Source organism: Anastrepha ludens, chromosome 2 (genome assembly GCF_028408465.1).
Source record: "Anastrepha ludens isolate Willacy chromosome 2, idAnaLude1.1, whole genome shotgun sequence".
NCBI lineage: Eukaryota > Metazoa > Arthropoda > Insecta > Diptera > Tephritidae > Anastrepha > Anastrepha ludens.
Genome location: NC_071498.1, coordinates 123,030,167 through 123,148,961, shown reverse-complemented (window position 1 = coordinate 123,148,961; position 118,795 = coordinate 123,030,167). Strand labels below are relative to the sequence as shown.

The 118,795-nt window shown below is 37.5% G+C and overlaps 8 protein-coding genes across 9 annotated transcripts; 1 reads left to right on the top strand and 7 right to left on the bottom strand.

The window, feature by feature from the left end:
- Positions 1-2,409: 2,409 nt before the first annotated feature.
- On the bottom strand, positions 2,410-4,036 carry LOC128859336 (lipase 3-like). Its single transcript, XM_054096293.1, has 3 exons — positions 3,883-4,036; positions 3,095-3,814; positions 2,410-2,989 (listed from the first exon to the last, which is right to left on the bottom strand). Exons 1-3 carry the CDS (start codon positions 3,958-3,960, stop codon positions 2,540-2,542), a joined length of 1,248 nt encoding a protein of 415 aa, XP_053952268.1. The 5' UTR covers positions 3,961-4,036; the 3' UTR covers positions 2,410-2,539.
- Positions 4,037-12,034: 7,998 nt separating this feature from the next.
- On the bottom strand, positions 12,035-13,592 carry LOC128859330 (lipase 3-like). The gene is made up of 3 exons (XM_054096281.1): positions 13,440-13,592; positions 12,636-13,358; positions 12,035-12,574 (listed from the first exon to the last, which is right to left on the bottom strand). The coding sequence occupies exons 1-3, from the start codon at positions 13,548-13,550 to the stop codon at positions 12,149-12,151; spliced, it is 1,260 nt and encodes a 419-aa protein (XP_053952256.1). The 5' UTR covers positions 13,551-13,592; the 3' UTR covers positions 12,035-12,148.
- A 4,613-nt stretch (positions 13,593-18,205) lies between these two features.
- LOC128854772 (uncharacterized) lies at positions 18,206-19,844 on the bottom strand. The gene is made up of 2 exons (XM_054089151.1): positions 18,793-19,844; positions 18,206-18,407 (listed from the first exon to the last, which is right to left on the bottom strand). Exons 1-2 carry the CDS (start codon positions 19,842-19,844, stop codon positions 18,206-18,208), a joined length of 1,254 nt encoding a protein of 417 aa, XP_053945126.1.
- Positions 19,845-24,449: 4,605 nt separating this feature from the next.
- LOC128859323 (lipase 3-like) lies at positions 24,450-25,902 on the bottom strand. The gene is made up of 3 exons (XM_054096274.1): positions 25,747-25,902; positions 24,948-25,670; positions 24,450-24,881 (listed from the first exon to the last, which is right to left on the bottom strand). The coding sequence occupies exons 1-3, from the start codon at positions 25,858-25,860 to the stop codon at positions 24,492-24,494; spliced, it is 1,227 nt and encodes a 408-aa protein (XP_053952249.1). The 5' UTR covers positions 25,861-25,902; the 3' UTR covers positions 24,450-24,491.
- Positions 25,903-26,035: 133 nt separating this feature from the next.
- On the bottom strand, positions 26,036-31,412 carry LOC128855251 (CCR4-NOT transcription complex subunit 10). Of its 2 annotated transcripts, none has more exons than XM_054089983.1 (8): positions 31,218-31,412; positions 30,999-31,158; positions 29,744-30,127; positions 29,551-29,660; positions 29,164-29,485; positions 28,786-28,886; positions 28,389-28,724; positions 26,036-26,514 (listed from the first exon to the last, which is right to left on the bottom strand). In XM_054089983.1, exons 1-8 carry the CDS (start codon positions 31,322-31,324, stop codon positions 26,205-26,207), a joined length of 1,830 nt encoding a protein of 609 aa, XP_053945958.1. In that variant the 5' UTR covers positions 31,325-31,412; the 3' UTR covers positions 26,036-26,204. The 2 variants fall into 2 exon arrangements, with proteins under 2 accessions (XP_053945958.1, XP_053945959.1); XM_054089984.1 differs by having other exon boundaries at positions 29,164-29,482.
- Positions 30,268-30,973, top strand: LOC128855252 (uncharacterized). Its single transcript, XM_054089985.1, has 2 exons — positions 30,268-30,606; positions 30,702-30,973. The coding sequence occupies exons 1-2, from the start codon at positions 30,441-30,443 to the stop codon at positions 30,908-30,910; spliced, it is 375 nt and encodes a 124-aa protein (XP_053945960.1). The 5' UTR covers positions 30,268-30,440; the 3' UTR covers positions 30,911-30,973.
- Positions 31,413-32,370: 958 nt separating the features above from the next.
- On the bottom strand, positions 32,371-34,452 carry LOC128859319 (sorting nexin-12). The gene is made up of 3 exons (XM_054096262.1): positions 33,757-34,452; positions 33,311-33,406; positions 32,371-33,232 (listed from the first exon to the last, which is right to left on the bottom strand). Exons 1-3 carry the CDS (start codon positions 33,931-33,933, stop codon positions 33,002-33,004), a joined length of 504 nt encoding a protein of 167 aa, XP_053952237.1. The 5' UTR covers positions 33,934-34,452; the 3' UTR covers positions 32,371-33,001.
- Positions 34,453-50,751: 16,299 nt separating this feature from the next.
- LOC128855250 (elongation of very long chain fatty acids protein AAEL008004) lies at positions 50,752-112,116 on the bottom strand. The gene is made up of 7 exons (XM_054089981.1): positions 111,614-112,116; positions 54,287-54,620; positions 54,140-54,220; positions 52,584-52,690; positions 52,435-52,490; positions 52,036-52,172; positions 50,752-51,973 (listed from the first exon to the last, which is right to left on the bottom strand). Exons 2-7 carry the CDS (start codon positions 54,548-54,550, stop codon positions 51,779-51,781), a joined length of 840 nt encoding a protein of 279 aa, XP_053945956.1. The 5' UTR covers positions 54,551-54,620; positions 111,614-112,116; the 3' UTR covers positions 50,752-51,778.
- Positions 112,117-118,795: the final 6,679 nt, after the last annotated feature.

The following is a 118,795-nucleotide window of genomic DNA, read 5'->3' as shown; positions in this document are numbered from 1 at the left end:
TTCTTCTTTAAATCGAAATCATTTTGAAAATTTAGTTGACACCGGGCCAACAAATTATGTAGTTTCAGATAGCTTGAATTTTCTCTTAAAACAATAAATAAATTAAATTGAATTTTAAAATACAACTCTTTGAAAACTTTGTTTACTTTTCGTCCTTTACGCAATTGAGTGCGTAGTGAAATTTTTTGGTGATGAGCATTGAGCAGGAGAGTGTCAACATTTTTTTGACCGAATGTGTGATTTTGCTAGTGAAGCCGAAATTTTCGCTTGAAACACGATGCTTCCTGGTGAAAAGTATAATAACACTGCTGCAATTTCGGTAGAACAAAGAAATTGTAAAAATAACAACATACATATACATTTTTGTTTTTGTACCAATACTATTATATAACAATGTATGGGTTCGCCTTGCCTTCGATGAATAGCCAGTGCCATCTAAAAATATGAAGAAGTTTAGAGAAAAAAGAGAAAAAGGGCGAACCAAACAAGAAAAATAAATCATCAAAACCATCAGAGAACGTTAATGTATCCTTAATTTAGACAGCTGAAACCGTGAAATTTTGTTGGCTTGATCAAAAAGTAACCGGAGGAATGGATTTGAATTTGCAAAAACGAGTTCGTATCAAAATTTGCGTTAAAAAGGAAATCAAAAGTGCGAAAACCTTAGAAATGTTGGGAAACTGTTTCGGTAATGGCATTCTAAGAAATACACTCATTTACGATACATCAGGAGAGTGACATCAGACGTGTGAGTGGAGAGCTCCGAATGAACCAAGATCAAAACAGCCACGTCGTTTTCAGTGAAGAAATAAAAGTGATGCTCACGGTTGTTATGGATCAAAAAGGTATTGTACAGCAGGAGTTTTTGGTCGAAGGTCAGACAGTTAATAAGGACTATTATTTGAGCGTTATGAGACGTTTACGTGAAGCAATTCGCCAAAAATGAAAGGATTTGTGGTAAAACAGCTCGAGGATTTTGCACCACGATAACGCGCCGTAGCACAGTGCCTTCATTATCCGAAATTTTTTGACCAAAAACGAAACGAATACCAATTCAACATCCATCGAATTCACCTGATATGACTGCCTGCGATTTTTTTCCGTTTGATCGAGTTAAAAAATCACTACGGAGAATGCGTTTTAACAGAACTGAAAAGAGAGTTCCAGAAATGCTTCGAGAACTAGATAAAACGCTGGTGTTAAGGTAAGTGCATTGCAGTTGATGGAGAGTACTTTGGAGGCGAATCTTGAATTTTCTGAATATATTCTGGGAACTTTATGTTCGAGGTGGCATACTAAACATTCCAGCAAAGTCCCGATCGATAGCATGCGTGATATTTCTCCCACACCACTGATTGATCAGATATCAGCAAAACGGGGACTATATCTTGTAGAATACTTATAATGGCCATATTTTCGCAGCGAAGCCAGTCTGACTTTCAAACACTGCCTCTAGGCATGTCAAAGGTCGCCTTTCTGGTGAAGATTATAGAACAGTAAGAGTTGCTTCGGAGTTGGGGTTGGAGAAGGGTGAGAAGAATAGTTGAAGTTAAAGGATGGAAAAAAGTGTGTTATTAAGCTTTACCTCAGGACCAGAAAATTTACTATATTTTATAACTGTATCCTTACAGCTATTCCGCGTGCTGCAACATCCACAGATGCAGCGACTTTTTACTCAATTTTTTGTGTGATGAAAATTATTCAAATTTTTTCGCTTTGCTTTGTTTCATGTTTCTAACGTCCCAAAGTGGATTTCTTGTAATAAGTAGGAGCTTCGAAAACAAAATTTCTGTCAGATGCCTAACACGGCGGAGAAGAAGTGAAATTACCTTCTATAAATTATTGTATCATAGTATGAACTATATTTTTATAAAAAAATTATTGTGTGTTTGGGTGCGTGACTACCATTCGCAAGTGCACGGGCTCGAATCTCCAGACACGAAACACCAAAATGGTAAAAAAGCTGTCGCCCCTCGGCAGCCGATGACAAACTTCCCAGTGTATTTTCGCTATGAAAAAGCTCCTCGTAAAGAAGCCTCTGCCAAGTATATAGATATAGACGGCGAGTTTCGTAGGCGATGGAGCAATGAGCTGTATGAACTTTATAGACATAGTGTAACGAAAGAAGATCCAGCGGCTTCATGTCGTCCGAACGAATACAAACGCCCTGGCTCTGAAAGTATTCGATGCGGTACCAGCTGGTGGTAGCAGAGGAAGAGGCCAGACCTCCAGTTCAATTGGAGAAGGACTTGGCTTCACTTGGTGTTTCCAACTGGCACCGGTTAGCACGAGAAAGAAATGACCGGCGCGCTTTGTTAAAATCGGCCAAAATCGCTTAAGCGGTTATCGCGCCAATCAAGAGGAAGATATATAACAGGGTCCATATGAGAAGTATGTTTTATTCATTTTTGAAAGACTAAAATTTAGACATACTCGTATTTTAAATTCAAATTATTTTTCATATTTCAATATTATTTCCCACAATACAAGGACATTATCTGCAATTTGCAGCCACAATTCAGCTACTATTGAATTTGAGTCATATTTCGGTCTGCGCGATATCAACGCCGGCTCTCTCTTTCACCAGCAATTCCTCCCGTCTCTTTTCAAATTTTTGGATATATCCAATAATACCCTCGTTGATTACTTCTCTCACATTAATAGCCCACATGTAGTCTAAGTGATTCCATGTCGTTAGATTAATGTGGCGAAGCTCGATGTTGTCACCCATACGAGGCAACAGACGAAAAACGTCAATTGGTGAGGATTGTAAATCATTATCCGAGTAGTAAATCTGCAACGGTGGATTCGCTCTTATGTTCTCTAGCGGATAATCAGGCGGAGTTGGTTGATTATAGTACAACAAATTCTCTTTCAAGCCATGATCGTATTGGCGAAAGTGGCCGGACACGTACTCTTGCATGTAATGTATCAATTGATTGGTGGAGCCACCATTTGGATGGGTCCTTAGAATGGCGGGTATTAAAGACTGTAAATAGAAGATCAGAAAATTAAAAACATTTTAAATAATTACATATACACACATATTTCACACAACTCTACGCCAGGACATATGAAGACACTAAAAGCTTACGTAATTTGTGTTTATGGGATCATATCCAGTGTATAGAAATAAAAAATTTGCGCACACAATTTCATCCAAAACTTCACACGCCGTGGCATCGAATAATGAAAGGAATTCATTATAACCTAGCAAATCATGATCGCTCAATGCCTTCGTAAGTGGGCTGGGATTTCCCAGTATGGGCGCAGTGAAACGAGTCACCGGTGCCTCCTGATGATCTGTATAAATAACTGGTGCCAACAAATGCGCTGTGCGTATACGTTCCATATACCAGGGCATCAACGACATGAGCACCATAAATGTGGTTGTGCCCATCGAATGGCCAACGTAGTGCAAAGAGTCTTGCATTGTGGCACGAAGTATATATCCAAACATTGCCGGCAGATCGTAGATACCTAATTCGTGAAAGCTGAACCGCCAAAAAGCACGCTTCTCTGGAGAACGTGAAACATGTCGCCTCGAATAGGCATTACCACGAAAGTTTCCCAACCAAACATCGTACCCAGCATCGGCTAACAAGTAGGCCAACGCCTTATCTGGTCCAACTAGTATCCAATCATCGGACGAACTAATCAAACCATGTTGTAGAAACAAAACAGTTTTATTCAAAATATTTGCATTCTGCGTACGCAGCGAGTAAGGAATGCGAAAGAGGGTAAGAATATAGCCATCGATTGTTTGCACGGTATGTGCCTCTACTGGATAATTGTCAGCCACCACGCGATCAGCCTGAAATGAAAGAAGTGTGGATAAGCAGTTTTGCGATGGATGGTATCCCGAAGCTAGCTTTGGCCTACCGTCGTCGGATATTTGGGTGTAGTTAATGCAGCCATGTGTGCAACAGTGCACAAAAATACACAGAATAATAATTTCATTTTTTTTTTTTTTTTTTTCAATGTAAAAAAGTGAGTAGGTGAACTAATTAACAGACCGCGTTAAGTCTTCACTGTCCCACAGCGTTTAACTCTTTTGCCAATTCTGCATTGTATTTTGTGTTTATATAGACATCGAAATGAAATGTGGATCAAATGCAAAAACCTTGCACCCGTATTTGTAGAATGAAAATGTAATAAATTTATTTCACCTCTCTTAATGCATATGTGAGAACGTTTATTAATATTTTTATGCATAATTGCAGACATTTTGAGAAATATCACTTACCATTTTATGTTACTCAATTCCAGTAAAAATTTTCCATTCATATTTTCAGCTCTTTCCAGCTTACACCAAGCATTTGTACTACTGGGTGGATTGTCATTCCCGAATTCCTACGAGATTACTTTTAGCCAAAGTTTGCTAATTTCAAGCAGTACCTGTGCACTGTGCATCAAAAAATTGGGTTTTTAGTCCCGTTGACCGTAATGTTGCTCTAGAATACTATGTCAAAGTAATACGGAACATGTATGACAGCGTAACCACAAAAGTTACATCAGTAACTGGCGAAAGTGAATAGTTTGCTGGAGAAGAAAAGGGACATCAAGGTTCCGCATTGAGTCCTCTTTTATTTAACCGGGTCCTGGACTATATAATCGCCAACACTCATCGCGATGTCCTATACGTAGTGCTAGTGACCGAAGACACAGACGATATTTACGCCACACTTAATCAGTTGCGAAACAGAGTCGCAAACGCAGAAATGAGTCGCATGGGATGTAAATAAGCAGGAAAAAGACAGCGGTCATGCGCTGCGAGTTGTTCAACACTTTAGTATTAACGAGCAGATCCCTATTCTGCTGGATGGCAGCCCACTAAACGAGGTCTCAATGTTTAAGTACATGCGCCACGCTGTAACAAACTCCCGAATAAGTCAGTGAAGACGTGCAGGTTAACGTAAACTCAGCATGGAAGCCCCTAACCGGCGTACTAAGCGACAGAAAGATACATCTCCATATAAAAGGCAAATCTATAAAACGGCTGTGCGTCCCACCCAGTTATTTGGAGCCGAATTGTGGCCTCTAAAAAAGCTACAAAAAAGAAAACTTCGGGTCGCAGGAAAGAAAATATTGAGATGGTCAACAACGTTGAACAAAAGACCAAACCGTACATTCGTGGAAAGCCTAAAATCGTGCCGATTGAGCAAAAACATGCAAGAAACCCGTTTTCGCTGGTATGGTCATATTCAGAGAAAACCTGAATTCTGATATGTCAAAGAAAGTCCTAGACTTCATCACGGCGTCGAGGAAACGAAGGCGACCCCAACATGCACGGACGAAGCAGATAGAAAGCGACATGAAACATGCGAATTTAAACACCGAGATGGGCCAAGATAAAAAAAATCTGACGATTACGCATTAGAAAAGCTGACCCGAAGTGAAACGGGACAAAGGCAAGGAAGAAGTAGAAGAATACCGTAATATTGTTATCGTTGCTATGGTCGAAGAAAACACATAGCACACTCGGAATATAATGGCCTCTCTACGATTATACAGCTTGGTTCTTTCGAACCCTAAGTACGGTAAATTTATTTGATAACGCCGTCTTCGAGATGAAGTATAACTCATACAAAAATATGACTTTTTAGCAAAATCGCAAGAATTTTCCACCTCCTTCAATACCTGAATAAAGATTAGTTGATTGAGTCGAGGAAATCTGTTAAGTATTGTGCACCTTATTTTCAGTTGACGCCAATTAGCGGTTCAATGTTTTCTTAATACCTATATTTAACTAGAAAAGAGTGTTTCCCCATCTCGACCGATTTGTTTATACTCTCACTTCATCGGCAACACAGCCCAAATCTTTTTTCAATATTTCGAAACTTTGTCCATTCATTCTAAACATTATGTTCTACCTAAAAAGCTCGATGGGCTTTTTTATTATTGAAAGGAAGTAAAACTTATGGCCCACTTGAAGTAAACCTATTAATTTTCATACTTAAAATAACTAATAATTAAAAAACTGATGATTTTGGAAAATAAGTTCAAATTCCCTACAGGTGAGGCGAATAACAGATGCACCAAGCAAATAAACGCTGTACATATTTAGGTATTATACGGTAAAAACGGTTGATTTTCAGATTTGTACCTGCACCAGGAGTACCCACATGTGGTGCGAGACCTTCCACGATACCATCGGTTACATTACCCATAAATACGGCAGGTGGCAAGGTATGTCGATGAGAGCATAACAAAATAGACTGTGCCTCCTTGTGAATGTCCAACATAATGTAATGCACTTTCACCCGTCCGTTCGAGCACATAATCGATCGATTCGGGAATATTGATGGTGCCGATCAACATGCAAACTCAGCAATACCGGGACCTCATTAGTTTTAAAAAGTCTAAGCTTTACGGCAAGCTCAGAAACAGTCCACCATATGGACCTTCACTGAATCTGACAGTACAGTATATGTACACATATAAACTCATTAACCTCTATGTTGCAGGGAATTCAATTGGAAATTATTATATTGGGTGAAAATTTCTGCGATTTTTGCGGAATTCAGTTGATATTTTAACCCACCATTACTCGCGCAAATTTTTTAGTACGCCCTTACTCGCGGGGTGTCATAAAGACCCCGAGTTGAAATGTAAATTCTCCTATATACTCCAACTAAATTCGCAAGTTTCATTCCACCTCTACAGTGCAAGCGAAACTAATCAGCATGCAACAGCTGATAAAGCGGTTCAATACACTTAGCTATTAGAGCCGGTGCGTTCTAGACAGATATATTGTATAATATAATATAATTTATAGTCAGTTGAACAACCTGATAATTATTAAAAATTATCACAAATAATCACGTTTTTGCAATCACGTATGCCAAAAAGGTGTAAAGTAGGGGAAATTAAGAGTGGATGATGGGTGTGATTAGTTTATGGGTGTTTCGCCAGGCTTATCCTCGAATATGTTTCATGCCACCTCCGAACGAGAGATGGTTTTTAATTAGAATATTTTTTATGTAGGAATATACTCGGAGGTATGCTATTGCCGAGGGGCAATCCACAGTGAATTTAGAATCCGAGCCCTACCGAATGGCAGTCACGAAAAAGCCTCTGTGGTCACGGATATCTTTCATTTAACCCAACAGGTTCATCAACACTAACACCAACAACCTTACGCGATATATATATGATAAATATGTAATTATAATATAATGTATATATAATTGGCGCTTACACCATTTAGTGTGTATTTGGCCGAGCTCCTCCACCTACATGTGTGTGGTGTGCGTCTATGTTTCCACAAATGCAGGAACCTAGAGTTTTATGCGGCATCACAACAGCAGATGGATATTTACGAAGAGCTTTTTTCACGGTAGAAATGCACCCGAAGGTTTGTCATTTCCCGCCGAGAGGCCACCGCTATTAGAAAAACTTGTTCTATCATTTGATGTTTCACGCCCGGGGTTTCGAACCCTGGTACTACTGGCATTAGTAGTCACGCACCTACCCATTCGATTACAGCGGCCGCCCAGGATATAAAAACTCCTCCTCCTATTTGTTGCGTGCGACTTGATATGGTTCCACAAATGGGTATCTGAAGCTCAGTTTATTTTTTTAACAATGTCTTCTTTTCACAGCTGTACCAATTGAATGCCATTTTTCGAAAGATTATAAGATGAAAATCTACAATTTACTAAAATGGGTTCGACATCGCTCAAAAATCGTACATAAAAAATTAAAATCTACTTCTAAAATTGTGTATTTATGAAAACGACATTTCGTAAAATTGTATTTTGTTTTATGTTGAATCGCCCAACAGAGCGGAATAAGAAATGTATTAAATTGGCATTCTTCGCCCCGGGGATTTTGTGATCTAGTGGTGTATTTGGACCTCTCTTGTTCGAAAATGCAGCTGAAAACCCCATGACCGTCAAAGTTTTTTGGCCTATTGCTGATAGTATGCATATTAACGACATGGATAGGTCGTTCCAACAATACGGTGCGAGGTGCCACACAACCAACAAAAATTCAACTCATTGCGTACGAAACTCCCACGAGTAATAATTTCACAACAACTTTGATTCATTTTTTGTAGTGTTATCTCAAAGGCAAGGCGTATTCATTAAAGGTGGTGGAACTAGAGCAACAACAATATTTTGTACGTTTGATTGTCAAAGGAAAGTATTGGTAAAGGTGAAAAGAAAAAATTATTCGCCTTGTTTCATTCTGTGCTGGCACCCACATGGCGAGAGAAAAAAAAAAAAAACAATTCAGCTGTGTTACCGATACCACCTGTAAAAAATTTGCTTTGTCTCAAAGGTAAAGGTTCTGTGGATGAAGCAAAAACAATTGAAACTTTGAACATTTGAAACTCAGCAACATTTGTAAGTGAAAGTATACGCGGGAAACATTTCTAAAATGTGATTTATCACTCCGATTATTAATTATTTTCATTTTCAGCAGCTCACTTTTTTAGGTTCCGAATACGTCATCCTTTAAGACTACATAGCTCAATCCAATTGAAAGTAATTGCTTTATGCCAATATGGAGAGTATAAAAACTCGCTGGAAAGCCTCGAGATATTTGCTTTTCTAGACCTTTGAGTTCCGCGAGGAACCTATTGAAGAACAGCTCATTTAACCTAATCCTTAACAATACAAGCATAGAGCACCATTGAAAATACAGAAAGGAAATTTCTCAATCTCAATAAATTTGGGTTTATTACATTGGCACGGAAGGCTGCAGGCAATTAAATTTCTACTGTGTGTGGACAAATCACGATACGTGTGCCAACCAGCACTCTCTTCCTGTCATCTAGTTTCATCGACCCAATATTGTTCGCATGCAATAAATTTCAAGTTTCAAGTGTTTGCCAGTTTAATTAGTTAAATTTTATTACGTTTAGCTATTCGCTAGCAGCCAATCTCTACTTCAAAATTTTTACAATAATTTATCACCAGTTTATAAATAACTTGAAAGCCCCACCAAAGCACCGAAGTATCAGAATATGCATACAATACTCACTGGTTCACATATACGCTTGATTTTATGAACTATTGGATTTTGAGTGATGATACATACGCACACATCTGTGTACAATGACGGGTAATCTGCTGAAATTAAAACTATAGGAACAAATAGCCCGTTATTTAGAGTGAGATGCCTTTAATAAACTCATCGAAGAGGCTAACGAAAATTGTACGGCGGATGAAATGTTGGTATTTGATTAATGCAGAGAGCAAAAACGAGGATTGCAATTTCTGTTTATTTTTCTGGCAATCCTCGATTTACAAAAAAAAGAGACACACGATTTACCCAAAAATGACTGTAGCACCGCCCATTTTTCCCAACTTGATTTCGTGCTATTTCCTTTCTGGGCTAATCATTTGTACAAATTAATAATTTTGTAATTTGTAATTTGTAATTTTGCTTTAACAGATTTAACGGATATATTGGTTATTTTTTAGCAGCATGAGAATCGATGTCGATAACTATAGTTTGACAGCTGAGAATGCCAAACTGTGTTGACATCTCTGTTCCGCAAAGTTTGGCAATTTCATCATGAATCGCTTAACGCCAGCACACTTTCGAAGAGAAGACGCCGAAATGTCGATTCGGGCCCGTTCTCAACTTATTGGCCTTTGTCCTTCGACTAAGTCGAAAATTTTACGTAAGGATTTTGGTCCATAAAATACGGCCTGTGCAAGAATTGAAGCCAAATGACCATCATTTGCGTCGCATTTTTGCTGATTATGTTCATTTAGATTTATTATTCGGATTTATTGGAAAAAGTAGTCAACAATTAGACTGTTCGATGTAACTCCTAGCCACGGCGGACATATGCCGGATATCACATTCAAAAAAGAAATGCCATGAACTTATCCAGCAACTTTTTTCGCCTGTGAACAACTGCTCCAGTGGCAAAAAATGAAGGGTTTTCTTCATCGCATCGTAACGGGCGATGAAAAATGGATTCGCTGCGAAGGTTATGCTATGTATTTGGTGAGACCAAGTTGATGCTATTTATTATAAACTGTTAAAACCAAGCGACACCATCACTGTTGATCGGTATCAACTCCAAAATGATCCAATTGAACCGAGCACTGCACGAGAAGCGGCCGCAATACGCGGAGAAGCATGAAAAATTGATTCTACAGCGTGACAACGCTCGGCCTCACCTTGACAAACCCGTTAAAACCTATCTGGAAACACTGAAATGGGAAATCCCACCCCACCCGCCATATTCTCCAGATATTGTGCCGTCCGATTATCACCTGTTCCGATCGATGGGACATGGTCTAGCTGACCAGCAGTTCCATTCATATGAAGACATCAAAAAATGGCTTGATCCGTGGATAGCCTCAAAAGATGCACAGTTTTACCGCGACGGTATACGAGATCTACCAGAAAGTTTGGGAAAAGTTGTAGCCAGCGATGGGCAATACTTTCAATGATTCACTTGCAACCATTTTTCAGAAAAACGTTGTACTTTCATAAAAAAAACCGGGAAAACTTAATTGCGCACCTCATATATAATTGGCGCGTACACCCTTTCTGTTGGTTTGGCCGAGATCCTACTCTTATTTGCGGCGTGCGCCTCCACAGTGGGTTTTTAATGATGCGCTTTTTCATGACAAAAATACACTCGGAGGTTTGCCATTGCCTGTCGAGGAGCGCCCGCTATTAGAAAACACTTTTTCTTCATTTTGGTGTTTCACCGAGATTCGAACCTACGTTCTCTCTGAACTCCGAATGGTAGTCACGCACCAACCCATTCGGTTACGGCGGCCAAAAGACCCTTTACATACATATATTTTAGTTCATAAGTATTATTTTCTTCTTCGTAATTTCTAATTTTAAAAGCACATTTCAAAATTAACTATTTTATTCATTTAGGTTAGGTTGACCTGGCTGGTTGAAAACCATCACATAGACCTATTGGTCCTTAGTGGTACCAGAGGTACCAGGTACGTTTCCTTGTAGTAGGTTTCTTGTAATAAGCCTGCGTCTTTTACGAATCTAAGTAAGCTCTGAAGCTCTGACTCCGAGAGATATTCTAACCTCTCATAATGTGCAGCTCCTTTCATTTGGGTTCTAGCCATTCAGGGAAAGAGCATAGCGGGTGTTCAAGGAACTTTGTAATTCCCATCTTGTATGTGTGTGCCGCTAACAAATTGTGGCCTGTCAGCATACCTACGATAGTTCTGTTTTCCTTTCTAGAGAGGGCTAGTACAAATCTAGAGTATTTGTCTGCATTCTGTGTACACATGATTTTCGCGGTTTAGCAAGTGGCTAGATTATTCCACCTCTTATCTATCCGTGTTTTCATGTCCGCAGCGATGTCATTGTAAATCGTATTTAAAGGTGTCAGTATTTCGCTTTCTTGTTCGTATTGTATGTAAACAGCGCTTTTGGCAATCTCATTTACAATTTCGTTTCCTGCAATGCCCTTATGTCCGGGTACTCAATAGATGTGTAACGGTCTGTCTGTGGCTAGTCTCTCTATGGCTTTCCTGGTCCTAAGAATGATTTTAGATGAAATTTCATTTGAGTTTATTGCCTTTATTGCCGCTTGACTGTCAACGTACATATTTATGTTGGAGTTGCTCGATGCCCTTACTAGTGCTATTTCTGCAGCCTTTCCTACTGCAAAGACTTCTGCTTGAAACATACTGCAATGGTCAGAGAGCTTAATTGGACGCCTGATGTCCAGCTCTGCGCAATAAATCCCTGCACCTACTCCGTCCATCATTTTCGAGCCGTCAGTAAATATATTAAGCGTATTGGAGCTAGGTTTCATACCTCTTTTCCACCCCTCTTCTTCTATTAGGTTTCGGAATCTCTTCCCCCAATTGTATTTCGGAGTCATATAGTCCTATTGAGCTATGTCCGATTTATTCATTTGCTTTTATTTATTTACTTTACGTATTATAAAAAAACCAGATTAAAAACGTTTGGTTTTTTTAGAACTGTGAACTTTGAACTGGCATAAAACTAAAAAAAAGACATATCTTTTTATTTTCTATAACTTGACAGAAAATTACTACGAAATATTTGCATACGCGTATTAAATGCTTTGATATGGCATTTGCAATCAATCAATATTTATTTATTGAAAAAGCAAAGAAAAGCAGAAGAGATAGATTAGATTACAAAGGCGTGAATATAATACCTTTAAACTTTAATCCAACCTTTTATAGTCGTCAAATGATAACGGTTGTAAATTCTGTTCATAATCTCTGCAATACTGTATCAAAGGATCATTGATTTCCGCCTTTACCTGTTGGGCGAAAATAAAATCCAAATGCCCCCATTTTGGGTCAGGCATTTCGTAGAATAGCCGCAAATTGGACAGATAAGGAGGTAGACGCTTCATATCATTCACTTTGACAGAACTATCACTCAAGCCGTAGTATATGTATGTATTGGCGGTGATCTTCTCCAAGGGATACTCTGGCGGTTCGGTTTGGTTATATTGCTTTCGATTCTTTTTGGTACCGAAGTCATATTGACGGAATTTGTTCGATACTTTGAGTTGAATAAAATGAATAGCTTGGTTAGTAGAAATGCCAGCCGGATGCGTTTCGGCCAATAGAGGCAGCAGCGTCTGCAGCAGAAAGTAATGTTATTTTGAGGTGAAACTTGCTGTTGCAATATGGTGTACTTACCGCATTAATATTTGACTGCTCATTCCCAGCCCACATTAAAAAGAGTGTTTGACAATATTTCGGATACGCCGGTTTGCCACCACAGGCAGCATTTAACAAACGTTGCACATAGGTATTATACGGTAAAAACGGTTGATTATCTAACAGATTTGTACCTGGACCAGGAGTGCCCACATATGGTGCGAGACCTTCCACGATGCCATCGGTTGCATTACCCATAAATACGGCAGGTGCCAAGGTGTGTCCAGTTTTTATCTTTGCATTGTATACCGGGCGCGATGAGAGCATAACAAAATAGACTGTGCCACCTTGTGAATGTCCAACATAATGTAAAGCACTTTCACCCGTCCGTTCGAGCACATAATCGATCGATTCGGGCATATCGATGGTGCCGATCTCGTGCCAACTGAACTTCCAAAAGTTCGGATGTTGGGTTGACAGCGCTGAGTGATTGCGTGAATAAATGTTGCCGCGCGCATTACCCAGCCAAACATCGAAACCAGCATCGGCGAAATTGTAGGCAATGGCATTATCTGGACCGTTAAGCAAGAAGCAATCGGAGCAGCCGAAGAGTCCGTGTTGTATGAAGACGACAGGTTTACTTGCATTCTGAGTACGCAGATGTGGCGAATGGGGTATGCGAAAGAGGTTGAGTATGTAGCCATCACTAGTCGTCACATAATGCGACTCAGCGGGATAGCCATGCTGACGAATGCGGTCGGCCTATAAAAAGGATTGATTGTGCCACTTATAGTAGACTGAGATTGCTATAATAACTGAACTCAAGTGATATATTAAACTGACCGATGTTTTGATAGGCTTAAAAGGTATATCAATGTAGGAATCTACGTGATGCAAATCCAAAGCGCTGCAAAGCGCGATCGACACACTTAAAACGAATGTTGACCGCAACATTACGACTATTTGCGAAAAATGCGACTAATTCGGCAAACGTTGGTTGTGAAATAAATTAGCGGTGGAACTAAACTACAGATTATTAATACAAGTGGCATTGACGTAACTCAAGAGCGTCTAATCTTATTGCAAAGGATAAGTGAGGATAAGCGAAATATTTTGCAAAGATTATACCTCACGTAGCTGACGCAAACGATTGCAAAATTACCCCCCACATTGTTTTGATACATTGATTATCAGATAGTCATAAATCCGCAACTATTAAGATTATAGCCAGCGCATACATTCACGTGATCGAAATTCTGCATATTGCACTTTTGGCATACGTAGGTATGTATGTACATACAAATGCGCTGGCCCGATCAAAGAGTTGAGTTGTAGTGCTCAAACAAGTACCAGCAACCTCGCAAAAGCAATAACCTTAAAAATGTAATAAAGATAAATTAAATACTCGAACTTCTACAAATACAAACGTATCACTTAAGAAAATTGTCCAACTGTTCTCCAATGCGACGCACCATCTTTGACGTCAAATTTGTTAATAAATTAAAAATTACAATAAAAATTCTATATAGCCCTCAAATCGAAATATGACTTTGTTTATAGATTTTATAATCTATTTATTCTGCAAGATCTATTTTATACATTTCAAAATAATCGTCTAACATTTTCCTCCGATTCCCGAAAGGGCAACTCAATATTTGAAACCCGAATTCAGTGCAAGCAGCGTTTTAAGTTGAGTCTCTCGAAGCAATGTCCCCAGAGTTGTCTTTGTAGCTTTTTAGCATAACCAAAAGGCACACCGAGCTAAATGAGTAGAATATTTCGGTTCTGGAACTATAAGAATTTAGTTTTTGTTCCAAAGGTGACGAAAACAAATTCAATATTAGGCGCCGAATTTTTGTGGTGCAAAAGTCAAGGGTGCCCCTTGATTATACTGTCTGTGTCAGAAGAAAAGAACCGGTTTTTTCTTGTAACTTCAAGATATATTTCGTTCTGCTTTTTGCTGCATAATAGTCCCACTGCAGGGCTACGACGCCAGTGCTAACTCACGTTAGTTAGTCAGTCGTTCGAAACTTTCCCGTAAACGCAACCAAACAAAAATGAGTGAGAAGTACGCGAAGCATTTTGAGGCGGTGTTTTATGCACGCATTTGAAAGGGCCGAAATTATCTTACGCCGCGGCTGCAAAAGTGATTAAAAAATCAAAAAATTTGTTGCTATGTGACATCAGCGGTATCAAGTGTACAACAATGTTGATGACTTTTTGGAGCGCGGCCTGAAGCGAGTGAGGACAAAAAAGCAGGATAAAGTGACGACGAGCTACGCGGAAAAGCTGGTTCAAAGCATGCCAAGAAGATGCCAGGCTATACTCGACAACGATAGAGACTACATAGCTTATTGAGTAATTGCGAATCGTAGTTTTGTACATACTTTCATGTTAAAGTTTTTTTAAATATATATCTTTTATACTTCATGAATAATCGCGGTTCCCTCCTAATTAGTGACTAGCTCCGTATTACTACCTTTATCTCGTGTGAAGATGATGTTGTTATTTTTTTTTTTTTTCCAAGTCAGATCCATTTAGTGAGGTCCAAGTATAGCAGCAAATCCTTTATCTCTATGTCTGAGATTTCTTTAATTTGCTGTAAGAAAGGCTTACCGAAGGATCGGAGTCGTGCCCTGGCTAGTCCCGGACATTCACATAAATAGTGGAACAGACTCTCCTTCGCCCCTTCCGATTGACAGCTTCTACAGATAGGATTGAAGGGTAGATTGAGTCTAGCTGCATGATCCCCTACTTTCCAATGTCCTGTAAGGGTTGCAGTGATACGTGAAATGTTTGGCCGAGAACATCCTAGGAGGTCATTCGTCCTTTGGATTTTGTATGACGGCCATGTGTTTTTTGTTGTAATACATGTAGGTATTTGCTTCCATCTTCTTTCGGCTAAAGCATGATAGTATGAAGCAATGGATGCTTTTATTGTGTTCAGTGGGGTGGAGACTGTCACCGCCTCTGCTATGTCTACTGCCGAGCCCTTTCTTGCTAGCTCTTCCGCTATCTCATTGCCCCGTATGTTCCTATGACCGGGAACCCATATCAGGGTAATTTCGAGCCAATGGCTGAGCAGTTTCAGCTCCTCTCTACACTGTAAGACCAGTTTGGATGAAATGTAGTTGGAGTCTAAGGCCTTAATAGCTGCTTGACTGTCTGAGAAGATAGCTACTCTTGCACCAACTTCCTTGTAGAGTTCTAGGGATTTGCATGCTTCTCTGATCGCTAAAAGTTCTGCCTGGAACACGGTGGCATAATCAGGAAGACGAATTGATTGAGATACGTTGAGTGGCTCCGAATGGAAGCCAGCTCCCACACCACAGCTCATCTTAGAACCATCGGTATAAATTTCGATATCGTGTCTTCCAATCACCTCTCCTTTGCTCCACTCGGCTCTCGGTGGAAAGCGTACCGTAAAGCCTTTCTTGAAGTTGAGGTCGGGGACTGTGTAGTCTGATCCGTTTGTGAGCAGCGGGGGTCCCTGTAGGAGGATCTTACTGTGACCGTACGGCCTTGTTGTCCAGTTTCCTATGTCTCTGAGTCTCACCGCGCTGCAAGTAGCTATTGTTTTAATGTGTAAATCTAATGGCAATAGATGTGTTAGTACATTGAGCGCTCCTGTAGTTAGGATACACGCTGTTCTTTGAATCTTGTTCAGCTTAGTTTTGTTGTATTTCCTTTCTGTTGCAGGCCACCAAACTAGTGCCGCATATGTTAGTATTGGCCTTACAATGGCTGTGTAGGACCAGTTGGATAATTTTGGTTGGAGATCCCATTTTTCCCCCAACATTCTCTTACACGTGTAAAGTGCTATATTCGCTTTCTTTACCCTGTACTCTACGTTGGACTTCCAGCTGAGTTTGGGGTCCAGGATAACCCCTAGGTATTTTGCCTGTTTGGTTAGCGTGAGGCAAACGCCGTTTAGTTTTGGGAGATTAAAGTTTGGCACCTTGGTTTTCTTGGTGAATAGCATCAGTTCAGTTTTACTCAGGTTTACACTTAAACCACAGTCCGTGGCCCAATTGCTGAGTAATACCAGAGCTCCTTCTATAATCTCACTGATTGTGGTTGGAAACATTCCTGAAACCATAAGCACTATGTCGTCCGCGTACGCCACCACTTTAATTCCCTTTTGGTTAAATTTGGTGAGGATGTTGTTGGCGACTAGTAACCACAGTAGAGGGGATAAGACTCCTCCCTGAGGGGTTCCCCTGTTGACAGAGCGTTTTATCGTGCTGCTGCCTACCTCACCTACCTAGTTTTGAGCATGTTCTCTATCCATTCGTTGAGACCTATGTCTAGCCTAACATGTTAAGAGACTCAATTATGGATCTTGTGGTAACATTGTTGAAGGCCCCCTCTATGTCGAGAAAAGCAACTAGTGAGTATTGCTTGTATTCTATGCTCCTCTCTGTGGATTTTCCTTTGAGATAGGCATGTTGAGATGGTGAAATCGTTGAGTCTGTAATCTTTTCCCTGAGATATACATCCAACAATCGCTCGAGCGTTTTGAGGATGAAGGAGGATAGGCTGATGGGTCTGAAATCTTTCGCTGTATCATGACCGCGTCTACCAGCTTTAGGGATAAATATCACTTTTACCCTCCTCCAGCTCTTTGGTATGTGCCCTAGCATAAGGCTTTTCCTGAAAAAGACCTCCAGCCAAGGAATCGTCGTTTCTCGAGTGTTCTACAGCATGGCTGGGAATATCCCATCTGGGCCGGCTGCCTTATATGGTTCAAAGTGTTTTATCGCCCATAGTATTCTATCTTGGGATACGATGTGGTTGATTATAATGGGTGATAGTTTGGATGTTTGAACACTGTCAGTATTGTTCTCAATATATTCTGTGTTGCCTGGGAAGTGTGTATTTGCCAGATGTTCTAGTGTGTCGGCTGATGATTTTGTCCACTCTCCGTTGTCTTTCTTCAAGAAGGAAGGACAGGAGTGTTCCTTGGATAGAAGCTTGCCTAGTCTGGCTGTATCTTTGGTCGATTCTATGGAACTACAAAAATCTCTCCAAGCCTCTGTCCGAGCCTCTTTGATTGCTTTCTTGTATTCCCTAAGGCAGTCTTTGTAGGGTTTGAAGTATTTGTGTTTGTAGCAGATATTGAAGATTTCTCTTGTCATTTTCCTGAGTTTACTTAGATCTTCATTCCACCAGGTAGGATAGGTTGTTTTGCCGTATGTGGCGGGACATGAGGCTTCAAGTCCTTTCGTCAGGGAAGTTTCGAAAGCTCTTACTTTCTCATCTAGGTCTTCCCTTGACGTTATGGTTCTATTTAAGTTTTGAAGTTTAGACTGGGTCAGTCTACGGAATGTATGCCAGTTTGTTCTTCTGGGATTTCTATATGGGAAAGGTTTCTCAAGCTTAAGATTGATATCGAAGAGGATCCAGCTGTGGTCTGAAAAGAATCTCTTGTCGGATGCCCTCCAATTTGTGACTATTTGGGAATTATTATTTGTGCATAGGGTAATGTCTAAGACCTCTTCCCAGCCTGGAAAATTTGCCGAGCTCGGAAAAGTGAAGGTTGGGGTAGTCCCTACATTACATATGTCTAGGTTGGTGTTTAATAGGAATTCGAAAAGTGACTCACCTCTTTAATTCGTCTCTGAACTGCCCCAAAGCTCGTTTCTGGCGTTTGCGTCGCAGCCCATCAATAGTTTGTCCGTGCTGTTCAATGTTGACAGGAATCGAGCCACTTCGTCTGGCAGCGCCGGTTTCTCATGTGGCATATACACCGATGCCAGGTATATCGCCGATTTCTGCAGCTCCACTTTCACCACCGTAAAATCGGGAGTGCTAAAATTAGAACACAGAAAAGCTTTTAAGTGTTTTTTAGTGATTATGCATGACCGTGGCTTACCGTCTGCTTTGTTGTAGAATATGTTGATGCTCTTGTTGTCTTGGAACCCCTTAATCTCGTTGTCTCTGACCCAGGGCTCCTGTATGAAACCGATGTCGATGTCCTCTTCCCTGAGGAAGACATCCAAGTTCTCTGTAGCACATTTCGAGTGCTGCAGATTCGCCTGTATGGCTCTAGGCATCGGATTTATTGTTGTCTTCAGCTAGGTCGAGCTTTTCTAGTCTTTCTAGCTGTATGTTGTTGTCTGCCTCATCTGGGTCTTCCTCATTTTCATTGCTGTCTGCTTTGAAAATTTTCAGTTTGGCCTTTCTTAGACCAAACCGCATTTTGTTGTCGTGTTGTTTTAGTATTGGCAGGCACTCATCGTTAATCTGCAGAACGAATGGCATGCTGCTCTTTTGCGGTTTTTCTGCCTTCACGATTGCCCAGTCGTCCATCGGCACCGCAGGGTTGTGTGACTTCAGGTACTTCAGCACTTCTGCACCGCTCAAGTCCATCACCGGCAGCCAAATGCGAGCGCGAGGAGGGCAGGGGATGTCCTTGGCTGGAATAAGCTTAAGTTTTAAGCCTTCCAGTGTGCTGCTGATCTCAGCAACACACCTTTCTAGGACAACCCTTGACCAGTCGTCGTCGCACTTGATAACCCTACAGCCGCGAAGTACTCCTGGAGAATCGAAGGAAGGGAGAGTTCCGCCCTGTGCTCCAACCACATGCTTGTCTAACACGAGCTTGGATAGTTTGGCCTCCACTTGCCCCCACTTCTGCAGGACCACTTTGCCGCTGTTTGTGGTCTCGTCGATCAGTGCATATAGGAGGTTATCCTTAACCACCTCACTGAACGGTCGTTGCTTTGTTTCTTCGATGCTGCTGGACACCTTAGGTCTCTTCGGTGCCTGGTCGATCACGTCCTGTGACCTGTTCCTTTTCATCGCATCGCCTTTTTTCATGTTGTCCTCTTTAGGTTTGTTGGATAAGAAATCTTTGTACTCCTTAACCACCTGCTGGTATTTTAGTTTGTCGGCCGCGTCGCGCTCGTCAGTCGCTCCAGCGAGTTCATTTTTGGCAATCTTGCTTAGAATGAACCTCGCCTTCGTGTAGCGAGACTTCATGAGGGCACCCTCGGATTTGTGTTTTCTAGCGGCCTGACTCTCTCTCTGAGTGCCGTCCGCCGCCTTTTTCGAGGTTTGTGGTAGAACTTTTTGTTGTTGTTGTTGCTTGCTTAGTAAGGGTGTGCTATGGCTGGTACTTCCCTTACTCTTTGCTGACTCAGCCGTATCTTGGCTGGAGGCCAGCAGGGTATCCTCCTCGAAGGATGGTATTGTGTCGCAGCGCGGCAGAAATTTTTTGTTCAGTTCGTTTTTTTGTGTGTTCATATTCATCTGTTTCTTACAGTTGCTTCGCCTGACTACGTCAAGCTCCACAACCCACGAGTATTTAGGGGAAGTAATGGGGTCCCCCGCAGTTACTCTCGAAGGCGGCCAGGTATTCGAGAGGGAAACTCCGTTCGCGATGCACATGTTTTAATTCCCTGCACCATTCAGTCCTCGGCACGATTCCGTATAGGTGGTTGGACGAGCATCCCACACGCAGTATCGTGTAAGGGTGTTCGACCAATCCCCATACAGAGCTTCCCTCATAGTTCATGACAGGTTAAATTCCTAAAAGGAATTTAGCCTTCATTTAAGCCCCATCCCCGCGGCAAGGAGACCAACCACGTAGAAACAACGTGTTTCCTGGGCCTACTGTTAGATGAGATAAACGATGACGGCCGGTGACTACGTTGTGCTGGCAAAGCTCGGTGAACTGCTGCAAAAACAACAACACTATATATATATTTTTTTTCAAATTGAATTAAATTGTTTAAAAATTCAACTTTTACTTAGATCCCAGTTTCGTTTCCGTATGAAAAAAAATGTATTATATGCACCAAGTTTTACTGAGATCTAAATACAATAGTTTTTGGATGTCACATTAAGACCGCCTATTTTGATTTTAGCAGCATTTTTTTCAGTTTATGGCACAGAAGGAGTTTTTGACAACTGTCACATGCGAAGAAATAATTATTGAACGAAAAGATGGCATTCGGCGCTTCACTGATCAAATCCAGATGGAATTATGATGAAAAAACGCCAAAAAAATGTATCAATATCACGAGGAGTGCGTTTATCGAATCATTTATCAGTTATGCCGGATTTAAATGGGATGGCGAGCAAAGCGTGCACCAAGTTTCGACGAGTTTTATTAAGCCGTTATAGAGACCCACACATTAACTCCAAAGTGGATGTACCGCCGCCCATTTGCTAAAATTTTAATTGCGTCGTATTTTCTTTTTTGGGTTCATCATTTACATGAATGTGAGTAATTTTGCTTTATTTATAACAGTTATACAACGTTTTCTGGCTTCAAAATTACCGTTATGTGTGTGTGTGATGTCCTTTAAATATCATATGAGTAATTTTTTGCTGTAGTTATCGTACCCACAGGTGGGCAGACAGGATTAAATCGACTTCTCTCATCGTTCTGAGCAATTTGGTATACAGAGTCTACAACCAGAGCTTGATCGTAATGATCCCTTTTGGAAGGCAAAGCAGTTGATTACTTTTTTAATTCCTTAGAGTAATTTCAATTTTTTTTTTTTCAATTCCAATATAAGAAATTGTATTTTTTAAGTGGAATTATACTTTGGAAGGAATTGAAAATGCAATAAATTTTTTGGAACTCTGTTTAACGAAATTGGAAATATATACAAAAATTTGTTGCATCCAATTCAATTTCCGATTCCTCGAGCAAATTGTATTAAAAAATTTGTTGGCTGATGAATTAAAACCGCTTTCTTCAATGCTGTCGAATGTCATGCTGCCAGCGGAGACAAAAACATGGTTCTGCTAAAAATCGACACTTTGGCAACTAAAAAAATATCTGTGGGAGTCAAAAAATATGCTGCTTCTATTTTCATATTCTTTTTTGACGTGATAACGTGTTATAATTCGATTTAGCCGGCTACACGCACGAAAAAATGTGTCGTTATCTTGCTCATGCGTAATTACCTTGCTTGAACTGCAAGCGAAAGCGCGGAACGAACGACGAAGAGCACAATCGGCCTCCGCGTTCGATAACATTCGACATCTGGCTCGCTCCTACTTGAGTGAGCATATATATGTATGTATATGCGCATATGTATATAAATTCACATATTTGTATTTGCATATGCCTTCTTCCTGTGTGCATGGTAATGAACCATTTCTCTGTTGAGAATAGGAAGATGATAGGAAAAGAAATGAAAGGGGGTGTTTCGAGTGTAATGTGTCTCAAAAAAGGCGAATCGATGATGTTGCCTCTTAGTGTTGTTGACTTATTAACGTCTGATGCACAATCGAAATTGAACATATCTTTCATGAATTTGATAAATGTTTCGTCATACACTTGGAGGTTTGCCATTGCCTGCCGAGGGGCGACCGCTATTAGAAAAATGTTTTTGGTGTTTCACCGAGATTCGAACCTACGTTCTCTCTGTGAATTCCGTATGGTAGTCACGCACCAACCCATTCGGCTACGGCGGCCGAATATGTATATATTATTTCATTGTCATATATTTAAGAGCCAACCATAGATGTTTTATCCACTGAACGAAAGGTCTAGGTGTACCTTACCGAACCTTTTTTTAATAACTTAATTGAACTTAAATTGAAGGAATTGCCGCTGCTATAAAGGCGCATACACCGTTGAACTCCTCGACGCCAGTTGAGACACTTCTTTTCATCCATCCGATTTTCAGCTATTATATGCCTCACGACGCCCTGCTCTCTCCGACGACCACTTCGAAATTCTAACTTTAATGTAAGCAAACGCTCAGACTGTAATAAATTTGGAGTAAAAAAAACGTTTCCTGAAGTGATTTAGAGAAAAACTATTTTCCCTTTATTTGTATGTAACATAGTTTACCGTTTGCAGCTATTTGTATAATAGAATAAATAAATAATTGGCACGCAGAAATTCACTCGAAGGTTTGCCATTGCCTGCCGAGGAGCGATCGCTATTAGGAAGCTTTTTTTCTTCATTTTGCTGTTTCACGCTCTCCCGAATGGTAGTTACGCACCAACAATTCGGCTACGGCGACCACCAATAATGCGATCATATGCTTGGAGAAATATTTTGAAGAATATTAGCTTATTCACCATTTCCTGGGTCTACCGTTCGATGAGTTACTACACTGTGACGATCGGTGACTACACCGCACTGGCAGAGCCTAGTGAACTGCTACAACAGCAAAAACTATTAGATTCAATAATGGTGCATTTCGATGCCAGCCCTGAAAAGGGCCAAAGGTTTCACCCCTGCAGGCACTTGCTAGAACCTAAGCCGTCTCCCAAGCACGTCAAGAGGCATTTCTTCAACTATTCTGACGATTTCAAGGACAAAACGAACTTACAACTACTGGACCGCACTGTATATAGACAGATGCTGAATGACATTTATCGGGAGATAATTACCATCTTCCTAAACTCCTAACCTCTGAACGCCGTCCTCGGAGTGCAACCCCCACATATTGCAAATGAAGAGCTTCAGCTACCCCGATAGTATTTTTGGCCCTATAGCGATCTGGCTAGTGTAGCAGGTTAAAACCCTACTTATCCAGAATCGATCCCGACATACTAAACATATGTCCCACATGTGAAGGCACCCCGCACGACACTAATCACCTTTTCACATGCGTACAGTACGTTTCCTAGCCTAGCGTTAGATGAGTTAGTCGAAGATGACCAGTGATTACATCGCAGAGCTTAGTAAGCTGCTACAGCAACGACAACATGGTGTGTTTCGATAGACGTCTTGGACAGGACCATAACAAAAATTGGTATCGAATTGAAAACGAAGGAGCTGTAATCCCAGGTAGAACCAGAACCTCAAAAAATTTAACAAAATGGCGCGGTTTTGAATTTAACACTCTAAAAATCGAATTTTTTCTACTTTTTTAATCAAAAAAATATGAAATAATTGGAATAATAATTCTAGTACGGGCGATAGTCATTGATGTTGTGAACAACATATTAAAATTTCAGACAATTTTTTTTTCTTTTTGATAACACCTGGCCGAAAAAAGTTGTTTCGAGATAAATGAGTTTAAAGTTTGAGGTACAGGAGCGCGCGGACGTTCTCTGCCTACTTAATGGGATGTAGAAGCTATAATATTGGGAATTTCCACATGAAAATTTCACAGTATATTCTTAAGATACTATACTTTTGAAATATCGAAAAAACAAAAAATCGATTTTTTGAAATTTCTAGACCACCGGATCCCCTTAAGTGAGTACAAGTATTCCTCCTGACGACGTAAAGGCAGCGAGTGTATTTCTGCCATGAAAAAGCTCTTCAAAAAAAAAAAACCATTTGCCATTCGGAGCCAGTTTAGAGCTGTAGGTCGCTCCATTTGTGGACCAACACCAACGCACGCCGCAATTAGGAGGTGGAGCTCGGCCATATAAAGGGTTTTTCAATTTTTGTTTTGGTGACATCTGTCAAATCTTTTGTTTATTATTCAGTTGTTTATGCCAAATCATCATGGCAAGTTACACGATTGAACAGCACGTTCAAATGATAAAACTTTATTATCAAAATGAGTGTTCATTAACGCAAACGTTGTGCGCATTACGCCCATTTTTTGGTAGACGTGGTGGCCCTTCCAATTTTTTATGGCCCATATTGAACCATACGGACCTAGACGACATGTGCTTCCAGCAAGACGGCACTACGTGCCACACAGCAAACGCCATTTTATTCCATTTCAACATCTACTCGCCCTTATTGAAAAACCCTTTATATATATATGTAATATATATACATAGGTATACTCCGAGATAAAGTACCTGATGAATTTCTGTAGAAATATTCAATCTTTCAATAATTAAGACTGAAACCGACTCAGGGTTACCTCCACTTTCGACCAAATTAGCAATTATTCCTAAAATAAACATTCCATTTTCATTTTAATTCAATGTTCAATCTTTTAAATTTCCTTTAAGTCACAAAAACGTTTCAAAAGCCTTAAGTGTTCGCAGAATACGATCATGGATTACTTCCTTCATTTGTCTACCTACAATAAAGTCCATGTGATTCCAGGTCTGATCGGGAACGCGATAATCCTCAACAAGATAGGGCATGTTCTCCACCATGGTATCAACATCACTTGGTGCGCAAAGTCCATCGTTGGCGCTCGAATACGAATATGTACGCGCAGTGATTTTGCTCAAATCATAGTCTGGTGGCGTATCTCGATTGTAAATCTGCTGATTCTTTTTGGTGCCATAATCATATTGACGGAATTTATGTGATTTATATAGCTGTAGATAGTGAATACCCTGGTTACTTGACGAACCACCCGGGTGGCTGCTAAGTAGCACTTGCACAGAAGTCTGAAACACAAATGACAAAATTGTTTATTGTATTACTTGCAAATGCATAACTTGATGTGCTTCTACCAGATTTGAGTTTCGATATCCATCAGCGGCAAACCAAAAAACAACGTCTTTGCATTGTTCGCCTAAAAGAGGTTGTTGACCGCACAGCGTGTCTGCGATGCGATTGACGTACTCGTTTCTAGGCATCAACTCCGAGTTCTCTAAGATACTGTATAAAAGCCCATCGGGTTTGCCGATCAGCTGCGAAAGTTGGAATATAACATGTCTACCATTCGCCAAGAATGCACATGGCGCCAGTAGATGTGCCGTCTTAATCTTGGCATTATACTGTGGCTTGGTGGACATGAGAGCCAGGTACACTGTGGTGCCCTGCGAGTGGCCGGCATAGTGTATGGCTTGTTGAGCGGTATTATCGCGAATATAATCAATCATAGCACTTATATCGTATATGCCAATTTCATGCCAACTGAACTTCCAAAACTTTGGGCTACTTGTAGTTATATTCGAATTTCCGCGTGAATAGATATTGCCACGAGCATTTCCCAACCAAACATCGAAACCGGCGTCAGCAAGCAAATATCCGAGCGAGTTATCGGGTCCACTGCTCAACCAGCAATCAGAGTTGCTGAATAAGCCATGTTGCAACAAAATAGCTGGGCGGTAAGCATTCTGGTTATTTAATTTGTGGGAGTAAGGAATGCGGAAGAGTGTCAACAGGTAAGCATCGCTCGTCTCAACGGTGTGTGATTCGACTGGATAGCCATGTGAACGAATGCGCTCATCCTGTGGAAATTAAGAAATTAATTGTGATAAAATTTTTACCATTTTGCTACCTATTTTCCGCACTGCACGTACTTACAGAAGTGACAAAATTTTTTAAAGCCAACCTTTCTTCGTCATATGTTAGCGTTGATGTTATGCTTGCCGTGGCCAGCAAAAGGCCAGAAACAACGATGACAGTACTCAAATTCATTTTAATGCGCTTACCGCAATAAATGCAATTGTGCTAGTCAAGCATTACGCTTTATATAGACAAACAACTCACCGATTGCATACTCAATATCATCTGCGATAGCTTATCTAAGCTTTGAATTATATTTTATATTTTATATTTTATAGAACTGATCAATCAAAATCACCAGCACGTATTTTTTTAATTGTATTTTTATTTTTATTGCGCTATTTGTACACAATGCCATGGAAATATAACTTTGTTTTTGTAATTTTATCTTTACCAGAAAATGTTATTACAAATTGTAACAAATCTATATAAAGCACACAATATACATATATAACAAACTCCCCCCTAAAACTCTGTTATGTACCTTTCCCCATTTTGATGTCGAGATAAGTCTTCAGCGATAGAACTTTAGCAGCCACAATTGGATGAGTACAGCTACTCAGACAATTTCTTGATAATTCGAAATCTCCTTGCAATGCCATCACCACAGCCAAATTATACCGCACCACATTCTGTGCAGCATCCAAAGACTTGACACGCCAATCTTTCGTCTCAAAATCAAATGCATTTAGGGACGACACAAATGTGGGCTCAAAATGCGGACGTGCCTCACTCAATCGATCCAGCATTATTAATGCTTCCCCCGCATACATATGCGCCAAAAGCCTATAAAATTAAAAATTCATTTTAGTAAATCAACAAGCAAGTAATTAAACCCTTGACGTGCCATTTAGCTCGACGAAGCTCGCGCCCAAGTGTTACGCGTCAACGCGTGGTAAACAGATCAGACTGATGCGCGAGATGACGAAACAGCAATTATGAGACTCGTGGCTAACTCTGGAAGCGTACAGATAGAAACCAACATTCAATCACCCTGGCTCGTGCTATTTACGTTTGGCCCGACGATCTATTCACGAGCCTGGCTCGTCATGTTCATGTTTGGGCCAAAATTTCCATCACAAGTCAGACTCGTTAAAGCACGGCAAGGGGTTAATACTAATATTATATTTATATTTAAAATAAAGCGCAAAAAATACTAATTATAAGCATCTCCTTTTCGCCAAGCGTTAGCAAGTGGGAATAGAGCTGCCCAAAATTACAATTGTTTGTAAAATAGTGAGTTAGACCAGTTTTACGAGGTATAACCAAACTCACTAGCAGCGAATCTTGCTCGATAACGTTGTTTTTGCTTTCACATGCAAATTTTTCGTCAAGGGAGCCGAGCAGAGAAGTGGCGAATTGAAGAGGCCTTACATATACTTAGCCCTGCCATAAGTTCTGTTACAAGTTAAGTCTGTTATAGATATGGAATTATAATACTTTTTTAAATGAAGTTAGTTTTATTTAGTCATGAAAATATCGAAATGGTCACCATTTGCTTACGCAAAAGCCTTCAAACGATTAGGCGGATGGATGGAGCGGAATCTTGCTGGAAGATCCAACGCTCTCCATTGAAGAGAGTACTACTCAACCGCTTCACCACGCCTTCTAAGACATCCTCTTGGTACACTTTTGCCCCGGTCTTAAACCTCTTTTTCGCACAAATGAAGGGATGCCTTTACAAGGCACTCTCCACTAAACCATTTCGGAGGCTGGATGGTGGCCACGCTGAACCCTTGGAGTAACATTTTTTTCGTCTCTAGAAGTTTAGGCATAGAGTTTCGTCCCCTTTATGTGTTAACCTCGTAACTTCATTTTTTCGAAATTGAGATTTTTAGTGAAAAACACTCCTTAGCACTCCTGTTACGTAAAACAAAACATACAATGTTCATAATTTTCTCGTATGTATTACTGAAAATTATAATTTTGCAGATTCGAGGTTAACACAGAAAGGGGACGTTTTGTCGTTTTGCTTATTAAAAACTTTTTGTGAACATTTTCTTGTCTGTGAAAATAATATTTTCATGGCCGTTAATCGCATGCCACCGAAGAAGCGGCTTGCATCTGTCGAATCTAATTTTCTTCAAGCGCGTTGTCAAAAGATGACCAGTTGAGCGACGGAAGGCTTTCATGTGGAGATCATCTCTAATTAGTCTTAAAACGGATCTGGATCATTCATTAATTTCTCTAGACATGATTTTCCGCTTTCCAAGGGGATTCCTGCGAATTCTTTATGGAACGGATTTTATGGCTACACTGGGTCGAACCACGCGAGGACGGCCACTTCTTTTTCTGTCTGCCACTTCAGACGTTTAGGAAAAACAATTGGTCGTGCGATAAACAATCATTCTCGAAATATTACGTTTTTTCAGCAACTCGTCAATCTCACCTGCACTGTTACCACATTTAAGTAATGCAATCACAGTAATGCGATTTTTCTTAGCTCGCCACTTCAATGTTAACAAGCGAAATTTGACACGAAACTGAGCATAATTTATGAGTAGATAATGCATAGGAAAAAAAACATTTTAAAATTTGTCACAGAATTTGTGGTAAGACTAAGTATTTGCAACATGCCAAGTACTCATAACTGCTTGTCAATCGTCAATTATAAAGAAATCTCTGTAATGAAAAAAAAAAAATTTAAAGCTTTTCTTTACCTATGCGCATCCGAAAGTTTTTCAGCATTCAGCAGTTCCTGTGCCATTTCGTAGGCACACATGTAATCGCCCAAACAGAGTGAGACATAACTGTATGCCGCATGAATAGCACATAACATATTGTCAAATGAAGTTTTTGAAATCGGTCGCGAAGGATTGCAGAAATTGTTATCCCTGACATTACGCCAATTTTCTTTCTCCGCCTCTGTCGGCAATTCATCCTCTTTAGGCATTTCAAATACGCTTTTATAATACGTAGTGAGAGTGAGCGCGTTACGTAATGCCATTGCAGCAAAGCGTAGCGTTGGCCCGGATTTCTCAGTAACTTGTTCCTGCCTGCATACAAAGATGAATAGGAAAATTCCATAATATGCATTCCTTTATAAAAGTAACTTACTCATAAATTACGCTGCTTGAAGGTTTTAAAAAGTACATTTTACGTCCTCCAGTATTTGCTACAGATGTAATCATTGGCTTCTTGTCCTCCTCCAACATTTTCTGCAATTTTTGATAATTTTTTTAAGCCTCCGTTGGGCACCCGGAACCTTTTTCGACTTGGGAAGTACATTTAATAAATTTCTATTATAGCTAACGCTTGAGCTTCCAGGTAGCTTCCTAAATTTTAATTCTCTATCGATTTACGGATATAACTTAAAAAAAAAAGAATCCTCGAACAAGACAAAAAAAGACCAGACTCGGGTGCTCAACCGAAGGTTTTAAAAAATGTATCCCACGGAGCGTTAAAACTTGTATAATTTTGATTTTTGTTTCTTACCATTTCATGATCCATTATGCAGGCTTCAGAGATACGGAACCATAAACGCGGATTGCTGTGATATGATTTCAGAGGCACCAGAAAGCATTTATAGGCTTCTTTCGGGCGACGTAAGTGCAGCATTGCAATACCCAAATTGTAGAGTATTTCACAAGTGCGTGCTGTACTCATCTCATACAGTGAAATGTTACGCATATTAGCTGCAATATGTTTGTCGAACGCTATAGCGTCCTGAAAGAATTTTGCTGCAATCGCATAATGACGTACCCGTAAATGTATCACGCCCATATTGTTGGCAATGCACGTATTGAGCATATAGCTACTTTAGTTAGAGGATACATCAAATATTTACGAGGTGGAACTTATTTATCAACAATTTGCACTTACTTCTCACTCATTGCGCCGATTTCGTTAACCTTTTTCAACTGTTTAGCGGCCATTTGAAAGTCTTTCATAATGTAATATTGATGGGCTTTAAGTGCGGAAAATTCTGCTGACTATAGTTATATTAAAAACAAAAAAAAAGGAGAAAATGTAATAAATTCGAGTACTTATACTTGATTTAGTACTGTCCACATACCCCATCTTCAGCTACTACAATGGGTTTACGATTTAATACGCATGTCTGCACAGCTAGGAACTTGTACGCGCGTTGAAAACTTTCGTGGTTTGTAGCCGCCAATTCACTAGACGAAGCTTCTTCGCTTAACAGTGTTTCTCTGTTCAAGTTTAGAGACGAGTTGCGTTCAGGTGATTGTAACATTTCCAAAAAGGCAGCCGCTTTCCGCAATTGATTGGTGACGAGCAGCAAACGCAAAGTAAATGTACTAACTAGTCCTGCTATTTGTTCTTCAAGATCGTCAAGCTGGTTCACGAGCGGCATAAGCGTCTCGATCGCGGTTTGAAACATATGCCGATGATAGTATATTACGGCCATGTTATAGTGCGCGATTGGACTAGCTGCCTAAAAAATCAGAAATACTGTTAAAAAACACCTTTACACTCCAGGCTACATGATTCGATCTTGTTACAAAATAAATAAATTTGTGTCATGTCAAGACTTCATCTTGTTCAAGATTTTAATTGGATTTTGACTAAGTTTATTATACTGTTGACAGTTGCATTTCACTTTGATACGACATTCTATAACGGTAAAAACATCAGCGGAAACCGTCGCATTTTTCACTTCACTGTCAAGTCGCCATTTTGGATCGCTGTATAGAAGTTATTAATTTGAAAATCAAAAGCAACAAGAGAATTTTTAATTTCTAAAGAAAATGGATTTATCACTTTCTAATTTGGATGAGTCTGAAAACTGTCGGTATATATCCCATGTCGATTATATTTGTATGATACGCGATTCCTACAAAGATGGTACTGAGCGCACATTTAACGAATTAAAAGTAAAAGTTGAGCAGGATTCTGAAGATAAAAAGCAACAAGGTGCTTTTATTAAAAATATGTAACTTTAAACTAGATAGAAATATTTACACTCTCAAATACCAAAACAGCGAAATTATTTTTGTATATAATTTCAGCTGGAGATGCATTAACATTGTTAAGTCAATGTCGCCAGACATTGCAACAGTTAGATGATCAACGTAAATGTATCGGTAAAACACTGAAGGAGCAGGCCGAACGGGGAAAGTTGCTCTTCCAACAAGTTATTCACGAGGAACATCAGCTAAACGTTGAAGAATCATCAATGCGGGAACTGCTTAATAAAGTCAGGGATCAAAACCCATAATTGTTTTCTTTGTTTGTGTTATAATAAGTCTTAAACCAAGTAATATAATAGCTATGCCTATAAAACAACCTCTAAAACAGCTACTCACTTTATTAGCATTTTCCTTAAGTGCTTCCAAGAGTGTGACATGGTCCTTACAGCCACACTGATAGAACTTCGTTACAGCGCGATTATGCTGTAATTTATTATTTGTTCCATTATATTTTTCAAGCTCGTCAAGAGTTTCCAGACACTGCTCGTATTTGCCACTATAGGAACAACTCCAATGAGATTGTGTGTGAGAAAATTGAGAATTACAAGTATTTACCTACTGAACTCCTCGTAAGCTTTTTCGATTAACTTGCATTCTTGCTCCACATCCTGGTTATGTTCATACTTATTCTCCGTATCACCGGTAGTATTTGTTTCCAACATTTTCCGGCCTTAAATTTGCACAATGATTTCCATTTCACTTGTCATGAATCTGTGTACAGTGGCTACCTCAATGAATCCTAACATCTCTGTGTGTAAAAATAATAAAGCTACAGAGTTGCATTTTCTGAGACGTAGACAACAACTTATTAACGTAACGCAAGGAAAAACGGAACTTGATTGAAACAGCACTTTATACTTCTATATTACTATACATATAAATATATATATGGCGCGTATACCCGTTTTAGTGTTTGGACAAGCTCCTACTCCTATTTGCGGACTGCGTCTTGACGTTGTTCCACTTACATACTTATATAACCCATTACACTTCTGATAAACTTCTTTATTTACCATTGCAATATCAAAACCTATGTCATTAAAAAGAAGGCGTTCCGCAAACAGTTCTTAAGCAGTTTTTTTGCGATCAAGGACGTTCACTTCTCCAAAACTCCCAAATTGTATGGGAAATGTTATACAGATTTACAACTAACTCACCTTAAATGACAATTGCATTTTTGTTCAATTTGATAAACATTTAAATTTTGATTCAGATGACGTGTTAGAGGGACGGTCGGACAAAATTAAATTCACCTAATCCGAACCTTCATACTTCATTGTTAAAAATATTTCACGTAACACGTAATCATGTAAACATTCTCCAAAGAACATTAATATTCGCCGCAAAGGGGTTTTGTTCCAATCGCTGACATTTACCGTCATTCAGTCGGCATTTGCTGTCATTCCGCTGGGTTTATATCCGATCAAGGACTGCCACCTCAGCAGTGAATCTCCGTATATGTATGGGGAATGTTTATGCTGCAACAACAACTGTCATTCTTCGTTTCCACGACGGTCGTTTATACTTTACCTGGACCTCTCATTTGCACATCCCGCCAAGACTGTCACGTAGTAGTATCCTCCTAAAATTTATGGCGAACGTTTTAAGCTGTTATACCGCTCCTAATTCTTCAACCGAATCATTACTTGCCGAAAGATCCTGTATTAACACTAAACTGTAGCTTTTTGAAAAAAATTTCGCTTCAAGCTATTGATAAATATGTTGAAGAAAAGTACAACTATGAAATTTATTTACTCATTCGACTTTCCAAAACTTTTGACCGCAACGTAAAAATATAACTAAGGCTTTCTCTAAACACGAAATATTTTAATATAAATCTGCAAGTACATAAACGTCAAAGTAATGACTGTTTTCCAAATATAAGGTATGTATTACATTTATATACATAATAATTATAAAGATAGTTTGTTCTTCTTAATTTTTACTCTTCATTTTTACCTTATAAGCCTTGAGTAATCTTTGTTATTTTACGTTCATATTTTAATAATTTCTCGGCACGATATTAAAGTTAAAGTAGTTGTGGAATTCGAAAATATATGTATGTATGTATGTATACCCATATAGTAGAATATCTATAACGTCCAATTCATACATTAAATCTATTTTAAATATTGTATAAACCCGAAATTTGAAAAAATAAACCCTTCTGAGCAGTTAAATCCTCCAATATATGTATATGTATTTATATTCGCATTTGTATATACTTTTTCTCATTCAACTTGATTTCCCAGTACGTGTGCACTTGAGTAACAGTAACAACCACTTTTTTTTCGGCACACATTCCACACGTCCCTTTCAGTACCTTAGATTATCGCCTCTTATGTGTTGCGAATCTTGCCGGGCACGTAGTTCTTATCGATCACATTTTCTTGTAAGAACATGTGTAAGCAGCGTTCATTCTGCGCCAACGGATGTCCAGCGATTTTATTAATGAACCCTTCTAATCCTTTACGTCTTTCTTCGATGAAATTTTCATCAAATATACCTTCGTCGCCGCGGAAAGGCATCTGGCGTTTCCATGCCTTGCCTGGTAAGGGCGGAACGACTATCTATAACAATTAAAAGTTATAAAATTTAGATTATAAAATATGTTGATCACTGAAATTGTTTTGAAGTTCAACTCCCACCTTGCTATCGCGTTCCAACTCATTCCTTAACCATTCGAAATCACTGTATCTTCGACGTACACTAGATTCCTTTACTTTGAATACTGGCAAATTTGTCTAAAGTATAGAAAAGTACATGCGTTTGAATTAGAGTGTGCATTTTGTATTGAAGGCGCGTGAGATTGTGTATGGAAATCGCAAATGCTGCTTAATGCCAAGTGAAATATTATGAGTAAGTTACGCTGATAAATGAAATATTCTGCATGCGTAATGACTAATATGCAGTCATTATCAGCATGAAACACAAGACAACTGATATGATGCATAATTTTTAAAGCATAACACAGTGAACGATTAAGCGACACCCCGCGATTTATGTACAGTGGATTTTTTGGTATTAATCTGGACAGCTTCCGCTCAGAAAAAAATAATCACTATGCACTCAATAAATGGTAGAGGTTACTCACCCGCATTCGTACTTCGTAATCCGTATAGCGTTTCTTGCCTGCTGCCATTGTTGTTAAAGGATTGACCACGTCAATTTCCAAGAAATTGGCTGGAACCGCATACGCATCATCAAGGGTTTGCTTTTTGACATTGAGGCGACGAGTGGCATCAGCAGTTCCATCGGATTCTACCATCATTTTTTTTTTTTTCAAACTAAGTAGCAAGCTATGATGCTGGAGGGATTGAGAATAAATTTATGTATGTACGTTTGGAGGCTTCAAGTAGCAAAAAATTTCATGAAAACAATGTTTCCACTTCAGTCTAATTCGAGATATATTGGCGTACAATGAAATCAAAGGACTATTGGCGAAATGGAAAATAGTTTTACGGTATTCGAGAATTTTCAACTATTTTGTCTTGCACTCTTCGTTGTCGCCGCTGTAATCCGCCCCTTCTTTGCTTTAACTTTGCCAATTGCTAAGCTGATGACTTGGATTCCTTTGCGCAAAGCAAACCTTCATGCGGCTTCAATGTTTAACACAATTATTTATCACTGACGAATAATAAATTCAATAATGTAAGTTTTTCAAATATATTATGGAGATTCGCAGGAATATAATTAACTTCCTTCTTTTAAATCTGATTGATTGTAATTTCCTGGCTAATTGTGATAAATTTTTTCGTTTTGACTCTACACTTTTCCTTTGTTTCGTTGTCATTTGTGGTGCTACCATACTCAGCTAAGAAAATTTCCCATTTATCGAAAAGAGTCTCGATAAACTTCTTTATTTTTATGCACCAACGCTTTATATATTAATCCGATTTTAATTATGAAATTATGTTCACTTTTGCGAGATTACAGTGTCATAAGATTGCGTAAGTTATCTACCCGTTCGTCAAATTAGAATTAATTATATTATTTTCGAGTCTTTGCACATGCTTTGTTGAAAAATTTATCTTGGCTAGTTTATATTGATTTTGGAGATATATAACTAATAACATGAAAAAAGGGATAAAATTCAGCAATTTTTTTAATGACACAATTGACCATCTGTGGTATGCAATTAGTAGAAATTAGGGGATGGTTTTCCATTGCTACCACGATAAAGCTGTTTATAATGTCTAAGTGCGTGAACCGAATTTAAAAATTATAACACACAAATGTAGTCACTATATCAGCCTTTTGATTTATAGTACTTTTTATAAATTACAATTAAGAATTAATAACAATATTTAAAAATACTTCTTGTTTGCATCACTTTCACTTAAATGCAAACACAGAAAAGTAACAATGTTCACTTATAAACACTGTTTACTGATTGTAGATTCTGTTTAAGGCTATTTTTATTAAATAATACTCCAAATTCTATTCTTACAAATGTTCTTGTAAAAGTTTGTAATACCGTGCAGAATAAATGTGAGGAGAGAACTGTCAAACGAATGATGAGAGAGAGAAGAACAAAGCGAAATAAGAAAAACCCAGCAACCAAAAGGGAACAATTCTTATATTATTATTTATAGGGACACTTTTTTGATTTCGAATATACATACATATTGCAAAAAACAAATTATTACAAATACTGAAAATTTGGAATAAAAATCGCGCGATTTTTAGCCCAAATTTTAGCCAGCGGAGCTTTTTTGAATAGTGAAATAGTTCAAAATCGGACAATTTTTTAGCCTAAATTTTCGGCGGCGCCATGTTTACATTTTACGATAGAACAATATTTTTATAAGTGGTATGAATTATAAAACCTAAGTTAAATGCTTGCTGGGTTGACGATTCCTGTATACACTTCACTTCAACTGTATTTCAGGACAAGATGCAAATACGGTCGTAAGAAACATAATTTTTAAACTTTTTCTGGGGACCCTAGGAGGTTGGGACTTTCATAGTTATAAAGGTGTGACCTTACTCTTTCTAATGGACGTGGTGGGTGGTGCCACGCTCCCTCCTCTCAGCCCCCTATTCAAATATATCGTGGTAGTAATGGAAAATTTAGCCGAAATTAGAAAAAGGTTGCAACAGATTATTGCAGCACTACGCACGCAAAAATCATTATTATAACTATATCATAAAAAAGGCTGACGCGATTGTGGATCTTATTTTTGTAAAATTTACTCCACCTCGATATTAGCTGTCGAAAATTTGTGGGTGCCCTTTCTGCACAGTGTTCCAATTAACGGTTTGATGCTGACCAAACCTTTGCCTTCTGCACAACGTAGGCCAAGCCTATATAAAACGTAGTGCTACCATACACAGGAATTATTGAAGATTAAAAAATGAATATTATAGAGGAAAAAAATTTTGAAGTTCCAATAGTGTTATAGCTTTAATTATAACGATTCTAGTGCAAATAATATTGTACATTCGCTTGTCCATTTTTAAGCTTTTCGGGACTAGCAATGATAAAGAAAAATAATGCACACTGTAACTCTGCAACGAGCTCAGTATAACCATCCCACACAAAACAGTAAAAGCCCATTTCGTGTTCGCCAAACAAATGTTCGCCAGCGTAACAACGGCTTCATGAATATTATACAAGATTCCGCCTTCCCAAGGGTTATGACGTCAATACAGAAAATAAACACACAAACAGAAGAAGAAGAATCAACGAAATTGAGTGGAAAGCCAAAATTATGGAATATATCGTACACAAATACGTGCAAACATTTGCTCACAAAGATTTGCTTATTTTCCGTACTAATGTTACTGAATTGCCACATTCGCCAAAAATAAAATAGCGGTTGTCGGAAGACGCCTTCTGCTATATTCTCTACATCATGCCATGGCCTATTACTATTGTTAGCTTATTAAAGAATTATTAAAACTATTTATTTTGTAGTGAAGATTGTATTATTCATTCCTTCCTAAGCAAAAGAACAAGAACAGGAAGAAAAGTTTCAAAAAGGAATTACAGCCGTAGAATTACTTAAAGAGCCCGGATTACTTAAAGAGCGAATTACGTGCCGTGAGAATATAGCAGTAACCTCAAGAATGATAGAAACAAGAGAGTGTGTGACGTCACATTAGCTGAGTTGTGCAGTGTCGCCAACCATTTGCTCTTCGCAATAAATTTAGTGCTTTTTTATACCAAAAATGGAAAATTTTTAAGTTTGGTGTTTGTTTCTTTTTATAAATATAAAGCTATCGAAACTGTAAGTTAAAAAAAGCTGTATTGTTAAACAAAAGAATGTTAAAAAACACTCACTCAGAGAAAATTTTAGTGCCAATGAAATTTTGTTGGTTCGTATAAATTTCGATATTTTTAGAAGGCAAATTAAATTTTTTGCTCCTTCTAAGGTTAAGCAAGAATATTAAATATTCTTCTCTCAACTCTGCTTAACATTGAAAATCTTTCACACATTTTAAAAAGCGTTCGAACTTACTGAATGCGAATTAAAACCATAGAGATGTAATCGTTTCTTCCGATCCCCAATCTTTAGTGGGGCATACGGCATCAAAAAGTGTATTCATAGTAAAAGTAAGCAAAAACCTACCAGAAAATTCTGAAGAAACCATAACGACATTTTTACAAAAAGAATACCCTTGTTACATAACCTCAAATATAAGAAAAAGGCCATTCTCTTAACAAAAGAGTTTCTCTTAACAAAAACCTCATAAATAAAATGATACATACCCATAACACATTTAAAAAACAAACGCACATTTTACCTCATCATGTTGGTCTCCTTGTCGCGGGGATGAGGCTTAAGTGTTGGTTTGACCCCCATATCATGGGGACCAACCCAACACGAACTAAGAGGGAAGCTCCATATGAGGATTGGCTAGCCATCCACCCGCCTCATGGCAAAATTGGTGGCCATCCAATCACCATATGAAGATCACCGTACCGACGCACCTGTTAATCCTTAACCCTCATCATCCCATCATCTCCTCTCCTCACCCCCCCTAACCCAAGGTGTCATGCGACCCGTGCCTATTGGGTGGTTTGCAGTCAGGGGGTTTTCTGTCCGACTGTATTTCTACGGAGCTACCTCGATACCGGGTCACCTCGGGGTATAACCATGACCTTGCCGTGGTATGGGGCGCTGCCACGGTCGACCATCATGTTTCCCCTTCCTTTTTATAAGATCACCATGTCTGCCACGGTGGACGGTGATCGTAAGAAACAGATGGAGTCTTTCAATCAAAAAACCTCAATGGACAAGCAGTCCCTAAATGCAAAGGAAGCTATAGTTTCCACCCCCAAATCTGGATCAAACCAGATTTCTTTTAGTACGACGGAAGCTGGGATAACTAAACCTAGTGGAAGTGTCAGTACATCGAAGCCCTTCACGGCTAGCCCAGTTCGTACGGCGGAAGCTGGTGCTGAGGACAAACCTGGCAACAGCAGAAGTGGCGGTACTCGCAACAAAACTACGGCCAAGAAGTCAATTTCCTCTACCACCAATACCGGGACTAGCCCTGGTAAAGGTGGCAAAGCTGAGTCTGAGACTGATACCTCCGCAGTAGCAGAGCCTGCGCGGCATGGCTACAAGGAGAGACGTGCTGCCTTCAGGCTACTGGAGCGCCTGAAAACGATTCCAGAGGGGGAGTGGTCTGTTAAACAGAAGCACTCATTTAGCTGGGCGACAAGGGTGACGGAGGAGTCCCCTCGGGGTCCATAACTCTGAGGGTCTACAATAAGGACAAGGCGCCTAACTTAAAGGACCCGGTTGGAGCTGAGATAGGCCCCACGGCGGAATCTGGCTCCGGTCCTAACACTGCTACAGCGCTACGGAAGGCATCTGCTGACGGCAGTATCTCTTCCTTGTTAGATAGAGTACTTGATACTACTCTCACTGATGAGGAAGAGCTACTGGCGTCAGATTCAGATGAGCCCAACAAAACGGTGGTGGAGAGGAAGCCCAGTAACCATGTGTTACGGGTTCTTCAGATTAACCTTCACCACTCAAAGGTTGCGTCCGCCAACCTCATAATCCACCTGGCCAAAGGTGGACATCATATTGTCCTGATTCAAGAGCCATGGGTATCACATGGACTTGTGTGCGGACTAAGGACTCAAAAATATAAACTGATGTATGCTCGCAACAAAGGTAACCCTAGAGCGTGCGTACTAGTAAGAAAAGGGATAAATGCTTTCATGCTCTCTAATTACAGCGACACCGATCAATTGACCATTAGCCTGGAGTCGGGAAATGAACGGATGTGGCTATCTTCCTGTTACCTCGCACATGACCACGAGGAGCTACCGAGATCAATATTCAAAGATCTGGTAGCGCAGGCGCAGAAGCTTGGCGCAAAGCTAATCATTGGTGCGGATGTAAATGCGCATCACGAGATATGGGGCAGCACTGATACTAACGCTAGAGGTGAGTGTCTCTTTGACTATCTGATAGGTACTAAACTACAGATTTGCAATAAAGGTAATAAACCTACTTTTGTCATTAGTAATAGACAGGAAGTGTTAGACGCTACTTTTGCTTTTGACTCCGTTATTAACAGAATTAGGAACTGGAAAGTTTTGGAAGAACATTCCTTTTCTGATCATAGATATATCTCGTTTGAGGTTAGCAAAAATCTACCGAAACCTAAGCCTGGTAGAAATATCAGGAAAACAGACTGGGAAAGGTATATAGATTGTATCGGGGCTACCCTAGGAACATGTCCATCAGCGGTGCCACAAAGCATAGAAGGACTAGAAAATTTGGTTGACAAGATTACCTACAACATGAATGCTGCCTTGGCGGTAGCCTGTCCCATAAGAAGACTGAGGGGTAAACCCAAGCCTAAGTGGTGGACGGTTGAGCTAAGCGAGCTTCAAAAAACAAGCAGAAGCGCTTTTAATGAGGCAAAGAAAACACGTCTCGATGAAGATTGGAAAGGCTATAAAGATGCTCTGAGAATCTATAAGAAGGAAATCAGAATTGCCCAAAGGCAATCTTGGAAATCCTTTTGTGAAGAGGTTGAGGGGGCAACTGAGGCCTCCAGACTTCGTAAGATTTTAGCGGGAAGCCCTCAAAATTGGGAACTGCTACAGAAAAGTGATGGTACTTTCACTACAACCAGTAAAGAGTCTCTAGAACTTTTACTCGACACTCATTTTCCAGGCTGCTCAGACATTACTGGGCATGACATGGAAGATACAGCACAATGTCGTGAAGTCAGAATAGATGCTATTTCTGAGGATCGGCTCTTATGGGCGATTGAAAGTTTCAAACCTTTTAAATCACCGGGCCCAGATGGCATTTACCCGGTGGAACTGCAAAAGGCCGCCGGATATCTAGCACACGGACTACTAGCAATCTTCAAAGGTTGCTTTCTCTACGGTCATATACCTCTGAAGTGGAGACAAGTCAAAATTGTTTTCATTCCAAAAGCTGGTAGAAACTCACATACCCATCCAAAAGACTTAAGACCGATATCTCTCTCCTCCTTCCTATTGAAAACTTTGGAGAGGTTGATAGAATTTCACTTAAGCCTAACTATAGATAGAAATCTTATCTCTACGTCACAACATGCCTACACGAAAGGGAAATCGGTAGAGACAGCTCTACATAACCTTATTTACACGGCAGAGAGTTCACTGCACAAACAGGAATTTACTTTAGCCGCTTTCCTTGATATTGAAGGGGCCTTTAACAATGTTGAAGGGGGGGCAATTACTGCAGCACTCACTGATCTTAGGGTAGAACCGGGCTTGGTAGGCTTCATTGGCAAAATGCTAAATAGCAGAATCATTGAAGCGGAACTAGGAGAATCGGTGCTCAGGAGATCGGTAAGTAGAGGTACACCGCAAGGTGGAGTCCTCTCACCGTTTTTATGGAACGCAGTTGTAAATAAACTTCTGTTAATACTGGAATCGGTGGGCTGTAAGGTGATAGCTTACGCCGACGATGTTGTTATTGCTGTCTCTGGTAAATTTGTATCTACATTAAGAGACCTAATACAAAATGCTCTAGATATACTTTCTAGGTGGGCAGGAAAGTGTGGTCTAGGAGTCAACCCAGACAAAACACAACTCATATTGTTCACTAGGAAACACAGAATCCCTCAGCTAAGTCCAATTACGCTCAAAGGGGAAGCTCTTGTGATTTCGGAAGAAACCAAGTACTTGGGACTAAACATAGATAGGAAACTGACTTGGAAGTCAAACACCTTAGAAAGGGTCAGGAAAGCGAACCTAGCTTTTTATGCCTGTAAGAGAGCTTTAGGGAAGACCTGGGGAATTAAACCTAAGGTTGCTCATTGGCTCTACACTGCTGTCGTCAGACCCATTCTTCTATATGGAAATGTTGTCTGGTGGTGTGCTATGCAGAAAAAAACCTATTCTAATTTATTGAATAAGGTGCAGAGATCAGCGGAATTAGCAATATGTGGAGTCATGAAAACCACGCCATCCATGGCTTTGGACATCATGCTACACCTGCCACCCCTAGATCTCTTCTGCAAATACTCAGCGGCCTGCGCCGCTTTAAGGCTCAAAGCGAGCTCACAATGGAGAACTGTCACACATGGACATTCAACCATTTTAGACTCCTACACGGATATACCCGGTGACTGTGATTATCACCCTCCCATTCTTTGCTTCCAAAGGAATTTCCTAATGAAAATCCCTTCTAGACTGGAATGGCTTGAAGAAGATCCAACACCCAACACACCCGTTAAGATCTACACGGACGGATCCAAAATGGACACCGGTGTAGGATCAGGGTTATTTTGCGAAGAGCTTTCTATTAGTGAATCCTTTAAATTACCGGATCACTGTAGCGTTTTTCAAGCGGAAATAAACGCTATTCATGAAGCCTTAAAATGGTTAAAGATAAACAGAATATCATCAACGGATATCTGCATTCTATCAGACAGCCAAGCTGCCCTACGAGCCCTGGATGCATTCCAAACAACATCAAGGAGTGTCTTACGTTGTCGCCAATCTCTAAATGAGATGGCCAAACAATATCGTATAATATTATGCTGGGTCCCAGGCCACAGAGATATACCAGGGAACTGTAGGGCAGACCAACTTGCAAGAGAAGGTACCTGTATGCCAGACATAAGTAATTTTATGGAGATACCTCTCGCAACTTGTAAGCTTCTCATTAAGGACGCACTAATCAACTCTGCAAATCAGAGATGGATTAGCGCTAACACCTGCGAAATTGCTAGGCAAACATGGCCAAGGCTTAATCTACGTCTGTCCAAGAGTATTATAAGACTGAGTAGACTTCAAATCAGGACCTTAGTAGGGGCCCTCACAGGACATTGTCTCATAGGAAATCATGCAAGGAGATTAGGCGTATACACGCATGATTTCTGTCGTAGCTGCAGAAATGAGGAAGAATTGGAAACAATTCAACACCTTTTTTGCACATGCCCAGCTCTATCCAGAAGCAGAAACCGATTTTTAAAATCCTACTTCTTAACGAACATAGATAATCTATACACTTTAGGTATCAACAACCTTTTACGCTTTGTCAAAAGCTCAGGATGGTTCAATATGGAAGGGGAAATGTAGCCCAGCCCCCGCGGCTCACAACGGACCCATTCCGTGGTCTAAGTGGCATCGTTGTCTCTATGTGCGATGCGGCTGCCAAACCTACCTACCTAACGCACATTTTAAAGACAATTTGTGACGCATACAAAGTTCTTTAAGTAATTCAATGCAAAATTTGTATTTTATTTTCTTTAAATGGGCATTTTAGTGCGTTTTTATATCCAAAGTTGGGCCACACTGCGGTTGTAAGAGAGAGAACGGAGAAGAATATCAACAATAACCGCAATCGCGGGAAATGTGTCGAAATGTTAAAAAAAAGTAAAACTAAATAAAATTGAGTGAATTATTGAAATGATTTAAAACAAAGACTAAATAACAAAAAAATGCTAAATCAAGTTACGAAAATGATAATCTGGTCATACTGGTCACCAATTGTGCTAATATGACGTCACTCATTGTCAAATTCACTGAGAGCAAAGTAACGGTACCACGGTAGGTGCCATCTCATTATTATTTCCATCATGGCATTAACCTAATGATCTTCGATTATTTCGATAACTTTTTTGTGTCCAGCCTAGTTCTATCGATTATTTTTACGAAGAAGAGGAGAGATGGCAAATGTGAGAGTAAACAAAAATGAACTCTGCAAATGAAAAGAAGTTCGTATAGATATTTTCACCAAAATATTGAAGGGATATCAAACTGCAAAAGCTTCCCATGGATCTCTTATAGTTTAATATCACATACAAATGTTTTACTATTGCCACTAAAAGAAAATAATTTATTTGTTTACGTATTTCCATCCGTTTATCTCATAAACAAAGGAAGCAACAACACTTGATAAGCCTGCGTAAGCCAGACAACAATCCGATGATCTTAAGATTGGCACATACCTTCTAATCTTGATCGTCATATTTTACGTACTTCAGCATTTTTTTCATGCTCTCATATGTTTCTTTTGTATTGATGGAATGAGCAATCGTTACAACCGTCGAAAAATACTTTAGAACGATGAGTTGGCACCCATACATATGTGCGCATGTTTTATCGAGTACGGTATCGTAACGGTACTTTTTGCGCTTGAATATACTTGCTGTGATCACGTTCGTTGAAATGCCTTCATTTCTCTTAAAGAGTTCGCAGTGATTTTTTCGTTTTACAGTGGGCCATATAGCGTTTGCTTTTGAACCACCTATTTTTTTGAGAATGGTAACACAAATGACATGTCAAATGTGTTCATAATTTACTTAAAGGTTTGACATTTACGAAATGGGACGCTATACGCTTGAACAAAATTGGGAAATATTGAAAACCTACATATTTCCAAAGTGGTGATTCTTCTTCTTCTTTTCTGATTTTCACATCGGTGGCTACGTCAATATGCAAAATTGTCGGATTTGGGGCTCAGAAAATCCGCACGTTACTGTAGAGAAGCAAATGCATCCACAACGAGTGGCGGCATCATCGGACTGGCGGCATCATCGGCCCATTTTTTTTCGAAAATGAGCGAGGAGCCGCGGTTACAGTAAATGGCGAGCGTTACCGTGACATGCTCAACGAGTTGTTTCCAAAAATTGAAGAGGATGACATGGACGACATTTGGTTTCAACAGGACGGTGCAACTTGTCACACTGCCAAAGTTACATTCGAACTTTTGGCTACCGTTTTTGAAAACCGAATAATCAGCCGAAATTCCGATATCAATTGGCCGCCTCGGAGCTGTGATTTAAGCCCGTTGGACTATTTTTTGTGAGGAGCCGTTAAGGACAAATGCTATGCGAACCATCCAGAGACGATTGATGCTTTAAAACACGAAATCGAAGTTGCCATTCATGATATTGGAGCCCAAACAATCGAAAATGTGCTTAAAATTTGGGTTGATCGAATGGCCTACTGTAAAGCCAGTCGTGGCAGTCATTTGAACGATATTATTTTTCATTCATAAATGACAATGTTCAATCTTCAAAATAAAAAAAAAAGTTTGAAAAAATATTGATTAGTTTTTTTTTTATAGCCGATTCAAAAAACAAATTTTACATGGTATACCCTATAGTAGGAGCACTGATATTTTTATGAGAAATATATGTACTTAGAACGATTCGGTCCAAAATTTTGTTATTCTGTTTTATGTTGGAACTAGTAAGTAAGTAAAAAATTGAGTATCTGGAATATTCCAAGACACTTTAGTTTAGTGGAAACAATTTAATAATGTCGAAACAGAAAAATTTAGTTCTTCCAAAAGCAATCATAGAGTTGGAAAACCCGGATTTACCTACAGTGATATTTCAACAAAATTAACGGTTTCAAAAAGGATGGTTTTTAATGCTTTGAAATATTTTTCTGAGTATAAAATAGCAGAAAACGTTTCAGGAAAAAAACGCGAAATACTGCTAATCAGATTCATAGGATGATCGTTAGATTGTCAAAACAAGAAGGAAGGAACAAGGAAGAGTGCTGCTGACATCCAATACGCGGAATATCATAAATTTGGATCAGTTATTTCAAAGCTTCAAGATAGTTGAACGCTGTTGAGGTTTACTAATGCCAATGCAAAGTCGCTGTGCAGCATTAATAAAGCAAAAAGAATTTTCAACAAAATATTAATGCATACTTTTCCCTTTGTCGTGCATTTCTAGGATTTAACTAATATTTTGCTTTGATCTTAACTATTTTTCTTGAAGAATTTTCCAATTTTATTAACTTTTGTACATGAAGAAAAAAATGTCTGGTTTTCCTAGATACAAATACTAATACAGATTGAAAGCATTTTAAATGTATAAAATAAAACCTTGTATGCAAACCATTTAAGTGGTAATAAAATCACTTAATGAAATGCAGAGAGCTGGGTATCGTTCTTGAGTATTTTTCAACGGCTGTATGTGAGGCTCCTGATTTTATTGGTATCAATAAATATCAGTTTGATTAGGAATTTTGAATATGAATTGAAAATTTTTATAATTTTGCTAAGAATTAGAATTGGAATAACTACAGGTTGGCACTTCGCCCTAAAGGTCTTTTGCACCTTCTACTCATCACAATACCACATCCAAGCGCAGTTTGTTCAGTAAATCTAAGATGGAGCAGTGTTGGACTGAACGGCATTTTTTTTGGCCGTACCAGGCCGAGATGTCTACTTCTCCTCGCTATGGCATCGCATTCGAGAAGAATATGTATATTAAGTTTGTGGGTGGTTGGTCGTAAAAACAACGGGAACCAATAGACGATATCCAGAGCTTACGGAGGCTTTTGATATGCTTAAATCGCTTTCGTACGCTCCTAATAAGGAGTTAGGCTGGTGTAGCCCCTTAGTTTGATGTCAGGTTATATCTTTTCGCTTTTAAGTTATCCCTCGCTGGTGTGTTGTTCTATGGTAAGGAAGGGCTCGAGTTATTTTGTAAAAAGACATTATAAAAACCCTTTTTTATCAAAATACTACAAGTAATTGTAATAAATTAAAAAATTATAATAATTTTAATGAACCCGAAATGTATACACTAGGGAAAACTATTTGTATCAGTCATGTGCGTGTGGTTTTGACTTCTTCAAGTAACCGTAGGCAACCGTTGAGACTGTCAACATTTCTATGTACAAGTGATATTTTGTTAGAAACACAACATTTCAAATCGAATCTTGGCTCCACTAAATTCGACATAGCAGAATTCACCAAACAATGACAATTTTGCAAAGCTATTAATTACAGAACATCTGAAAAATTTGGCTCAACTTAGAGAGAACTCATTTTAAAAATATATCAGTAGTTAATATTCTGGTGCGCATCTTGATCACCCTGGTGTTGGCTAAAATTAGACTATAGCGGCAGTTTATTTGCCACACCTACCTTACTTAGCGGCAGCAGTACATACATATATAAGGTGGCGCAAAATTAATCATCCAATTTTGTTTATGAATAAATTTTTTACCTATCAACATCTTTTTTTCACCATTACGCAATCCAGACATGCGTCTGTTCGTATATGGCAGCTGTCCAGTTCATAAGTGTCGAATATGATTGGCATACGACGCCATTATCAAAAATGATTATCTTTCGATAGGCTGACTAATTTTGCACCACCTTGTACTCTCTATCTGCAGTCACTTTGCTGCATTTTCTACATACTATATTTCCGTATGTAAAAAACATTGGAGTTGTGTATTCGTAAAACGTGGTCCTTAAAACGCTTACGTGGATCATTAATACATATTTTCGAAAATAGATTTGGAGGATTTTTAAATTATTTTTATTTAATATTTATTTTCATTAGTTTCATTTAAAATTTATTTAGGTAGTTCCAATATTTTAATACAAATCAAGGGTATTTCAAAAGACGCGCCAAAATATTGTTTAAAAACAATATGTGAAAAATAACATAATTTAAATATCCAACGTTTACGGCAAAATTCGCCAAGCTGTCGATTCATGAGTAAGTCTGTTCATGTAAACATTATCCAGTAAGTTAATTTTCGAGCATTCGCTCTCAAAGCGAAAAATGTAAAAAAAAAGTACATGAACGCAAAGCCAATAAGAATTCGCAAGTTTTACGAACAGTTGATTAAGTTGTTGGCGGGAAAAATCACATAAAGTGAATAGATTTCAGCTGAGCTAATTCTTATTAAGGAGGTAGTATGGTATTTTTTTTTTTCCATTTTTTTTTTTTTTTTTTTTTTAATTATTCTATAACATCTTAAGATTATTGTGTGAAAGTTTGAAGTGCATTAGAGTAAAATTGACAAAGACACAAAGGATTAAGTATCTACCTCTCCAACCGGATTTCACGCTGCCGAAAATCTTTAAACGCGTTTTTCTCACACTTGCCTTTTTTACGGTCGGTGTCCACTGTAGATTCATATCTACTGCACCGATTCTTTTCAAATTTGGTTTTTTTGTTTCTTTACTTTATTCACGAGGTAATGACGTCGAGTTTTTTTTTTTTTTTAATTTTGTCATATTTTAAAACAACAAAGTTTTCAAGTTTTTTTTATGAAAAATCGGTGTTTTGACTTCAAAGCGCTTTAAAAAATTAAAAAAAAAAAAAAAAAAAAAAATTCGACGTTGTTACCTGCGAAACTTTATTAGCTGATGAAATCAATTTGGTTTTTTTGATTTTAGTTGATCCAGTAATGAGTTCTGAGGGACAAACTTTTTTATGAGACGTCCGCGAAGATTCGCTGCCACCAACTCATTTCTTCATAAAAATCAATGAAAATTTCACACAATATTCTTTAAATATGACTTTATAATGAAGTAATTTGAAAATTTTGAATAAATCAACTGTGTCGACAAAAAAAATTTCGAAAAATATGCTTGTTTTACACCGAATTAACCATACTACCCCCTTAAATTAAAAAAAAAAATAAAGGAAAAAAGCAAAATAACGAGCTTATTTTATTTTGTCCGCAATAATTGGTTGCATTTCATCATCGCTGTCAGATGAAGAGCATTCCTTTAGCAGTTTTATTGTTGAGGCAATCACAGTTCTCCTCATATTTTTCTTGCTTCCGTCTATGCATGTACCTGTATGTATATATGTATGTAGGGTAAGTATATATAGGGCTTTCCAAACAGAAGTGTTATTTTGATATTCAAAGAAAAATGCTATTTTTACATGATCGGATGTTTATTTCATTATAAAGAGGAAGGTATGTCGTTAATAGTGAAAAATACCATCAGGAAAATGACCACCACGGCCATGTTTACAGGACAATATCCTTTTCATGAAGTTTTCTATAAACGGATTGCAAAGTGGCGGCCCTATGCCCTCGATAGCCTCACGAATTCCATCTTTGAGGTCTGGAATAGACCGTGGGCTGTTGACGTAGACGTTCTCTTTCACGTGACCCTAAAGAAAAAAGTCACAAGGTGTTAAATCACAAGATATCGGTGACCAATTGTGATCACCTCTTCGAGAGATAACACGGTCCGGAAACTTTTCCTGTAAAAGATCAATGGTTTCGTTGCTTGTGTGGCACGTAGCGCCGTTTTGTTGAAAATAAACGTTGTCCAAATCAAAACCATCCAATTCCGGCAAAGCGTTAATCATCTCTCGTTAATCCCGTCAATCATCAAACTAACACCTGTTATTGGAAAACCCTTCACATATATTGTCAAATTAGTTATTAACCCAGAAATACAAGCATAAAACACAAAGATACCTTCAATGCTTTTGATTTGTACTTCGGAAAGTGCAGCAACGGTGACTGGAGACTATGGTTTAGAAGTATATACATACCTCTATATCATTGGCTGATTCCTTAACACATGGGCTGAAAAGTCTCGGCCCTAGCAAAGAAAACCCGTTTTTCCCTTCAAAATTAGCTTTATTCATCAACGTAATTTCCCACATTCCACTTCCGCGTTTTGTTTTTAATACTACTTTTGTAAAACGATTTATTTATTGCCTCTAAATGGGCCTCAGTTTTAGCGATAACCTCTTCATTCGAGCGAAATTTCTTACCGGCGAGCATTTTTTTAGGACTGCGAGCAGCCAGTAGTCTATATATATGACTTAAAATAAACTGTTCAAATTTTATCTAAAATATATTTGTTGTTTTTGTTGAAGTGGTTGAGTATCTCTACCACTGTTCTCGTGTGATGATGTCCTGTTTTTTTTTTTGGCCTAAGGTATAGCAGCAAATTCTTTATCTCGATGTCTGAGATCTCAGTAGTTTGCTGTAAGAAAGGCTTACAGAAAGAGCGAAGTCGTGCCCTATCTAGCCCTAGAATGGAATGTAATGGAAAATACTTTCCTTCACCCCTTCCGCTTGACAGCTTCTGCAGATGAGGTTGAAGGGGAGGTTGAGTCTAATTGCATGATCCCCTACCTTCCAATGACCAGTAAGGGTTGCAGTGATGCTTGAGAGCATCCTAAAGGTAATTCGTCATTTGGGTTTTGTTCGACGGCTATGTGTTTTTTGTTGTAGTACATGTAATATAATTAATTGGTTCCAACTTCTTTCGGCTAAAGCATGATAAGGTGAAGCAATGGATACTTTTATTGTGTGGAGTACATGGCAAGTCTAGAGTCGAACCTTTTCTTGCTAGCTCATCCGCTATCTCTTTACCCCTTATGTGCCTATGACCGGGACCCCATATCAGAGTAATGTCAAGCCAATGACTAAGCAATTATATTTCCTCTCTACACTGTAAGACTAGTTTGGATGAAATGGAGTTGGAGTCTAAGGCCTTGATAACCGCTTGACTGTCTGAAAATATAGCTACTCTTGCACCAACTTCCTTGTAGAGTTTTAGTGATTTGCATGCTTCTCTGATCGCTGGTAGTTCTGTCTGGAACACGCTAGCATAGTCAGGAAGTCGAATTGACTGAAATGGCTTGAGCGGCTCTGAATGGAAGCCAGCTCCCACACCACAGTTCTTCTTAGAACCGTCGGTATAGATTTCGATATCGTATCTTCCAATCACCTTCCGTTTGCTCCATTCGGCTCTCGGTGGAAAACGTACCGTAAAGCCTTTCTGAAAGGCGGTCGGGAACTGTGTAGTCTGATCTGTTTTTGAGCAGGGAGGGTCCCTGCAGGAGGGTCTTACTATGACCGTACGAGCTTGTTGTCCACCTTCCTATGTCTCTGAGTCTCACCGCGCTGCAAGTAGCGATTGTTTTCTATGAAAATCTAATGGTAATAAATGAGTTAGTACATTGAGCGCTTCAGTAGGACTGGAGCTAAGCGCTCCTATGGTTAAGATATACGCCGTTCTTTGTATCTTTTTCAGCTTGGTTTGGTTGTATTTCTTTTCTATTGCGGGCCAACAGACTAGTGCCTCATATATTAGTATTGACCTTACAATGGCTGTGTAGGACCAATTGGATAGTTTTGGTTGGAGACCCCATTTTTTACTCAATATTATCTTATACGTGTAAAGTGCTATATTCGCTTTTTTTACCCTGTACTCTACGTTGAACCTCCAGCTGAGTTTGGGATCTAAGATAACACCTAAGTATTTTGCCTGTTGGGTTTGCATAAGACTAACGCCGTTTAATTTTGGGGGATTAAAGTTTGGTATCTTAGTTCTTAAATATATTCACTTACATTTTCCATTTTAATCATATTTTTATTTATTTTCAGAGCTTTGACTCAATTCGCAAAATTTTAATTCGTGTTTATTTGTAATTTGCGATCAACTGTTTTTCTCACTTGCAAATACTTACAATTAAAAATATATGCAGTAAAACTTACAACTTCCCCTCAAAATGAAATGTCATTGTGCCTTCATCCTTTCCCAAGGCTGCATGAACACCAAAAATTGATAATTTGTAACAATTTTCCTCAACAGAACCAGTTTCATGAAATTTGTTCACCAACCTTTAAAGTGTCGACTCATTCGGACGATTATTTGCAGCAAAAACATAACGAATATTGCGATATGTTGTTCTTAAAGATCGACCATTTTCATAATAAGTTTCAATAATTTTAACGCGTTGTTGTCTGCTTGACAAATGTCACACACTCGTATAACCTTCTAGGAATTATACATTACTGACATCTGGTGTCACCTTTGAAAGAACCTTAAATAAAATTTGCACTAATTATGTCTAAAAACATTTATTCGTTTTGAATATCCTTGTATGTACAACAGGGTAAAAAATTTAATGGGCACCTAAATAATGTACTAAAAAAGCTACGCACTTATGCAAATTTTTCTTTTGTACACTCATTTTTATAATCCATAGTGAAACATTCCAAAAAGAATTTTATTTAATGCCTATAAATTTAAAATTATTATCTTTTACTTGCAAACCATAATAAATTGAAAATGTCCAATAAATATAACTAAGTTATAAATCGGGATTCCCTCATGATTGCTCTTATTTAACATTTCTATTTATTTTGGTTTGGAAACAAAAGAGGTTTTTGCGTTGAACTAACATACATAATTAACATATACATATGTAAATATGTGTGTACATTTGGGTGTATGTATAAGGTGTATATGTGTGTGTGTGTTGGGAACACATAGAAATCAATATATAATCATTAAATATTTAATATTCAAACTAAAACATAATATTTGGTTCAATTGCACTTTTCAAATCGTTTGATTTTAAAAATCGACTTTCGGACTCGGATTAAGTTGAATGGGCTTCTTGGCAAAAAAGCGCAACGATCGATTCATAAATTACACATTTTTGTACTTGCCTACAATAATTCTTTTTCAAATTACCTAAGCAATTACAAGAAGTAATTGAAATTGGATTTCATACTTATGGCTATAATTAAATCTAAGTAATTCTTAACTAAATATGTATTGTACAAGCGTACAAATATCTACAAACCTATTGGCGGCTATTACGTTCACTAACTACCCTTTTAAAAAATTACTAAAATTAATTTCCACACGAATTACATAACCAAAACCATGTACGGAGGATCCTTTCTCCAATTGCCTTTTGCCAATTGACAAGCAATACAATTTAAGCGCAATTGAAGAACTCAAACTCAAATCATAATCATGAGGATCCACTTTCGTATGGCTCTGCTCGATTGCACTGAGTATTCGGTATGAAAAATCAGCACACGGAAACGTGCCAAACAGTGAAGAAATGTGATGAAAAGTAGATGAAATAAGTTTATTTCAATCCTTTTTAATGGCAGCGTTGGCCTCCTTGGCTGCAGCCTCCTTTTTGTAGTTCTTGATGTAGAAGGAGCTGAACATGTAAGTAAAAAGACCGGCGTTGAAGGTTAGCAAAGCGGCGATTGGTTTCGGGAAATCGCAAGTTGGCTGGAATTGAATTTGGAGAGTGTGCACGAATATGATGAGGAATTGAATCTGTAAGTATACAAGAAAATTTAATCGATCGATTCATTTCATTGAGTGCGAGAATAACTTACAATTTGCAGAATGGTAATGTACTTCTTCCACCACAGATACTTCTGCACCTTGGGGCCCATGGCAGAGAGCAGGTAATAGGCGTACATGATGATGTGAATGAAGGAGTTGATAAAGCCGAGTAGCGTGCCGTGTCCACCTGTTGTAAGAAGGAGGTAGGAAGGAATTTTAATTAACAAAAAGTGCATCTGTTGTAGATGTAAAAGTTCAAATCTGCTTTTACACGGTTCAAGTCTGTGTTTATATCTACTTTTTTGTATTTTTTCTCACATTTCTCGATGTAAGACAAAGGGATTGACTTGAAAATTGTAGCGTATGGAAGTAAACAAAAAACATGTGAAACGAAAAGAAAAAACACTTGAACTATGTAGAACAGAACTAAGTTAGAAAGCTAAACTAACCGGCGAAATATTTAACTCCAACGAAGGCGCAAACGGGCATCAAAGTGTGATGGTACCTGAAAGCATTGAAGCATATTTATAAATACAATGTATATTATGTTAATAAATAAATAAATATTTGCTTTTTTTATATGATAGAAGGGACTTACAAATGCAGGAAGGAGATCTGTCGTTGCTTTTTACGCAGGACAAAGAATACTGTATCCAGTAGTTCAGTGAGTTTGGCGATGTAGTACAACCAAACAGCACGCGCCATCTGTGGAAGAATTAAAGACACGCATGCATACATAGACATATATTTTTACTACCAATACCTAGCTGGAAATTGTGTTTTTAAGACAACAGTAAATCGCAAAAGTATATTGATAAATTTTGTCTTATTGGCAATCTATTTTTTTATAAGATATTTTTACATAAGCCATTTTTTTGCTAAATTTTGTTAATTTGTTTAATTTTATTAAATTTCGTAGCTAGAATTTAACCGTAATTCCGAAAAAAAATTGTGGGGAATTGCCATTCAACATTCTATGAAACACAATGTGAGGATCAAATATCAAATGATGGAGTAATTTTGTCTAATAGCGACCGCCACTTGGCCAGCCACGGTGTATTTTGGTCAGAAAAAACGCGTTTCATAAAAATCAACTGCCGATCGTCGGTAGCATAGAACTGTAGACCCCTCTATTTGTAGAGCAACACACAAGGGGAATTCATAGAAGGTGGTGGGATTAGTACAAAAATTAAATGGAATTTATTGCTATTCGGTGCTTTGACATTAACATCACTTTGACATTCAAACAAGAGAGCAAAAGTAAATCAGCTATTCTAGTAACATCGTCTTACATGAATTCGCCTCACTCATACTTCTTAATTGACGCGATAACCTTTTAAGCGATTATGACGGAGTTTAAAAATGCACACCAATAGTTGTACACAACCAGTTAAACCAAATCCTTCTCCACCGGATCTTTTTAATGCACAGAAGACCTTCCACTTTCTCTGCCTTCTTTCCACTAGCAGTTATTGCATCGTATACTTCCAGAGCTGGAGTGGTTGAAGCCGCTGGGTCTTTATTCGCTTCGACTATGACTATTTTACACAGCTCATGTTTCATCGTCTGCGATATTCGTCGTCATCAACGTGTTTAGGTCAAAAATCTTTCTCTCGAACCCTCCAAGGACCACCTCATGGGATCTTGCCATTATCCAAACTTTTGTGGCATACAATAGGTCGGGCATGATGAGAGACTTATGTAGTGTTAGGTTCGTTCGTCGAGAGAGGATTTTACTGCTCAATTGCCTACTTAGTCCAAAGTATCACTTGTGCGCAAGAGAAATCTGACATTGTTATCGATGTTAATGCTGCTTCCTAGATAAACGAAGTCTCTTACTACTTCAAAATCACACTAAAGTTCAACTAAATATTTTAAAAATTGATAATGCCCCTTTAATATTACAAGGCGCAAAAAACTGACTTAAACTACTCTGAAATATATCTCCGCGGCTCGAAATGGTTCGCTGTACACTCATTCCTGGACAGCGAGATCGACCAACAAAACAGCTAAAAATATTTTAAGCTAGTAATCTATTTTCAATTTTTCTCTTTATATTCCCTTAACATATTTAAATAACGGTTACAATAGACAAAGTTTACATTAATAAAATTTCCAGCGTGGTACCAGGTTACCTATGTAAATTTTGCTTACCCGCATGGATATCGGATCTGTGGCGTAGGTCACCGGTTGGCATCGGAAATTGTAATGGCCACCCCAGCCGCCCTTGTAACCCTGCAAAAGAAAGAAAATTAATTATTATATATTTCAATTAAATGCCTCCATTCATCAGCCACACACCTCATAGAAGAGCACCCAACTTAAAAGCACTTGCACTGCGTTGTACACCAGCAGCGTATTCTTCAGCTCAAATGGCTTGCGGTCGCGCATGTATCGTGGACCCGCATACAAACAGAAGTACAAATAGCCAGCCAATATCATGAAAAGTGGTCCAGGTGCATTTGAGAGGAACCAACTCTTTGTGCGCATATCCTCATGTTCCACCAGGAAGTTCACCATACGATCGACAATTGTATTTGTGTCATTCATTCGCACAGCAGACATTTTGAAAATTTTGTAATTATTTCGCTAGTTTGGATGAAAGGAATTTTGATAAGGCAACTCGCGGAAATATCTGAAAGTATAAATGAAAAAGGCGTAAGTTATTGTAATAACACAATTCAACAAATTTAACAAAACTGTTACGCTAATAAAATGCAAACGTTAGTAATTATGAAAGAGCATGTCTCCAGCATAACCTTTGCTGAAGCTGAAAGTCGATGACACACCAATATCGACCGTTAAAAACTCCAGCAGTTTGCTCTTTTTCTCGGCGCATAGAACTGCAATTGCCACTAAGATTCAAAACCGCAACAAGGTTCTCAAATCACTAGCCGTCAGCATTTGGGGCAAAGCCAAAGAAATCTTGCTGTCGACATTTTAGGCAATTGGTTAGTAGGTTCTAAATTATGATGCACTCGTCTGGTACTAGTCATTCGCAGTAGACAACGTTTAAGACCTGACAAAATACTTTCATTAGGGCAGCCTTCTGTATTGCCGCAGAAATTACCCCTGCAGGGACTTACTAGAGCCTGAGCCACCTCCCTCGCCTGATTGAGAAGGCATCCCTTCGATTACGCCCTCCGGTGAGATCCAAGATCAAATACGACTGCAATTACTGGAACGGGCAGTGTGAAGACAGACATTGATCGACATTCATCGGGAGACTCTCACCACCTTCCTAAGCTCTAGAACCCCGAATGTCGCCATCAGAGTCCAGCCACCACCCATTGCAGACGAGTTTCTTCAGCTGTCTCGTGAGACCCGCAAATTTTGGTTCAGTTACGGCATGTGAAGGTACTACGCACGATACTAACTACCTAATCCACTATGCCTTATCAAACTCACTCACCTAACACCCCTCTCCCTCTGGACGAAACCTGTCGCAACAGCACGTTTCGCGGGCCTACCGTTCAATGAGTTAGACGATGACGATCAGTGACTACACCGCACTGTCAGGGTCTAGTGAACTGCTACCACAACAACAGCAGTAAAATCCGGACTAGGATTTTTTTCGTTTGTAATTTTGGGTGAAACTGCCAATAGTTTATGAAAAATATTACATATGAGTTTTTCGTATTCGGTCACCCACAAAAAAATGTCTTTGTTTAAGTTTCTTTGGAATAATTTGACTGTCTTTTTGACTGCCCTTTTTAAGATACTTTCATTTTAAGTGTTTGAAGAAATGCTAAAAAATGCCTATTTGGGGAGGAAGTAGAAGATTTAAATGTACCACAAAAAATGTCTTGTGAAATTTTACTCTAGTCTGAGGACAAAAATTATATTTGAAGTCGTTTTATATCGGTTGTATTTTTAAGAGTTTGAGAACTTAATTCATATTAAAAAACAGAAATATTTTTTTAGCTAATTTTTTTTATTGTAATCTGGTAGATAATTTCATGGTATTTATTTTTTCAATATGATATCCGACATACATATGTATGTCCGCCGCGGCTATGAGTTACATGGTTCATTCGATAAGTTCAATTTTTGACTACTTTTTTTAACAAATCTGGAGGTATGGCGTCAAAGGTGGCTTGAATGTTGCAATAAATCGATTGCTATGTTGCAAGTTGTGCTGTCTTATTGGAACCAAATGTTGTCGATGTTTAGCTGATAAATTTTTGGAAACAAACAATCTGTCAACATGGCTCGATAGCGCTCGAAAGATATAAGAGCGATGATACCGCCAGTGCACTATGAACATCGCGAACAGATTTCTTTTTGTTTTCAAAGTAAATATCCACAATTTGCAATCGTTGTTTTGGCGTTAAACAATTCATGATTACTTGTCAAACCTTACCGAACAGAAATGTCAACACAATTTATCATTCTTAGCTGTCGCACCATAGTTATCAATATCATGCAGCTAACAAAACTTCTGATATGTACCTAATATAATATTTTTCATAAACTATTCGCACTTTCACCCAAAATTAAGAAAAACATTCAGACCCGTTGGCCTAGTACTGCCTTCGGCAAAGTTGATCCTGAAGATATCCTCTTGCATAATTATATGTATATCAGTGTTTGTTCTTGTTGAGTAACCAGTATTTGTTAGTGTAAATAGCTCTAATATGTTTATTTGATGTGAAAAATAACTAAATGGAAAGTGTAATTTGTGTAAATTCATAAGTAAATATTTGATTGTGAAATATATATTCACAGTTAGCGTACTTAGAACTTTATTAGGTAAATACAGTCAATTACAAAAGTAAATATACACTTTTCATTTGAAATCGCTATTCAGTTAATTTACAGTTACTTTAGAATTTGCTTCCCGTCGAGTCTCTTCCCTTTGGCAAGTCTTTTGGATAAATTTTTACATGTTTGTATGTATTAACTATCTAATAAAAGTATGCTTTTTAAATGTAATTGCTGTATAAGCAGCAAACAACTGATTAAAGGGTTGATAGAGAGATAACGCGAAACACGTGTCAAGTTATTATATAATTAAGTGTTGATACTTAAAATTAAAATAATCTCAATATAGGATTAATTGGTCTGATGGAATGATGGCAAATGTGTGTGTGTGTATGTACATATGTATGCATATATTAAATTGTTCACGTTTATCATATAAACAGATGTGACTTGAAACTATTTTTCTTGTGTGCTTCACCGAGGGTTATTGTGGAAATCTTGAATTGCTGAATATTTAATTACAAATTATGTATAATCACACTGGCCCCAACAAATTACAGTCGCGGCTACATATAAATACGCGTATAGTTATTCTCTAATTGGAAATCCCAACTCGATTTGTGTATTAAAAAGTTTGACAGCTATCAGATGAGTTTTTTATTCTACGAGTATTCACTATAAGAAGTGGCCAAAGGAACCCCCCAACCAGACTAACTATTTCAAGAATGACCAGCTCAACGGTCATACATTTTTAGAGAATATCTACTGCTGCTTCTGGATTTCTATATACAAGGTGGCGCAAAATAATTTTTTTATTTAGTAAAAATTATTATTTTTTTTTATTATTTGTATAATAAAATAAATATTCTACAAAAATATTCCACCAAACGGCTCGCAGCACTGACGACAGAGGCCTTCGACTGTTTAATAAATTTTTTTTTTTTTAAGTTATTCAAAAACAAAATTGGATGATTCATTTTGCGCCACATTGGATGAATGTATAATATTCCGATTTTTTTTTTGTAAAATTAATTTTCAACCGGATGTCAATAAAATCAAAGATATGAGCAGAAGCTCAGCGATCCTGAGCAGAAAAACGAAAAGAAAAAAAATTCCGGCAGAAACAAAAAACTTTAAAAACTTCGATGTATGCTGTTGCTTCTGATTTCTATATTCCAAGTGTCACAAAATAATTTTTTTTATTTAGTGAAAATTATTATTAATTATATTTTTTTTTAATTACTTGTACAATAAATTAAAAATTTTCTACAAAAACAATACTTAAATTATTACGTTTTTTTTTATTTAGTAAAAAAGTTATGCAAAAGCAAAATATCATGATTAATTTTGCGCCACCTTGTATGTACTTATATGTATAAAAATAAATTTTACTTAGTAATTTTCAACCAGATGTCAGTAAATTGAAAGATATATGCAGCAGCTTAGCGATCCTTAGCAGAAAAACGTAAAGAAGAAAATTATAAAACTTTAAGAACTTCAATGCCAATTTATAAAATCGGCCGACTTGAAAAATGTTTGCAGCATTGCAGCGAAGGTGTTAAGCTTCTTGTAATTACATTGCTGGGGCTCACTTGTTTAGTAGCATCTCTGGTACTCCGACCACTGCGACCAGCATTCACTTGTACCAGAGGTGATGGCTTAAGGCTACATTGCCACGGATAAATTATATGCTTAACTACACTTTCAGATTTGCTGTTTTATTTAAATCGAGCCACTATTCAATAGCATGCCTCGCGAGAAAGAATAAGTTTCAAAACTCAATATTTTTCAATCTTTAATTTTTCTTCGTGTATAAAAAATGTAAGTGTAATGTAATCTTCATACGAAATGTTGTTGCTGAGTAGAAATATTGCAAAGTCGTCAAAAATCAAGTTTTGTTTCATGCAAAGCATCAACATTTGAGTGAAATGAAAAGAAAACAAAAAAATGTAATTCAAAATTAAATGTTATTAATATATATTTTTATTTTTTTATTATGGTATGTTGCTGATTTGGCGCATTTTTGAAATATTGGCATTAAATATAGCCAAGCGCACTTGTGCTCAAGGGTATTCTAATTTTGAAACAACACAGATCAAAAGAAGGCCACAAACTCAATTCTCATGTACGGCAGCGAAGTGAGGGAGTTGTGCTAAACTGCGAAGCCAAGCGTAAAGCACTGGAGGATGTGCAAGGAACAATAGTTGCCTCAGCCTACCGCACTGTCTCTGGCGCTGGAGTCTTTGCGATCAGCGGGTGATATCCGTCAACCTCATGGCTCGGAAATGATCGGCAGACGGACGGCGAAACTCATTCCATCAAAGGTCAATGGGTCCAAAAGGAACTACTACCACGAAGTAAATTACTACGGATACTTCCGAAGATACCTATACCGCACGGGTAATGTAAACGATCCCAAGTGCATGTACTGCGAGGCGCCGAGCGATGACGCTGAACACACGTTTTCTAGTTGTGACGGATGGTTCACGGAAAGAGATGCTCTGAGGAAGCAGATTGGCGGCATCATGCCGAGCAACATATTCAGCAAATTGCTCGAATGCGAGGACAGTTAAGGAACACAGTAAAGAGATGTATCGAGAACGTACTACAGTCAACGCGAAGCCGCACTGATAGAGATACAAGAAGACGAGCCTATAGCATGAAAGCTGGCTTCAAGTACGGTGGACCCAGACGTGGGTGAATAGAATTGGTCCTTTATGGATGCCGTTCTGAGCCCTCCCGAAGTGATGCAGAAAGAAGTCACGGGAAGGGTGTCTTCCCAGAAGGAGAGGTCACACCACTCGACGCAGTCGGCAACAGTCGCTTTAAGTGCGAAGGCATTTTGAACCCTTTCTCAAATAAACAGTATTATAATGGGCTGGTAGCAGTAGCGGTGGGATCAGGCACAAAGCGGGCATTAGACCTACAAACTCATTGATGAGTAGTTAGGAAGAAAACACGGAGACACCGACTATCACTTTCACAGTTGCTCAGCGGGTGTGACTAATTTCGGAAAAACCTGCACCGTTTTAAGCTGGCAGACAGGCCTTTCTGACGAATACTGACGAAAGCGCAGAGCACGTGATTTTTTATTGCAAATGCATCAGAGAGGAACGAGCTATTCTCGAACAAGCCCTGGGCCAGCAACCTCCCAAGAGATATGTACGCAACCAGCAGTAAGTAAACGGCAGCCAAAATGTTCGTAGCTAAAATCATGGCCCGACTCCGCCATATTGATCGGCAACTCAAAGCGGTGCAGCAACAGTTACAACAGCTGCAGCAGTGAAGGTGGACGATTTCCAACGAACCGACGACAACCACAGACTTTTGAGTAAAACACTCACTACAATATCGCACAGAAAACAAGGCGGTAGTGGGTTAATATAACATTATTGCAACTTTTCCGATGCCTCCTTTAGTTTCGAGCCACCTATAAACACAGTGGGAGTAAATGGGACTACCGACAGCGTATAGCCTTCATATGCCTGCAGGATGCCTCCAGGTACCTGGACGCGTGTACCTGTTGTGTCTTCGGGCATGAACGCGGCTCTACCCAGATGCTATACTTTTGTGTTCCCAGGATAGAATTTAGCTGAGGTGGGAGGATTGTTGAAGTACTAGTGTCATTTGTGTTATGGCACTTTTGAGATATTTTTGGCATTTTGATTTAAGCCTCCTTCACAAAAAGAAAAAAACACAAGCAATGGATGGCGTAAACTCAAAATAAAGACTTCCATCACTCAAAATCATTTTTTTAATTAGTAAAAAAAAGTTATTGAAAAAGAAAATTGGATGATTAATTTTGCGCCACCTTCTGTATATGTATATATATATAATTGGCGCTTGCACCCGTTTTGGGTGTTTGGCCGAATTCCTCCTCTCATTTGTGGCGTGCATTTTGATGTTATTCCACAAATGGAGGGACCTGCAGTTTCAAGCCTACTCCGAGCGGTGAATAGTTCTTTATGAAAAGCATTTTCATACAGATTGCAACGGCCTGCCGAGGAGTGACCGCTATTAAAAAAAAGTTCTATCATTTTGGTGTTTCATGCATAGAGATTCGAACCTACGCACTTCCGAATAGTAGTCACGTACCAACCCGCCTTGCATATCTCTTATAAATAAACCAAAATTACTCAAATTTGATGAAAAACATCAGCTAAAACAAAAATATGACGCAAGTAAAATTTTGAGAAATATACAGTGCCGCGCCCTTTTTGTTTTATAGTACACGTATGGTTTCCCGCCTCATTTAGATAAGACATAAACCGTTCGTCGGTTGTCACAAGTTATATCTCTCATTGTCTATGCGTTTGTTTGATGCCAAAAACTAACAGCCAGCCCAAATGAAATTTTATTAAAATGTGCGCGGGTAAATAAATTCGATTCAGACTCACCTTGTTTTCAAATGAAATTTTTTCTTGGTGCTTGTGCATTCAATTGCTCACTTATTTTAAATATTTTTTATCACCATTGCATTACCACTTTAGATATGCGCTGTACATACCTAAGCCTAAACAAGATTTTGTATATTCACATTACTTAATAAATATTAGTTAGTTGAAACGAATATCGAATTAAAGAAAGAACTTTTAAAGTTGCATAATCCGCACTTCTTTCCTCTTCAAAACCACGTGAAGACTGATCGCACGCATTTAAGAGCAGTCGCACACTATTAGCTAACGTAGTATATTTCAAATGTTTTTATCCCCCAAAAAAACATATTGCTCAAATAATAATAAAAAAATGCTCACAAGAAGATCAAAAGCTGGCTCCAATAGTCCGCTTGGCCGCTATCGTCTCGTATGCAAATACGCACCGTGAAAAAGTTAACTCACCGCGGACTCAAATTAAGCAGACAAACATAATTTACTAAACATTTATGAATATGGAAAACAAAAGCGACATAAAAGGTCGAAGAACAGAAAAAAATCAGCAGAAATAAAAAAGGCGATACTTCTCAATATGTTGAAACTGTAAACTGGGACAATGTCACACAAACGCAACCGAAAGTTGAAGAAGATAAAATACGATTATAAAATCTGAAAAATCGAAAATAGACAATAATACATATAAGATGTGCATATGTATGTACATACATACATATATCCGCATGTAAAACCTTTTTCGTTCAAAGAAAAAAAAGTCATTTTAATATAGAAAACTACGCACAAACACACATTCAATGAAGTCAAGCACAATCAATATTTGTTTAGCGTGAAATTAAAAATTACTCAAAAAACCTTAACGATAATCAAAAATTATACGCACGAGTATATTTCATTTTTGCCATAATAAATGCAATGTTTGCAAAAATTGCAGATCAAAACAAAATTCGGTTCTCTGTATAGTTCATTCGTCACCCAGTGGCCGTACCAGCGCGAAAAACAACAATATAAGTAACAACAACAGCGTTGACAACAGCAATAGCAAAAGCAGCAGCAGTAGCAGCGGTTCACTGCTAAAAGTGCCAACTTGCAATTTTTGTTTTTCGTTAATTTAGCCCAACCAAATTTACACAAAGGCGCGCTGTAATGTGAGTGGTGCAAAGCGAAAAAGCGCAATTCATCATGGCCCACGTGCAAACGCCTGAACTGCTACAACACTTTTTTAGCTCCAACCACTTGTCATCCCAGTCTGCTGAATATGCAGCGCTACGTTTTGGGTGATTAAAGCAGTCACACAAAAAGCATTCTGCTGGCCGACTACAGCAGCGCAAAGTACCATAAGCTAAAGCCAAAGTTGCGGAGAAAAAAGTTTGTTGGTCTTTTTGCCCTGCATGCAATCATACCATATACCGTTCGTCCGATGGCACTGAAATGCCGATTGCCTATTGCCGTGTTATTGGTTGCATGCCCGCGAAGGTTCAATTTGTTCAGATCAGCTTATAGATAGCGCTTGGGTCTGATACAATTTAGTTTTGAATAACTCTTTTACTAAATAAACAAATAAAAAATTATTTTGACTAATGGAAATCTTTATTTTGACGTTTACGTGCTCCATTGCTAGTTTGCTGCTTGTAGACTGCATTTGTATATCTCACAATTGTCAAATATGATTGATGTACGATGCCATTTGCAAAATTTATAAATCTTCCGATAGGGTGATTTATTTTGTGCCAATAGTATCTTGAATTATTAGAGATTCTTCATCCGATTTTGCTATTTGTTTTTTTTTTTGCAATATGTTAGAGTTTTTGTCAAATAAACATCAGTTTCGGGTACTACTTATTTCCTTCTTTAATTTTTTTCTAATCAACACAATTGATGAAATTAAATCGAGCCTGCGAAAAAACAGTGCTCATTGCTATTCCAGACACGACTAAATTATTTTAAAATGAATTATTCTTTTATATGAGGAGACTCATCCACATGTTGCGGCGCCTCTCGAAATTTATGTAGAAACACAGAGTTGGAAAGTCCTACCTCACTCACCATATTCACCAGCCATAACCTTATAATCTGTCGGTGTAGCACTTTACGTCATATGAAGATATGAATAATTAGGGTCCATTCGCGGTTAGCTTCAACTCAAATTCGAACTCTTCCGACGTGGTAAATAGAAGTTATTACAAAGACGGGTAAGATTAGTGGCTAATAATGGACAATAGTTGAAAAACGGTGGTAACTTTTATTGTACACCTATTATTTTAAAAGTTTATCTTTATAAAACTGTAAGTGCCCTCATTTCAGGAAAAAAATAAAAAAGCTACATGAGAAAAATATTTTATAAAAAAATGCCTATTTAGAGGCGCTATTATTCATCTATTTGCTTCATTTCGTGTTAGCAGAAATATTTTGCTTCAAATAGAAGCGTATCTTCTTCTACAATTGTATGGGGCTTGGCATACTTTGGCTATTTTGCATACAATCACTGTTAGAACTAAAGGACAAACACACCAGAGAACATAGCGAAAAGGCACTTGCAATACTTAGACCAAACAAAGAGTTCAACCTACAAGTATAAGCACTTAAAATAAGGAATGCGGATTGGAGATATCTCAATGATTTTCAAAGGCCTGCTTATGCTAAATGCCAATAAATTCGGAAGCGTGTCTAAAATGTGCAGCCTCTGCAATCTTAACGAAGAAGAAAATGTGAAGCATTTTATTGGAATATGTCCTGTACTCGTTGAGTCTTAAAATATTTATTTAGAAAAATCAGAATTCACAGAAAAAGAAATCATAAGCGCATTAAATGGAGCGGCTCAGTATCCAGTTTTCTCGTTCTTTCTTGACAAATCGGCTCCCTTAACAACACACTGGTTTGCCAGCTCTAGAAATTTTGAGTAAAAGTGGAGGAAAAGTAAAATTTGTAGAAAAAACATTTCAACAACAACTCGCTAAAGAGTTTTCATCGGTATGTTCAGGTCTATGGTAGTATAACATGAAATACAAACCGCTTAAGTCAGGACATGATAGAGTAATTGAGGCAATCCGAGAACGATGAGTGGAGAATTTATAAAGCTTTATTTCTTATGATGTGGTGGTTTAGACGGCATTCAAGTTTTGCAAAGAGCTATCATTTTCCAAAGAGTTACTGTAGGGAGAATAATTGGATAGTCCCAACGCGATCGATAACATTTCAGACCTCATTATAAAAAAGTTGGGATTGACGGAACTTGTTTCCAATGAGCCCACCTTCCCATGGATGGATGAAGTGTCCAGAGGAGGCTTAGCAAAGCACAGTACCAGCATGAAAAAGTTCCACATAAAACTGTAGGTCTTTCCATTTATGAAATAACATCAAGACGCGCGCTACAAATAAGAGGAGGATCTCAGCCAAACACCTAACATAATTGTACGTGCCAAATATGCATTTATTTTTAACAAAAAAGTTTCATATTGGCAAAACTTCGCATTTCGCGATCGGTTTTAAATTTAAAAATTAATAGACAAAATAAAATCTTGGATTAAGTGAAATAATAATTAATTACTTTCAAATATAAATTAAAATTAATTTTTTTAAACCGTTCGCAGCTTCTTTCCATTTAAGTAAGAAAATACTTTTTTGATACCATTTTTACCAAAAAGGATTTAATATTTTCCACTTTCCACCTTCTTAAATACGACCGTTTGTAAGGGAGTGTCAAAAAACGAATGTCACTAGTGAGCAAACCTTTAATAATTAAATCATAGAAAAAACGATTGGATTGAAAAAATTGGATAAAAATTTTAAATTTGAGCCATAGAAATTATTTGATAGGTAAGAGTTTATTTATTTATATTATAAACAAAGTCAATTGAAAAAGTTTTTTGAATGTCTGAAAAATAAATATATGCTACTACTACTACTACTATTGGGTTTGGCAAAAAACAGAGCCAACATGTATGGGGGTTATTCCATAAAACAAAACTATCTGCCGTTCAAAGTACACAACGTCAGGACACGCACACCACAATTTCGGGAAGAAGCAGGAGCTTGGTCAAACAACCCACAAAGAAGGATGTATGCGCTCATAACGGAAGTCAGAAAATTTAAGGGAGAGAGCATGCTTTTGCCATATATACCAAAAATTCTAGCAGATATGCCATGACCTTTAGAAGTATTAAGGCATAGGGATAATATATAAGTACAAGCTTGGGGACTAAATTTTTTGCTCACATGGACAGTTGTCGAATAAAACAGAAATGTGTAATATAATAAAATAAAATTATAAAAAAAAATAAAAAATAAATACTGCTAAAGTGTCACAACTTGAAAAAGCAAAATATTTAGAAAAGCGGCTTCAAAGTTTTTAATGTGCTAAATATGCCTCTCTAAGTAGAAGTTAATATGTACTTATATATTTTCATCTCATAAAATACTGTTACTAGATATCACTATGAATTTTTTGCTCAACAGAAAAGAAGACCTTGTGGTCATTTCCGCACACTTATCTAAAATAATTTTTTATTTGATTATGACACTATTTAAGTAAATGAGCGATATGTACATATATTTAGTTATTATTAATCAAACACACAGCCATAAGTTATTCTACAGTGTTTGAGCTTAACTCTAAAAGATTAAAAATAACATTAAAAAATAGAGGTGAAGGGTATTAGTTAGCACTACATAAATTTGCGTGTATTTATGTACATATAAGTCGACTACTTTGTTGCAAATTTATACTATTACCACTGCGGTTGGGTGTTGCAATAATTGTGATCGATGTCAAGTGTCCATGCGTCGTTTGCTCCGCGCTCCTTTAACAGCTGAACTAAAGAAGGCAAATGGAAGACTATTCGAATTTCGTTGTTAGTATTCGATTGTTCGGTTCATTGTTCAAATGTTGGAATTTGGTGAATTTTTGTAGATATGTAATACTTTGTGAAAATCGCCATATAATTTGAGGAAAACCATAGCGCTTGCCACAAAGTGAAGGCTTGTAGTTTTTGATCATCAAATTTAAGTTTAAAAAATTACTGAATGCTTAGATATTTGGTAAATCGCAAATCCGAGCAGATATCACAATTTCTTTTTATTGTATAAATACTGAGGGTAAGTGTGAATTGGAAATTGACGGCCGCCGAATGGGTTGGTACGTGACTACCATTCAAACACTAAAATGAAGAAAACGTTTTTTTCTAGTAGCGGTTCCTCGACAGGCAATGGTACACTTCCGAGTGTATTTCTGCCATGAAAAAGCTTCTTATAAAAATATCTGCCGTTCGGAGTCGGATTGAAACTCTAGGTCCCTTCATTTGTAAAACAACATCAAGACGTCCAACCAAGCCTGTTAACTAATGTTTACAATGAAGCATACTTTAATAGATAGCCAAAAGCAAGCGTTTCGGCTTATCTTCCTAATCACTGTAGCGTACATCAGGCTGAAATCCTAGCCGTCAATGAGATCGCTGTCTGGTTGGGCAAAAAAATAAGTCTATATTCCCTCAGATTGCCAAGCAGCGATTAAATCTATTGGTGGGCTGTCTCTTAACGAGATGGTGGAATATTTGTGCATCCACTTGAATTGGGTGCCAGAGCATAGTGGCATTCCAAGAAATCATAAGACAGGCAAATAAGCGAGAGATGGCACTACCACTCACCTCCCTCTTGGTATGGAGATTGTAGGTATACCCCTCTCCACCTACTAACTGCGTGGTACAAGTAGCATTATCACTTCAGTCAACACGTGATGGGTTCATTAATTGGCGTACCTCTTAGAACAAAACAAAATCATTAGGTGCTACCGCAGGTATCCTCCTGCAGACAGCTAGAGGCTGAGTCACCTCCCAGGTGAGTCAGGAGCCATCTTCGATTATACTGACGAGATTTAGGATCGAATGCAACTACAATCACTGCATCAGACAATTTACAGGCAGTCATTAAACTATATTCATCGAGAGTCTCTTATCACCTTCCTAAAAGCCCGACTCCCGAATTCCCTTATAGGTGTCGATCCTCCACCCACCGTAGACGAAGAGCTTCAGCTGCCTAGTGCGTCGTGCGTTACTTTGGCTAAATTACGGCCGTGATATTGTTGCAGGTTAAGCTTCTACTTATCCAGAACCGACACCGACAATACTTAATATACAATGTGAAATACAAAATAAACAAGACTGAGTTAATTATTTATTCTGGCCTCGATACACTGTTTTGGCGTTCTAAAAACGTTTTTAAAGAGTGTTTCAGATCATTGACCGGAATGTCCTTCAGGATGTCGGTACAAGACTTTTGGATGGTCTCTACGGACGCAAAACGTTTTTCTTTCATGACCAAATGCAATTTTTCGAATATAAGTTACAGGGACCCATATCAGGAGAATACGGTGAGTGATTGATGGTTAAAATGCGATTTCTAGTCAAAAAATCTGTCACAAGAGTAGATCGATGAGATGGTGCATTATAAGCGCCAGCTTTCTCCTTCGTGATATTCAGGGCGAATTCGTTGAATGCGATGCAACATACGCTTCAAAACGCCAAGACAGAAAATTGCATTGACGTTTTGGTCCGTTGGCATGAACTCCTTGTGGACAATCCCCTTGGAATCGTAAAAACAAATGAGCATCGACTTGATTTTTGACTTCTCCAAACGCGATTGTTTGGGTGGTGGCTCATCTGGGACCTTCCACTAGGCACTTTGGCGCTTATTTTCAGGTTCATGTTGGAAACACCACGTTTAATCATCAGTTACAATGTTGTAAAGGAAGTTCTCGTATTTTTTCGCCTCTTTAATGAGGTTTTCGAATGCCTAATTCTGAGCAATTTTTGGTCCTCAGTTAATTTGTGCGGAATGAAACGTTCACAGACCTTTCGTAAGCCCAAATGATCAGTTGAAATGTGATAAATCGATGTTTTGGAGATATTCAACTCCGATTCCACGAATTTCAACGATGATTTCGATTCATTTTTGATAAATTTACGAACAGTTTCGATGGACTTTTGGGTGATCACTGGTTTTGGGCGACCCGTATATTAATTTTCAAGACCTACTCACCCAGTCTTTACACAAACGGCCCCTGTATGTAGCCAAGTTCGAGTGCGCTTATTATAAAACGCTTTATAATTGGAAATAATATATATTAATCCACTTATTCTTTTTATTTACAAGTAAACAAATTCAATAGCATTTTCATTAGATTTTCATGGAACAAAAAACAATTTCATTTCAGTACCTTCACGCCACACCGAACTATTGTTCTGAATTTTCGGGATTACCAATGCTCACTAACACTGTATCCCTAGCACACATCTACATATACACGTACGTATATATGTCTGCACCTACAATTAGTATAAATGATGTGTTTTTCAGTCGGCCAGTCGGCTAAGCCAAATTCTACACCTTTCGCGATGGTTGAAGCCTCTACCTAACTACGTATTCATGTCTATCGGTTGATTTTTGCTGCATTATGCTGCAACAACTGCTGCTTAGGGGCCGTGGAGCAGTGCATGAGTACATAATTGCTGATCGCTGCGACTCATTTCATTTATGACAAAACGAATGCTAAGAGCTAAAAATATTACAGCATGAGTATGGAGGAATTTTGAAATAACCTTTTCCATTCAATTTTAGTTTTATTCGTAAATGAATTTAGCATAACTTTGGAGCCAGACATGTAGGCAAAACGATTTTTGATTAGAAAGTGTTATTATTGGAAAAATTCGGATTTGATTTTACGGCTCTCGTGGCAAGTGCAAGTTTATTTCCGTTTACTTCCCGGGTTGAAATGTGAAACAATGTGCAGCATTTGTCATTTGTAAACTTCAATCATCCATTTTTAATGGGTTTCTAAATTTAATGCTCTAGAATTTTCGCTATTAATAAAACTGATTATCTGTTAAGCGACAGCACCTGACTACGCTTATAAGATGGATGATATCAGTAAGCATAGATAAGTGTACCTACATATGTATGTGTGTATATGCACCATATGTAAATAACACAGAATGTGGTGTACATGTGAAGCGTTTGAATATAACACATCCCAGCGTAGCGCTTGTGGTTCTGCGCAGCCGCAAATGGCGTGTGGCGGAGTGAAGCGCTTAAGAATTTCAATAGCGTACAAATAAATAATCGTATGATAAAATTTTTAATGTACATACGTACTATTTATATTTCAAAAGATTTTTTATGACATACTTGAGTGGAATATATATGCGCCGACAAGTTGAAAAATACTACCTAAAAGTTTTGTTCAAATATTGCAAACAAAAAAAACAAAGAATAGCGAATTCATGGGTTCGGGGAATTTCAAGTTTGCGACAACTAATTGCTGGTTTATCTAATAACACAAATGTGCAAATTTTGCAGATGATTCTACCCTACGTATTCAAGACTGAACTCTTTTTATTATTTTGCAAAAAAATTGAAATTATAAATTTAAATAAAGGGTTTTCCTATAAGAGGTGTTATTTTTATATTGAAAGAAAAATGCTATTTTTTAATATAAATAATCGAATGTTTATTTCCTTATAAAGAGGAAGGTATGACATTAATAGAGGAACATAACATCAGGTAAATTACCACCACGTCCACGCTTACAGGACAATATCCTTTTCATGAAATTTTCCATAACCGAAGTGGAAGTGCAAAGTGGCTGCCCTATGTCCTCGATAGCCTCACGAATTCCATCTTTGAGGTCTTGAATCGACCCTGGGCTGTTGGCGTAGACCTTCTCTTTCACGTGGAAAGAAAAAAGTCACAAGGTGTTAAATAACAAGATCTCGGTGGCCAACTTTTCCAGTAAAAGATCAATGGCATGTAGTGTGTGGCACGTAGCGCCGTCTTGTTGAAAATAAACGTTGTCCAGATCAATACCATCCAATTCCGACCATAAAAAATCGTTAATCATCTCTCGATGGCTATAGATAACACCTGTTATTGGAAAACCCTTTATATTACGAATTTATTTACCAAATTTTTACAGAAAAAACTTTCTTATCTTACTGGGCGAGTACTTATAAGTAGATGTAATATTTTGTTTTTGTTTACCATACCCGCAGATGGATGGGAGGGCGCACGTAGTATATAGTAAAAATTTTGCTCTGTTTATTTAAAATCAACCGCAAAAAAAAAGCAAAACGAGTGAGGTCTGGTGACGAACGAGGACAAGGCGAAGTAGCTCTAATGATTTTGAAGTAGTAAGGGAATTCGTTTACTTCGGCAAGAAACAAATGGCGCCCCTTCGTAAACTCGATCAAAACCGCATGATCGGAGAAGAAGAAAATGCAATGACGTTCCCACGACAGTCGGTTCTACGTTATGGGAACGATCTGGAATTATAGCCGACCAAGGACTGTCACTGCAGCAGCATTCCCCGTACATTTATGAGGAATGTATATGCAGCTACAACAACAACAAAAACAAAAAGAAAATGCGTTATTGATAACGAACGTAGAAAAAACGTAATATTTTTCTCTCAACTGGTATTGTTTACTTTTGATGGCTACAGAAGTATGAAATAACTAAAGTATATTAATATAAAAAATAAAAAACGTACATTTATTTATTTTTTACATACTCTTATAATAATATATTAAAATACATAACTATTGGTTAGATAATTTTTGCGAACAAGAATAGAAAATAAGTTTAAATTAAAATAAAATTAAAATATAAGTCTAAAAAAAATTAAAAATTTGTGATTGATAGCTAACAAATTCCAAGTCTTTTAGCTAAGTCATCCCCAAGCTAAATGCGTATAATTTAAAAAAGAAACGTTTGTGATGGTATGAAAAGATGAAGAAATTACACAAAATTTGTATCAACAAAACATAAATTTTTGTTTAAAAAATTGCATCAGTTTCGAGTATCTGAAAATGTTTTAAAAATTTTAAATAAATAAAAAATGAAACAAATAAAAGAATTATCTGAAATATTTGTAAAAAATAAAAGTTAAAAAAATAAACAATTAAAAATAAAGAAATACGAAAAATCTGCTACATATTTGTACAATAGATAACCATGCAGAGTGCGTTACTATTCAAACATCAAAATTATAAGGTAAGCTCAGATGAGTTGAGGTGAGAAGTGACGATTTGAGGAGAGGCGTCTTGACTTTTTCAATAAAAAAAAACTCTACATTTAACTTTTATTTCTGAGAGAAAAATATCAGTGGAAAATGGCTTTTATTTTCGATTAAAAAAATAAAACTCGAAAAGTACTCAAAAATAGTACTACAAAATAATCATTATTTCAGAATGCGGAAATTCCACGTAAAATATTCACAGCACCACAAAATATTTATATATATTTTTTTTTTTTTTTAATGTAGATATAATTATTATTTTATCTTATTTTATCTATTCAAAAGTATGTAGATTTTATTTCCTTATAAAAAATAAGATTCTTTTGAAACTATACCAATGAAGTCACGAGTTATCGCTATACACTAAAGGGAATGAATGGGATTATTTTATAGCAACCTAACTAATTAATTCAGAAAAATTTATTTTACAAAACAACTTTAAAATATCAACATTTATGACTTATTTTTTAACTTAGAAAAATTAAATTAAAACTGCTAAGTGGCACAAAATACAGGCTGACACAAATTTCAATAACAAATTTTTCACAATTTAAACGATTTCCAGTCATTTTCCAAGGTTTTTGAAATACTAAATCCGAATATGAGCTAAATACTGGCATATAACTGCAGACCTTCGAGATTATGGGCTTTAAAGTGTAGAAACTACGATTTTTGGCTACAATTGAGGTTATGCAACATCATGAGATTTTTTTATCTAAAAGTACAACCTTCACCTTCTAAGCTCTTACTAATATTATATGTAAAAAAAATTGTATTTGCCACTCAGATAACGTCTGTTGAATTTTCAGTGTTAGATTCGTATAAACTAGCTCACAGAAAACCCCAGCAACATTAAATAAGTAAACAAATTATTCAGTCACCTTTTCTGCACACTACGCATACAGCTGATATTTATGTGTTAGTATGCATGTGAATACCGTTTGCTTTTAGCATTTCATGGATTGGCGAATCGCGGAAAATTTGCAAAAATATAAAGATTCAATTAATCTTCTTTATGCTGAAACTAATCATGCAAGAACCAATGTGCCAAAGGCAAATTAAAAACAAAACCACGTAAGCGAACAAAAGAATAACAGAACAACACATTCATTTGAGCAAACTTAGTGAGCGCCATTAGCATACACATAAAATGGCACACACATACAAAGCAAAATTCTGACATAACTAAAAGAAGGTGTTAAATATGTATGTATGTATGTATATGCTGAGCTATATACATATTTATACATAAACATACATATTATTCCACTATTATTATTTTTATTAAAACACTATTTAAAAAAATGTTTTTGTCCTTCACCACTAATCCCATCGTCAAGAGCCATTCCAGATTTCGCTTGACTTTAGCACGCATTTTGTCAATTAACATAATAACTTGAAATTAAAAAGAGATGATTTTAGAAACAGAGATGCGCGAATATGCGTAAAAACTTTGAAAATAATAACACGAAGTTATTAAAATGGGATTGTACGAACTGAGTCATTTAAACGAGGCAAATGTGGTTTAGTTCTGTCACCTTTGTGCAAAAGAACAAATAATAGAATATCCCAGTAAGACAGCTTATTTCAATGCGAAAAAAACTCAGTGTTTATTTGAAAAATTTCCATGATTTTGTTATGCTTAATACAGATTATAGGCATGGCGATTATAATTACAATACAATTTTCAATAAATTCTTTTAATGAAATTTTCAATGACCTTTTAGGATGATGCTCTTTTTCATCAATGGCCCGTCGCATATCGATGCCGTTGGACTTGATAGTTTTCTTTATATTCGCCTTCAACTTTTATTTTAATTTCGCATTGCATTGCCTTTGAACTCAATTTCAGCATTTTGTAAAAGAAAATGAGGAAAACGTTGGATCAGTCAGACCTAAGAAGAACTTTTGTTGTAAGCCCGTAACTCTGGCATCCAAGAAACCTACAGCTTTTCTAACATTCATGTCAACAGGGTAGACTTATTTCGACCATGAAGGAGTTAAAGTGTTTCAATCTCCTCAACAAAAATCAGGAAATCGTTTCTGTGGCCAGACCTTACAGGTGTATGTGAAAACACTGCAAACTGTGACCACTTAGGTAACTAGTAAGGAATCTAATTGCTACATACTGCTTCTATCGAGCAGATAACTAAATTTCTTTGGATGTCCTCACATTGTAGCTACTACGCTCTGAGCTCACTTACTCAGTAAATGTAAAACTGGAATATAACCTCACGGAAGGCTTCCGATCCCTTATCTCTATCTCTTTTATCATCAGGATAACAGAAAGCTGAAAGGTGTAATATCTTTGTTTAACAAGCCTAGAGGTAAACGTTGGATTAAAGGGAACCTTGATGCTTATGCATATAAAAGTTGATCAGATTGGAGGTACTTCTTCCAAAAGGGGTTTTTGACAGATCACGCATAATACATGAATACATAATTTTGTTTCAATATTTATTGCTATTTAATCATGGAAAGACTTACGCTTCAACAACGTTTATAAATCGTAAAATTGTATTATGAAAATCGACGCTCTGTGAAAAGTGTTCAACGCGCGCTCAGGCCGACTTATGGTGTATATAACCTATATGACGGTTCACAGTTTGGTGAGCAATTTATCTCTCGTCTAGGACCAGTGGATTGACCACCAAGATCGTGTGATATCACATCTTTGGTCTTTTATTTGTGGAGGTATGAAAATGTAATGAAATGTCTAGATGTTTTTTGTGTATATCAGCTTCGATTGAGGCATTGGAAGCCAAGTCTACTAAAGTTATTCACAAGATACCGACCGAAGTGCCGATGTGCCCGCCGCACTTTTACCGAGGTACATTGAAAGAAGTACCGAGAGATTTGGTAACTCCTAAAACACTCAGGCTAAAAAGCTCACTGTATTTAAAGCTCTGGAAAGTGAAAGGGTAGATAGCCAATGAAGATAGGAGAGAAATAACAGAAGAAAAAAGATAGGATAGAATAGAGAAATGGAGGTAGTTAGAACTGCGAGAATTTTGCAGATGAATCTGAAAATATCTATTTTGAGAGAACGAATTTTACTTGTTCTCTTGACATCGGAACCTAAAATTCGTAGCCTTGCTCTAGCAAATGCGGGGCACTCACAGAGACGAGGTACATACTAGATTCGCAGATAAAGTTCTTTCGCCCGAAAAATGGTGGGCTATTTCCTCCTTGAGACAGAAATTTGGTGTAAAACCTGCTATCGCGCGCTCAAATAATATATATTTGACTCATCCGTGTATTAGTGTATTAGTCTGGAATTAAAATTGTATTAAAAGCATTTCGCGTGCGATAATTTTTGTACTTAGACTTCCTATCCTAATATAAATAAATGTGATAAATACTTTAACTCTCAACTTGTGGTCTTCCATAGAAAGCAAGCCTGATTGCGACTTGCTATTAAGTTATGTTCTGCCAGATAAATCAATTCACATTAACGAACACTGTTTACTCTAGCCGAATCGTCAGTCGCATTATCGAAGAAGAATAGCCGAATCGCTTCGCACCAAACATTTACTAGAGAAATCTTCATAGGAAGTTGAAAGTCTGCCGGCTGCAAATGTTGTCTTGAAGCTACAATTAGTGGTGCCGTACCGTAGGTATAACCGCAACCGTAACTGTAACCATAGTAAACGATTATAGGTGCCGCACCATAACGCCATAACTATAACCATAGTCGTACGTATCTATTGAATTTTGGGTTTTCTCCGTAACCGTAAGCAGCTGTGAAATACTTTACATTTGTTTTGATATTTGTGATAAAAATTTTTAATATTAAAAAGGAACGACGTAAAATCAGTTGACTTAGCGGAAAATTATCCATGTTTTTGTGGCAAAATGCTAATGTTATCCTTAATTTTACTTCAATATCAGCTGTTTATGGTTACGGCATGACTAATTGACAAATGGTGAAATGTTGCGGCTATGGTTATGGCTACGGCACCATCAATTGCAGCTTTATGAAGATGCAATGCAGATTAAAAAATTAGTAGATTAGTAAAATTTAGGCGCAAACTACAAGCACTTTGTGATAATTTCGACTGCTGAGAACGATGGCGTTACGTGGTGGAAGAATTTTAATTTAATTTTGTTTTTTTTAATTTTCTCTTTAAATTTTTTTATTTAAATTTTTTTTTTTATTTAATTTTTATTTTAATTTAATTTTATTAAAGCTTCCATAACAATGAAATTATTATATTGTATAAATTAAAGCTTACGCAGCGTAGCATCGGAAGCTTTTAGCTGGAAGTGGTGGAAGGATTTTATGGAACACTCTCACTAAATCCACGACATTTTCATACTGTTTGCGCAACTTTTCTTAATCTCTATGCCTTGAGTGAAAAAATCCATGACCAGACAGCAATGCCTTTACGTGACATCGCCGTACGTCTCTCGTTTGGAGATGATATGAAATTATTAAAAGGTGATCTTAATGCGACACCCGGTATATAAACATATAAAAAACAACAAAGAACAACAACCAGAACTCCGGTTGAGTGTAGCTTAGCGTAGTGCGGTGTGACATATCGCGTTATTTAGCGAAAGCAAAGATGTCAGTCAACTAATTACCAAAACACTAAGGATATACAGTGCCACTCCCAGAGCTAGTGGATATGCAGATACGATCTGCAAAATTTACCTTTAAAAAAACATTTAAAAAAGCTATAAAGTAGATGAATTGTTTTTATTTCTATAATTCCATTGTGCGCGTATTTATCACTACTCATATTGTATTTTTTGCGTTTAAAGTTGGTTTTACGTTTCACAGTTGTCAAGTGTTGCTAACTCTTCTTTTCAGGTTTTTTCACCGGTTAGAACAATTCCGTTCTTCTTCTTCCTTGTTTATCATATCTGGTTTTTTGTTGGCACATTTACAAAAACATATGTTAATTTTTGCAAGTCATTGAATCATGAGAGGAATAGAGAAAAAATTTCAAGTTATTAGTTGTGCATAATTATTTGATGAAAGGAAATGAGGGAATGTTGAAGAGTCATTGGAGGTGCTTAACGTTCACTTAAATGTATAAAATGTGTTCGTATAGGTGTGACAAGGCGCGCAACCAAGATTTTTTTGGGGAAATTTTATATAAAATACTCTCATAAATATTAATATATGAAATATGTAAATATTTATAGGTTTTCTACAATACAATACTTTATTTAGGAAAAGTGAGAATTTTTCGTATATTTTGTTGCTCATTATATTTTGTTTAATACAATTTTATTTATTTTTTATAGATTATTGTCTAACATAGTGCAATATAAATCCAAATACTAAGCTTTATACAAATATTGGAACAAGTGGGAAAAAATTCATCCAATTTTCAAACTTTCCAATCAATCAGAATTATAGGCTGGCCAACCGAGGAGGCCCACTTGGACAAAGAATCGAAATTCGTCCGTTGTGACACTATACAGGAGTGGAGGAAACAGAAGGAAAATAACCAAACTGATAGAAAAACGAAGAAGGGGCCTTGGATTAGAGAATGACGACCGACAGTGGCTAATTACTTTTGTATTAACCCCTTAAAGTTACTGATGAATTTCACGAGGCGTGTTAATTTAAACCAGAAATATCTGCAGGTGTAGCAAAAAAGTGAGAGCCCAGATTTCTAAATTTCTTCTTAAACGAGAGCAGGGCAGCTGCGAAGAAGGTTCTGAGATGATTCCACCTCATCCTCTAGACTGCTTCTGCAGAAAGGACTTGAAGCAATCCTAAGTCTCATCGCATAGACAACTAACGGACAATGCCCGGTAAGGATACCTACCGAATTTGAGAGCTGCAGCTTTGTTAGCCTTTGAATTTCTGTCGAGCGCTTCCAATCTACTCGTGGCTAGAAGAATCTCGCGAATTAAACGAAGAATCTTGCGCACTATCCCAGAGTGAGTTGACGCAAAACCCATCTTTCCAGGAGTAGACCACAGGTTCTCAAGGATACCCAATCCTCTCGTTTTGCGATGAAATCGTCTTCAGGGTCGCCTGTCTAGCCAGTTCCTGTCTGTCCAGCTGTTTCCTTCTATGCCGCTGTGACCAGGTGAGCCCAAATATCGTAGTATTCGGACTCAGTAAAGAGAGCAGCCAAGCATTTCCCCGACAGATTTCGAATGCTCAAACAACGAGCACAAGGCGCTAATTGCCTCTTAGCTGTCGGAGTAGATATTGACGTCCTTTACAGAAGTCTTCAACCACTCCACTGCTTTCTTATTGGGTATGGGAATAAGTTTCCGGCCTTTCTTAGCCAATGTGAAGTACGTGGCATTGAAAGCCACAACTTTACTCCATCTTTCAGGCGGCCTACGGATTCCTCTGATGAAAAATTTGAGTCATTTTGACTTGATCCATTCATTGAGCCAGTTGGCGATGCTCTCAGCAGCAAAATCAGTTTCTCATGTCTACCATCCCATTTCGGCCGCTTTTCTTTGAGAGCTCGATTCAAACGCATTAGCTGCAGTCGGCAACGATCACTAGTGATGGTTTCAGATAGTTTAAGGAGTTCATAATAGATGACACCCTTCTGATCTCACCAGATGCACAACATATCCTTAGGCATGAATATTTTTTTTGCGCTGTCGATGGACCTGGTAGCTTTCAACATTTTCGACGCTTAGGGTTATCATAATAGATCCATTTTTCATCGCCAATGACGATGCGATGCAGAAAACCTTTTCTTTTATGCGTTCAAGAAGCATCTCACACGTCACCAAACGTCTCTCGATATTTCACTCCTTCAATTGATGTGGCTCCCAAGTACCTGCTTTCCCGGTCACACCCACCGCGTGCAAATATTTACTGACGCTTGATCTGTCAACATCCAACTCTTTAGACGTATCATCAGGGGATCGACATGCTTCTTCATCCAATAATTATTGGAGTTGAGTATTTTACAATTTTTTTGATGCCCCTTCGCGATTCTTACCACTCGCTTCGAAATTACCCCTTTGGAAGCGTCGAAACCACTCACTCAGATAAAAAGGATCTTTATGCTTCAAACGAATGACAAATCGTTACCTCAAATATACACCTTCAAATCAGCGACACCTCTTTCACGAGGGCGGAAATTTATTCCCTTACCTAATAATTGTGGCTGCCTCTGCTTAGAAGACACTACAGTAATCCATAAGCCTAAATTTGAGCGGAATAGAGAGTTCTTTGCAGTTTCCTCCTTTACCAAGTCTTCCGTCCAACTTCGCGCCATCCGTAAACATGTTTGCCATGCCCTGTCTCCGAATAAAGATTTTCATGTACATCTTATTGTTTGTCGCATTTTTATCAGTAGTTACGGCGATAAATAATTTTTTTTAGTTTTTTCTACAAACAAATTGAAATAATCTATAATATTTTTGTTTACAGAATTATGACCCAAAAATTTCGGGCTGTTTTTATTTCATTCATTTCATATTCTTTCCAGAATTTTTCCTCAAACAAAATATTGTGAAGCAAAATTTAGGATCATTTTGAATCTAACGATCAGAAAGAAGTATTTTGATTAAGACAGAGAGATTTTTGTAGAACCTATCCTGCAACCCTCGCTATTGGAAGTTTTTGAGTTTTTATCAATTCCAACGATATTTAGCATCAGAATAATAGGTGTGCATATCAAATTAAAAACCTATTCAATTAGCATCCGATGTTATATAGACAGTCACAATTTACTTCAATTAGCTAATAGGTACTGATGCACTTACACGAATTTGTTATTTAATATTGTAATATTCATTGTTTACCAGATTTCGAAATTTATTGATTAATATCTCAATTGCTCACGTTGGCAGTTCATTGCGCTAGGACGTAAAGCTGGCTCGGTTTCTTTCATATTTTTTCAAATTGTATGCAAATATGTAAATCCCGCCTTTATTGAATTATTATTGCATTTACATATGTAATAAATATTTGATAAATTAAATTATTAATTCATTTATGTAATAAATATTTGATCAATTTATTATATTTGGCGTCTCTCACTTAATTCATTGAATTATTATTTATTAAATTTACATTGGCTGTCATTACCTCATTAATAGGCTGTCGATTTGTACACATTTCGAGAGAATACCTGCAGTAAGTGCAAGTGATTTTTATTTAGTGCAGAACTAGACTTTTATAGAAGAATACCGTTTGCGCCCCCGTATAATGCTTTCAAAAAACATGTAAGAACAAGAGGATGCAATACTACCATTGGTTTGTTGTAAGGGGAAATAAGCTTTTTTTTCTTCAATTTTGTACTCTCGCATGGCTCTATACTACGAAATGTAAATCATTGAAACATATGTGTATGTGTATATTTTACATGGATTCTCATTTGGAATAAGGGAGAATGATATTTTTAATTTTATAAAAAAAATTTATGCACAATTTTATAAAAAAAACATATGGCATAAAAAAAACATATTTTTTTATGGTTAGTGTTTGTTAATTTCGTAGTTTAGCTTTTAATAAACATTATAACAAAGATCCATTATTAATTTTATGAGGGGACTTAGCACTGCGCCCTGAGAGAACTATTGTGCCCTCATTGTGGATTCAGAGTAATTTTCTGAGCACAAATTTCTCCATACATTTAATAAACATACAAATGTTCAGATCTGGAAGTAAATTAACTATCAGTTAAAAGTCAATATTTTATCCAGCTGATCAAAGAATGGCTTATTTGAGACAGAGCAATATTCAGCAAAAAATGCATTTGAACAAAAAGCGCGACATATTACTGAGCTTTTGCTTGTGTGTGTAATAAAAAAAAATCATTTTAGATAAATTTGAGAAAATTACCACAAACTATTCCTGCGTAAAAAATACAATGATACTTAGGGGGGCATATGTATGTAGTAAATTGAAAACTTTGAAACCGTTTTTCTTAACATTTTGTCTTATGCGATGAGGACACTGGCAGCAAAAGAGCGATATGTTCAATGTAATACAGGGTAGGCCATATAGCGTTTGCTTTTTGAACCACCTATTTTTTTGAGAATGGTAACACAAATGACATGCCAAATGTGTTCATAATTTACTTAAAGGTTTGACATTTACGAAATGGGACGCTATACGCTTGAATAAAATTGGGAAATATTGAAAACCTATTTCCAAAGTGGTGAGTCTTCTCCTTCCTCCGCGGTTACAGTAAATGGCGAGCGTTACCGTGACATGCTCAGCGAGTTTTTGTTTCCAAAAATTGAAGAAGATGACATGGACGACATTTGGCTTCAACAGGACGGTGCAACTTGTCACACTGCCAAAGTTACATTCGAACTTTTGGCTACCGAATAATCAGCCGAAATTCCGATATCAATTGGCCGCCTCGGAGCTGTAATTTAAGCCCGTTGGACTATTTTTTGTGGGGAGCCATTAAGGATAAATTCTATGCGAACCATTCAAAGACGATTGAAGCTTTAGAACAGGAAATCGAAGTTGCCACTCATGAAATTGGAGAACAAACAATCGAAAATGTGCTTAAAAATTGGATTGATCGAATGGCCTACTGTAAAGCCAGTCGTGGCAGTCATTTGAACGATTTTATTTTTCATTCATAAATGACAATGTTCAATCTTCAAAATAAAAAAAAAAAGTTTGAAAAAATATTGATTAGTTTTTTTATAGCCGATTCAAAAAGCAAATTTTACATGGCTCACCCTATAGCTTCAAACAATAAAATGTGATCAAAATAATTTTCAGAAAACGTTCTACTATTGCATTAAGTATAGTTTACAAGTTTGAGCAACAATTATTTAAATGCTTGTTTTTATTACTCAAAATTATTAGCATTAACAACGGCAATAAGTGTGAATGTTATGCTGACAAGAGCAGCTCCAATGCGAGACAATTAAAACCACGTAAAATAATTGATGTAATAAGAATAAAAAAACATATCATATTCGGGCATTAAAATAAGGTGATCCAAATACAAATACAAGCGCAAAAACAAGCATAAGGTGGTCGCCATAGCCGAATGGATTGGAGGGTGACTAGTAACTAGTTTAGGTAGTAGTGCACAGGTTCGAAATCCGGGTATGAAACACCAAATGATAGAAAAAAGTTATTTCTACTAGTGGTCGCCCTCGGCAGGTAATTGCAAATCTCCGCGTGTATTTCCACTATGAAAAAGCTCCTCATAAAGGAGCATACCACAAATAGGAGGAGGAACTCAGCCAAACACCTAACAGAAGTGTACGCGCCAATTATTTTATTAATTTATTTATTTGGACAGCCATTAGTGGTACTCTGTAAACAACTTCGGTCTGAAAGACAATGATAGTGTTCTGGAGAGCTGAGCGGCGGTTGAATTACTATTTGCTCAGAGTGGACGGACATTAGACATCCATGCTGTTTATCTTCTCTAGCTTACCTGCATCCATGTAAAAACGAATTGAGTTGTCGAACCCGAGAGTTGTTTCGGTACATAATTCTTTATTAGTTATTATTATCTGAAGCTCTGGTTGAAACTGTAATGCACTGATGTGCAGTAGTTCAATGATCAATGACATTCGGAACGCCTCGAATTCATATACGGCCAGTTCATATACGGCATTCCACATACATGTATGGGGAATGTTTGTTCTGTATCAACTACAACAACAGTTACTTTCTAGTTATTCAAATCGTTTTTGTAGTCTTAGCTCTATTCTTCTTCTTCTTGCTTCCCCATAGTGCACATACATATATGTATGAGTGAATAGTGCAGAATCATTAGTGGGTGTGCGTTGAGCTTCACTGACGCAAACTACTACCGTACTTTGTGGTTTTTGTAGACTGAAAGTGGCTCACTTCTCCTTTCCCTCATAGAGTTATCTTATTTATTAAAGATAGAGAGAGAGAGAGAGAGAGTGGGAGAGTACATTACAATGTTCGTTTATTTTTCTTTCATATATTTGTATGTATATATTTTTGGCGCAATTTACAAAACAAAACTTGGCATAAAAAGTTCAAACGGCCATTGCACCTAAAAATTATTAACCGCATTTCAATTGAACTCTTTGTTGGCCACAAGTAATTGATGATCGAACACTTTGAAATGCCTACAAAGAGGAAATTAAAATAAAATGACGCGTTAAGTACTTTTTGCAACGCAAAATTAAGTGGAAGTGTTCAACACTTCAACAGTAGATTAACGCCTATGTGAATTAAAATAAAAAAAACAGCTTTATTAAAAATTCACACACGCAAATATACATATATACATGAATACTACTCTAAATGGAATTCCAAAGCATAAAATGTAAGGTATATATATTTTTATGCGTGCCTCGCATTTCCGCGCTGTTTTGCCCCTTCTTTTTTTCACACCAACACGATTTCGGACAAATCAATTCACGGCACGTTCATATATGTATATGCGTATATACCTATGTATGCTATATATGTTATTTCAATTTTTCTTCAAAATTGTATTCATTAGCATCACCATCGTGCGTTTCGTTTCTAAAAAAATAATCTTGTTCCTTTTATAAAAAAATAATTTAGAAGCTACTGCCTTCTTTGGCGGCACTGCCTCAAAATGCCACTTAAATTTCAACTCACTTTTTATTTTCCAAATTTATCTTAATATGTACTATTTACAATTACACATTTAAGTTTGTGTATCGATAGCCCCGTTAGGAAATCCACTGATGTACTTCTAGTAAATTTAGAAGCATTAATAGTTTCACTTTCTACTCTGAGTTCTACAAGAAACTGCTGATTTGTGCGTGAAAATAAGCTGAGAAGCAATTTTGTCAACGTTTTATTTTGATTGAAGATGCGAGAAAAATTTCATAGTGCGTGTTTGAACAAATTACACATAGCTCTCCGTGTACATCAGCCTTTCGACGGGCACCGTAGCCGATTGCGTTGGTGCGTGACTGCCATTCGGAATTCAGAGAGAACGTAGCTTCGAGTCTCGGTGAATGACCAAAATGTAGAAAAACATTTTTCTAATAGCGGTCGCCCCTCGGCAGGCCGAGTGTATTTCTGCCATGAAAAAGGTCCTCATAAAAAGAAAAATTTTTGCCGTTCGGAGTCGGCTTGAAACTTTAGGTCCCTCCATTTGTGTAACAACATCAAGCCACATACCACAAATAGGAGGAGGAGCTCGGCGAAACACCCTAAAAGGGTGTATACGCTAATTTTATATGTATACATCAGCCTTTCAATTTGTAACAAAAATGTTTACTTGATTTGTCAAGTGATGTTAAAATAATTTTTATGTGACCATTAAAAAATATTATGAAAAATATGCGAATAAATTTTTTTAATTGAAAACGCTGGTCAAACCTTATTTACTTACTTACTTACTTATTACTAAAAATATTATTAAAAACCAAGGTTTAATTAAAAATAATTTAAAAAAATGTTAGGTATACTCAAAATGTATTGAATTGGACAACGCTTTCATAGTAAATAAACTATTCGTATAATCTCAAATTGAAAAAAAAAGAATTATGTATATTTTAATTAATTTGTTTATATTTTTCAAATTTATAGTCCCTCAAAAACGCCGCACTAAGTTCTCAATCACGCCTTATTTAATACTCGTGTCACAATAGACCAGAGCAAGCTACAGTTCCAATCGGGAAATTTCTCTAATCCCCTCATTTCCCGCAGGGGGTGCACGCGAGTGTGAATGTATGAATACATAATTTTGTATACTATCTTGTCTTGCGTGTGGTTGCAGTTGGCAGCCGGCAAATTATGCAAAGTTTCACGCACTCGTGTCGCATTATAATAATTTAACAAAGCTTTGAACATAGCAACAATGAGTGAGCCACCGAATGTGTTTATGTATGTATTGTATTTATTGAGAGATTCAGAATGTGAAGATTCTAAACATATGTATGTATGTATGTGCTTTTCGCTTGACAAAATTCCTAAATACGCACAGCAGGATGCAATGAAGGTCTAGGCATTGCCTTTTGACAGTTTTCTTTGTGTTATGACAAATATGACATAGTCATAGAGTGCGCATATATATGTGTGATGCTTATTTACATATTAGTAACAGGTGGCGCAAAATTAATCACCCTATCGATCATATATGACACTCGCGAACTAGACAGCTACCGTACACAAACAGACCAGCAATGGAGTGCGTAAAGGTCAGAATAAAGATTTCCATCACTCAAAAGAATTTTTTGTTTTTTTTGGAAAAGTTTTTAGAAAACAAAGTTGATGATTAACTTTTGAATTTTTATGCTTATGTTTTTTTTTATATTTCTGTACACCTACACCTAAGTGCATATTATGCGCGCTAAAATTATTAAAAAGATTCGTATGTATGTACGCACATATAAATGCCTAAAGAATAAAATAAAAAATGTCTATGTTTGTATGTGCATAGAGAAAAATTGGCAGATAATTAGCATATGAATCCATACCAGGTATGTAATATTTCTTTCGTGATTAAAGTATCATTTAACCAAAATTGTCATGATGTAAAAAATTGCTCCAGCTATTCATTTGTGTCACAAAGAGCAGGAGGAGCTCGACCAAACACCCAAAAAGGGTGTAAGTGCCAATTATATATACTTGTATATATATATAAGTATATTAATTGTATTTAATAACATAACAAACATGTAAAATTGAGTTTAACAATGCCTTACGTAAAGTATGAAAATACAAATTTATTTTGTATAAACAAATCAAAATATGGAAACCAGCAAATATTCAACTTGCCTAATTTAGCTGTTTTTCTAGAAGAATTAAAGACATGATTGCCTTAAGAACATTTAATATGAACGATTTAATACATTTGTACTCATTTAAGAACAAGTATTTTGCTTAGTTACGGTAACAGCCTCCTCCATACATACGCCCTCTGCCCACTCTATATAAGGAGGCAGCCACTAAAACCTAACCAAACGTAATGTACTTACACATATTTTGTTATAAGGCAATTATATTTTATTTGTTAACGAAAAGCTGAATGAATAACAGTGAGTTTGTATTTAGCATTTAGGCTAACACAAAGCTGCCCTTAACGATGTGGCGATGTGGAATAGAGTTACAACCATTAACCAGCCGGTCTCTACTTATTCGAGCACTTAGAGCTTCTAATGAATTTGTGTGCCATTTTTCATATAAGAAACAACTTATTAATATCCCCTTTTCATCTCAATTTATAATGTTGTTCGCGCAGGGCGGATACATGGAATCATTTATTCAGCTAACTGATTTTTAATTGCTATCAATCCCAGGCTTCTTTCCAATACCTTGCATCCAGGATTGGTGGCATGAGTAATCAGAAATCAGTAAACCCCGTCCATTGATAATTTTCAAGGTAGTAAATTTTTATTAAGGGAGGGGTACCGTTTTTAGATTTTTTTTTTTGCATTTTTTTTTATTTGATTTTTTAAATGAAGAACCTTTCAAGAATATTCTGTGAAAATTTTAGATGAATCGGAGCAAAACTTACAAAGATACAGCCATGTAAGTGTTGCTACCTACCTGGCTCAACCGCGCGCCATTTGTACTTTAAAGCGTTTTTCCCACAACTTACGTTTTCAAAGTCGGTGCCCCTCATAACTTTGAAACTACTGCACCGATCCTTTTGAAATTCTGAACACTTTTTCTGTAGATGTTTTACAAGCCAACGCCGAAGTTTTTTTTCGCATTTGTTGATACTTTTGTTTTTACGGTAACTAATTCACCGATTTTTTACGCGAAAATCGTGTTTTTGACTTTAACGTGTTCCCAAAAATCGAAAAATTTTTAATTTCAAAAAACCCTCTCGGCATTACCCGGAGAAAACGATTATGTAACGAAATAACTTTGGTTTTTTGATTTCAGATGATTTAACACCGAGTTATGAGGGGCACCGCAAAACTACTTTTTTTGAGATGCGTCCGAATAATTTCTGCCATTGCCGTATTTTTAAATATTTTTGGATGAAAATTTCGCAAAATATACTTCAAATGCTATAGTTTTATGTAGTAAAAGATTTGACGAATAAATTTTAACTGTGTCATCAAAAAAAAATCATAAAAATGTGCCTTTTTTTCATGAATTAACGTTACCACCCCTTAATCAAAATAATTTTATTTTTATTTTCAATACCAAAGCATTTCATTGCTGCATTATTCTGCATCTAAAGCTACTGAAAACATAGAGCCATACATACAAGGGTCATTTGAAAAGTCCGTGCCAAAATAAAAAATACTCAATTGGTGGGATGAAATTCTTTTATTTTTCGACATAGTCTCCTTTGGGCTTATACACCACGTCCAGTGCTGTTCTATGTTGTTATACTCTACAGAAAAATATAATTTTTCCCAAGTCTATAAAATAGCCATTTGTTTTTGCAATCACCTCGTCGTTTAAATAAAATCTTTTTACCGCCAGCCATTTCTTCAAATTGGGGAACAAATAGCAGCCCGAGGTATCCGAGGGAGCCAATTCTGGCAAATAGGAAGGATGTGAAAGGAATTGCAGCCCTATTTTCATTAATTTTGCGCCCACAACTGCTGAGGCGTGAACTGGTGCGTTGTCGTGCTGGAAAGGGAAAAACACTCGACTTCCTCGATTCAAACGAGTGCCAGACACAAAGAAATATACCGATCTGGCTGAAACTTAGTGTGTGTTCTTCCAAGAGATACTATCAACTAAACTTAACTTCGGTACGCGCATGTAAGGCCATCTCTCTAACTAGCACGGACACTCGTATATTAACGCCGTTGAGCGCTTCTTGCGCCTAATTGCTTTCACTGGTGATTGTTTCGCATGATTGCGTTAAGTGAAACTAAAAACAACAATTTACGATGCATAAAAACGGGCAATAGTAACCCGACGAATACCATTATCGTAAAAATCAAATGCTAAAGGAAGGGGCTAATCAAAAATTACGCGCAAAGTTCTGCTCTAAAGTTTAAAAGAGCAAAGGTACTGTTGCTCTTGCACCGTCGCAATCAAAGGCCGAATGTCATGCTCTCCACAGAACTTAAAAACGACCGCTTCTAATGCCATTTTGGATGACAATGGTGCCTTATGGCCGCTTTCCGGTGAGGTTTTTGAATCGTAGTATCCCTATTGATGCGAATTGCAGACTAAATGAACAAACTAATAAATGAAAAAGTTGTATTATTTTCCAACATTTTCTCTTCTTTTGATTTAAATCTAAGCTTTGACTTGTATGCCGTCTTTCATTAAAGGTCTTTAAAGGTGGATCTGCTTATTCAGATATAATAGTTTCGCCCAATGGAGCTCCATAGCAGTTTGAGCCCACAAATATCTTAACTGCCCATTTTCTCAGTAACACATTTGCCATTTCAATGTCCATGTCACTACTGATAACAGTTAATTAGTTGTATTACTTAAAAACAGTCCCGAATTAGGTCCAAGGTAACTTAATATGTTTTCAAAACAAGAAACGTCACACCGCTGTCCAAGTGTGTATGTATATGTGGATATGCTTCTTAGCCGCCACACTGCCTGAGCACTATCCTGGCGTAGGAAGATCTGCTGTTGTTGTTGTATTATCATAAACATTTCCCCGCACATATGCAGGAAATGCTGCTAGAGTAACAATCCTTTTTCCCCCTTGTTCACTCCTAGGGCATCGACAAGACTTGCCTTGCGTTGGTTTCGTTAATCTACTTGATTTCTGACAGGGTAGGTGATTAGCCTGCCGCTATCAGACCTAAATAGAGGGAATACCCACCTGTCGTTGCTTAGGAACAAAACCTTCTTACTGATTGGAACGCCATCTGTGTGTCACATTTTTCTGCCAGAAGGACCGCACAGATGTTGAGGACTTTGTCTGCGCTATTACCGCGGCTGCCCGTTTCCTCTTGCCGGCACCACTTGATGCAATGTGTAACTGTGAGTTTTTCTTTGTTTTTTGCTTGTGGCAGCCACAGGATGGAAAGAAAAAGTTTTTGGGTTTGAGCAAACGAATGAGATTTTTTGTTTGTTTTAGAAACAGGGAAAGTAGGTAAATTTGGAAAAGTGCGAGGATCGTGCTTTACGTGGGATTCGAACCCGCAACCTCTGGGGTGGCAGGCTAGTGCACTTACGCTAGACTACCGAAGCATATAGTAATAGTCCTTAATTGAATATAAATCCGAGTCTTTCAGGTCGTAGAACCGACTATCGTATGAACGAAGCAAAATTGTGAGAATAACTACCACGTCATCGGAAATTTGGCAGCGGAATGCTGCCCGCTCATTTCATACGTATTCTCACACTTGTCCAATCCGTCGTTGTTTAGATGGTAACGCAGCACCCTGGGCGAAGACTGTGTTGATTTTTTTTTTATACTACCAACACAAAATCAGTTTGTTCGTAAACAAATTGGTGTTATTGCCCTGGATACCTCGAAGAATAATAAAATGCAAGATTGCACCTTCCGAATGCGTTGCAGCTTCATGCCCCGAGAATATAAAGGGTGGTTAAGTTTTAAGGGCCGGTGTTGATTTTGAATAAAATACAATTTTTTTAGGAAATTATTATTATTTCTCTTTATTATGATAATATTGATATGGTTCAATTATGTATGGAGCAAAATATCGGCCAAATGGCCGCCGCGACCTCGGCGACACACCTCCATCCGATGGTCCAAATTTTCGATGACGCTGAGGCATAATTGAGGTTCTATACCGTTAATGTACCGAATTATCTCATCCTTTAGCTCTTGAATTGTTGCTGGCTTATCGACGTACACCTTTTCTTTCAAATAACCCCAAAGAAAGAAGTCCAACGGTGTCGTTGACGTTTAGGTGTGGTTCACATTCAACATCGGCCCTTGAAATTTAACCACCCTTTATAAGTGCAAACAAAAGCAAGGGAAATTACTTGGTTGTGAAGAGGAAGAGCAATGAAGACTGCCAAGCACAAGAAATTATACACTCACACACATTTTCTTGATGTCATCCTCGTTAAAACTTAAAAAAAGCTTTATATTCATTTTGTGCTTTCACAATTTAACGCGCGGCAATTCATTTTCATTAGTTTGTTTAATTTAAATCTTGAAATCACAATATTTACAAACCATTCACTGAATATTTACAAACAAGTGATTTATCTTCCTTTTATTGATTTTATAATATTTTTTTTTTTTTTGTATTATTATAATGCATGCCGTAGCCGTAGCCTCAGCAAATCAGCTGATTCCTTCAAAGAGGCTGAGAGCCAGTTAAAGATCTGATATTGGCCACACCTTTGCATTCTGCGCATCGTGCTTGTGCATCAAGACCACTGCTCCGATGCGTTAGTCGTATCGTAACATGTAACATAAGACTGTTTTTATGTCGTTGCTTAACCCAATTGGACTTTATTTTCTATTGTTTTGCCATCTACAATCGTAACTATGTGCAATCATTTCTTTAATCAGCATTTCATGTAACGAATAACTTGAATTTGTAGTCTTTTTCAGATATTCCAGTATTTGATATTATCAGTGGTTTGTTTAATTGTCACAGATTTTTCTTGTTATTAGCTTCATTTAAATTTAAAATCAATGAATCACATCCAATGCAAATGACTCTTTTATTTATTTTATATTTCTGTTTGCTGCAATGCAATTCAAAGCGATTTGATTTCCCTGCTTTAATTGAAAACCAAAGTATAAATTTGGTGACTATTTTGAAGGAATTCGGTGACTATTTTGAAAGAAAAAAACTTACTCTACTGTTTTTACAGCCTTTTAACATTTTGTGTTTTGCATACTCGTAAAAGTGGGAAATATTTCTAAGCCAGCACATTGAATATTCATTCCACAAGAGCGATGGCTTGTAACTTAAGAAAAAAACGTTTTGGCGGCAATCCAAAACACGTGCTCGCATAGGCCCTGCATAACACCACTCAAAGGGCAAATTTAATATGCATGCGCGTGATTGCTTTTATGTAGATATTCATGTGTGTGACTGGTTTGTTCACCACGCATGTTCAAATATATGGATCTGGCATGAATATTGATGCACGCGTACACATCAATGAATTCTCCCATTGTGTTAAAGACGATGAACAAGAGGAAGATGATGGTGTTGATGGTTGTTATGACGATTGTTGTTATTGTTATTTAAAAATTTGAAGGTTAACAGTTGTAGGAAATGAATGCTTGCAGTTGAGTCGTTGCTGCCACTACGGCTGCCACTTTTGGTGCTACTATTGAGCTAAGCTTATCTAGCCGTTAGAGTTGCTTTTCGTGTGGTTTTTTTCCTCTCATTACTTACATTTGTATTTCTTTTCAAGTTGCGCCACTTAATACTGGTCTTCTTTGTTGTTGTTAGCTAACAATTTTATTAAAATTGGGAGTGTTCAAATGTATGCGTTTCGTTTTCTTTAGTTATTTATTAAAAATTGAAAAAAAGTTAGTTAACAAAATATTGACAGGCGGAAATAGTAACATCGAAATTTGTTGGCTTACCAAGGCATGAAAAATGTTTAATAGTTTAATGCTGTTTGCCTTTTTGTAGTATTTCAAGAAAATTAGTTGTAGAGCAGGTGAATAAACTACGAGTGGTAAAGTGTTTCAAACTTGCGTGAATTCCGTAGCTGCGCCACTACTATCGACTAGTTGACCTTCAACGCTACCAAAGTTGCACTGTAATAGGTAGAGGGCAATGCATGGGAAATAAATAACATTGATCTTGGCATCGGCATTCCAACGCATGCCTACTGAGCATTTAATAGCTAATGGAAAACTTGAAACTGCATTTGTAATTAAGCCACTTATTTTCATGTAAATAACGTTTAAATGTAATATTTAGGAAATCGGAAAATGCTTTTATTATTACATTATATTATTTGACCACACCGAAAAAAAGTTCGCCGCACACCTCCGAGACTGAAGTGTTTTTGCAAAGGTAATTTCAATTGGTGTGTCCAACTAAGGCTGATTAGCACGCGAAAGAAACGACTGGCGCGCTCTGTTAAGCTCGGCTGAAACTGCGTAAGCGGCTATCGCGCCAATCAAGACCAAGAAGAAAAATTTATAAAAAACTTTTTTTCCATTCCCTTTTTTAAATTTTTCATTACATCTCCGGCACTCACAGTCGGATCTTAAGGGGTTAGAGGTAGTCAAAGGCCAGAAAAAATGATGATTTTCAATAATTGCTACTCAATTGCTTTATTTTACAAAAATAAAAATATAGCATTAATAAATCATGTTTCGAATTCTTCTTCTTCTTAACTGGCGCTATAACCACTAACGCCATTTTCGATGTTTCGAATTGATGTTAGCAAAATTTCAAAAAAAATAATAATAATTGTAAAATTTATCGCTGTTTGTGTCTAGTCCCTTTTCTCCAGAAGTCCCTTGCGGTGATCATCACAAGTCCCTGGAGATTCATCTCAAATCGATCGGGCAAGAGAAATTAGTTTTATTAATGGATAATCTTGTACCTGATTGAAGCTTTTTTTCAAAATTAACTATATGGCGGCCTCAGGAAAAATTTTTTAGATTTTCGAGAAAAAAACCGACTATTAATTGTTTAAAAAAAATCGAAATTTTTGAAAAAAAAATTCCTTTGATCAGGCACGAGTTTTTTATGTTTTTCAAAAGCACTATTAATTTTATTGAAATCTACCAAGCGGTTTTAAGTTACAGTGATCACCAGTTCAAAAAACATAGTTTTGAGAAAAACGCCCGAGCGCCCTTTGTTAATTGTTGAATAACTCTAAAACTTTTTGTCGGGTTCACTTCGAGTTTTTACACAATATTTTTAAAATATTATAATTTAAGAAAATGCGAAAAAAATCCCATATTTTAGAAAATTCTGACTACCCCTAACCCCTTAAATATGAAATATTGATGCTTTTGTCTCGAGAAGAAAATTTCTTTTGTTCCAAAATTCAGGCGCCCCAAGTACGATGTTCTAACAACTACCATATCCCACCATATCTCTGTTCCTACTAACCTAATGCACCACCCTAAAGCAGTAAACTAAAACTCGCAAAACATTTTTTTTTCAATATGGCTTTGGAAATATACTTTCGACTCAGAGGTATACCGCAACCTTTTTTTCTCGCAAGCTGGTAAATTCTACTACACATATGTGCATATAAGCAAGTGCCTCAGGTCAGGTTTTAGTTATGCAACAAAAATGTTTCCCGAAAAGTGGAAATTCCACTCTACATCATTCCGTGCTGCCATAGCTGCCTGCTACTTATTCTCACTTACCATAATTTGTTGGATCGATTTGCATAATATTTACTTAATCGCATACACAATGTTTGCTTTTGCATTGTCATTTAGTATATACATATTTGTTTTTCTTTTAATGAAGTTATTTTTACAATCTATTGCAACTGTCACCCTTGTCGGCACGAATGGTTGAACAATTAGTAGCCCATTGCCATGACTAGAAATATTTGTCAATCCCACTAACAGCTTTAATTAATTTATATGTATAATTCTGCATTTAATTACACCCGCGCCCACTTTTCATGCCAACCAGCCGCATAAAGCAGCCTCTTATTGCATCATTGCGCTCAAACTCACGCACAGCCATTGTACAAAAGACTTAAGACACAAACTCGCAAATAATGGTTTTTTTTGTGATTTCCACTGCGTTAGAAAGTGTCTTATGCAATTCTTTCTTATGTATGCGGTTTATAATTAGTTGAATATTTTAGTAGTTGCTGCTACTGTCTGTAAATGTTCTATGTATGTCTATACATAAATAATAAACATTCTAGTAGAAGTACTCATAAATTATTATTGCTGCTGTTTTTAACATGTGACATTCAATGATTTCTATTTTTAAGGTATTTAAGTAAAATATCTCAAGTGCAATTAAATAATTAATAGGAAAGAAATATTGAATTGCTCTGCTCAAAAGAATGCATTTTACATTATCGTTTACGTACGAGTATTCAAAAGTATTGTTCTAGAGGCCGCTAGAAGCGAGTGGGTTGCGGGGAAGCTACCTTTCGTTTTGTGCTGAGGAAATGCTCAATAATGTTTTCTCGCATCATCTGTGCCATTGTTCTGCCATTATCCAGACGTCCAGATTTACCATTTCAGGTAGACAATTTTTTAGTGAATTGGAAGATCTCAGGGACCTTTTAAAATTTGTGAAAAGTACACACTGGTTGTAGGAGAAATATGGACAAGTTCCTCACGCGGCATCACAATGAGCTATGAGTCTGAATATGTCCCATAGTGGACAACCGCTTCAATGTAATCTAATCTAACAATGTTTTTAGTTTGACTGAATTTTATTAATATAATATGTAAAACACTTAAAAAATTCCTATGGCAGTGCGGAGACTTCCGCCGTTGTGGTAGCCAAAATCAATGCAAGACAACCACGGATCAACGTCTTACACATCTACTCCTCTCTCAGATACTCAGCTGGCTTAAACATGACAATTTGATAGATAAATATTTTGTTGATCCTTTGCTCATATGACGTAAAAACCACCAAACTCTTTCGAAGGGCATGACATTGAACCTGCACTGCATGCTGCAAAACCAATACTAAAGATATTCTGATGTACCTTTCACAGCACTAGCAGGCATTTTGCAGATTACGAATTAGCTGTCGAGGCTCCACATACTTCGACCCATGAATATTCGCCAATTAATCGAACTCTCGAAGCATTTCATTAAGAGTGAAATCTGAAACCTACGCCTCCATGCAGTGTCTTGGCAACACTAGGGTTCAGTTCTGGTATATAGGGCACCAGTGATGATCAGCAAAGTTAACTTTACATATAATAAATGCACTAAATGCACATTAATAATAATTGAATGAGAAAATCTCAATGAGTCTTAATAAAAAGTAGAAAAAGAAAAGGCAATTTGTTTCCAGAGTTCCATTCCTGGTGGCCAATTTCAAAACGTGCTTATTGCAATGACGCCACTTCTGACTAAGTGCATAATCAGTAACAAAAATTGCCGTTTTCGTGCGAGTCCAGTACTTAGGATATTTTCAAGACTCTACCACATCATGGCATCTTGAGAATAGTGACGTTTTCCTGAAGAAACTTGGAATATGTTGCCTTAAATTCACCCTTAACTATTGTATGCAGTGGACCGTACCAAAATAATAGTTCAGCGTACATTTCAAGTGTTTTTGTGGTCGAACGTGGGGACGTTTTTTTTACATTTTTCGTTATATCAGTGATACTCGTAGTAGTAGATATGTAGTCTTTTTAGTAGTATTTTTTTTTGTTCCTTTTTTTGGTTTTATGTACCACGCTTTGGCATTTACCCACCATTTACTCAGCTCCTACCACCTAATGCTATTAAATTAATGTTCACTAAAAGTGATTAAACTTTCATTATAATATTTTGATTATTCCAACGGAAGTATTTAAACCACACGTTTTTTTGTCGAGTATACGCCTCGTCCTTTACATTTTTCATCATTTATTCAGCATATCCAATTGGATCGTAAAGTATGATATATCAATGATTTTGCCTCGAGAAGACAATTTTTGTTTATCCAAAAGTCATTGACCTCAAGTATCTCATTCGAGCACTTATCCACCAGATCTCTGTACCTACCACTCTAAAATACGACCTTATATACCTATTAAATGAGACTTTCAGCTATTAATCCATAGATGTCGCTAGGAGTATTTTTAAACCTTCTCTAATGTCTTGTTTTTTTCGTCTGTCATCTGTCAACAATAATATTGTTTCTTACGTTTCATACAACAATGCATTTTTATCACTCTTAAAAATGTCGAATTTCGTGCCTTCAAACTACGATTTGCGGACGTCGTTGATTTTCTGTTATCAATTGTAGAAAAACGCTTCTCAAGCTCATCAAATACTTATAGAAGCTTATGGTTGACATACTCTAAGTAGAGCACAGTGCTTCAGGTGGTTTGAAAAATTGCGAAGTGGTGATTTTAGCGTGGAGAACGAGGACAGTGGCCGGCCACCGAATAAGTTTGAGGGCGCCGAATTGCAAGCATTGTTGAATGAAGATGATGGTCAAATGCAAGAAATGATGACAGAGCAATTGGGAGCGCCCCAAAAAACCATTTCCAAACGTTTGAAAGACATGGGCACGATTTTAAAGGTCGGAAGATGGGTGCCGCATGAACTGACAATGTGACAATGCACTGCCTCATCGAACAAGAGCGACCGGGAATTGGAGGAGACGTACATGCGACTTACTCACCAGACTTGGCGCCTTCCGATTATCATTTGTTAGCATCCATGTGCCACGCACTTTCCGAGTAGCGCTTCAATTCTCACGAAGAAGCCAAAAAATTACCCGATGATTGGTTTGCGCCCAAAGACGGCCAATTTTTTTGGCGCGGAATCCCCAAATTGCCTGAGAGATGGGAAAAATGTATCCCTAGCGATGGCTATTATTTTGAAGAATAAATTTGTAACCATTTTTTGTTAATAAACGTTTGAAATTGAAAAAAAGTCTCATTTCATAGGTATATACCGTAATGTCAGTAAATTAATGTTCGCCAAAAATCATTTAATTTTTATTAAAGAAGTATTTCGATTATTCAGTAGAACTTCATCTGTACCAGGCTCTAGGAGTATAAGAATATAAGAGTTGGGACGTCTGGGTATTTGGCCAGACCGATATCAATAAGAGTCATAAGAGGTGTAGGAGTAAAAGAAGTGGCCTCTTGAAAAGTCTTGGAACCTCCTCCGATTCTCCGGTTATACCTGGAGATGAAGACATGTTCTAGTGGTCCTTAAGTTAAGAAGTTATAAGTAAAGGGTTTTCCAATAACAGGTGTTATTTTGAATAGCCCACTATTTCGGACGATGTCACTTTCGAAGCTGTCATTTTTTGATATTTTACAAGTAGAAACAACGCCATTATTAAAAATGAAACGATACACGCTTAAAAAACGCATTGAAATTATTAAAATTCACTATAAAAATGGTGAAAATTTGCCAGAACCGGTTCGTAAAACTCGAATATTTTTAGGTCATCGTGAAGCTCCTTGTCGGACCGCAATACAGAAATTGGAGAAAAAAATTCGAGCTGTTGGGACAAGTTAGTGCTGTAAAGAATAAAACCCGTGCACTTCGCTCAAGAACAGGCGAAAATATTGCTGTTGTAGCCGAAAGTGTTGAAGAAAACCCAGGTTTGTCCATTTCTCTACGTTTTTTGGAATTAGGCATTTCACAAACGTCATTACACCGTATTTTGCATACAGATTTGGATCTTAAGGCTTATAAAGTCCTGTTAACACAAGAACTAAAGCCGGCCGATCATCAACAACGTCCTGTCTTTGCTGATTGGGTCGTTAAAATGTATGAAAATGATCCGGAATCCCATCGAAAAATCATCTTGAGTGATGAGGCCCATTTCCACTTCGGTGACTTCGCCAACAAACAAAATTGTCGGATCTGGGGCTCAGAAAATCTAAGAGTTATTGTTGAAAAGCCTCTCTATCCGCAACGTGTGACTGTTTGGTGCGGTTTATGGCCCGGCGGAGTTATTGGACCTTAATTTTTCGAAAATGAAGGTGGAGCAACAGTTACGGTGAATGGATTGCGCTGTCGAGAGACGATTAACGATTTTTTATGGCCGGAATTAGATGGTATTGATCTGGACAACGTTTATTTTCAACAAGACGGCGCTACGTGTCACACAAGCAACGATAAAACCTCTTATTGGAAAACCCTTTATATAAAATAGTTAGGATAGTTAGTTAAGTCTACTACTATTAAGATGCATACCTCCAGTAAATATTATACCTATTTTCCTATTTTTTGTTCTCAACCTATTCAAATGGAACGGTTATTCATTACTAAAAACACCTGGTAGGGGCCGAAAAGTTATTCCTTTCTTAAAGTGGGCAGCAGTCAATTTCACCCCTGATCATATTAAGTAAAAACGATAGCGACGAGGTCATTCTTCTACTTTCAAGTCGTTTAAAATTACTTGTTTCACCGCCTTCGTCGCCCTCTCCTAAGCAAAATATGCAAAGGAGTAGTTTTCAGTTTCATTCATAAACCACAAAACATAAAATCTAGAACTCGTTCCGATTTTTAAAGCCGTTTTGAAGTTCATGGTCACACATAAATTTCCTCCACGCTCACTCTCTATGAATATTTAAATTCTTAGTTAAACAAAATAAACTATAAAATCAAGATTTTATAATTAATTAATTTCATCAGCTGTGTACCTTAATTGTAAATCACGGAACTTCGTAGCACAAATGTGAAATACGAAATCATAACTAGCTGGCTTATTTTTAGCAATCAGCAAGGTCTTAGCCGAATAAACTTCACATGGAAACGCACAAAGGCATGGGTACATACACGAAATAAACACAAAAGAAAAGAGTGAACGAATGCTCGTTAAATATTGGAAAAATTCAATAAATTAAGGGGTTATACGCAGTTATGACTTTCAAAAAAATCTATTTTTTTTATTAAATTTTTGTAATGTACATATTTCAAAAGTATACGCATGAAATTTGAAGTAGATCTAAGCAATACTTTCGGAGTTATACCGAAATATGTAGAGATGCCTCGGAGATGTGTCAACCGGTATTGAAACTTTAAACGTGTTTTTTTCAAAACGGCATTTTTCAAGTCGGTGTACACGATATCTCGAAAACGGCTTGTTTGATCGGTCAACCGTTTTAACTCAATCTTTAAAGATACATTTTCTAGTAATTAATCGTTCCTTTTGTAAATCTGATACTTATTTTCCATTTTATAATCAATTTACGGCCAAATTTTAACGTAAAAATTGAAATCATTTCTTTTAAAAGCTGCCATTTTGTGAAAATTCACTATTTTGATTAGCCGAACGATTAATTACTAGATAATCTAATATATTAACAAAATTTGTTCGGTTTTTTGATTTCAGATAATCCAATCCTGAGTTACGATGTACACCGTAAATCGTCTTTTTTTAAAGGAGGTTCCAGAAATCGCCTGCAGCGCGCTCTATAATCAACATTTTCATAAATAAAAAATTTTGTTACGTTCTTGAAGGATGCTTTTATAACCGCCAAAAATTTTCAAATTAAAATATTCTGAAGTTTCTTCAGGATAAATCCTTGACAACCCGTCTTTTATTTGCTTCATAACTGCGTATAACCCCTTAATGCATCTACATCTACTTAACATAAATTAATAAACTATAAAATGATTCTAAGCAGTCAAAGGCGCTAATTAACCGCTTGCAGCATTTTCTGCAAAACCTCCATCGCTTGACCAATTCGCCACAATCATCAATTCGCCGTTGTTTGCCAAGCCATTAGTGAGTGGTTAGCTGTTGACTGAGTCGTGAGTTGTATGCAATGCTGTGATGATATTTCACTCCTGACTGCACAGCTGCTCTGGCATTGAAATTGCTCGAGTGTTTGTGCGATCGACGTTGTTTTGTCAACACGGTTTATTTATGCTTGTTTGTTCTGTTTGTATGTACTGCTGTATGTGGTATGTTTGGTTTTGGTCTTGTGCCTTTTCGGGGTTTTCTATTTACATTTTGCACGCATGTGTGAATTTTCCAAAATTATAGCAACTCGGCTCAGGGTTATTTGGGGCGTCATTGTCGACATAATCATATTTTGCCGCCAACAAACAACTACGGCCATAAATAATTCATGTAACAAAGCAGAAGATGTTGTGAAAATCTGCTATAATTAAAGTGAGGACAACGCTAAGTTGTGAAGTCTGTGTATTCGAGAAGTACGTATGTATGTAATTGCAGTACGCAGTATATCATCGCACTGAAGAAAGATGCCAATTAGTGTATGGGACGGAAGCAACTTTATGAAGTGAAATTGAGCAAAAGTTTGATGTGCAAAAAAATTGCTTTTACGCTGATTTTAGAAGAGGGGCTTTGGACAGGAAGCTGAGCACATGTGGCCTTAGTTACTACCAAAAGCATGGAATTGAATTTTACTCTTTATGAAATGTGTGCACTAATGGCCTAAGAAAATTTATTTATTTTCCGGTATCATCAACTACTTCAATCACTGTCATAAGTAAACCAAGTTAATCGGCGTGTTGGCCAAATTAAGTTGCTATAATTTTAGACAATTGCGATCCACCCAAGTTGTGAACTAAAACTGATAGAACTCAGTGGGAAACAACTAAGGCTTTGAGGGTTTTTAAAGAGATGATTTCATAGCTTTAATGAGGGCATATTCGGCATACGACCAGCTAATTTTGTAATTTTGGAGCGTATGAGATACGTCATACTATAGCACCAATTATCGGCTTTTCTTCGCAGCAGCCTAAGCCTCAAGTCTCAAGATACAGTAGCGCGCACTGAAGTTCGGACACTTGTGAAACCGTCAATTACGATTGAATTTGTAAGGAATCTGGTTGTCTTAAAATTTTTTTGGTACCATTTAATTCACATACTTTGTTTTGCTTTTGTGATAGAATTACAAAGGAAGTAAGCAGAAGGAACCTATTATGACAGAACGAGAAAGAGGAGAAGGGTTGTTAACCGCTTCGTAGAAAAGAAATGAGAACGTAGATGCCTAAATCTTAGCCCCGTGAGTGTAGGCAGCTAAGGAAAAGGTGTTGAGATGATTCCACCTCATATCCCATACAGCTGACGCCAAAAGGACTCGAAGTAATGCCGCACAGCGCGCACGCCTCGCGAACAGTGTTCCGTAGGTGCATCCACAAGCAGAGAGCAGAGATTTTGTTAATCACAGAAGGTGACTCGAGCACCGGCGATCCACATGTGAGCAGAAAGATTTCGCATTCTTACAAATTTGCGTACTTGCCCAGCGCTCGCTGAGTTGACGCAAAGCACATCCTTCCAGGAGCAGACCGCAAGTAGTCAAGCGGATCCGTATTCTCTCTTATCGCACAAAAACTACCTCAGAGGTCACTTATCTAGCTAGTTCATCCACCTTGCAGGTTTTTGTGATGTCGCTAGGTCCCAGATGGGTCTTATATCAAAGAATTCTAACGTTTGTTATTGTTATTTCTTATTTATTTTTTGTACATGAAAGTTCCAATATATTAATTGCACTTTTAGCCAAATCGTTAAAATTTTAACCCCCGTGAAAAAAATCCAGCACTCTATGAGACATCCTTTTTCATATTTCCCAACATTTGTAGTTGTTGAGTAACATTTTTCTTAAATTCTTGTGCTTATTTATTTTCTCAAATATTTGCATGCCACAGAAATTTTATATTACTTATCAAACAAACTGATTAGCGTCATTATTTTTAACAAGACCATCCCATATGTACTTCTATGAGTTATGCACTGCCGTGCGCCTAAAACCATTCTAAGCTGAAAGGCAAACGCAGATGTTGCAACGACGATCACCACATCGTCAGAAGCTGCTATAGGCGAGTAAATCAATGGAAGTTGTTGCTTACGGAATGCATAAAACTTAATGCACATTGTTTACCTAAGTTGTTGCTGCTTCTGCTGTTGCTGTAAATCGCAGCGCATTAGTATTTCGCAATTCGGAGATGACTATTGAATTTGTTAACTTTCATAATAGTTTGAGTAAATACAAAAGAAAGAATGAGCAACGGAAAGCAAAGCAAAGAACAAGCGTTAAAGTAGCAGTGGAAGTAGATGAATAACAACCTCATCACTCAGTAGTTGGCAATGTATCGTGACCAAGGGCTAGTTTTATAATTTTGAATGGAAGTGCTTTTCGATGCTAAGCACTTATTGAGAAAATATATTTATCATTCATACTCAAACACATACATATATCTGAGTGATATACATATGTATATGAATACAAGTGCATAATATCTTGCACTAAACTAAAAGAAACGAATGTAAATATGAAGTTGAATTTGCGCTTGTAATGGCAAACCCTGAAATTACTCTTATTTTGCACAATTTTAGTTGATTTTTTAAACCTCGTTGAAGAAGAATCTCATAGTAATGGATTAACAATTAGAATAATTATTATAATTAGAATAATTAGTATGTTAATAATTAGAATAAAATAGTCAGGTTATATCCCTGCTTTACATGTGAATGAAAATTTAAGATTGTTTTTATAGTAGAAAGATTATAAACCCTGCACCCACTGCGCAATAACCTCTTTTGATATTGCGATATTCAGAGTTGTTGTTTTTGTTATTGTAGCAGCATAAGCAATCGTTGTACAATAACTGTGAACGCTGTTGGAGTGACAGTCCGTGCTCGGATATAAATCCAGGTCGTTCCAGTAACGTAGAATCGACTATCGTGTGAACGGTGATATTCAGGGTCGAGCCATTTCGTTACTGTAAACGTTACCCGAGACATAATCCCTGCACTAATTTACATCGCTAAATGTCGCTAGTAAAAATCGACGTAGCTGGTCAAAAAGATAGCAATATTATTTCTATAAATTTTTGAAAAGCCCCCCATGTGACTAAAACTTCCGGATGAAAGATGTTCACTCAGCCCAGTAATCATATAAATTGTTGATACAAATTAAATTTATAGAAATTTTCAGAAATTTTTAGACGTTGTGCGCAAATTTTGGAAGGTAAAATATTTTAAATCACTTGTCCAACCAATGAAGTTTTCAACTGGCGTTCCTTACCCAAGTACAAGTAATTAAATGTAAATAACTTCTACTACGATTTTATTTCTAGACCCTCTGAAATGATTAGAAATGCACTACATATTGGCAAGTTTTAACTCTTAACTTATTTATTTTTTAATTTCAATTATTTTTTTATAAAAACATAGTTCATTCTTTAAGAAAAACCATAATAGTCCAAGCTTCAAACTTTTTTCAAGAACTATAAAAAAATTGAGAAAATTTGCATCGAAATTTCAAAAGTTTTAATCATACTTTAAAAGAAGATTCGAATACACAGTTTTATAGCCCATTATTTTTAGTGTAATTCAGAGAGCAAACGCTATTTGAGGACGTGGCTATAACTTCCCAACCAATATTTTTCTTTTTGCTCTTTTTCAGATAAGACATGGAGTTCTAGTTTTCTTTAATGAGGTTCGTCGTGAACTGGAAACAACAGACGGCAAAAACCCCGAGAATCAAGAAACTAATTTTGTCCGACCTGCAGAATTTATTCAACAAGCGGAAGCCTTCATTGACGAGGACGCTTCAAAATTAATGGGGGCCCTTGCGAAAGAGCTTAATGTTTCTGCTGCTTCCAGTTTTCCATGAAGATCTCCGGTATATATCCTATGTTACCCGCAGCGGACAATTTATGTCGGAGCAGCGAGTTATTCATTTCAAAACGTCCTTCTAAACGAAATGAAACACCCTGTATGCCTATAGTTTTTTTCTGACAAAAAAAAATATTGACCAAGATCAAAAGGTCAACCGCAGAAATAACAGATGGACATGTTCCTATCCTACAAAAGTTCCTGTTGTCATGCAGACGAGGTTTCCAGCCAATGTTATGGTTTCATGGACAAAGGGCATGTCATACCACCACATTTAATTACTCAAGGATTTCGATTGAATTCTGCTAAATATATCGAGGTTTGAGAGACAGTAATGAAACCCTGGACAGATAGTGTACCCCATGACAGTCCATACATCTACTTTCTCCCAAAGCGATGGCAACACAAGATTGGATGGCTAAAAAGGTCCATGACCACATAACACCGAACTTATAAGCGGTGAACACAAATCTACTGCAGCGTCATTCAAGCTAAGTTAACAGCTATAAACAAGGCTGCCTTTGGGGTCAGGAACTGGTATGTTGCAGCTCAACCGATAACTATAGACCCCGACACTCAAGTTACCATTAAATAAGTATAGTGCCCGTGTACTTCATTCAAAGTGGCAATCGAATGTAGAGGTATTCTAATTTGGCTGGGTAAGCGCTGCACCATGAACTTTGTCTAGGTCCGTAGACACAGAGATATTCCTGGAAATGGATCGCGAATGAGCTGGCTAAGCAGAAAACTGATCTTAAATCAGTCAATTATGTCCAGTATGTGGGAATTTCTATATCCTCAAGCAAGCTCTGGATCAGTTTATTCTGCATCGCACAAGCTAAGAGTAGATGGTACACGGAGTCCAATTGTGAGGTTGCTAAAGGTCTGGCCTTTAATTAGTACAGTAGTTGGTGTCACCACCGGGCACTGCGTAATGGCTAAATATGGGAAGCGTACGTGGTTCTCTTCTATTGACTTCCGTGGCACCTGCAGGAACGAGTGTGATGTGGAGAGCATCAAACACTTCCCCTACGACTGTCCCGCTGTTGGTAGAACCCGATATCGCTGTCTGAACTCTTACTTCTTTGGATGTCTGGCAGACTTAGAATCCGCAGCCATACAAAGCATTCTCTCGTTTATTAGAAAGACGAGGTAGTTTACTACCTTGAATTAGTAAACCTAAATTAGAGGGTCCTAATCTAATGGTGTCACAATGGATCCTCAAGCTTAAGTGGGCACTCTACATTCTTATGGAGAGTGGGAAGCTCCGTAAACTAACCTAGCTTATACAAAGTAAGTAACAAAATATTTACATTGGTATTTCCGGTAAAAGCGTTAAAACAATTTTATCTGAAGTAAATTTCTATCTTTTGCTTTACTTTACTTTTACTTTTTAGAGTTTAAACGATGAAAAAAGAGCGAATTACCTCTCCGTTACCGGAACGACTTGAATTTTTATGCAGTCAATAACTGTCACTCCTGTAGCTCTCCCCATGCAGCTACAATAACAACAACAATTACAGCAACAGGGACATAACATCACTTCCATGGAGCGCATCCGCAGAAGTTTCGATGCTTCAAAAGACTTTAATTCTTGAGTTAATCTGATCTATGAGCTATGAACTTCACATAAAACTCGGCACAATGTGGATTTCCTCAATTCCTGTAACCAGCGTGGAATCGACTGATTATAGCAATTACAGGTGCGATATTTTCGACACTGGAACCACTATAATTGTTACTTCCTTTCAAGTAGAGTTTCCCATAAATTCACTGTAGAACTCTTGTGATTATTTTTATTGAATTAATATTTTTACGTTTCCACTTTTTCAGAACCAAGTGATCTTGTCTATAAAAACTGAGTTCTCTTCTTATTACTTCTCACAATACCTATATATATATATATATTGTATATATATATAATTGGCGCGTACTCCCTGTTTCTGGGTGTTTGGTCGAGCTCCTCCGCGTAGTTGTGGCGTGCATATTGATGTTGTTCCACAAATGGTGGGCCTACAGTTTCAAGCCGACTCCGAACGGCAGATATTTTTATGAGGAGCTTTTTCATGGCAGAAATACACTCGGAGGTTTGCCATTGCCTGCCTAGGGGCGACCGCTATTAGAAAAATATTTTTCTTAATTTGGTGTTTCACCGAGATTCGAACCTACGTACTCTCTGTGAATTCCGAATGATAGTCACGCACCAACCCATTCGGCTACGGCGGCCGCCTCAAAATACCTACTAGTACATACTTTAAATTGTGCTGATATTTCGCCGCGTTCCATACGTTTGCACTGAACAAATACTTTTTTTTTCTAAAATAAATAAATTAGTCTATCGCCAATAATATTACTGCCTTAATTTACTCAAGTAAATGATGGAACGGATCGTAAAAACTCAATTGTAAACAAATACCAATCTCTGCGCAGCGCAAGGAGGTCTGAGCAGGGCAGAGTTGCGAAGTCATCACAAGTGAAGGGCAATCCGGCCGGTGCGTTAGTCGTTGACGTTGAATGAGAAACCGCAAACAAACAGCAAAACATCACAATGGGTGTGTGCATAGTTGCTCTTGTTATTGTTTGCTTGTGTATTTAATAGTTATCACGTTTTTGGCTGCCCTTTGGTACGAGGATGAGGTGAGGGAAGTATGCGTATTTAAGACTTCACCCAAAGTGTGTCATATCGTACTGAGTTTGCGATCGTGTTGTGATAATTTTTTCATTACACTTTTCGGTCACCAGTTTCGTTTTCACTTTCATTTGCCGTTCAAATAATTCACGTAAAAAATTATTTCAATGAAAAAAGTTAAACACACAAATACCTGAGCCACTGAGATAATACTCGTACGCTTCGATGAGTGCTCTGGAGCATAAGTATGTGCACACATGTACGTAGGTGATTAGTGAGCACCTCAGGGCTCGGCTGCTGCTCTGAACCTTTTAGTGCCAGTGTGCTTTCCTTTGTCCTCTACCACCGCTTCCTAAGTAGTGACAGAGCGGCGTACAACATTAATTTATGTGTTTTTTCTGTAAACTCATACCTTCCCAAATATTTTCAATTGTGCTCTTACTTTATAATTGTGAGGCGAAATATTGCCGATGCTTTGTGTGTGCACATATAGATTCGACTTACATTTGCATACAGACATACATATATGCACTGTGATCTCGCTTTTCGGTAGGGTTTTGTCGTTTCTTTACATCTTCTCGTTTACTTCAATTTTTTGTTGACGAGTTATGAATGAAATACGTGCATATATACCTACATACATATTGAGGTATGCACATTTTTTTTTTGCTGACTACAATTACTTCTTGGTTGCCGGCCCACGCCTTAAGGGAAGCGTTCATGATTCGCATAGCCATTACTGACAATGAAGATGTTAACGGAGATGTGAACATTGGCATGAATTTTGGAGCAGGTTAGTCAGCTGGTTTGTCCAATTTGGTGTATGCATGTGGGTTTTTTGTATGTTTCGCAATTGTTGTTTTTTTCTTGTTTTCTTTTTGATGAAGATTTGGGAGCATGCCCGAATATGTGCGTAAACCTGTAAACGATTTGGTGTACACGCAGATATTTAAGGAAAAATGCAATATTGCGGTTCTAATCGAATTTGGAATAGCCAAGTGTTTTATACATTTGTCTAATTCTATGCACATAGGTTAGGTGAAGTGGCTGTTCTTAGACGCACTTAGGTCAGTTGAAGGCCCCTTGTGATACCACCGGAACTACCCTTACTCTACTTGGTCCTCTCTAAGCCACTGTGTGGCTTTTAAAAAGCTATCTATATAAGCTAGTTTGGGATTTGCAACATCCGCAGTGTTGTCCAGAAAAGGGAGACCGAGTAATCTCAACCGTCTTCTACATAGAGCTATGCACCCACGTAGAAGGTGTTCCTTTTCTATATCCAGAAAGCTTATACAATAATCAATGGATGGGGTCCCTAACTGACTGGCATGTCTTCAGTACCCAGATAGGACACCTACTACAATTCTTAGATCCCTCCTACTTAATTTAAATAGACTCTTACTAGGGCCTTTCTTTAATTATGACACATGCTCTTCTTTGCTTTTCATCAAGGTCAAAAAGCTGCCGAAGCATCCCGGGACATTTGCGACATGTATGGAGAAGGTGTCATAAGCAAGTCTACAGCACAGAAATGGTTTGCAAAACTCAAAAATGACGACTTGGACGTCGATGACACGTCTTGCAGTGGAAGGCCTTCTGATATCGATGAAGAACGTCTTAAATCACTTTTGAAGGAGAACGCCAGTCGTGAATTGACGCAAAAAATGAACTATCCTCAATAACCTTTATTGGGCTTGGGTGACTCACGAGCTCAACGAAAAAAAAACGAAGAAAGTCGCTTTCAAATTGCTTCTCAGCATCTCGCCTGCCATGGAGCAACAGCGCTTTTTGTGCTTATACATCAATATGAAGTAAAGAATGGAGTAAATGACTCAGAGCAAGTTGCACATCCTTTAGCTGCATTCTCCGGATCTTGCACAGACCGATTACCATCTTTTCCGCTCCCTGTCAAACCATATGAAAGGTGTTACATTCGATAACAAAAAGGCCCTTAAAAACTGGCTCGAAAACTTCTTTGACACCATACCAGGCGATTTTTGACAGAACGGCATCAACAAAGTTGGCGGAAGGTGGGAAAAGATTTTAAACAACAACGGCGTATATATAATTGATTAACTTATGGATATATCGCAATTATAGTTTTTGTTTAAATAAAAGTCTTCGATAAAAACGCTTCGAACTTACTCCCCAACCCAATACTTAGCACTAAAAAGCTTTCTGAGATTCCCAAAAATTCGGCTTGAAATAAGCTGCAATGATCAGGCAGGCGAATGGATATATAGATGCTTGTAGCTTCCAAATATATAGCACCTCGCACTTGATCATTGATTTTTGAGCCCTCAGTATAACTGCTGACCTCCTTTTCATTGTTTATTACACCATTTTGCCAGTCCTCTCTGGACGGAAAATGAATTGTATAAATAATGCCTGTTTAGGTATGTATTCACCGAGTCACAAAAGTCGGTGGTATTAGCAATACCAGAAAACATCCCATGTATGGGCGAGTGTTCCCGATTGTTTGTCTTGAGCATTGATGATTTTCTCAATCTTAGCGCCGCTTTGGCTTTTCTGCAATATAGGTCTTTGTCTACAATATACATAGGTCGATTGCCAAAGTGCCAACAAAAAGTCTGTTGACTTGCACGAGCTCTGGCTGCGCTCACAAAGTTGCCTGAAAGATGTCCTTTCTTTCTAGTGAACAAGAAAAAGCAAATTTGTGTGGCAGAAAATTTATAAGAAATGTTTTTATTCTTATTTATTTATGCATTTATTTATTGGGAAAAACTAGTCAACAAAAATGAATTTCTTACATACTGGTAAAAATGTATTACCAAAAAATATAATGATAATCTTAATGAGTCAGAGAGTGTAGGCAAAACATTATAAATCAATTATTTATAAGAATAATTCCGAGGCAATTATCAAGAGGTAAATATTGACTGTGGCAGCCGCCATAGCCGAATTGGTTGGAGTACCTATAACTACCATTTCTGAAGTGCGTAGTTTAGAATCTCCGTGCATGAAACACCAAAATGATAGAATTTTTTTCTAGCAACGGTCGACCCTCGGCAGGCAATTGCAAGCTTCCGGGCGTATTTCTGCCATGAAGAAGCTCCTCATAAAAAAATGTATACCGTTCGTAGTTAACTTCAAACTGTAGGTCCCTCTGCCAACACCCAAAAAGGGTATAAGCACCAATAGATGCTTTTATTAGCCATAAGTACTACCTTTTTTTTAATAATTCTTTCTAATAAGGAATAATCATGGCTATTTTTAATTTAAAAATATTCAAAATTAGCCAAACCGATAGTTTGATAATTTTTCAATCTCTTTATTTTTACTGATTGTTTTCGATCACAATTAGTTATTTTTCCAATTAAAATGTCTTTTAGAAATTAATTCATACTGCCCAATTCAGTAGACCGAAATACTATACGCTGTTGCAGCTATTGTCGACAAAACATGCTGCTATGTTGAGGCATACAAATATTTTGTTAAAAGATAAATTAAAAATAATTAAATAATCACATTCTTTTTCTTTACTCTTCCAGATTATTTCAAAATTTTCCCCTTTAATGGTAAATAATCACGATTATTTTTTGATTACTTTTAATTACAGGGCGATTACTGATCATGATAAAGTAAAAATAATGGGAATTAGTCATTAAACGGATGCTTAAAAGTATTAACAACTGCGAGATGAACTTAAAATTATAGGAAAAAGTTTCCTCTATAGGGTGTTTTTTAAGAACTTGCGAACTTCAAAGTTCAAGTGAAGCAAATGTTTGAAAGGTTTGGAGACTTTGGTTTGTTGCCTTCAAACGTGGTTGTAGAGACACCGATGATGCACAACGAAACACCAGAAAACATCAAAAAAATCCACAAAATAGTTTTGAGTGGTCGAAAAGTGAAGTTGCGTGATGTAGCTGACATTGTAAAGATATCAAAAGAACGGTGTTGGCTTTGACTATGAAAAAGCTCGGTTCAAAGTGGGTGCCGCGTTTTGCTGACTGTTGATCAAAAACAAGAACGTGTTGATGGTTCTGAACAATGGCAAAATTATAAGTTCATGGATTGGACGCCAGGCTGGGCTCCCAGCGACTACTGTCTGTTCGCAGACCTAAGAAAATGCTCGGTAAGAAATTTCGCTGGAATGAAGAGGTTGTCGCTGAAATTGAGGCCTATTTCGAGGCAAAAGGTAAATCGTTCTACTAAAGTGGTATTGAAATGTTAGGGCGGCGCTGGAATGATTGCGTTGTTCTTGATGGAAATTACTTTGATGAATTAGCCTAATTTTGAACGAAAAAAGGTGTTTTCTCTGTTAGGCCCGGGACAAAATTATAAACACACCACAAATTTTTTTTTTTATAAAAATACAAATATAATAGAGTTCATACCACAACAAAAACCATAAAACGCAAAGTTTCAAACTTTGTACACTTTTCAAAGTTTTTTTAAAATATCATCACAACTTTCAATTTTTTAACCAAAATTTTTAGAATTTTGTTAAGTATGTAGTTAGTTTTATAGCTGATTGAATTTTAATATTGACGGTGATAACCTTTTTCTTCCATAGTTACTTGAAATTTGCACTCTCTTATACTAAAATTCAATAGGCCCATGATGAAATTTTGAAAATTTTTTACAAAGTTTGAAACTTTGCTTTATATGGGTTTTATTGTAAAAAGTGGCGCAAAATTAATCATCCAATTTTTTTTAATAACTTTTTTACTAAATGAAAAAACAAATGATTTTGAGTGATGGACATCTTATTTTACCTTTGCGTGCTATATTGCTTTCCTGTCTGTATACTGGAGCTGTCTAGTTCACAAGTGCCACATAAAACTGACGTACGATGACAAGTAACAAAAACAAACAAAATTATTATAAAATAGTATTTGTCCCAGGGCAGTTATTTCGATAACTAGATTTTTATATTACCAAGCTTTGAATTTAAATTTAAAACCGATGCTTAATCATTTGCCATATAAAATCACTAAAATATATTTAGTCATACATACCTATATTAATTTTACAGCACATCGAGGCTGTGAGACTTGAGAGGCAATTCACTACATAAATGTTAACAGTGAGTTAATACGCCACGTCAATGCGAAATGATCATCAAGATTATGGGGTAGTATTTTTCACTTGAAAACTCCACATTATTTATTTATTTTCTATTTTTTTCATTTTCTACTTCATTTGTATAATAAATAAATATTCTACAAAAATATTACGACTCGTAGCGGTGGCAATGGAGGCTCTTAAATTGTTTAACCTTAATGAAATACTGCAGAAAATTTAAACACTTTGTACAGACTGTGTCAGAAGAAAAGAACCGGGTTTTTTATAGTAACTTCAAGATATACTTCATTCTGCTTTTTGCTGCGTAATAGTCCCACACAAGGGCTACGACGCCAGTGCCAACTCAGGTTAGTGTCGTTAGAAACTTTCCCGTAAACGCAACCAAACAAAATGAGTGAGAAGTACGCGAAGAGTTTCATTCTAAAAAGGGAATAGATGTGAGTATCAGCACCATCGAACGTCGACTGAAGGAGGCGAACATATCCTACCGTCCCACATCCGCAAAACTACCGCGCTTAGAAAAACACATTGAGAAACAACAAAACAAGAAAATGGCGTCACAGTATTCGACTGGTCTTCCCAATCCCCAAACGCGAAACACATTGAAAATGTGCGGGGAATTATGAAAACGCATCTTTGCGGAAAGCCAGTCCATGATTTAAAGCAACTCCTGCGTCAAGTTCGCAAAAGCTGGTTCAAAGCATGCCGAGAAGATGTGAGGCTATACTTGACAACGATGGAGACTACACGGCTTATTGAGCAACTGCGACTCGTAGTCTTGTACATTCTTTCATGTAAAAAAAATGTTAAATATATATCCTTTATATTTCATGAATAATCGCGGTTTTTTTTTTCTGACACAGACAGTAAATCAGCTAAAGTTGCCGCTTTTATTATTGAGTTGGCTGTTGAAGTGATATCCTCTGGCCGCATATAAATTTGAAATGTTGGAGACCCTTATGTGTCATAGTTTCTTTTTTTTCAATACACGTGTTTCAAGTTTCAATATTTTTATTCAAAAATACGGCTAATAATAATTATATGTGAAAAATTACAGTCGATTCATGAATGCCTAAGTATTGAGAACGTCGAGATATCGACGGTGAAGGTTGTTCAGCAACACTTCGCACTATAGCAACAATATTTTCGACAGAACAACCATTTGATCTGTCAGACCTTTTTCTATCTTCGACAGGACAAGTTTTGAAAATTTCCAACCAATCTTTGAATTGTCAATTCATTTGAACGATTACTTTGACCAAAAAAATCACGAATTTTTTCATAAAAATTTTCTTATCTTTTCTGAAAATTGTTTCATAATAATTTTCTTTTTTTTAGCTTCATAATAAGTTTCAATAATTTTAACGAAATTTTAATTTCAATTTTTTTCTAAAACTTATTTTCATAATGAATTTTAGTAGTTTTAACGCGTTGTTCTACTTGATAAATGTCAAAGATGACACTTTTGTAAGACCCTTTATATTCATTAAGCGCACTTTTTATTTCACAAATATTAATGATTTTATGTGACCACAGGCTTAAGCGGTGTTGATATTTCCCTCAAAATAAATCATAATTTTGTTTTAAGAAAATATGAAGCAAAAAATATTTTTGGGGAGATTTTTGTGAGCTATGTATATCGTATGATGGCATAGAATGCATTAAATGCCAAGTATTTTTTTATACTTTTTATTTCATTTAAGAAATGGAGTTTGTGTGAATTATACGCCCTTTATTTCTGTTCCGTTCTTAATTTTCTTTTTAGGAGATTTATTATTTAAAATAAATTTACTTGCCTTTTTCCTTTAGGTTTGCTGTAAAATTTATATTGTCTTTGCACAATAGCCGAACTGCAGTACAGAAATTAACTTAAAAATTTCTTATGTTTTTTCAAACCGAAAAATGCAGACTTTCATAAATTTTTCTGTTCGTTTTATTTTTTATTATTATTATTATTTTTTTTTGTTTTTTTTGTTTAGGTTTTAAATTACTCGCAGCTTCACTTATTAATTCACTTCTAGTACCTTTTCACATTGAATTTTCGCTTTTATTCCCCAATTCGCACACACAGCACAACACTACATTAACCGCTAAACCGTTTTGTTCCACTATTTCGTAAGGTTAATAATAAGATTTTCGTTTGCGCCTGTCAATTACCGTAATAAAAAATTCATAAATCTCATTCACAACACTACTCAGCACTTTTCACACACATGAATTTGCCTTCCTCGCCTGCTCGCTACGGGCTTCTGTCGGGTTAGCACTTAACGGTTCGAATAACTTCCACAGACTAACTGCTGTGCGATCGCCGCCTAGTGTCTTCTATTCGATTCGCTTCGATCTTGTCACCTGTGCGCACCGTTGGCGTCGGCGCACTTGCTATCAATTCACACGTTTGTAGTGTTAGTGATTTGCTTTGAGCGACCTCAGCTTTGGGATCCAGTCTCATGCGAACAAATGTGTCCAAGTATGTGTGACTACTTCTCAAGTTGGACCACCAAAATGCTTGTACGATCAACACTTTAGTACTCAGCGTTCATATTCGCATTATTAATCGTTGCGCGAAGTCGACTGTGTTTTTACGCTATCTTGCATGTGTATCTGTGCGAGTGTTAGACTTGAAAATTATCTGCATTTATCTGCGGCAGCCAGCTTTATCGAGCTTTAACCGTCAATCGCGTATCCGCCGTGTGGTCCAAAGACGAATGCTGTGCCTGTGTAAGTGCTTTTCTATGGCCACTTGCATGCTAATACAAACACCTATTGTTATTTTGCATACTGACATGCCTACATATGTAAATTCATTTGTACTAAATCGAACTAGTAGTTTGAGCGTAACAACAATTTCATGGTAGAAGTGCTGAACACAAATTTGTTTTTACATACATAGATACATGCATACATACATACATACATATAGTCTTCGTACGCTTTTCATTGGTCTTCTTTCTTTTCATATTTAGCTCTTTAGCGCATATTTTTTACTTTCTGCTCTGACTTGAGTGTTTTTCCATCAGCATTTTTATTTTGCTTTATTTGCATATGTATTAACTACTTAATTTTGCTACCTATTAGTATTTGTTGTTAAAATACCTGAAATTTAACGCTTCAATGTTGTGATTTTCTTAGTGTCAAATTGGATTTCGAGGTGAAGTTCAAGCCAAGAATTGGTGCGTCCTCAAAAAAAGAACCAATAAAACCAAATATTTGAGTAAAGAAAAAAAGCGCAAGAAGGCTAACCGGCAGTCGAAGTGGTATTTTTGTGAAAGAATTAAATATACATATTTATTAATAATACATATATAAACACACCAGTAAGTATTTATCTATGTACATATATTAAATGAAACAAATACATGCGGATGCCTTAGTCGTAAAAGTTTTTTATCCGGTTTTGCTGATACTTATACGGAGAATAACCCATTTGAATTCATGTTTCAAAATAATTAGCATACAAATCAATGCCAAATGCATGCATAGATATGTATGTTTTCCCCCATTTTTTATGCCAGAGATAACCCTTTAGTACGAATGACATACAACGAGTGAATAGAGCGGCTGACTTAAGGGGGAAGTCTACTGTGACAAGGGAAAAAACAGGCTTATTTTTCGGATTTTATTTCTAACAAAATATTGCTCGTACATAAAATCTATTTAAACTCTTATCTTTATTATATATTTAAGTTTTTGAAAAAAAAAATTTAAGTCAAAATATTCAAAATGGCCGCTGTGGCACTTCTGCAAGCGCAGGTCCGCTTTTCTTAGGTGCCTAAACAGTGTACATGAAATCTTACGTTTCGGTGATCTAAAACAAAAAAACAAAATATTGTTATCATATACATAGTATTGACTCTCGTCTGACCTAGGATTATGTCGATAAAAAATTTTGGCGTTGAAAAAAAAATTCTTGAAATTTTTTTCTTTTTTTTTGCCTAAAATTGATGTTACTATTGTTTATAACAATTTAACAAATAACGATATCAAAAAAATCCTATGTCAGACGAGAGACACTATTACAGAGAATATATAATTAAATTTTTAAGCTGATTCATTTATCAGAACTCGAGATATCGTGTACACCGTATACAAAAACTTAGTTTCGAGAAAAATGCGTTTAAAGTTTCAGTATAGCAGGTACGCGCTTTGGAGCGCTTCGGGAAAAGGTCGAAATTTCAACGAAGAAAAATTTAGCCAGCTGTAACACATATTGTACCTTATTTAAGAGGGTTCAAAGTATTTTTTAAGCTAATAAAAAAAAATCGATTTTTTGAAAAATTCACAGTAGACTTCCCCCTTAAGGGGTTACATACGTCAAGAAGAGCCAAAAATTCGCTAAATGAAAAAATGTTTTTAGAAGGGATAACAATGCAAATAAATATAAAAAAAATTTATTAATTGTTTATTAGGACTTAAATTTTATAAAAAAATTTATTTTAATTTTTCTTTACAAAAATTAGTATATAAAAAATAACGTGACCCAAAGTACAATGAAAAAAAGCTGCTCCACGATGTTGATGGATCTGTAAAAAGTAAAAAAATAATAAAAAGTAATAAAATAAAGTTGTAGTTATAGTCTGTGGAGCCTTTTGAATTTCGAAAAATTTTGCAATTTACGACATTTTAAAAGAAAAGTATGCGTTTTACGTCATAAATGTCACACTTTAATTATGCTTATACATTTTTTTAGTAAAAATATCAAAAAACCAGCTCGACAACTATAGAGCAAACACTTTCAATATTAAAAAAAAAAACTAATAAAAAAATATTAAGAACTGTATGAGTAATCATGCAGGCCGTGGTAGTTTCGATAAAAACGAGTTTAAACTTTGAAGTGCATTTCGCTCCAGGTCGTACGCATTTCAAGCAAGAACTTAAAATGATTTTTTAAATTTATTTTGTTAACATACGTCTAATCTCCCATCCCAGCTTCATATTGTATGCCTTCCTGATCAGTAAGCAATTGTTGTTGCTAATTTTTTCCCAGTCGACGAGATGTTCTGGCCTCTTTTGATGTTTTCATAGCCTTGAGTCGTGCGTGTTTTAGTATCAAACTCTCGTCGGGCAGTTACATTTTCTACCATAACTTTGTATCTATAGGGAATTTTTACAATCGACTTTCACAGAAATACGACTTAAACTATAAAGAATAATAATATGTAAAAAACAAAAAATCGATTTTCTGAAACTTCTGGATGTACATATGTAACCCATTAAGGAGGATGGTTCCATGCGTAGAAGTCCACGCAAGTGGGGAAAGTTACTGATCGCCATTCACTTGGGAGTGGCCAGGACGATTCTTCTACATGTGGTTCAAGCAGCTCACAACGTCCAGGATTAGCCCACGTATCCTCTGGTTAGCTTCCGAACACCCGTTCGGGAGTGAGCTAACGTGAGAAGGCGAAGCATCCCAGCATAGCTGGTTGTGCGCTGGGTTTGGGACCCGCCACTAAAAAAGCCCCCCCAATGAAAACAGCAACAAAGCCTCGGATGAGAACTTCCAACACAGATGACGACCCCTGCAAACGAAATAAGGAATACGATTTGAGGGCATGCACCTGGAATGTCCGGTCCCTGAATGGGGAAGGTGCCTCTGCCCGGCTGGTTGATGTCCTCGTGAGAGTAAAGGCTGACATCACTGCCATCCAAGAGATGCGATGGACGGGGCAAGGTAAGAAAAACCTAGGACCTTGTGACGTCTACTACAGCTGCCATGTAAAGGAGCGCAAATTCGGTGTCGGATTTTTTGTGGGAGAGAGACTTCGTCGCCAAGTACTGTCGTTCACTCCGGTGGACGAGCGTCTCGCAATAATCCGCATCAAAGCGCGATTTTTTAACATCTCGCTAATTTGCGCCCACGCCCCGACGGAAGAGAAGGACGATGCGACCAAAGATTCTTTCTATGAGCGCTTGGAACGTTCCTATGAGCGCTGCCCCCGCCACGACATAAAAATCGTGCTTGACGACTTCAACGCCAGGGTGGGCAAGGAGGGAATTTTTGGTCCCACAGTCGGAAAATTCAGCCTGCACAACGAAACATCCGGTAACGGACAGAGGCTGATCGACTTCGCCGGGGCCCGAAACATGGTAGTCTGCAGCACCAGATTCCAGCATAAAAAGATACACCAAGCTACCTGGCTGTCCCCTGATCGAAAAACGCGAAACCAGATCGATCATGTTGTGATAGATGGAAGACACGCTTCTAGTGTATTAGATGTACGTACGATCCGAGGAGCCAACATCGACTCGGATCATTACTTTGTTGCAGCCAAATTGCGCACACGCCTCTGTGCAGCAAAAAACGTACATCTACCTACGCAAAGAATGTTCGACATCGAAAAGCTGCAATCACAACAGACAGCCAGAAGATTCGCCACTCGACTCTCACTCCTGCTCTCGGAGAGCACTGCCCAACACACCGGCATGCGCGAGCAATTCTCGTTCCCTACGTACCGCCGCCGAAGAAGAAATCGGATTCCGGCGAGCCCGAAAAAACAATTGGTACGACGAGGAATGTCATGCTGCCGCCGAAAGAAAAGATGCCGCCTATAGAGCCACGCTGCGATCGGGCGCAACGCGAGCCATGTGGGATCGCTACAGAGAGCTGAAAAAGGAAGAGAGACGTATTATCCGACAGAAGAAACGAGAGGCCGAAATACGTGAGTGCGAGGAGCTTGAGATGCTGGCCAATAGGAACAACGCCCGAAAATTCTACCAGAAAGTTCGGCGGCTTACAGAAGGTTTTAAGACCGGGGCGTTTTCCTGTAAGAACAAAGACGGTGATCTGGTGACTGACGTACAGAGCAATCTTAAATTATGGAGGGAACACTTCTCGAACCTGTTAAACAGTGACAGCTGCGCATGTCATAGAGAAAGTGAAGATCCCGATACCCCAATCGTTGACGACGGAATTATCGTTCCGTTACCCGACCATGACGAGGTGAGAATAGCGATAACGCGGCTAAAGAACAACAAAGCCGCGGGCGCCGACGGACTGCCGGCTGAGCTATTCAAACATGGCGGCGAGGAGCTGGTAAGGTGCATGCATCAGCTCCTATGCAAAATATGGTCGGATGAAAGCATGCCTGCCGATTGGAATTTAAGTGTGCTCTGCCCAATCCATAAGAAGGGCGATCCTGCAATTTGTGCCAATTACCGCGGGATTAGTCTTCTAAATATCGCCTATAAGGTTCTAGCGAGCGTATTGTGTGAAAGGCTGAAGCCCACCGTCAACCAGCTGATTGGGCCTTATCAGTGTGGCTTCAGACCTGGAAAGTCTACCATCGACCAAATATTCACAATACGCCAAATCTTGGAAAAGACCCATGAAAGGAGAATCGACACACACCATCTTTTCGTCGACTTCAAAGCTGCATTCGACAGTACGGAAAGGAGTTACCTGTATGCCGCTATGTCTGAATTTGGTATCCCCGCAAAACTAATACGGCTATGTAAGATGACGTTGCTCAACACCAGCAGCGCCGTCAGAATTGGGAAGGACCTCTCCGAGCTGTTTGATACCAAACGAGGTTTCAGACAGGGTGACTCGCTGTCGTGTGACTTCTTTAACCTGATGTTGGAGAGCATCGTACGATCCGCAGAACTTAATCGCTCAGGCACAATATTTTATAAGAGCGTACAATTGTTGGCGTATGCCGATGATATTGACATCATCGGCCTTAACAACCGCGCTGTTAGTTCTGCCTTCTCCAAACTGGATAAAGAGGCAAAGCGAATGGGTCTGGTGGTGAACGAGGACAAAACGAAGTACCTCCTGTCTTCAAACAAACAGTCGGCGCACTCGCGTATCGGCACTCACGTCACTGTAGACAGTTATAATTTCGAGGTTGTAAAAGACTTCGTTTATTTAGGAACCAGCATTAACACCGATAACAATGTCAGCCTTGAAATCCAACGTAGAATCTCTCTTGCCAACAAGTGCTACTTTGGACTAAGTAGTCAACTGAGCAGTAAAGTCCTCTCTCGACGAACAAAACTAACACTCTACAAGACTCTCATCATGCCCGTCCTAACGTATGGCGCAGAAGCTTGGACGATGACAACATCCGATGAAGCGACGCTTGGAGTGTTCGAGAGAAAGATTCTGCGTAAGATTTTTGGACCTTTGCACGTTGGCAACGGCGAATATCGCAGGCGATGGAACGATGAGCTGTATGAGCTTTACGGCGACATAGACATAGCGCAGCGAATAAAGATCCAGCGGCTTCGTTGGCTGGGTCATGTCGTCCGAATGGATACAAACGCTCCGGCTTTGAAAGTATTCGATGCGGTACCAGCTGGTGGTAGCAGAGGAAGAGGAAGGCCTCCTCTGCGTTGGAAAGATCAGGTGGAGAAGGACTTGGCTTCACTTGGTGTGTCCAATTGGCGCCGGTTAGCACGAGAAAGAAACGACTGGCGTGCTTTGTTAAGCTCGGCCAAAATCGCGTAAGCGGTTATCGCGCCAATTAAGAAGAATAAGAAGAAGAAATGAAAGGTTTCCTAGCAAAATATTCGTGACCAGCGACTATAATCGCATTCATTATATGTAATCGAAACTAGTGTGCAAATGCCTTAACCACCTAAGCCAACTTAGTGCAGCTAACAAAATCGCACTTGGAATAAATGCTGATGGCAGGTAATGGCAAACCTTCTTATAAAAAATTTATCTGCCGTTCGGCTTGAAATTGTATCTCTCTAAATCCATCTCTAAAAATTCACATTGTGAATGAGACAGAGTGTAGACTCTGTCTGGAGGATGATGAAATCACAGAGTATATCTTGTGCAACTGTATTGCCTTGGCAAAGACAAGACTGCACATCTTTCAACGAGATCAAATGGATCCGAATGAAATCAAGAAAGCGCCTGCAAATTTACTGAAATAATTTGGCTTCCAACCAATTCCCAACCTGAGGAATGGAGCATCTAGGTTAAATAGAACCTGATGTAAAATATTTTAGATAGCAGGGCCAGTCAATAGAAC

Bases quoted from the DNA above. Each gene is read 5' to 3' on its own strand.
- LOC128855251 (XM_054089983.1), bottom strand. From the start codon at position 31,324: ATGTTGGAAACAAATACTACCGGTGATACGGAGAATAAGTATGAACAT. The intron at 30,128-30,998 runs GTGAGTAGCTGT...CTGATTTTTTAG, and splicing joins TTAAGGAAAATGCTAATAAA to GCAGCTAGTCCAATCGCGCA. The intron at 26,515-28,388 runs GTAAAGAAAAGC...TTAATTTTATAG, and splicing joins AAACTTTCGGATGCGCATAG to GCTTTTGGCGCATATGTATG.
- LOC128855250 (XM_054089981.1), bottom strand. From the start codon at position 54,550: ATGTCTGCTGTGCGAATGAATGACACAAATACAATTGTCGATCGTATG. The intron at 54,221-54,286 runs GTGTGTGGCTGA...TTTCTTTTGCAG, and splicing joins GTTGGGTGCTCTTCTATGAG to GGTTACAAGGGCGGCTGGGG. The intron at 52,173-52,434 runs GTTAGTTTAGCT...TTCTTACAACAG, and splicing joins TGGAGTTAAATATTTCGCCG to GTGGACACGGCACGCTACTC.
- LOC128859323 (XM_054096274.1), bottom strand. From the start codon at position 25,860: ATGAATTTGAGTACTGTCATCGTTGTTTCTGGCCTTTTGCTGGCCACG. The intron at 25,671-25,746 runs GTAAGTACGTGC...TAATTTCCACAG, and splicing joins TAAAAAATTTTGTCACTTCT to GATGAGCGCATTCGTTCACA. The intron at 24,882-24,947 runs GTAGAAGCACAT...TTTGTGTTTCAG, and splicing joins GATATCGAAACTCAAATCTG to ACTTCTGTGCAAGTGCTACT.
- LOC128859319 (XM_054096262.1), bottom strand. From the start codon at position 33,933: ATGATGGTAGAATCCGATGGAACTGCTGATGCCACTCGTCGCCTCAAT. The intron at 33,407-33,756 runs GTGAGTAACCTC...TCTATACTTTAG, and splicing joins ATTACGAAGTACGAATGCGG to ACAAATTTGCCAGTATTCAA. The intron at 33,233-33,310 runs GTGGGAGTTGAA...TAATTGTTATAG, and splicing joins AGTTGGAACGCGATAGCAAG to ATAGTCGTTCCGCCCTTACC.
- LOC128859336 (XM_054096293.1), bottom strand. From the start codon at position 3,960: ATGAAATTATTATTCTGTGTATTTTTGTGCACTGTTGCACACATGGCT. The intron at 3,815-3,882 runs GTAGGCCAAAGC...CTTTCATTTCAG, and splicing joins CACCCAAATATCCGACGACG to GCTGATCGCGTGGTGGCTGA. The intron at 2,990-3,094 runs GTAAGCTTTTAG...TTCTATTTACAG, and splicing joins ATCCCATAAACACAAATTAC to TCTTTAATACCCGCCATTCT.
- LOC128859330 (XM_054096281.1), bottom strand. From the start codon at position 13,550: ATGTTGCGGTCAACATTCGTTTTAAGTGTGTCGATCGCGCTTTGCAGC. The intron at 13,359-13,439 runs GTCAGTTTAATA...TCCTTTTTATAG, and splicing joins TTAAGCCTATCAAAACATCG to GCCGACCGCATTCGTCAGCA. The intron at 12,575-12,635 runs GTAAGTACACCA...TTTCTGCTGCAG, and splicing joins AGCAGTCAAATATTAATGCG to ACGCTGCTGCCTCTATTGGC.
- LOC128854772 (XM_054089151.1), bottom strand. From the start codon at position 19,844: ATGAACACACAAAAAAACGAACTGAACAAAAAATTTCTGCCGCGCTGC. The intron at 18,408-18,792 runs GTTTGGTCTAAG...TTCTAATTTTAG, and splicing joins CAACACGACAACAAAATGCG to CACTCCCGATTTTACGGTGG.
- LOC128855252 (XM_054089985.1), top strand. From the start codon at position 30,441: ATGGATTTATCACTTTCTAATTTGGATGAGTCTGAAAACTGTCGGTAT. The intron at 30,607-30,701 runs GTGCTTTTATTA...ATATAATTTCAG, and splicing joins TGAAGATAAAAAGCAACAAG to CTGGAGATGCATTAACATTG.